This window comes from Mus caroli, unplaced genomic scaffold, assembly GCF_978045245.1.
Source record: "Mus caroli unplaced genomic scaffold, Mus_caroli_1 scaffold_7, whole genome shotgun sequence".
Taxonomy (NCBI): Eukaryota; Metazoa; Chordata; class Mammalia; order Rodentia; family Muridae; genus Mus; species Mus caroli.
In genome coordinates, this window is record NW_028227262.1 from 7,638,339 (window position 1) to 7,739,600 (window position 101,262).

At 39.5% G+C, this 101,262-nt stretch overlaps 1 protein-coding gene and 1 long non-coding RNA gene across 3 annotated transcripts; one reads left to right on the forward strand and one right to left on the reverse strand.

Annotated features, from left to right (window-relative positions):
• Nucleotides 1-5,168: 5,168 nt before the first annotated feature.
• LOC110287587 (solute carrier organic anion transporter family member 1A1) lies at nt 5,169-61,239 on the forward strand. The gene is made up of 14 exons (XM_021154160.3): nt 5,169-5,430; nt 8,481-8,622; nt 18,514-18,646; nt 22,207-22,313; nt 22,758-22,904; nt 32,409-32,507; nt 38,892-39,113; nt 41,093-41,257; nt 42,376-42,571; nt 43,637-43,802; nt 46,997-47,169; nt 53,487-53,551; nt 55,012-55,129; nt 57,929-61,239. Exons 1-14 carry the CDS (start codon nt 5,371-5,373, stop codon nt 58,146-58,148), a joined length of 2,013 nt encoding a protein of 670 aa, XP_021009819.1. The 5' UTR covers nt 5,169-5,370; the 3' UTR covers nt 58,149-61,239.
• Nucleotides 61,240-88,964: 27,725 nt separating this feature from the next.
• Nucleotides 88,965-94,051, reverse strand: LOC110287590 (uncharacterized). 2 transcript variants are annotated; one of them, XR_015047484.1, is made up of 3 exons: nt 93,934-94,051; nt 92,211-92,455; nt 88,965-90,066 (listed from the first exon to the last, which is right to left on the reverse strand). It is a non-coding gene; the product is annotated as an uncharacterized LOC110287590 (long non-coding RNA). The 2 variants fall into 2 exon arrangements; XR_002377233.3 differs by lacking the exon at nt 88,965-90,066 and having other exon boundaries at nt 92,158-92,455.
• Between the last annotated feature and the right edge of the window lie 7,211 nt (nt 94,052-101,262).

Below are 101,262 nucleotides of genomic sequence, written 5' to 3' on the forward strand. Positions count from 1 at the left end.
TGGATGAACCTGGAGGTCACCATCCTGAGTGAGGTAACCCAATCACAAAAGAACTCACATGATATATACTCACTGATAAGTGGATATTAGCCCAGAAACTTACAATACCCAAGATACAAGATACAATTTGCTAAACGCATGAAACTCAAGAAGAACGAAGACCAAAGTGTGGACACTTTGCCCCTTCTTAGAATTGGAACAAAACACCCATAGAAGGAGTTACAGAGAAAAAGTCTGGAGCTGAGACGAAAGGATGGACCATCTAGAGACTGCCATATCCGGGTATCCATCCCATAGTCAGCCTCTAAACTCTGACACCATTGATACACTAGCAAGATTTTGCTGAAAGGGGGAGCTAGATAAAGTATCCAAGGAGCTAAAGCGATCTGCATCCCTATAGGTGGAACAAAAATATGAAATAACCAGTACCCACCGGAAATCGTGTCCCTAGCTGCATATGTATCAGAAGATGGCCTAGTTGGCTATCAGTGGAAAGAGAGGCCCATTGCTTGTGCAAACTTTATATGTCTCAGTATAGGGGAACACCAGGGCCAAGAAGTGGGAGTGGGTGGTTAGGGGAGTGGGCTGGGGAAGGTATGGGGGACTTTTGGGATAGCACTGGAAATGTTAATGAAGAAAATACCTAATTAAAAAAGAAAGAAAATGCAACATTAATATGTAAAATACCATATCTAAAATAGTAAGGGCTGGAGAGATGGCTCAGCAGTTAAGAGCACTGACTGTTCTCCAGAGTTCCTGAGTTCAATTCCCAGCAACCACATGGTGGCTCAAACCATATGTAATGGGATTCCATGCTCTCTTCTGGTGTGTCTGAAGACAGTGACAGTGTACTTATATAAAACCATCTTTATTTTTAGCAAATGTAAATCTTTACAAAATAAAATACTTAAAAGTAAAAAAATAAAAGTTGGAATTCTGCAGGGCGTCATGGTGCACGCCTTTAATCCCAGCACTTGGGAGGCAGAGGCAGGTGGATTTCTGAGTTCGAGGCCAGCCTGGTCTACAGAGTGAGTTCCGGGACAGCCAGGGCAATACAGAGAAACCCTTTCTCAAAAACAAACAAACAAACAAACAAACAAACAAACAGAGTTGGAATTCTGTTCATGTTGCTATCTTCTTTAAGTTTGTTGAAAGATTACTTTTTTGCTTTTTCCAGAGCATAGTTTCCCTCTTTGTGTTGGAGTTTTCCCTTTATTATCCTTTGAAGGGCTGGTTTTGTGGAAAGATATTGTGTAGATTTGGTTTTGTCATGGAATAGTTTGGTTTCTCCCTCTATGGTAATTGAGAGTTTTGCTGTTTATTAGCCTGGGCTGGCATTTCGTTTTTTTTAGAGTCTGTATGACATCTGCCCAAGATCCTCTGGCTTTCATAATCTCTGGGGAGAATTCATGTGTAATTCTGATAGGTCTGTCTTTATATGTTACTTGACCTTTTTCCCTTACTGCTTTTAATATTCTTTGTTTTGTGCATTTGGTGTTTTGATTATTATGTGATGGGAGGAATTTCTTTTTTGGTCCAGACTCTTTTGAGTTCTGTTGTCTTCTTGTATGTTCATGGGCATCTCTTTCTTTAGGTTGGGGAAGTTTTCTTCTATAATTTTGTTGAAGATATTTACTGGCCCTTTAAGTTGGAAATCTTCATTCTCATCTATACTTATTATCCTTAGGTTTGATCTTCTCATTGGGCCCTAGATTTCCTGGATGTTTTTGGTTTAGGATCTTTTTGCATTTCATATTTTCTTTGATTGCTGAGATTCCCTCTTCTATCTCTTCTATTCTGTTGTTGATGTTTGCATCTATGACTCCTGATCTCTTTCCTAGATTTTCTATCTACAGATTTGTCTCCCTTTGATTTCTTTTTTTTTTTTTTTTTTTTTTTTTTTTTTTTTGGTTTTTCGAGACAGGGTTTCTCTGTGTAGCCTTGGCTGTCCTGGAACTCACTTTGTAGACCAGGCTGGCCTCGAACTCAGAAATCCGCCTGCCTCTGCCTCCCGAGTGCTGGGATTAAAGGCGTGCGCCACCACGCCCGGCTTGTGATTTCTTTAAGGGAGTTATTTATGTCATTTTTATAGTCCTCCATCATCATCATGAGAAGTGACTTTGGATCCATATCTTGCTCTTCTGATGTAATGGTGTATTCAGGATTTGCTATGGTGGGAGAGTTGGGTTCTGATGATGCCACATATCCTTGCTTTCTGTGGCTTCTGTTTTTATGATTGCCTCCCAACATCTGATTATCTCAAGTGCCCCCTGCCCTCAATATATCTGATTGGAGTCTGTCCTTCCTGTAATCCTGGTTGAGACAGAATTCCTCAGAGTCCAGCTTTCTCTGTGATCCTGTGATTTCAGTATCCTGTGATCCTGAGATTCTGGGTGTGTCAGAGTTCTTGGCTGTCAAGCTTTCTCTGAGACCCTGAGATCCTTGTGTGCTCAAGCTCCCGAGATCCTGGGATCCTAAGATCCTAGGCATGTTAGAGAGCCCAGAAGGGATACCTCCTCTGGGGACTGTGATGCTGTCCTCTGAGTTCAAAGCCAAGGTAGACCAGAGCCAACCTGAAGGAACCAAGTGGCTGTTCAGGGGGGTTCCTATGTCCCTGATCCTGCTGGTCCCAGGCACTTCCAGTTGTGTTGGACCAGATTTTCTGTTCCACTCACCAGTGATCCTAGGATCCTGGGCATGCTAGGGTGCCTGAGGGGTGGAGAGTCTTCTGGGCACCATGGGACCGTCCACTGAGTTTGCGCCCAAGGTAGCCCAGAGCTGGTGCTGACCAGAAGGACTTGTGGCCACTTTTTAGAGGTTTTATATGTTTGGTTGATTGGGTGGTTTTTGGTTTTCTTTTTTTTTAGGTTTATTTTTGCTCATAGCAAAAATAGGGAATTGCAGGGGACTTGGTTGACCTTTGACAGAGCCTGATATAGAGGAATTTCTAGAACTTATATGACAGGTAGTTGGTGAGAGACAAAAATATATCCAGAATATCTCTTGGATATTACACATCCATATGTAAGATCTACCCCAGACATGGGAAGAAACAGAATGGAGGAGAGAGCAAGTTTAGATATCAAATCAGCAACTTGAATCAGTTTGAAATGGTAAGATTGTGCAAATGGCTGAAAGGTGAATATGGCATACACCCAGAAGAAGCTCCAACATGTAATAAAAACACATGCTCCAATATGTTCATAGCAGCCTTATTTATAATAGCCAGAAGCTAGAAAGAATCCAGATGTCTCTCAACAGAGGAATGGATACAGGAAATGTGGTACATTTACACAATGGAGTACTACTCAGCCATTAAAAACATGGCTTCATGAAATTCACAGGCAAATGGATGGAACTTGAGAATATCATCCTAAATGAGGTGACTCAGTCACAAAGGAACAACAATATGAACCAGCCAGTATTCCCAGAGCTCTCAGGGACTAAACCACCAACCAAAAAGTACACGTGGAGGCACCCATGAGATTTGGAACTCTGATAAATGTTTAAAATGTTCTATAAACTTAGAGCCATTCCAGGTCACTTGTTAAGTGGGTGTGTTAGAGGATTTTAATAAATTAGTGCTGTGGATATACCTGAGATGTCATCCAGGTATGTTGAAATAAATCATCTAGAGTTAATACGAATAAATCCTACTTTCCAGATGAAAAGTAGAAAATTTAGTGAGGTTGAATAGGGCTTGCCCCCTTTCTCCATTGCATATACATACTTATAATAACATATCACCTATACACAGAGAGACATGTTTATCCATACACAGTATGTATGTCATAAATAACCATGTGGACCTCTCTATTTAGGTATCTGATCATTTCCTAACTTCTACAGTTTCAAACCTGCATTGCTAAATTCTTTCCCAGATCCTAGACTTATTTGTTGTTTTTACTTAGTTTGTTTTCATGATTAAAATGACTCACTGTCTCCCCAGGTTTCTGGGAATTAACAGTGCCCCAGAAAGTGTTTCTCTTCTTGAGACTCCAGAGAAGTCTTGCAATGAAAAGAACCCACAAAGGAAGCTTCAGTGAGGCAGAGGTTCAGTATAATCATAACAAATACTGTCCCATTTGGAAAGGCAGGAGCCCTCAAATAAATTCAAAGGGCATCACCTGGATCACATTTGCTTTGGCAAAAGAATTGAGAAGCTTGGTTTTAACCACGTTGTCATTAGCTTAAGGCCAGAGTTTACTAAGTTCTAAGAATATCTTTAACATTGACAAAGAATCAGCACAGATTTTTGTGTTTGCTTTTTCAATAGAAATCAAACAAATCCAATTTTACCCTATGCAGTTATTTATAAGTTTAGTCAGAGTAAATAAAAAACAAACAAAAAAAAACAGAAAAAAAACTCAAAACAAAAATTGCCTAGATGCCTAGATATTTTTATAACATTTCAGTAACTGGTTAAATTATTCCTGTGTGTGTGTGTGTGTGTGTGTGTGTGTGTGTGTGTGTGTGTGTGTATGGGTTTGTCTGTCCATAAGTATGTGTGCAGGTGTACATGTATACATGTGCATATTACAGAAGCCAGGAGTCAATGCTGAATGTCTTCCTGTAGGATGTTCTTTTTTATGTTCTATGATGGGGTCTCTTCATTCAGCTTCTTGGTGGTTAATGTGATTAGAGTGGCAGATTGGCACACTGCAGTGATCCTGTTCTTTGGGTCCTCCCAGTGATGGGCTTACAGGCATGTGAAGAGAAGCCTAGCTTTTATACTTGCCTGGTAATAATTAAAAGTCAGGGCCTCAAGCTTAAAAAAATCAAACACTTTACCACTGAACCACCACCTCCCTATCTGTGCTGGACAGTTTTATATGAATTTGACATTCACTAGAGTAATTTGGGAAGAGGGGACTTCTGTTGAGAAAAATGTCCAAATGAGATTGACCTATGATCTAGCCTGTAGTGCATTTTCTTTATTTATAATTGATATGTGAGGGTCTAGCTCATGGTAGGTGGGTCTTGTTTGGTAGGTAGTCCTGGGTTGTATAAGCAGGTCAAGCAAGTCTTGAGGAGCAGAGCTGGAAGCAGCATTCCTCCTTGGTTTTTTGCATTGGCTCCAGCATCCAGGTTGCTGTTTTGGGCTCCTGTCCTGACTTTCCTCAGCAATGAAGTTAATAAACAACTGTGAGCTAAAACAAACACTTTCCATTTCATTTCTCTTTGGTCCTGGTATTTTGTCACAGCAATAGAAACTCTGACTAAAACACTAAGACTCTCTATCCCTAAGAGAGATTTTTTTGCGGGGATGACTTGTTACAGTTCAGAAAATAATTTATTTAACAGCTTTCTCTTAGAAAGACAGCAGTAGAACTTTTAAAGCAAAGAAACTGGAAACAGTTGAAGAACACCATGGAAGAAACAGAGAAAAAGATTGCAACACAAGAAGGCAGATTCTTCTCCAAGATGAAGGTATGGATTGTTTCTATGTGTGCATGCACATACTCATGAGAGTCTTCTCAAATACGCATTCATTGAAAGTGCTTGTAACATTGCTCAGCTCACACAAAAATTTCCAGCACAAATGCTTTTTTTACCCAATGTGTTGTCAATTATTTGCCTTAGAAACTGTTGGTTTTATAATGAGGGATGTCAGATCAGTATTATTCATTCAGGAAACAGAATAATTTCGGGCAGTGGTTCTCAACTGATGAGTTCTCAACATATGGGTCAGATGACCCTTTCATAGGGGTCACATATCAATTATTCTGCATATCAGATATTTAAATTATAGTTCATAACAGTAGCAAAATGAAAGTTACAAAGTAGTAATGAAAATAAGTTTATGGTTTGAGTCAACACAACAGGAATAATGATATTACATGGTCATGGCATCAGGAAAGTTGAGAAACAGTACTCTAGAGTTTCTTACAGAAGAATGGGGTTTTGAATGTTTTAGGTATGTATTATGTTGTGATAGAATTTAGTCTGAAGTCAGGGGTTAATCCAGTGCTCAGCTTCAGAATCCTGACAGAAGATGAAGGGTCATAGCTAGTAACTGGCTCCATAACATAAGTGCTTTGTTCATTAATATGTAAAGATGACTTCATGACCTGGCTAGAAAAATATTTTCTTCAAGCTTTGGCAACATAATAATCATTGTTTGTAAGAAAATAGTCCATTTTGTTAGATGCTTTGGTGGGGTTCTATATTTTAGAAACAATTATTGTTCTCATAGTTCCAGAGGCATCTTTACATCACAGAATGTGAGCATATATTAACCCATGAAATTTGAGCATTGGCTTGGTTTCTATAGAGTTTCTCAAAATGTTCCTCTCTAAGATGTTGTCTCTTAAATCATCCTATTAAAAGTTAATTTTGTCTTTATTCACACATAATTTAATCTGCATATTATTGTAAAAGAGGCATCAGACAGCCCCTGGAATGTGTTTTCACTTGCAAGAATGTATATCAATTATTGGAAGCCAACCACCCTTAAGTTCTTACAAGCTTCTGAGGAGCCAAGGTCTCTTGGCTCCTAATCCTTGCCAGATGTTTACTAGATGGGTCATTTTGGACAATTTATGCAACCTGTTTATACATCAGTGTTGTTCATTTGAAAAGGGTAGTGGTAGTCCTACATTTTAAGATTTTTAAAAAAATCTTTGTGTGTCCTCGCTGTATGTGTGTCTTTCTCTGTCACTGTATTTGTGTGTGCTCATCTTTCAGGGTTCACCTATACTACTGATATGAAGGATTAAATGCAGGCACTCACACATACTAGGCAACTTCTCTTTTCCTGATCTGTACCTCCGTTAAGATGTCTAAAGCATCTTAGAAAGGATTAAACCACCTTTAAGATGCTTTAATTTCTTTACACTTATCTTTTATTTTATGCATATGGATGTTTTGCTCTCATGGATATTGGTATACCATTTTCATATCTTGTGTCTTTGAAGGACAGAAGTTGTTGGATTACCTGAAACTAGAGTTGCAGGTGGTTTTGAATCACCATGTGGGTGCTCCAAACATAACTCAGTTTTCAACAAGAACAGCCAGTGCTTTAAACCACTAAGCCACATCTCTAGCTTCCAATCTTAAGATAATGATAAGTATTGTGATTAGTAGACTGCATTTGTAGATAGAAATCATCAGGTATCATTATAAGCAGTAATGCTCAACGTTTGTATTTGTTAACTGTTTTAGTTAAGGTTTCTATGGCTGTGAGGTGTCAGAATGATAACTGCAACTCTTATTAAAAAATTTAATTGGGCCTTACAGGTTCAGTTTTAGTACATCATGGCCAGAATAATGGTGGCATGTAGGCAGATGTGGTGCTAGAAAATGAGCTAAGAATTCTACATCAAGATTGACAGGAGTTTCTGAAACCTCAAACTCCATCCCTACTGACACACTTTATCCAAAAGGCCACATCTACTCTAATAATGACAGTTCCTGGTGGCCAAGCATTCAAATCTATGATCTTATGGGGTCCATTTCTATTCAAACCACCACAGTTACTTTAGAGTATAATAATTGTAGATATTTGTACAAATGTTATGGGAAAATGTTCAAACCACTAGTATATAAGGCAAATTTTAGAGGTAACTTGTTTAAAAATAAATTAGACTCCTTTCCTTCTCTAACTTTAGAACTATCTAGAAAGTTGGAGTGGTCAAAATGTCTACTATTCCAGACTGAAGCTTCTGCTTCTTGGTAAACACAATCATTAGGAAAAGCTTGCCAGGACAGGGAAATCATGCATGCATTACTGACCTCACCAGGTACCAATGTTTAGTTCTAACTCAGTGGCCAGACAGATGACCCTGGTTTAGTGAGTCAACAAAACAAAACCAAAAATCATTAAGCTTGGAAAAAGACTGATAATAACAAAATGATGTTCGTGGGCGAGAGAAAAAGCAAATATACCATGTGTGTATGAAATCAACCAACAGTAAATTTAGTTTATAAAATTTACTAAAGAAAAGACAGGGGTTGGGACAGATACCTTGATCAGTAAAGTTGTGTTCAAGAATGCAGAACAAAGGACAAAATGTTAAACTGAACAATGAAATCCAGAGACCTGTCATTTCTGCAGAGAGCACAGTAGGCTTGCTGCAGACACATGCCGTGGTATAATTCTATGTTCTCTTCCTTCTCCTTCATAAAGTGAACAACATGTGACCTGCTGATAACAGTACAGTGCTGGTGACCCATCAGCAGCTGTGTCTTACAGAGAACAACTCCCTGTCTTCCTGTATGAATAAGGTACACTGATAAGAGAGGAAATCCATGAGTATCTACAAAATTCACCACTGCTAACCAGCTGTTCTATGTTTTTCCAGAATGAGGACACAGTGACATACAGAAGATATTACACTATAAAGTTTGTTGCATGTTCAAGGACTGTTTATGATGGATATAATCATTTCCCTCATGGTGGAAGCTGTTCTATCAGTAGATAATAAATACACAACAAAACTAAAAGTTTTCTTTTTTTTCTTAAACATTTTTCTTCCTAGGTGTTCCTGATGGCATTAACATGTGCATACCTGGCCAAATCACTATCAGGAGTTTATATGAATTCCATGCTCACACAAATAGAGAGACAATTTGGCATCCCTACATCTATAGTTGGATTTATCACTGGGAGCTTTGAGATAGGTGAGTTATTTTTATAATTACCTATTTTTATATATTGATATTTTCTCATTATTTATTGCAGCAGCCTATTTAATCTGACTGAGTTACATACTTCCTGATGTTGACTGAAAAGCCTGGTTTGATGTGAACAAACCATTTATTTAAATATCCTCATTACAGCCCTCAAGTATTGCCATATAGCATGAGACAGTCCCTTTTCTACGAAGAATAGCAGAAGATTTAAAGTATTAATCTTTAATTCTACCACCTGATAACCCAAAGACAAGTGAAGGGTTTTTCCTTGGCATTTTAGAAGTTTGATATAGGATAAACTTGTGTGCCAAAGGAGACTATTTCTTTTTCTCTACTGTGTCTGTGAAGTTGATGGCTCCCCTCCCCTACTCACTAGAGACGACTAGGAAGTTTTTCTGTGTTTGAGCTCTGTCACACACAATTCCATAGAAGAGTAGACTAACTTTAACACCTGATTTATGGTGATGAAGTGGGATATAAGAGTACCAAGGCTCAAAGACAAAAAGATTCTCTTTATAAACAAAGTGAACTAGAAGCATTGGTAGCTCTCTTCTCCAATTTAATCATAATTTTTACTTCCTTCAAGGTGAAATTGTCTTTAATGCATATAATGAAAACATCAAAGCAAACTGGGATTGAGGAGAAACTCACCAATACTGAAGATGCACCCTTCTGACTCCCAGGGTCAAGCTCCTTAGTGCTTACTATTTCACACATGTCCTACACCTGTGGTGGTTTCAGGATTGATGCCTTACATAGACCTTATACAGACTGCTAGTGTTCTATGTGTCAGATGCAGCAAGTGCAGTCTAAGAGTTACCCAAGATCCTGCATGACACATTTGTGCTATGGAAGAAAGCCTCCTGGAGGAGTAAAGGTTTCACACACAAAGAAATGGACAAGTTCATGTGAAGAAGAGATTTGTGCAGAGGGCAAATCATCAAACTGTTTGAGGAGATAGAGTCGGCCCAATTTTATGCTAAGTTGGAAGTTGTTAGAGCATGAGCATGCAAATGTGCAGGAATGAAAAATAGGTAGAGACTGTGGCTTCCTATGGAGTATGTCTTTAATTTCCCAGGCAGCAGAGCACCAGTAGAGAGTGAAAAGTAAATATTGATTTTTTCTATGCTCACATTCAAAACCCAGTGATATCTGATTTCTTTTTTTTGTTTGTTTTTTATTTTTTATTTATTTATTTTTTTAATATATTTTATTATGTATTTTCCTCAATTACATTTCCAATGTTATCCCAAAAGTACCCCATACCCTCCCCTCTCTCCCCCATTTCCCCACCCACCCATTCCCATTTTTTTTTTTTTTTTTTTTGGCCCTGGTGTTCCCCTGTACTGGGGCATATAAAGTTTGTGTGTCCAATGGGCCTCTCTTTCCAGTGATGGCCGACTAGGCCATCTTTTGATACATATGCAGCTAGAGTCAAGAGCTCTGGGGTACTGGTTAGTTCATAATGTTGTTCTACCTATAGGGTTGCAGGTCCCTTTAGCTCCTTGGGAACTTTCTCCAGCTCCTCCATTGGGAGCCCTGTGATCCATCCACTAGCTGACTGTGAGCATCCACTTCTGTGTTTGCTAGGCCCCGGCATAGTCTCACTAGAGACAGCTATATCAGGGTCTTTCAGCAAAATCTTGCTAGTATATGCAATGGTGTCAGCGTTTGGAAGCTGATCATGGGATGGATCCCTGGGTATGGCAGTCTCTAAATGGTCCATTCTTTCATCACAGCTCCAATCTTTGTTTCTGTAACTCCTTCCATGGATGTTTTGTTCCCAATTCTAAGAAGGGGTACAGTGACCCCACTTTGGGCTTCATTCTTCTTGAGTTTCATGTGCTTAGCAGATTGTATTATATATCTTGGGTATCCTAAGTTTTTGGCTAATATCCACTTATCAGTGGGTACATATTGTGTGAGTTCCTTTGTGATTGTGTTACCTCACTCAGGATGATGCCCTCCAAGTCCATTCATTTGACTAGGAATTTCATAAATTCATTCCTTTTAATAGCTGAGTAGTACTCCATTGTGTAAATGTACCACATTTTCTGTATCCATTCCTCTGTTGAGGGGCATCTGGGTTCTTTCCAGCTTCTGGCTATTATAAATAAGGCTGCTATGAACATAGTGGAGCATGTGTCCTTCTTACCGGTTGGAACATCTTCTGGATATATGCCCAGGAGAGGTATTGCTGGATCCTCTGGTAGGTCTATGTCCAATTTTCTAAGGAACCACCAGACTGATTTCCACAGTGGTTGTACAAGCTTGCAATCCCACCAACAATGGAGGAGTGTTCCTCTTTCTCCACATCCTCGCCAGCATCTGCTGTCACCTGAATTTTTGATCTTAGCCATTCTGACTGGTGTGAGGTGGAATCTCACGGTTGTTTTGATTTGCATTTCTCTGATGATTAAGGATGTTGAACATTTTTTCAGGTGCTTCTCAGCCTTTCGGTATTCCTCAGGTGAGAATTCTTTGTTCAGTTCTGAGCCCCATTTTTTAATGGGGTTATTTGATTTTCTGGAGTCAACCTTCTTGAGTTCTTTATATATATTGGATATTAGTCCCCTATCTGATTTAGTATAGGTAAAGATCCTTTCCCAATCTGTTGGTGGTCTTTTTGACTTATTGACTGTGTCTTTTGCCTTGCAGAAGCTTTGCAGTTTCATGAAGTCCCATTTATCACTTCTTGATCTTACCGGGCAAGACATTGCTCTTCTATTCAGGAATTTTTCCCCTGTGCCCATATCTTCAAGGCTTTTCCCCACTTTCTCCTCTATAAGTTTCAGTGTCTCTGGTTTTATGTGAAGTTCCTTGATCCACTTAGATTTGACCTTAGTACAAGGAGATAGGAATGGATCAATTCACATTCTTCTACATGAAAACAACCAGTTGTGCCAGCACGATTTGTTGAAAATGCTGTCTTTCTTCCACTGGATGGTTTTAGCTCCCTTGTCGAAGATCAAGTGACCATAGCTGTGTGGGTTCATTTCTGGGTCTTCAATTCTATTCCATTGGTCTACTTGTCTGTCGCTGTACCAGTACCATGCAGTTTTTATCACAATTGCTCTGTAGTAAAGCTTTAGGTCAGGCATGGTGATTCCACCAGAGGTTCTTTTATCCTTGAGAAGAGTTTTTGCTATCCTAGGTTTTTTTGTTATTCCAGATAAATTTGCAGATTGCTCTTTCTAATTCGTTGAAGAATTGAGTTGGAATTTTGATGGGGATTGCATTGAATCTGTAGATTGCTTTTGGCAAGATAGCCATCTTTATAATGTTGATCCTGCCAATCCATGAGCATGGGAGATATTTCCATCTTCTGAGATTTTCTTTAATTTCTTTCTTCAGAGACTTGAAGTTTTTATCATACAGATCTTTCACTTCCTTAGTTAGTTTCACGCCAAGGTATTTTATATTATTTGTGACTATTGAGAAGGGTGTTGTTTCCCTAATTTCTTTCTCAGCCTGGTTATCCTTTGTGTAGAGAAAGGCCATTGACTTGTTTGAGTTACTTTTATATCCAGCTACTTCACCAAAGCTGTTTATCAGGTTTAGGAGTTCTCTGGTGGAATTTTTAGGGTGACTTATATATACTATCATATCATCTGCAAAAACTGATATTTTGACTTCATCTTTTCCAATTTGTATCCCCTTGATCTCCTTTTGTTGTCGAATCGCTCTGGCTAGGACTGCAAGTACAATGTTGAATAGGTATGGAAAGAGTGGACAGCCTTGTCTAGTCCCTGATTTTAGAGAGATTGCTTCAAGCTTCTCACCATTTACTTTGATGTTGGCTACTGGTTTGTTGTAGATTGCTTTTATCATGGTTAGGTATGGGCCTTGGATTCCTGATCTTTCCAAGACTTTTATCATGAATGTGTGTTGGATCTTGTCGAATGCTTTTTCCGCATCTAACGAGATGATCATGTGGTTTTTGTCTTTGAGTTTGTTTATATAGTGGATTACGTTGATGGATTTCCGTATATTAAACCATCCCTGCATCCCTGGAATAAAACCTACTTGGTCAGGATGGATGATTGCTTTAATGTGTTCTTGGATTTGGTTAACAAGAATTTTATTGAGGATTTTTGCATCTATATTCAAAAGGGAAATTGGTCTGAAGTTCTCTATCTTTGTTGGATCTTTCTGTGGTTTAGGTATCAGAGTAATTGTGGCTTCATAGAATGAGTTGGGTAGAGTTCCTTCTACTTCTATTTTGTGGAATAGTTTGTGCAGAACTGGAATTAGATCTTCTTTGAAGGTCTGATAGAACTCTGCACTAAACCCATCTGGTCCTGGGCTTTTTTTGGCTGGGAGACTATTAATGACTGCTTCTATTTCTTTAGGGGATATGAGACTGTTTAGCTTGTTAACTTGATCCTGATTTAATTTTGGTACCTGGTATCTGTCCAGAAATTTGTCCATTTCGTCCAGGTTTTCAAGTTTTGTTGAGTATAGCCTTTTGTAGAAGGATCTGATGGTGTTTTGTATTTCTTCAGGATCTGTTGTTATGTCTCCTTTTTCATTTCTGATTTTGTTAATTAGGATGTTGTCCCTGTGCCCTCTAGTGAGTCTAGCTAAGGGTTTTTCTATCTTGTTGATTTTCTCAAAGAACCAACTCCTCCTTTGGTTAATTCTTTGAATAGTTCTTCTTGTTTCCACTTGGTTGATTTCACCCCTGAGTTTGATTATTTCCTGCCGTCTACTCCTCTTGGGATAATTTTCTTCCTTTTTTTCCTAGAGCTTTTAGATGTGTTGTCAATCTGCTAGTGTGTGCTCTCTCTAGTTTCTTTATGGAGGCACTCAGAGCTATGAGTTTCCCTCTTAGAAATGCTTTCATTGTGTCCCATAGGTTTGGGCAAGTTGTGGCTTCATTTTCATTAAAATGTAAAAAGTCTTTAATTTCTTTTTTTATTCCTTCCCTGACCAAGGTATCATTGAGAAGAGTGTTATTCAGTTTCCACGTGAATGTTGGCTTTCTATTATTTATGTTGTTATTTAAGATCAGCCTTAGTCCATGGTGGTCTGATAGGATGCAAGGGAAAATTTCAATATTTTTGTATCTGTTGAGGCCTGTTTTGTGACCAATTGTATGGTCAATTTTGGAGAATGTCCTGTGAGGAGCAGAGAAGAAGGTATATCCTTTTGTTTTAGGATAAAATGTTCTGTAGATATCTGTTAAGTCTATTTGTCTCACAACTTCTGTTAATTTCACTATGTCCCTGTTTAGTTTCTGTTTCCACGATCTGTCCATTGATGAAAGTGGTGTGTTGAAGTCGCCAACTATTATTGTGTGAGGTGCAATGTGTGCTTTGAACTTTACTAAATTGTCTTTAATGAATGTGGCTGCCCTTGCATTTGGAGCATAGATATTCAGAATTGAGAGTTCCTCTTGGAGGATTTTACCTTTGATGAGTATGAAGTGTCCCTCCCTTGTCCTTTTTGATAACTTTGGGTTGGAAGTCGATTTTATTCGATATTAGAATGGCTACTCCAACTTGTTTCTTCAGGTCATTTTCTTGGAAAATTGTTTTCCAGCCTTTTACTCTGAGGTAGTGTCTGTCTTTTTCCCTGAGAAGGGTTTCCTGTAAGCAGCAGAATGTTGGGTCCTGTTTGTGTAGCCAGTCTGTTAGTCTATGTCTTTTTATTGGGGAATTGAGTCCATTGATATTAAGAGATATTAAGGAAAAGTAATTGTTGCTTCCTTTTATTTTTGTTGTTAGAGTTGGCATTCTATTCTTGTGGCTGTCTTCTCTTTGGTTTGTTGAGGGATTAATTTCTTGCTTTTTCTCGGGCGTGATTTCCTTCCTTGTATTGGTTTTTTCTGTTATTATCCTTTGAAGGGCTGTATTCGTGGAAAGATAATGTGTGAATTTGATTTTGTCGTGGAATACTTTGGTTTCTCCATCTATGGTAATTGAAAGTTTGGCCGGGTATAGTAGCCTGGGCTGGCATTTGTGTTCTCTTAGTGTCTGTAGAACATCTGTACAGGCTCTTCTGGCTTTCATAGTCTCTGGTGAAAAGTCTGGTGTAATTCTGATAGGCCTGCCTTTATATGTTACTTGACCTTTCTCCCTTACTGCTTTTAATATTCTCTCTTTATTTAGTGCATTTGTTTTTCTGATTATTATGTGTCGGGAGGAATTTCTTTTCTGGTCCAGTCTATTTGGAGTTCTGTAGGCTTCTTGTATGATCATGGGCATCTCTTTCTTTAGGTTTTGGGAAGTTTTTTTTCTAAAATTTTGTTGAAGATATTTGCTGGCCCTTTAAGTTGAAAATCTTCATTCTCATCAACTCCTATTATCCGTAGGTTTGGTCTTCTCATTGTGTCCTGTATTTCCTGGATGTTTTGAGTTAGGATTCTTTTGCATTTTGTATTTTCCTTGATTGTTGTACCGATGTTCTCTATGGAATCTTCTGCACCTGAGATTCTCTCTTCCATCTCTTGTATTCTGTTGCTGATGCTCGCATCTATGGTTCCAGATTTCTTTCCTAGGATTTCTATCTCCAGTGTTGCCTCACTTTCGGTTTTCTTTATTGTGTCTACTTCCCTTTTTAGGTCTAGTATAGTTTTGTTTATTTCCATCACCTGTTTGGATGTGTTTTCCTGTTTTTCTTTAAGGACTTGTAACTCTTTGGCAATGTTCTCCTGTATTTCTTTAATTGAGTTATTAAAGTCCTTCTTGATGTCCTCTACCACCATCATGAGATATGCTTTTAAATCCGGGTCTAGTGTTTCGGTTGTGTTGGGTTGCCCAGGACTAGGTGGGGTGGGAGTGCTGGGTTCTGATGATGGTGAGTGATCTTGATTTCTGTTAGTAGGATTCTTGCGTTTGCCTTTCGCCATCTGGTAATCTCTGGGGCTGTGCAGAATACACTGGGCAGTGTCCCGGAACCAAGATGTCTGTTGCTGATGCTCAGGCAAAGTGCTCCCTCTCCGCTCAGACCCCTTTCCTCTGTCCGGTAGGTGGCCGGATGTCAGGGGCCTGTGCAGAATACACTTGGCAGGGTCCCGGAACCAAGATGTCTGCTGCTGATGCACAGGCAAAGCGTTCCTGGGCCGGTCGGATCCCTAACCACTGGCCAGAAAAGTGGCCAGCTGTCTGGGGCCCAAAAAGGGGGCTGCCTTAGAAGCTCTGTGGCTCCCCCTGTCACAGAAGCTTTTAGCTTCTGTATTCCGTACTCTCACCTGTGCAGAATACACTAGGCGGGGTCCCAGAACCAGGATGTCTGTTGCTGATGCTCAGGCAAAGCGCTCCCTCTCCACTCAGACCCCTTTCCACTGGCCGCAAGGTGGCCTGATGTCAGAGGCCTGTGCAGAATACACCCGGCGGGGTCCCGGAGCAAAGATGTCTGCTGTGATGCTCAGGCAAAGCGTTCTCAGGCCGGTCGGATCCCTAACCTCTGTGCAGAATACACTCGGCAGGGTCCTGGAACCAGGATGTCTGCTGCCAATGCTCAGGCTAGGTGCTCCCTCTCCGCTCAGACCCCTTTCCCCCGGCCGATATCTGATTTCAAGATAAAAATTTTCTTGCAAAAAAATTAAAGTATATGTGCAAAGAGGAAAACAGTTACACTGGAGTAAAATTACCAGAATATCTCGACTGCCTAGAGGCAGAAATATCTGTGCTTTTTAACAGCAAGGTAAATATTAACTAGATCTTATTTTCAAGTAATTATTGGCTCCATGACATTTTGCAGTATTTACAACGACCACACTATCATAAGCCACTATTTATACTTCTATTGGTAGAGGAATCATTGCTGTTCATGTCACTACTGCTTCCTACTTTATGAGGAACAGAAAGTCTAATGTGAATTTAATGAAATTATTGGACAATTTCATTATTCTATAGTGAAATAGGAAGCGCTAAGGAGCTTGACCCTGGGAGACAGAACAGTGCATCTTCAGTGTTGGTGAGCTTCTACTTAATTCCATTTTGCTTTGATGTTTTCATTAAGTGCATTAAAGACAATGTAACCTTGATGGAAGTAAAAACTGTGATAAATTCTGTTAATGATAATTATTATTCTATAATTATTTATATTCAATAAGAATTGTTTTTATACTTATTATGCAAGTCCACAAAATGCTCTAATTTCTCTGAACTCTATAGCTTCTAGACTAAAGGTTAAAAATCCCTGTTTAATGTTGAAAATGTTAAGTCTTTCTATCACCATTGGTTGTGGCAGGTGACTTCATGGGAATTTATTACAAATAGTTGTGAATAGAAGCGATTCACACTGATCAGTGAAAAAAGGATTTGGTGTGCATTTCCCAAACAGTTTTGGAAGCAACCTCCTGTTAGCCTACATAACACCTTAGCTCTCTCCTCAGCTCGTCCCACTGCTTATTAGAAGGACACAAGGCAATGTAAAAGGTGAATTCAGCCTAATGTGAGGCAGGAGTGTTTTTCCTTTCAATCAATAAAGATTTCAGACAGTTGCCTCTGCATGCAGAGGAGCACAGCCATAGGTTAGACACAGCCGTAGAGAATTCAAACACTTAGTATCTTGGGACATTACTGTTAGATGATGATTTCATTGATGGGGTCTTTGGAAACAGACGGGCTCTAATAAGGAAAATAAAAATATAGAAGTGGGGAACAAGCCATTCAAAAACAACACCACGTCTCTTCTTCTTAGATAGCAGACTAGAGAGAAATAAAATTGGGAGAAAAACAGTCTTCAAATATCTTTCAAACAGTTAAGAGCACTTAAAGTTTTTCTAAGTCATCAAAGAAGAGTGTTTGATTTTTCTGATATTTTCCTTATGTATAATAGGAACAAGGTAAATGTTCTCACCAAACTAAAGGATGTGGTTTGCAGAGAAGTTACTTATGTATTTGGTTCTTTTCAACTTCTTTTCTGTGTGCCAAATACTTAGGCACATTAAGGAAACTTTTGGCTGCTTGATCCCGCTTTTATTTAGTCTTTTTTTTTTTAAGGAAGTTTTATTAAGTTTCCCAAAGTGGTCTTGAACTCACTTTGTAGCCCAGGCAAATTTGCACCTTGTAATTGTTCTCTCTTGACATCCTGTAACTGGGGATGAAAGTTCTGTGCCACAAGGTTCTACTTATTTTTTCAACTCTGAAACCTGTGTGTCAAAGGCCTCTGTCAGAACAGGGCCTTCCAGTGAATGTTTTACCCCAAAGCTTTCTTCTAAACCACAAAGAAGAACTTTTGGTTTGATTTCTGCAACCTAGACCTAAGACCCATTTGGAGGACTAGGACTCTTATCATCTCTCTGCTTAATAGTATTAACTGGTCAAAAAAAAAAAAAAAAAGAATTGAAAATCAAAGCAGACATCCAACTTGTCCATGTTGAGCAATAAAAAACTCTTAGAATAATGTTTATGAAAATGACCCCATTTGATTCTTTATAGAGTAAGCTTGAGAGGAGAGTTCAGAGGTTACATGAAGGCTGACACCTTATTTGTATCCAATGACAAAAGCAGGATTATCCTGGATAGAGCCTTTAATATTCTCCAAAATGGAAGAGAACTTTCCTTCTGGGTCATAATTGCTTTACCCATTAAAACAACGTGAAAAACCTCATAAGCACCAATCCTTGAATTCTTTTTTTTTTTTTTGTTTTGTTTTGTTTTGTTTTTTTGAGACAGGGTTTCTCTGTATAGTCCTGGCTGTCCTGGAATTCACTTTGTAGACCAGGCTGGCCTCGAACTTAGAAATCCGACTGCCTCTGCCTCCCAAGTGCTGGGATTAAAGGCGTGTGCCACCACCGCCCGGCAATCCTTGAATTCTTAAGGTGGTTGATAAACAATGAACTCTAGAGTCCAAATGTTTTAGAGGCTGTTGTCTAAGAGCTACTAAGACTTTACTAAAACATGCATTCTCATTTCCCTCTTTCAGGAAACCTTTTGTTGATTGTATTCGTGAGTTATTTTGGAAGGAAACTGCACAGACCTATCATGATTGGTATTGGATGTGTGGTTATGGGCCTGGGGTGTTTCTTAATGGCATCACCTCATTTCCTCATGGGCAGGTGAGTATTCCAATCCTTGATGATATTTTAGGTTCAACTTTAACCTACAGGAAATGAGGCTCATAATAGTTCCCCAATGTACAGAATGCTAGTATGTTAATTATATGTGGTTTCTGATCTGCCAGTTTCTGATGTGTGAACCTTGTGGCCTCAGGTCCATTTAAGTTCCCATCCAGTCCATTTGTGACATGGGTATTTGAGACATTTCTTTCATGAAGTTGAGATACATGAACAGATTCTCTGAGTCTGCTAACTCTTGTGCTGAATCATTCGTCAAGATTATTTAGATTCTTTGATTACATGGGGTCTATAATGTGACATAGTCATGGGTCATCAAGGAATAGAAGAATGTCAAGGCTGATTTTATTTTCATGTTTACTAAAGTAATTTATAGAGGCAGGCGGATTTCTGAGTTCGAGGCCAGCCTGGTCTACAAAGTGAGTTCCAGGACAGCCAGGGCTATACAGAGAAACCCTGTCTCGAAAAACCAAAAAAAAAAAAAAAAAAAAGAAAATTGTAAAAATATAATTATGTTCAGTTATCGCTTACCCCTTTCCTACATTTTGGGCGCAGTTTTCAGGTTTTGCTCATTTGTTTGTTTGCTTGAATGTCTTCAAATGTCTTGTTAGTTGTAAAATACATACAAAATTTACTATTTACATTAGCATACCATAAAGAATGTTTTCTTCTTTATGGAAGTGTCATTTCCTTGGAATTCTCCATCATTCTTTTCCTTATGAATTTTTTTAACTTCCTTCCCTCATATTCCTCTTCCTCTTGACTCTCCCTTCTCTTTTTCATTATTTCTTTTTTGTTTTTTTCCTCTCTTTTCTTAAAATGTATTTTATATATTTTAGGTGTGTGTGTGTGTGTGTGTGTGTGTGTGTCTAAGCACCTTGCATGTCTGGTACATACAGAGATAAATGAAGGTATCTAATTCCTTGTATTTGGAGTTACAGATGGTTGTTACTTACCGTGTGATTGCTGGAAAATGGACCCAGGTCCACTATAAGAGCAGCAAATACTCTTAACCCCCGAGGCACCTTTCCAGTCCTGCTTTGCTTTGTTTTTTGCAGTAAGGGGTTGATAAGTAGCCCAGGCTGGTCTGAAATTTAATATGTAGCTCAGGCTGGCTTCAAACTTTTGATGATTTCTATAATTCATAAAATAACCATCCACCACAACCTAAGGGACTGGTATGACAATCATTTGCTTGCTTGCATGCTTCTTGCTTAATTGTGGTGAAGAATTCCCTTCTGGGGATCCAAAGAGAAATAGGAAACTTGGTTTTGTCAAAGGAAAGCTAGCTGACATCATTTGCCATCCATATGCTGAAAAAGTTCATGCCTTTCCTTAAGTCCTGACTGAATAATCTTAAAGGCTGGATGGATGAACTAGCTTTTCAGAAATGTCCTGGGAGAAAATATTTAGAGGAAATTGCTTTGATGCAGGTAAGGTAGGATAAATGAGGGAGCTGGACTGGAAGGTTCCAGAATATCAGCATCCCAGAGTGTGAATCTTGTAAAGCCTGTCTTTCTCTTCTTCCACTCTTCGATATACAAATCTTACAGGCATCAGTTGTTTTTTTTTTTTTTTTTTTTTTCACAATCCAATGTATTCCAACAACCCCATAGCTTTTTGTTCATTAGCATATCTGAAAAACTTAAGGTTAGTAAAGCACTATGCAATCTATTTCTGGGGGGTTTTGTTGTCCCCATTTGTCTACTAAGCATCTTTTGAAAAGTACTATTAGATCTTTCCACAATTTCTTGTCCTGTATGTTTATGTGGTATGCCTGTAACATGTTTTATATTATAACATGTAAAAAACTGCTTCATCTTATTAGATACACATGTTAAACCATTGGTCATTTTAATTTGTATGGGTAGTCTGATAATGGCCATAACCATAACTTCTAACAAATGCATAATCACAAAATCAGCGTTTTCTGAAGCTAAGGCAGTTGTCCACTGAAATCCAGAATATGTGTCTATTGTATGATGCACATATTTTAGTTTACCACACTCTGTAAAATGGAACACATCCATTTACCAAATTTCATTTCTTTGGGTACCTTTAGGGTTGGTTCCTGTAGGCAATGGAGTTTGGTTTATAATGAGCAAGTAAGACATTGCCTCACAATTTCCTTGGCTTGTTGCCAAATGACAGAGAATTCTTCCTTTATCTTTGCTGCTAACATGGTGTTTTAAGTGGAATTCTGAATTCTCTAATACACTGCTTATCAAGAGCTGATCAGTTTTATTATTACCTTGAGTCAGAGGGCCTGGCAAACCTGTATGGGATCTTATGCATATTATATTCAGTGGATGACTTCTATTCTTGATCATTTGTTGTAGCTGAATAAACAGTGAAGTCAATCAAGAATCATCCTAAATAAGTTCAGCAGTCTCTATATGAAAAACAACCCTCTCTGCATATTGAGAGTCAGTCACTATATTAAGAGACTCTTGAAAATCTGATACCACCATAAATATTGCATATAATTCTGATTTTTTAACCGATTTATAGGGATTCTCAAATAGCTTATTTACATCTTCTACTTTGTATTCTACATTTCCTGATTTATTAACACAGTGTAAAATGTAGGGGCTCCAGAAATTGGAGTTCTTTCATTATACAAGGAAGAATAAAATTAGTTCTTTTAATGAACTGAAGTCACTTGCTTTTAGGGTATTTGTTGCTAATCTCTCCCAAGAAATTACTACACATTCTTTGCCAATGTTCATCTTGTGTCTATAACGAGGCAATTTTAGCATTATTAAAAGTTACCACAATTTCAGCTGGATTCATTCTAGCTAATTATCAAAGTCTAATTTTTATTCTAGTATCAATTCAGAAACCTCTTCTATGTAGGTTTTTAAGTTCTTACTCTGTTTGTTTGCTAAAAGTATCCATTACAAGATATAATCTTCCCTCTGCATAAGAATTCCTATAGGGGAATGAGTAGAAGGCAAGAAAACTAAGATCCAGGCCATCTTTGGATTAATACAATCTAGATGTGTATCCTGTAATTTCTTTTCTACCAAAGCTAACTCTTTCTCAGCCTCAGGCTATTTAAATCTACCACCTTGTTAGATTTGAAATACATTGATAGCTCTTGAGTAGCCAAGCCAATTGCAGGCCTCCTCAGCTAGTTAATCCCTCCTGTTAGCTTCTGATAATCATTCAGAGTCCTTAATTGGTTTCTTATGATTTGCACATTTTGTGGCCTAAACTCTTGTAGACTTATTCTATATCCTAGATATTTCATAGAATCCTCTCTTTGTATTTTTTCATGGGCGATTTCCAATCTCCAGGATGGGACGGTTATTTTTTTTTTAACTTTATCAAACATTCTTTCCAAAATACTTATATCTGAATCAGCCAATAGGATATCATCCATATACTGATAAATAATAGCTTGAGGAAATTGTTTATGAATCATCTTCAATCTTTTCTGGCTCTGGAAATCCTGTTTTCAGGGAAATAGGAATCAGTATACTGCAGATGCCCTTCTTGCACTCAACTACTCACAGTGAATGTTTCCTGTGTCTACACAGATACAAATATGAAACAACAATATCACCTACAAGCAACATGTCCTCAAAAAGCTTCTTGTGTATGGAAAACAGAACACAGACCTTGAAGTCAGCACAAGATCCAACAGGTTGACTCCTGCTTCTCATTTCTTTCTGCTAAGACAATTAGCCACAGAATGTTTTTTTTTTATTAGATATGAAACTAGGTTTATTAGACACGTAAGACAAAGGAATATTTATTTCCATTTTCAGGGACAGGAGATATCTAATAGCCTAGGATACTCTCCCTCTTGTGTTTGGAAATACTTATTAAGATGTTTTTATTTCTTAAAGTGTGTATTAAAAAAAAAAACAGCCGTTGATTTCTACTCCAGCACTATTAGTTTCACAAAAGAAAATGAATTAGAAAGATGAATTTAGATAAACAATGTGATCTATGTGTTTGGTCTAGTTTACTCTTTATTGCTATAATAAAACTCTGAACTGAGAAATATTTACAGAAAACTTTGAATTAACTGTTAGTAACACTTAACCATGAACTACTTATGTGGTTTTCTCTTGTTTTAATGCAGAGTGTGTAAAAGAAATAAAATCATTAATGTGGATATATGTACTAGTAGGAAATACTATGCGTGGAATTGGTGAAACTCCCATAATGCCCTTGGGTATTTCTTACATCGAAGACTTTGCCAAATCAGAAAACTCTCCTTTATATATTGGTAAGTTTGAAAACCAGCCTTAGGAAGATAGAAAGTGATTATTGATTTCAATGCTTTGTGGTTTTCAGCACAGTGAGCAATGTGCTACAGTGTCATTGGTCAGAAGATTGTTCAAATGGGGAGAACCCCTAGCTGCAGATATACCAGTTCATCAGAGAGCTTCCCATTGTTGGGGAGCCCTCAGATCTGCCCAAGTCATCAGACAGCTTCCCATTGTTGGGGAGCCCTCAGATCTGCCCGTGAACAGTCCTCTGATGCTGCCACAGTATCTGTAAACCAGTAATAGAATTGCCAGCAATTCTTGGAAAATATTTCTTAGATTTAATTGTTATGTTTTGTTTTTCGATTTTTGTAGCATTCAGGTTCTAATCCTTTGTTTATAAGCTATTCCAATTCCATTGTTGGCCAAATATCTGGATGCCTACTTTGGTGTAATGCATGAAGTGATCTTTTTAAAAATGTATGACTTCCCAGGAAAGAGTAAATCTAGTTTCCATCTTCTTATATTGTCTACGAAATGATCTCAATTTAATATGAATAATTTGATTATATTCTTGAGTAAATTTATCTGTAATTGATTTGTAAACCCATAACTTTATATATAGCAGTAGTTCTCAACCTGTCGTTGTCAACCACTTTAGAGATGGAATGACCCTTTCAAAGGGATCGCCTAACACATGATAAAACACAGATATTCACATTGTGATTCATAATAGTAGCAAAATCACCATTATTAAGTAGCAAGAAAATTATTTTATGGAGAACTTTATTGAAGGATTACAGCATTAGGAAGGTTGAGAACCACTTCTATATAGACATAATTTTAAAAATCAATCAAACAAACAATAAGAACCAAATAGGGTAAAAGATGACAGGAAGAAATGTAGGATTAATAAAGATGAATTAAATTTAAAAATAACTTTTGCTCATTTATGGAGACTTATTAATTTGACAGTAATATTTTCTAGTGTTATTTAGTCATTCACTTTACATCTCTTCACATTCATCTAAGAAAAAATACAAGTACATCCTACAATGATAAATAGATCTAATTATCAAAATTTGAGACAAATTATATAGATAAATATAAAAACTACAATAATAACTACAGTAAGTGAATAAGATACATAATTTGTGAACCTTATATTTAGTACATAAGTAGCTTATTAAATTTCTTAAATGAAATTTATAGCTATATAATTATGTATGTGTTTTAATGAAATAAATACAAAGCAAATAAACTAAGAATATAATTTGGAGGGCCACAAGCCTCTCCGGTCAGAAAAGCGCCGGAGTAGCTAGGGTGCAGGGTCAGCTGACACTCGCCAGCTACCCACAACACCCGCCACAGGATCTTAAGACTTCTGGTGAGTGGAACACAGCTTCTGCTCCAATCCAATTGCGCGCGGGACCTGAGACTGCATTAGTTAGGGAAGCAGAAAACCCGCCTGAGTAGGACCACAGGCCTCTTCCAGCCGGACCAGCACCCGGGTAGCTAGAGTGCAGGGTTGCTGACACCCGCCAGCTACCCAGGACCCCCGCCACAGGATTTTGAGACTGCTGGTGAGTGGAACACAGCTTCTGCTCCAATCTTTAAACAGTGACAACGACAACAACTAACCCCAGAGATTACCAGATGGCGAAAGGTAAACATAATAATCTTACTAACAGAAACCAAGACCACTCACCATCATCAGAACCCAGCACTCCCACTTCGCCCAGTCCAGGGCACCCCAACACACCGGAAAAGCTAGACACGGATCTAAAAGCATATCCCATGATGATGGTAGAGGACTTCAAGAAGGACTTTAATAACACACTTAAAGAAATACAAAGGAACACTGGTAAACAGGTAGAAGACAGTAAAGAGGAAGCACAAAAATCCCTTAAAGAATTGCAGGAGAACACTGCTAAAGAGTTACAAATCCTTAAAGAAAAACAGGATAACATAATCAAACGGGTAGAAGTCCTTACAGAAAAACAGGAAAACACATCCAAACAGATGATGGAATTGAACAAAACCATACTAGACCTAAAAAGGGAAGTAGACACAATAAAGAAAACCCAAAATGAGGCAACACTGGAGATAGAAACCCTAGGAAAGAAATCTGGAACCATAGATACGAGCATCAGCAACAGAATACAAGAGATGGAAGAGAGAATCTCAGGTGCAGAAGATTCCATAGAGAACATCGGCACAACAATCAAGGAAAATGTAAAATGCAAAAATATCCTAACTCAAAACATCCAAGAAATACAGGACACAATGAGAAGACCAAACCTACGGATAAAAGGAGTGGATGAGAATGAAGATTTTCAACTCAAAGGACCAGCAAACATCTTCAACAAAATTATAGAAGAAAACTTCCCAAATCTAAAGAAAGAGATGCCCATGAACATACAAGAAGCCTACAGAACTCCAAATCGACTGGACCAGAAAAGAAATACCTCCCGACACATAATAATCAGAACAACAAATGCTCTAAATAAAGACAGAATACTAAAAGCAGTAAGAGAAAAAGGCCAAGTAATATATAAAGGCAAGCCTATCAGAATTACACCAGATTTCTCACCAGAGACTATGAAAGCCAGAAGATCCTGGACGGATGTTATACAGACACTAAAAGAACACAAACTCCAGCCCAGGCTACTATACCCAGCCAAACTCTCAATTAACATAGATGGAGAAACCAAAGTATTCCACGACAAAACCAAATTCACACATTATCTCTCCACGAATCCAGCCCTTCAAAGGATAATAACAGAAAAAAACCAATACAAGGACAGGAACCACGCCCTAGAAACAACAAGAAGGTAATCCCTCAACAAACCTAAAAGAAGACAGCCACAAGAACAGAATGCCAACTTTAACAACAAAAATAACAGGAAACAACAATTACTTTTCCTTAATATCTCTTAATATCAATGGACTCAACTCCCCGATAAAAAGACATAGACTAACAAACTGGCTACACAAACAAGACCCAACATTTTGCTGCTTACAGGAAACTCATCTCAGAGAAAAAGATAGACACTACCTCAGAATGAAAGGCTGGAAAACAATTTTCCAAGCAAATGGCATGAAGAAACAAGCTGGAGTAGCCATTCTAATATCTGATAAGATTGACTTCCAACCCAAAGTCATTAAAAAAGACAGGGAGGGAAACTTCATACTCATCAAAGGTAAAATCCTCCAAGAGGAACTATCAATCCTGAATATCTATGCTCCAAATACAAAGGCAGCCACATTCATTAAAGAAACTTTAGTAAATCTCAAAACACACATTGCACCTCATACAATAATAGTGGGAGACTTCAACACACCACTTTCACCAATGGACAGATCATGGAAACAGAAACTAAACAGGGACACAGTGAAACTAACAGAAATTATGAATCAAATGGATCTGGCAGATATCTACAGAACATTCTATCCTAAAACAAAAGGATATACCTTTTTTTCAGCACCTCATGGTACCTTCTCCAAAATTGACCACATAATTGGTCACAAAAAAGGCCTCAACAGATACAAAAATATTGAAATTGTCCCATGCATCCTATCAGATCACCATGGACTAAGGCTGATCTTCAATAACAAAATAAATAATAGAAAGCCAACCTTCACATGGAAACTGAACAACACTCTTCTCAATGATACCTTGGTCAAGGAAGGAATAAAGAAAGAAATTAAGGACTTTTTAGAGTTCAATGAAAATGAAGCCACAACATACCCAAACTTATGGGACGCAATGAAAGCATTTCTAAGAGGAAAACTCATAGCTCTGAGTGCCTCCAAAAGGAAAATAGAGAGAGCACACATTAGCAGCTTGACAACATACCTAAAAGCACTAGAACAAAAGGAAGCAAATTCACCCAAGAGGAGTAGACTGCAGGAAATAATCAAACTCAGGGGCGAAATCAACCAAGTGGAAACAAGGAGAACTATTCAAAGAATCAACCAATCAAGGAGCTGGTTCTTTGAGAAAATCAACAAGATAGATAAACCCTTAGCCAGACTCACTAGAGGGCACAGGGAAAGCATCCTAATTAACAAAATCAGAAATGAAAAAGGAGACATAACAACAGATCCTGAAGACATCCAAAACACCATCATATCCTTCTACCAAAGGCTATACTCAACAAAACTGGAGAACCTGGATGAAATGGAGATGTTCCTAGACAAATACCAGGAACCAAAGTTGAATCAAGATCAGGTTAATGATCTAAAGAGCCCTATATCTCCCAAAGAAATAGAAGCAGTCATTAATAGTCTCCCAACTAAAAAAAGCCCAGGACCAGATGGGTTTAGTGCAGAGTTCTATCAGACCTTCAAAGAAGATCTAATCCCAGTTCTTCACAAACTATTCCACAAAATAGAAACAGAAGGTACTCTACCCAACTCATTCTATGAAGCCACAATTACTCTGATACCTAAACCACAAAAAGACCCAACAAAGATAGAAAACTTCAGACCAATATCCCTTATGAATATTGATGCAAAAATCCTCAATTCTTGCTAACCGAATCCAAGAACACATCAAAACAATCATTCATCCTGACGAAGTAGGTTTCATCCCAGGGATGCAGGGATGGTTCAATATATGGAAATCCATCAACGTAATCCAGTATATAAACAAACTCAAAGACAAAAACCACATGGTCATCTCGTTAGATGCAGAAAAAGCATTTGTCAAGATCCAGCACCCATTCATGATAAAAGTCTTGGAAAGATCAGGAATTCAAGGCCCATACCTAAACATGATAAAAGCAATCTACAGCAAACCAGTAGCCAACATCAAAGTAAATGGTGAGAAGCTTGAAGCAATCCCTCTAAAATCAGGGACTAGACAAGGCTGTCCACTTTCTCCATACCTATTCAACATTGTACTTGAAGTCCTAGCCAGAGCAATTCGATAACAAAAGGAGATCAAAGGGATACAAATTGGAAAAGATGAAGTCAAAATATCACTTTTTGCAGATGATATGATAGTATATATAAGTGACCCTAAAAATTCCACCAGAGAACTCCTAAGCCTGATAAACAGCTTCGGTGAAGTAGCTGGATATAAAATTAACTCAAACAAATCAATGACCTTTCTCTACACAAAGAATAAACAGGCTGAGAAAGAAATTAGGGAAACAACACCCTTCTCAATAGTCACAAATAATATAAAATATCTTGGCGTGACTCTAACTAAGGAAGTGAAAGATCTGTATAATAAAAACTTCAACTCTCTGAAGAAAGAAGTTATAGAAGATCTCAGAAGATGGAAAGATCTCCCATGCTCATGGATTGGCAGGATGAACATTGTAAAAATGGCTATCTTGCCAAAAGCAATCTACAGATTCAATGCAATACCCATCAAAATCCAAATCAATTGTTCAACGAATTAGAAAGTACAATCTGCAAATTCATCTGGAATAACAAAAAACCTAGGATAGCAAAAACTCTTCTCAAGGATAAAAGAACCTCTGGTGGAATCACCATGCCGGACCTAAAGCTTTACTACAGAGCAATTGTGATAAAAACTGCATGGTACTGGTATAGTGACAGACAAATAGACCAATGGAATAGAATTGAAGACCCAGAAATGAACCCACACACCTATGGTCAATTGATCTTCGACAAGGGAGCTAAAAACATCCAGTGGAAGAAAGACAGCATTTTCAACAAATGGTGCTGGCACAACTGGTTGTTAACATGTAGAAGAATGCGAATCGATCCATTCCTATCTCCTTGTACTAAGGTCAAGTCTAAGTGGATCAAGGAACTTCACATAAAACCAGAGACACTGAAACTTATAGAGGAGAAAATGCGGAAAAGCCTTGAAGATATGGGCAAAGGGGAAAAATTCTTGAATAGAACAGTAATGGCTTGTGATGTAAGATCGAGAATTGACAAGTGGGACCTCATGAAACTGCAAAGCTTCTGCAAGGCTAAAGACACCATCAATAAGACAAAAAAACCACCAACAGATTGGGAAAGGATCTTCACCTATCCTAAATCAGATAAGGGACTAATATCCAATATATATAAAGAACTCAAGAAGGTGGACTCCAGAAAGTCAAATAACCCCATTAAAAAATGGGGCTCAGAACTGAACAAAGAATTCTCACCTGAGGAATACCGAATGGCACAGAAGCACCTGAGAAAATGTTCAACATCCTTAATCATCAGGGAAATGCAAATCAAAACAACCCTGAGATTCCACCTCACACCAGTCAGAATGGCTAAGATCAACAATTCAGGTGACAGCAGATGCTGGCGAGGATGTGGAGAGAGAGGAACACTCCTCCATTGTTGGTGGGATTGCAGGCTTGTACAACCACTCTGGAAATCAGTCTGGCGGTTCCTCAGAAAATTGGACATAGTACTACCGGAGGATTCAGCAATACCTCTCCTGGGCATATATCCAGAAGATGTCCCAACCGGTAAAAAGGACACATGCTCCACTATGTTCATAGCAGCCCTATTTATAATAGCCAGAAGCTGGAAAGAACCCAGATGTCCCTCAACAGAGGAATGGATACAGAAATTATGGTACATTTACACAATGGAGTACTACTCAGCTATTAAAAAGAATGAATTTATGAAATTCCTAGCCAAATGGATGGACCTGGAGGGCATCATCTTGAGTGAAGTAACACAATCACAAAAGAACTCACACAATATGTATTCACTGATAAGTGGATATTAGCCCAAAACTTAGGATACCCAAGATATAAGATACAATTTACTAAACGCATGAAACTCAAGAAGAATGAAGACCAAAGTGTGGACACTGTGCCCCTTCTTAGAATTGGGAACAAAACACCCAGGGAAGGAGTTACAGAGACAAAGTTTGGAGCTGTGATGAAAGGATGGACCATTTAGAGACTGCCGTATCCAGGGATCCTTCCCATAAGCAGCTTCTAAACGCTGACACCATTGCATACACTAGCAAGATTTTGCTGAAAGGACCCAAATATAGCTGTCTCTTGTGAGACGATGCCGGGGCCTAGCAAACACAGGAGTGGATGTTCACAGTCAGCTATTGGATGTATCACAGGGCTCCCAATGGAGAAGCTAGAGAAAGTACCCAAGGAGCTAAAGGGATCTGCAACCCTATTGTCGGAACAACATGTTGTACTAACCAGAACCCCGGAGCTCTTGTCTCTAGCTGCATATGTATCGAAAGATGGCCTAGTAGGCCATCATTGGAAAGAGAGGCCCATTGGACTTGCAAACTTTATATGCCCCAATATAGGGGAATGCCAGGGCCAAAAGAATGGGAATGGGTGGGTAGGGAAGTGGGGGGCGCTATGGGGGACTTTTGGGATAGCATTGGAAATGTAACTGAGGAAAATATGTAATAAAAATATTAAAAATTAAAAAAAGGAAAAAAAAAGAATATAATTTGATATATGGCTCTGTAGCTGCACAGATATAGAAGTTGAATATAAAAAAAACCTGGTAGCTATCTATGTAGGCAGTAAGTTAAATCAAGAAGAAATGAAATGTTCTTGAGAATGCACAAATGTATTCATAAGAATACACACTCAGGACTCTTCTACTTAGTAGGTAGACTGAGAAGACGAAACTAACAGGTACTATGCGTGAGAACAACGCTAGAAATAAATGTACAATTTGGAGAAGGTATTAGGAGGAAGCAGATAGATGAGGAGTTGGCCAATAATGTCAAGTAAGTTAAGAGAATAAAGAACAATGGTGGAGAATGTGATCCATGGTAGAGGTCGCTTTGGTACTAAGAGAGCACCTTAGTACCACAAACCATCTGAGCAGAATGACAGGCAGACAGTACAGGGCAGGAAAGAACTCAGTAGAGGTTGGAGATCTTGTAGGAATCTTTGCATAGAGGACATCTAAGAGAAGGAAGTGTTTGAGAGAACAAGGAAGATAGAAGGGTTTGGTATCGAGAAGTCAGGCACACAGAGGTAGACTAACATATAGAACCACAGAGAAGGAGGAAAAGACAGGATGCAAAGTAAAGAAAAGGAAGCAAGGAATTTGACTTTGCTCAGATATGAGTTTTCTGTGGGTAGGGGTGGCTAAGGAGAGGTTCTGAACTGCAGATACATTGGGGGAAACTGAGGTGGTTTCAAAGAAGCCAGGTGTGGTTGGAAAGGAGCAAGGAAGTGAAAATAACTATGAAATAAGAAAGGTGACTAGGATAACATAAAAGAGAAGTGCTGTTATGAGGATACATTCTTTCTGTGGAAGGAAGTTTCCAGAATGGAGCTTTGATGAAGCTGGACTATAAGAAATTCATTACAACACACACTCATTTAGAAACTATTCTAATTTAATTTCTGTTCCTGTGCAAAAATTCAAATTTGAAGAGAAAGAGGTTCATTTGGAGAAAGGAGTTCATATGGCTTACAATTCCAGCACAACTAAACCACGATAGCAGGAGTCGAATCAACTGGTCACATCTTTAAAAGCAGAGTAAATGTATGCATGCTATGTCTTTGCTTACATGGTTATGCTCAGCTGTTTCTTTACTCTTACCCAGTTCTGAACTCCCTGCCTAGGGAATGGCTGCCCACAGTGGGCTTGGCCTTTTCACATCATTTAGTTTAATTAAGACAGTTTCCTACTGACATCACCAAAGTTGCATCCAATGTAGACAGAACACCATGAAGGCTTTCCTCTCAGGTAATTCTATGTTATACCAAGTTGACAATGAAAGCTAGCCTTATTGATGCCCTTTTAAAACATGGCTATGGAAACATAAGAGGACCTTGTTCACATCAGGGTTTCAGGGGGACTGATAGTGACACCCTTGCCTTCATCTTAACATAAAAGAGAATTTGGAAGATTGCTTTAAGTAATGAAGATTCTGGGTCAGTCAACTTCTTTTCACTTTAATATATAATTGAGGTAATTGTTGGCTCACATCTTTGGATGTTTTGATCTATATTGCTAGACTGTGTGCTTTGGTCATGAAGAAGCTAACTATGGCAGAAGGATGAGTGTGGCAAAACCATTCATCTGTGATGGGCAAATATTTCAAATATACAATATGAAAGAGACTATGGTTGTACTCCAGATGACCTGAAGACTTATCACCATGCCCTGCATGGAAGGTTCCATCAGAATCCACTGGTGCCCTGCTGGGAAATAATTCTGTTACACATGATCTTCTGAGAATGTTCAATACTGAAACAATGAAAATTCTTTCTCAATATTTATAAACACCAATACAGATACATATAACATACATATAATCCATGTTGATATGTGTGTTATATATTCATATTTATGTACATGTAACATAGATGCCAAGCATAATTTCTTTATATGTTGAATATATAAAGAGTATCTCCAGTCATAAAGCATATAGCTTGGTGATAGAGCTCTTGCCTACCCTATTGAATTTTATCTGCAGCTCTGCAAAGGAAAGAAAAGAAATTAAGATTATCAACAATTCAATCTCATGGCTTTTTTGTGTGCAAGAAAATTCATGTGTGCTTATGTATATCCCTACCTTTGTTTACTTCCAGGGATCTTAGAAATGGGGAAGATTGTTGGCCCAATTATTGGACTTTTGTTGGGATCTTTCGTTGCACGTGTTTATGTAGACATTGGGTCTGTGAATACAGGTAACACAATGCATTTTATTTTTAAAGTCCTGTATAAGTTAAGTCTGGTTATTCCTCCCAGACCCATGCTTCCAGAAATAAGAATAAGATTCAAAATATATTTACAAATGCCATGGCCTTTTAGCTAGCTCTTCTCTGACTAGCTCATAACTTAAATCAATCCATTAATTCTAATCTACATTCTGTCACATATCTGGTTCCCTATACTCAGGTACCATGATTCTATTTTGTCACATCTTCCAGGATGAATTTCCTGCACCTGGCACTATCCAAGAATCCATTCTTCCTTCCAAATATCCTACCCCCTATTTCTATGATATAGGTTACCTATATCTATGATATAGGTCATCAATTTATTATTGACAGGTGCCACATCCATACATACACAAGATGTTTTCTATACAATTCCCCATTGGAGTCTAATAAAAGAATCTTCTTTTAAATAAAATTATATACAAATATAATAATTATGAAACAAAAACTATAAGGGAATATTTATGTTTAAAATGATCAGCCTCTGAAATTTGTCAACTTTTGATACTATTTTATGATCTATTCTATCTTGTTGTGTTTAAGGTTGTGTACTTCATTCAATTTCAATCCTAACTTATTATGAACCCAAAAAGTTGTGAGGTTATAACTATCTAGTCTTCAATCACATCAGAGAAATGAGAAGAAATAAATATTACCTGACTGAGTAGGAAATGTAGACAAGCAGCTTATAATATTATATAAAAGAGAGACATAGTTGGCTACCTTAACAGATCCCCAGAATTGTCTCTATAACACTAGGACATCCATCTTCAGTCTTCTGGCCAAGTATATCTGACAGACAGTTGTGAAGCAAAAGCTAGGAAGGACTTGCTTAGCCTGTATTTGCAGAGTTGTCAGTTGACTTCCCTGCACCCATTTGTCCTTTCTGGATAGAATTTTTTTTCTTTTTTCTTTTGAAAAAAAAAAAAGATTTATTTATTTTTATTTATATGAGTTCACTGCAGCTGTCTTCAGACACGCACCTGAAGAGTGCATCAGATCCCATTCCGATGGTCATGAGCCACCATGTGGTTGCTTGGAATTGAACTCAGGACCTCTGGAAGAGCAGTCAGCGCTCTTAACTACTGATCCATCTCTCCAGCCCCTTCTTTCCTCTCTGTCTCTGTCTCTGTCTCTGTCTCTGTCTCTGTCTCTGTCTCCCTGTCTCCCTCTCTCTCTCTCTTCTCTCTCTCTCTCTCTCTCTCTCTCTCTCTCTCTCTCTCTCTCTCTCTCTCTCTCTCTCTCTCTCCTTTCTTCCTTTCTCTCTTTCTTTCTTTTGTTATTCACTTTACATCCTGGTTACATCCTCCCACAACTCCTCCCTTCTCCCCTTCTCCTCTTCTCCCCTTCTCCTGTGATTGGGTGGGGTACTACTGACTATCCCACACCCACCCTAGCTTATCACGTCACTGCAGGGCTAGGCACATCCTTTCACACTGAGACCAGACAAGGCAGTCCAGGTAGAAGAACATATCCTATGGACAAGCAACAGATTTTGGGATAGCCTCATTCTAGTGTTTGGGATCCATATGAAGTCTTTGACCAAATGAGCTAGATGTTTTGAAGTTTTCCTAGAAACAAATCTTTAGAAGAAAGAGCATTGATGTAGTCTGAGGTAGGATCAGGCAGGATGCTGGTACATTAAGCCTCAGTATCTCAACATTCCAAAAGGCAAATTTTGGCAAAGCTATCTCTTTGTTTATTGTTTCTCAGTGACCATAAATCTTTCAGAGATAACATATATTTTTCTATTAACACAATGTATGAAATGTGCAATGTGCACTGATCAGTTAATGAAAATTCTTCATTTTTTTTTTTAAGCAAGTGGAACACATCTGTTTTTCTTAAGTTAGTTTGGACTGCATAACCAAACTACAACATAAACCTTCATCCAAGTCAAGTGAAAGGATGGCATGATGAATCTTGAAGACTCTTTAGCCAACAAGATCTATTGGCTATATATAGCTGAAGTTCTGGCTAGAGACATTTTTAGGTCTCAACCAGTCTCAGGGCTGCTCCATATACAGGGATCAGCAAATCATGTTACCTGTTCTGTTTGGTTTTCTTGATTTCTTTCTTCCTGTTTGCAGCCAAGATCTTCAGGGGCTTGTCCTCTATCAAATCTGATCCTTATTACTTTGAGTGGAATCTAAAACCTTTTCTTCTTTCCTGTTGACACATACACAGTCTCTCCTCCACCATAACATACTTTTTTCCAGCAGTTTTAAGTCATTATCAGTATAGACTGATCCAATAATAGTCTCTTTTCTTTCCAGGTCTGCTCCATTTTGACTACTCTCAAAGAGAACATATAATATCACCACTAGCATTGACCATGTAACCATGTTCATATTGCCAAATCAAAATGAGACTTACAGTGTCCAAATATACTCCTCTATAATGAAATATATTTACTAATGTTACTGAGACAGGGTTCCTTTGTCAGCCTAGGCTGTTCCGAATTTTCTCTGTAAATAGGGTTGGCCTTGAGGTTAAAAGGAACCTGTCTGTTACTGATTTGTCACCCAAGTATTGGGATCAAAGGCATGAGTTTATTTATTTGGCATCTGTGTAGTCTTAAAACATTTGTGTCAATTTTTATCTATATCTTCCTGTTTTGGAGATTTACTTTTTATGTAGATATATCTATCATTCTTTTTTCTCTCTTACTTTAACATTCTTCACTGTATTCAACTTTATTAAATTCCTTTCCATTTCAGTGCTTAAGCACACATTCAAACATATTGTAAAGCAATATTACATTGTCTCTATGACATGTGCTTATTTGACTTATTTATCTCCTCTAACAAAAGCCATTTATATTCTGCATTGCCAAGATGTTAAGTAACAAGTACATTTAATAAGCCTAACACTATTACTTTCTATATGTCACTTGTTTACTCCTTTTCTTGGATCTTACTGATCCATCATTTTTCTTTAGATGTTTCTCTTGTCCAGAGGTCTTCGAATTCCTTACTTGGATGATTTCTTTTCTGGGAAAGATAAAAGCAATAAACCCTGCCCCAACCTTAACTCTTGGTTCTTACATTAAGTAATAGGATATACCTTTCCTGGGCAAAATGCTATTTGGTAACAGAAAAGAATCATTATCTTTCATATTGAAATCAAACATACCTCATGTGTGTATATATACCTATATTCCCTTTCTTTATATAAATCTAAGATTGATATGTATTTATTTTTTAAATTACAAAGGACATTCTTACCTATTAAGCAAAAATTTGCATAATACCTTTAAGAAAAAAATGTGTCAGTGTGGATTTTAGACTATCATTTGCAAGCAGCCCTAACTATCAGCAGGGTTCCCCATCCTGACTTCATGTTTTTCTGTGATCCATTCTGCTCTCAAGGCTCTGACCAGTCCTGGACCCCCCTGTAAGGGCTCCTGTCCATTGACATGAACCATGTTTGGCCAGGCCAGAGCCTCTGGTCTTTGCCTACTCCATGAATGTAGTGGGCCCATGGTAGGATAGGCTGGGGCTTTCACCTTTCTTCCCAATCCTCTGCCTGGGGCCCAGCAACAGCTCATGTGCTCCTCTCTTGAGGGACACTCTGGTTGCTGCTTGTGTACATCTTTAGGCCTTAGTTGTGTGAGCCACACTGAGCTGTTGGGCCCATGGAAGGTTGTGTACATTCCCACTCATGACCTGCTTTTTATAGGCCTCCATTCTCCCTAGCTGTAGCCTTTCTATACACAGGGTCTTTCTTTTAGAAAATTTTTTAAAACACTGCTTAATTTTTTACTCTTTTCTTCAAAGACAGAGCTTTAAAACTGTTTTGTTTCATGGAGAATTAATCCCTCTACCCAGAAAGTTATCTCAAGTTGGTTTGGTTCTATGCTGTGGTTGGGCAACATTTGTAGAAGTTAAGTCTGGTACTGCCCCCCAGCCCTGTGCTCCCAGAAAAGAGACTCAGACTCAAAATATGTTTATACATACCTTGGCCATATAGTTAGACTCTTCTTTGACTGTCTCATAACTTAAATTAATCCATTTATTCTAATCTACGTTCTGCTACTTGGTTGGTTACCTATGCTCAGGTACGTGCATTCATCTTGTCACATCTTCTCAGACAAATCTCCCATCCCTGGCATTATGCCAGAACCCTTCCTGACTCCCAGATGTGCATCTTCCTATTTCCTATCAAAGCCATAGGCCATCAAATTTATTATTGGCAGGTGCCATAAGGTATTTTTTCTACAGAGTACAGTCCCTAAAGTGTGTGAGAATGCTCAGGAATGGTATCCCACTGCCTCCCTTGATCATAATTAATGTAAACCCTGCTTACAGATGGCAGACCTAAGGGGAACAGAACTAAGGATAAAATGTCAAATTCTGATTCAAAACCACCATTCTCCTACCACATTTCAGCCATATCTTTGTTTTTAAATTTTTACTTACAGTTTTCTTTTTTTTTTCCCAATGAGGCAGTCACAGTAGATAACAAAACAAGTATTTCAGTTATGTGATGACCATCAATTTAGTAAATTTTCACATAACAAACAGAAAAGCTCACTTACTTATGGAAAATATATCACCACAAAGTGCTGGATAAAGTTAGTTATTTTTCCTTAGTTTTATTCTTTTTATTAATTATGATATTTATTTACTTTACATTCCTATCACAGGTTTCCCTCCCTCCACTCTTTCCAGTTCCTCCCTCTTACCTTCCTCCCTCCATCTACTTACCCCTCCATCCAAAGATATACCTTGGCACAGGTGCAGTATGAATAGGTGCACCTTCTTCTACTGAGCCCAGTTAGAGGAAAGAGATCCAAAGCAGGCAATGTTGTCAGAAACAGCCCTGGCTCCTGGCTTAAGAGGCCACATAAAGATCAACCTGTACAACTGTTAACATATGTCCAGAGGGCATAGATTTGTCTCATACATGTACACTTGTTGGCAGTTCAGTATCTATGAGCACCTATGGACCCAACTTAGTTTATTCTGTAGTTTTTTTGTTGTATCAACCCATCTGGCTCATTCAATCCTTCCTCCCCCTCTTCTACAGAATTTCCCAAGCTCCATTTAATCTTTGGCTGTGGCTCTCTGAATCTGTTTTGATCATTTACTGGGTATGCCATTCTATTACAAATATGTTATGTTCCTGTCTGCTACTATACCAGAATATAATTTATAGTGTCATGGGTAGGTTCCCTCTCTTGGCATGGCCCTCAACCCGGGCCAATCATTAGTTGGCTTTTCCCTCAAATTCTGCTCCATGTCTTACCAGTGCATATCTTGTAGGCAGAACAAATTGTGGGTCTAAGCATTTGTGAGTGGGTTGATGTCCCAACCCCTCCAATTGAAGTCCTTGCTTATTATAGGAGTTGTCTAATTCAGGCATCATAACCTCCATTTCTAGGAGTCTTAGCTAAGGTCACCTTCATTAATTCCTGGGAATTTTCATTGTCCTAGGTTTCTAGCTCCTCCCAGAGATGACTCCTAATTTAAGGTGTCTCTACTAGACCTCTCTCTTTTTCTCCCTGTCTCCTCCTCCAACATCATCCCTCCTGTTCCCATCTCCACTTCTTCCCAAAATAGTTAATTTTTAATGAATGCACAAAACATAAAAATAATTGTATTTTGTTTTATTATTTGTATGTATATGTGCATGTCTATGTGTGCTTGTGGGGGTGCATGCTGAAGTCAGAGAGGGTGTCAGATCTCCTGAAATTAGAGTTACAGGCAAAAGTATAAATAACTCTTGGCCACTGAACTGTCTTTCTGGCCCTTTCCTCACCTATTATGGTGTTTTAAGACATGGCTACATCAGGATAAACTTAGTTCCTTTAATATGTCTCAAATCTTTTTTAAAATTATTTAACAAATTTTAATTAGGTATTTTCTTCATTTACATTTCAAATGCTATCCCAAAAGTCCCCCATACCCCCCTCACCTCCCCTCCCCACCCACTCCCACTTCTTGGCCCTGGTGTTCCCTGTACTGAGGCATATAAAGTTTGTAAGAATATGCCTCAAATCTTGTTTCTGTCTTTTTGAGATAAACCTTTAACTATTACTACATGTACTACTTCAGACCCTTTTCTTCTTACTTAATTTAACTTCACAGAATGAGTCAACCTCAGATACTTTTTCTAAAGGTCTGAATTACCCCCATGAGGTGGTGGATGCCTGTAATCCCAGCACGTGGGAAACAGATAAAGATGATCACAAGTTCAAGACACAAACAAGAATGATAACAAATGTATAAATGGTGAACAATGATTTGCAAAGATTATGTTTAGATGCGTTTGTGAATTGTAAAATTTTTCTATAGTTTACTAAGGAAAAATTATGTAAGCTAATATAATATCTACATTTCTTTACAGATGACCTGACCATAACTCCCACTGATACACGCTGGGTCGGTGCTTGGTGGATTGGCTTTTTGGTCTGTGCAGGAGTGAATATCCTGACCAGCATCCCCTTTTTCTTCTTTCCAAAAACACTCCCAAAGGAAGAACTACAGGATAATGTGGATGTGACTAAATATGAGAAAGTTGAAAAACATAGAGAAAGAGCCAAAAAGGAAAACCTTGGAATCACTAAAGGCAAACATGAAAACTTTAAACTCTATTTGGTTTAGATGGGTCTGTGTTTAGTGGGCATCTGTCACTTGTGCTGAGTTAAGACAGTTTGTCACGAAATGTCCCTACTCAGATATGTTAAACGTCTTCCATGGTCACCACTTGAAAATAACTGACATAATAGGGAACCTGGCTTATTTTAGATTAGATTAATGAAGAGTTTAAGTCAATCTGCACACTCAATGAGCAAATATATTTTCCCATCTGTTTTGGTAGTCCTATTTTGCAGACAATATTAGTCTAATTTAAAAAAAAAAGCAACCAGAAATCAAAGATAAAGACAAAGATAAAAGATCTTTTGATAAGAAAAATGTTTAGCTGTGAGCAACCTTGAAGTCAAGGCCAATAGATGACACAATCCTCTATATTTGAAGGTGCATGGTAGTTTGGAGGAGAATTGTTTCCTTAGAACAAACTGTCCTAAAATAAGCAGGAATGCTACTAACTGGAAATGCAGAGTAGAGATGCTTGTGTGAGAAGCTACGGTGGGATAGTGGAGTGTTATTCAACAGTGCCCATTCTTAAAATGAGGCACTATTTTCACAGTTGTGTAGTATTCTCCAGAAGTCATAGTTAGTACATAAGGTGTATGGCTTAGGGTCTAGAATTCTGAAAGTGTATAGTTGGAAGATGCTAAGCCAGTACTTTCCCTGTCAAATGAAGGTAATAGTGAGTTATATACTGGGTTTCTGTGTTGTTCTGGCGCAGACTACCATGGTGGCTGAGCATTTTATTGATGATATTGCTATTTCTTCCACCATTCACAACTGCCGACACCAATGGGTGGTGAATGGTCACATGTCTGCCTTAAACATTAAAGATCATGGCTGAGGAGCTAATAACACTGGGAGCCAGTGCAGAGGCTTGAATCTTAGAATCATAGCCATGTTAAAGATTCTCCAGACAGGGCAAATGTTGACATGTGTGCAACCTTGTGGTCTACCAGATCGACCTAAACTTCAAAACTGGGAAAGAACTTAGCAGAGAATAAGACATAGAAAAAATAACTGTGCATCATGGAGACTCATTTAGGAGGACAGGAATGTCAACAAACATGGGTGAATTCTAAAGCTCCCAGAAATACTGTCAACAGCCATTTTACTGATAAAGATGAATTTTGCCACTAGAGTCCATTTTTTTTCTCATTAAACTGCACTGTCTCTGCTTCTAAATGTTTTATTCTTGGTACTTTTATCTAAATGAAATTTGGGGTAATTTATGAAAGATAGTATAAAATTATAAAATCAAGACAGAAGACATGAAAAGGAAAGAGACTGTTAACTCTGAATTTCAGCCAAATCATCTTCAGTGAGATCCAATCCACTTCTTAGATACAGGCTACAAACTTGACTTTCAGCTTCTTAAAGAGTGCAAACTTGGAAGGTTCCTGATATACACCGACTGGTCAGCATTCCTTACACTGAGACCTTTGAGTTGAGATGTTTATGGCTATCACTAGGTGCTTCAAATGTGTGTCCTGTGAGAGCTGGTGAGATGTTGGGGTTGTCCTGGCTGCAGCATGTTTCCGGGAGCATTCATAAGCTGTTAGCTTATCTATTCTTACATTACAGAGTAATACCACCAGAGTCAGAAATGAAACTTCATCAAAGCTGGTTCCTCACTGATTCTTGAAAATGGTCTAGTCACTGTCTAGTGAATGCATGATAGAAGGAAATGAGAGAAAAACAAATGAAAGTGTGGACAGAGACACAATCCCATCTTTTTATAGTTTTGTTTGTGCTTTGATTCATATATAACCTGTTGTGTCATAATGTCAATTTGACTTAAATAATGATATAGAACTTTAGTCCCAAGGAGTAAAGATTTATCAGATGCATTTGTGTTTCAGAAAAAAAAAATCAGTGATACTTTAGGAGAATGCTGGACACAAAATGCAAGAAGGGCCATGTTAAGTTGGTGGTCTGTATGATCTATTGTTTCAGATTTCTTGCCATTCCTGAAGAGCCTCTGCTGCAATCCTATTTATATGCTGTTCAGTCTTATGAGTGTGCTCCAGATAAATGGATTTGCCAGTACATTTACCTTCTTGCCCAAATACCTGGAGCAGCAATATGGAAAATCCACTTCAGAGGTAGTATTCCTCATAGGTATGTACATTCATTGTCAGTAGCACCTCCCCCTCACACAAGGACATGTCTAACAGTAAGAAAATGTGAATAGGAGAATACAAGGAAATGAAATCTCTTAGGATAGTCTTGCAAATTTCTTCCTTGAAAACTCCAAGGAAATCAAGAAATGATATAATCAGAAAAAAGCCCCGAATTCCCTCTCTGATTTCTCTCCAAACTGAATGGAAATCATCATAGTTACAGATATCTTAGGAGAAGCTCATATTAGTCAGTTTTCAAATACTAATCTGTTAATAAAGAGTGAACTCACTGGGCTTCTGTATCTTACACCCACATTTTACATCTGGGCTTCAGTTCTTGCTCTCCACATTTCCCCTTAATTCAGTGGCTCAGATGCCTCTTGGTCTGATGAGTCTGCGCAGCCACACTCTGCTTTTCTTGTTAGTTACATGAAACCTAGAGACCCTACTTTACCCTTGAAAACTGAGGAACATGGAACCACATTATCTAGAATACCTTGAAAATGCAAATAACAGTCCTTATCTTAAAATGCATAAATTAAAGGCAGTGGTGTGGAGCTGCAAAGGATGGTTAGGCTCTTCCAACTCTGGGGGTAATGTGGTGTGAATCCACCCTACACGGGATTTTCTTTTTCCCTCTTCCTTCCCCTTTCCCCCTTCCCCCCTCTCTCCTTCCTTCCTTCTTTCTCTTTTCTTTGATTTTGTATAGGGAAAGAGAGTCAGGGAGGAAAAATGCTGGACATCAGCCATGCACAAAATGTTTTACACTTGATAGACACAAATTCAGTAGCAACCTTCAAAATCATCTAGAGAAAAGTCGAATTCCCAATACACAGAGTGGAAAGAAACAAATTAAATATTTAGAAGTGTGTGTGTTTTGTATAATGCTCATAAGGTTTTTATAATTTGCTACAAATGATTAAGTAAATGCTAATTGTGTTTTTAAAGTGGTGTTATGGGTATTTGCAAACCTCATTTTATGTAATATATGAGTGAATAGGGGTAGAATCACAGTATATTTAAGATAAATTGTTTTTTAAGTATGATATATTGGACAAATTGATAACATTTATTTTTCTGATGTCCTTATAAATACTACTTCACTTGTGTTTATAGGTGTTTATACCTTACCTCCAATATGCCTTGGATATTTAATTAGTGGCTTTATTATGAAGAAGTTTAAGATCACTGTCAAGAAAGCTGCATACCTAGCATTCGGCCTGTCCTTGTTTGAATATATTACTTTTCTCTGTAACTTTTTGTTGACCTGTGATAATTTCCCAGTTGCTGGATTAACCACCTCTTATAAAGGGTATGTTGTTTCCTAATGAAGATCAAAATGTTTTCACAATTGCTGGTTCACTTTTTTAAAAGATTGTACATGGCCAGATCATTTTATTATGACTTAATGACAGTGATCCATGGTTATTTCATATTTTTCTTCCATTCATCAATTTTACGCCATCTCATACAAGGTGTGATCTTATTAAAGAGGCCTGAGAACTATCAGTGTGTAAGTTTATTCCATATGCATATGGGTGGTGGTGATATTCTAGTCTACTTTAAAGTGTATATATACATATAATCTGATATATATATATAATCTGATATATGTATATATATACATATAATCTGATATATATATATATATATATATATATATATATATATATATATATATATATAAATCTGGACATTTCCCATTCAATTTGGAGACATACGAATTAAAACTCAGGATTAGTGTGTTTACAAACAATGGCTCCCAGACTCCCAGAGTCGAGTTGTACCAAGTCCATCTCCTGTCCTGCTTACTCCACGTTGTACTTGAAGAACAGGATTTGAATTTAGCCTCAAGACTCCCACATTTTCCTGTTTAAATCTCCTTGTCAGTGCTGGGCATTTTCTATCTCAGAAGAGCATGTGTGGTCAGTCAAACACTCCATTTTGGGAGCTAAATGAACCAACTATCTTATAAACAGAAATTGCAGATTTTGCTCAAATCAGCCCTCTTTCATTACTTTCCCTCATGCAGATCTATAAGAGATTAGCTCTCTTCAATTTTGCTCTGACAGCAGAATATTTTCCCATAAGGTAGGCACTTTAGTTTTGGTTTTGATGTAACTAAAAACCCATTCATGAGATCACTGGAGCAAATAACTCGTAGGCCAAAATCATAATAGAGGGACCACAGGTTGATATATGAATGATTTCTATTTCTGTTCTGGGGGAGAAGGTGATTCTCATTCTCTCTCTCTCTCTCTCTCTCTCTCTCTCTCTCTCTCTCCTCATATGTGTATACATGCTTAGATGAAAAGAAGCAAACAAAATGCTTGGGCAGATTTTTCAGCATTCATACCATTATTTCAAATTATTTCAGAGTTCAGAACCCTCTCTATGTGGAGAAAAATGTCCTTGCTGACTGCAACACAAGGTGCAGCTGCTTAACAGACACATGGGATCCAGTGTGTGGGGACAATGGCCTAGCTTACATGTCAGCTTGCCTCGCGGGCTGTGAGAAGTCCGTTGGAACTGGAACCAACATGGTAAGACTCCTTTCAGGGTTTAGGCTGATGTTTTGTGTCCTGAGCTAACCTGTGCTACGACTTAAGCCTTCATCTGCTCAAAACCAGAGTAGTCCTTGCTTAAAATAGATTAATATTTTTGTGAACAACTCAATTGACTCTGTATATGCATACTTGATGTTACAATTCCTGGTGGTGATATAAAACTGTGACGGAGTCTGAGCATTATTTTGTCATTACAAAGGGTTCAAATCATTATTCAAATGATCTGAATTTAAATGCCCTGGATGGTTGGAGAGCTAGCTCAGATATAAAGAGCACTTGCTGTCGCTCAAAACTCCAGCTCCAGGCCGTCTGACAGTCTTCTGACTTTCTCAGGCACCGGCATGAACCTGTTTGTATTAACACATATACAGAAGAATACATAGAAATCAACATTAGAACTAGTAATTACTCTGCACAGAATTTCCCCTTTGTTGAAATAGGGTTTCATGAATCCCAGGATGGCCTCAGACTTGACGTGTACTTGAGATTGACAGAAAACTTTTCATATCATGAAGTTTTTGCCCTCTATCTATCTATCTATCTATCTATCTATCTATCTATCTATCTATCTATCTATCTATCTATCTATCATCTATCTACCTACCTCTATTGATTGATTGATTGATTGATTGATTGATTGATTGATTGATTGGGGTGTATGTGTGTGTTATCTATAAGCATGTGCAGAAGATGGGTGCCTCTTAATTCTCAGGTCCCATGTACTTCTGAGACAGGATCTCAGTGTTCAAGAATTTTCTGGTTCTTTTAAGCTGCCTGGCAAGTAAACCCAGGAAGTTGTAGGGTTGTTGGCCCATGACCGCCACTGAGCACAGCTGCTTGGTGGTATGGAACACGGGGAATTTGACTGCTGCATTTACCCTGTGCCTCCTCTGGAGTGGGTACCGGGCTGTAGGAAAGCACCAAGACACTAATCCAGGGGCAGGAAAGCGCAGTCTGAGATATGGGCAAGCTGGAGCTGGCTCAGGGTTCCCTGGGCCTGTGATGAGGCCAGGGCTATGGGGTTCTTATGCTCTTGGACATCCAAGCACCTCTGGTAGTTGCTAAAGAGCCAAGAATGGGAGTCAGGGGCCCAAGGGCTTGGGGAAGTGTCTAGCCCGGGGTGTGGGAGATAAGGGAGTGTGGGGGTAAGGGAATCTCTGTCTGGCCTCTCCTGGCAGAAAAATTGTCCTTAGCTTGATGGCAGTTGTGTCTGGGAACACAGAGAGGCCTTCTACTGGAGACTAAAGTACCACTCTATAGGCGAAGGCCTTCTCCACTGCTCCTAACAGCAGATCTGGATGAAGAGTCAGTTCATGGTTCCAAACAGCTTATTGTCATGGTAGAAAGTGGATGCATAAAATCATATCCCATTTCTCAGGGTGGGCCTGAGATTAAATACCGTATGCAGGGAGGAATGTGTGGGAAGGAAAGCTTATTGGTAACACTCTCCTGGTCTCCAGATACCTCATTAGAATGGAGAACTCTGTTTTGAGCCTACTTGACTGTGGTCACATCTCTTTTCCTATTATCTTGGTCTGGGATGTTAGGGATGCCTACATGTGGAAGGGCTTGAGGGCATTGCCCTTGTGGGACTGATGGCCACAAGTCTCTCTATAGGTGGCTGTGACTACATGACAGGGGCCTGGTGCTGAGAGAAGGCACTGCTCCTCCTATACCTTCAAAGTCTCTGGGGCTTCTAGCTTTTAGCAGGACCTTACCACACTCTCTCTCATTGTCCACCACCCTGCAGAGAGTTACCTGTTCCCACCATCAGAGCATCCGTGTTGCAAGCACATCCTCTATTCATGCATTCTTCACATGCCTGCTGCGGACATGAACTTACATCCTCATGCTTGGACAGGACATTACTGACTGTTCCATCTCCCCAGCCCCCAATCATCATAGCTTAGCATGATAAAGAATCAAGCCTTTTTCCTTTCCTGAAACATGTTAGAATACATGTTTGGTGGTTGGTAATCAGACTTGGAAATATAACAATTAAAAAAAAAACTTGGCTTTATTTGTTAAGTAAACACTTTTTTTTTTGAGGACATAACTTAATCAGTAAGTACCTGACTATTCCATCAACATTTTGACACACATGATATTTTAGTACTTAGCAGTAGGTAGAAACAAACAAAGCCATTTTTACTTCATTGTTAAAAATTATCTTTGCCAGTGCCTGGCAAATAGAGAAATAGATGCTCACAGTTATCTATAGGATGGAACACAGGGCCCCCAATGTAGGAGCAAGAGAAAGTACCCAAGGAGCTAAAGGGGTCTGCAACCCTTTAGGTGGAACAAAAATATGAACTAATCAGTACCCCCAGAGCTTGTGTCTCTAGCTGCATATGTATCAGAAGATGGCCTAGCTGGCCATCATTGGGAAGAGAGTACCCTTGGTCTAGCAAACTTTATATGTCCCAGTATAAGGGAATGCCAGGGCCAAGAAGTGGGAGTGGGTGGGGAGGGGAGCAGGGTGGGGAGGAGGGTATAGGGGACTTCTGGGATAGCATTTGAAATGTAAATGAAGAAAATATCCAATTAAAAAAAAAAAGCAAAAAAAAAAAAATCTGCAGGCTAGAAAATTGGCTCACTGGGTAAAGGCATTTGCCACTTACTACCAGAATCATAATCTGGTTCCACATGATAGAAAGGAAGGACTAAATTCCATACATTGTTTCCTGACTTCTACATGCATGCCATCACACAAAAATACACACACATAGACACATACATGCACATGCATGCCCACCATAAACACACATACACACATGTGCACACACATATACAAGTAAAACCAAACAAACAAATAAAATAAGAGAAAGATAAAGTGTGAATTCAAAATAAGTGAATTTTTACAAATTTACTCAGTGTGTTTAAAATATACCAAATTTTAAAATCTACCTGTTATATTCTAGTGATATAATGTGAGATACCAAAAAAAAAAAAAAAAGAGATGGAAATAAAAAGGAAAATTAACCGCATTTTAATTAGAGTTTTTTTTTTTTTTATTTAATGGCATTTCTGCTGAAACTTGGGTCCTCATTCAAACTAGATGGGTGCTCATTCTCTGAGTCATATCATTGACCCAACACTCTCCATTTTGATCCAACTGGCTGTGCAGATAATACTGAAGGTTTAAGGCCAATATCTTTCTTCTTTGACAGGTGTTTCAAAATTGCAGCTGCATTGGGTCATCAGGAAACTCATCTGCAGTCCTGGGGCTGTGTAAGAAAGGCCCTGACTGTGCTACCAATCTGCAGTACTTTTTAATCCTGTCAGTATTTGCCAGTTTCATCTACTCACTCGCAGCCATACCTGGGTACATGGTGGTTCTGAGGTATTAAGTAAACCCTTCATTGAGTTTTCTCTCTTTCGTTCTTAGTAGTATGTGCATAGTGAGTGTATGATATGTGTGCACATGTGTGCATGGTGTGGGCTCCTATGTTTTTCCAAGAATGCAGGCAGATCAGAATGTTGGGGAATCTGTTCTGTCCTTTCACTTCTAATTGAGGTATGGACTTTCTTATTATGTCTGCTGCTGGGCTGCCTGTGTACTCCAGCTGACCTGCCTAAGGTTGTAAGAAATTTTGTTTTCTCCTATTACTTCACTGAAGGAATTAGAGATGCGTACTACTGAATTGGGCTTTTAATTTAATTTTATTTTTTTACATATATTCCTTGGCTCTAGAGACTGAACTTGGGTCATCAAACCTTTGAGGCAAGCATGTCTACCCACTCTCCCATGCAACTACTGCCATCTAGATGTATTTTTGTCCATTTTTTTTTTCTGAATAAACACCCTAGGAGTCATGGTTCCAAGAACCTCGATGTTCTAAGTAAGATTCCTTTATCAAGACTGTTACATTAAGGACTTCTAAATTTAACAGTAATTTTAAGTTTTCTGAAAAATTTTTCCAGTCCTTTCCTATCTTCTTCCCTTATTAAGCCTAAATGAAGAGACTTCTTGGTTTGGCAATTGAGAGTAGTTGCCTACCACTCATTTTCTACGGCTCAGCTAACTGAGCTGCAGAGTGTGAAGCTCTCTGTGTAAAACGGTCCAGTCCTCCTTGACATTCTGAGCCCAATCTGTCTTTAACAAAAGCCACGAATGCAGTCATAGATGTTCTTTAACCAGTAGGCACATGAGTGCTATGTTAGACATTCAACCCTCACACAAACTAAGCAAGTTGCATAGCCAATTTCAAAATTTTATATTATAAATCAGCAGCTGGTTTGTTTCCAGTCTATCAAACTTCACACCCACTAGCAGTGGGAAATAGTTCAACTCCACCTTTCCTGTCTCATTGGAATTCAGAAGCAATGTTGAATTAACCATGATGTGTTAAACTTTAAGAGTGAACGAAGATGTCATTTCTCCCTTCTTTACCTCTTTCCCCTAGGCTTTTCCATTCCCATGTCCACATTTCCTTTGTGTCCCCATTCCTTCTCCTTATCCAAATCTCTTTCTCCTTTCCTTCTCCATTGCTTCTGTCTTCTTCTCCCCCTCACATCTCTGTTCTCTTCTGCTTTCTTTTCTTTCCTTACTTCCCCTTCACTTCGCCTCCCCTTCTCTTCCCCCATCCCCTTCCCTTCCCCCATCCCCTTCCCTTCCCCCATCCCCTTCCCTTCCCCCATCTCCTTCCCTCCCCCTCCTCTCCCCCTCCCCTTCCCTCCCCCTCCTCTCCCCCTCCCCCTCCCCTCCCCCTTCTCTTCCCCCCTTCCTCTTCCTTTCTCCCTTCCCCTTCCCTCCCCCTCCCCTTCCCCCCTCCCTTCCCTTCCCCTCCCCCTTTCCCTTCCCCTCCCTCTCCCCTTCCCTATCAAGGACTGGCCTCAGTGGGCCCCTCCTCAGGAGAATCAGAGTCCAGGTACAGGTGGGCAGGGAGTTGGCAAAAAAGGAGACAAACAGACACAAGCACAAGGGAATGTTGTATCTGAAGGTAATTTGTCAAAGCGAGCATTAGACTTATATATTACAGAAGAAAACAAAGAAGTTAAGTGAAACAACAGCCAAGGTACATTGAAGTTATCTGACACAAAACAGAGAAATGTATTCCAAAGACTGGCAGGAACCAGGCAAAGTTTACAGTTAAGAATAAGAACAGCAGACAACTGTGCTCTGGCCAGGAAGGTGGCTGGATGTCTGGAGCCCAAAAATGGTGCTGCCTCAGAAGCTCTGTGGCTCTTGCCTGTCCAAGAGGCTGTTAGCTTCTGTAGACCACACTCTCACCTGTGCAGGCTGCTTTCTGCCGAGTCCGGGAACCAAGGTGGCTCCCGCCAATCCTGAGTCAAAATCCTAGGGACACCCAAGATATAAGATACAATTTACTAAACGCATGAAACTCAAGAAGAATGAAGACCAAAGTGTGGACACTGTGCCCCTTCTTAGAATTGGGAACAAAACACCCATGGAAGGAGTTACAGAGACAAAGTTAGGAGCTGTGACGAAAAGATGTACCATCTAGAGACTGCCATATCCAGGGATCCATCCCATAATCAGCTTCCAAACGCTGACACCATTGCATACACTAGCAAGATTTTGCTGAAAGTATCCAGATATAGCTGTCTCTTGTGAGACTATGCCGGGGCCTAGCAAACACAGAAGTGGATGCTCACAGTCAGCTATTGGATGGATCACAGGGCTCCCAATGGAGGAGCTAGAGAAAGTACCCAAGGAGCTAAAGGGATCTGCAACCCTATAGGTGGAACAACATTATGAACTAACCAGTACCCCGGAGCTCTTGACTCTAGCTGCATATGTATCAAAAGATGGCCTAGTCGGCCATCACTGGAAAGAGAGGCCCATTGGACATGCAAACTTTACATGCCCCAGTACAGGGGAACGCTAGGGCCAACAAAATGGGAATGGGTGGGTAGGGAAGTGGGGGGGGTATGGGGGACTTTTGGGATAGCATTGGAAATGTAATTGAGGAAAACACGTAATAATAATAATAATAATAAAAAAGAATAAGAACAGCCCTGCCTAGAGTCAGCTAATGACAGAGGCCAGGTGAGGATTTCACACCCTAGTCACAATTTATGGTATTCTTCTGAGTCTTGTGAAAGCTTGCACCAGGGGGTTCTGCTCTAGTAGACCTTTCCATGAATAATGCAATACTGTAGTTCTTTCTTAAACCACAACCCCCTTTTTTCCTAAGCCATGGTAAATTCTTGCATATGGGAGTAAGTTGGCTGCTCTTTTAAGTATCTGTAGGGAATCTCCAAGAAGAACTCAATAACTTTCTTCCAATTTGCAATGTAGTCTGCCATACCTGACTATAATGAGAATTCTAAGTTTACTGTTTTGAACTATCCCTGAGAATACTAGCTCCTATCAGCAAACTGAGATACCTGATTACTAACTGACAACACTGGGGCATTTTGTCTGGATGAATAACAGTCTTACAGATTTCAAGCCCAGTGTCAGCTCAAGGACTGCCTAGGACATCAGTGAAGACCAGGCAGTAGAGTTTAACCTGATTTAGGTATTAGTAAAATCATTTCTTGGAGGCACTTATAATAAAACAATACTGAAAGAAAGCACACAAATCCATACACTAACTAATGCAGGGACAGGTTTGGAACATTTGTGCCAAGGTTCCAGGAGACTGAATTTCCATGAAACTCTTTGCCTCAGGACTGCGACCAAGCCTTTAGGCCTGTCACACAGACTTCACTGGAGTGGGTGTGGCACTTCCCCTTCCTCTTCCCTTCCCCTCATTTCCCTTCCCCTCCCCCTCCCCCTCCCCTTCCCCTTCCCCTTCCCTTCCCCTCATTTCCCTTCCCCTCCCCCTCCCCCTCCCCCTCCCCCTCCCCTTCCCCTTCCCCTTCCCCTTCCCCTTCCCTTCCCTTCCCTTCCCTTCCCTTCCCTTCCCTTCCCTTCCCTTCCCTTCCCCTCATTTCCCTTCCCCTCCCCCTCCCCCTCCCCCTCCCCTTCCCCTTTCCCTTCCCTTCCCTTCCCTTCCCTTCCCTTCCCTTCCCTTCCCTTCCCTTCCCTTCCCTTCCCTTCCCTTCCCTTCCCTTCCCTTCCCTTCCCTTCCCTTCCCTTCCCTTCCCTTCCCTTCCCTTCCCTTCCCCTCCCCTTCCCCATTCCCTTCCCTTCCCCTCCCCTGCCCATTCCCCCTTCCCTTTCCTTCCCATCCCTTCCCTTCCTCTCCCCTTCTTTTTCCCTTCCCCTCCCCCTCCCCTTCCCCTTTCCCCTTCCCTTCCTCTTCCTCCTTCCCCTTCCCTTCCCCTCCTCTTTCCCCTTCACTCTCCTTCCCTCTTTCCCTTCCCTTCCCCCTTCCCTTCCCTTCCCCCTTCCCTCTTCCCCTTCCCTTCCCCTTCTCCTTCCCTTCCCCTTCTCCTTCCCTTCCCCTTCTCCTTCCCTTCCCCTTCTCCTTCCCTTCCCCTTCTCCTTCCCTTCCCCTTCTCCTTCCCTTCCCCTTCTCCTTCCCTTCCCCTTCTCCTTCCCTTCCCCTTCTCCTTCCCTTCCCTTTCCCTTCCCTTTCCCATTCCTCTTTCCCTTCCCTTTCCCATTCCTCTTCCCTTCCCCTTCCCCCCCACCTTCCTTCTTCCCCTTCTCTTCCCCTGTCCCCCTTCCCCTTCACTTCCATTTCCCATCCCCTCCCCTACCCCCTCTTCCTCTCTTCTCTTCTCTTCTCTTCTCTTCTCTTCTCTTCTCTTCTCTTCTCTTCTCTTCTCTTCTCTTCCCACTCCTCCCTTAGCCTAACCTACACTACCCTACCCTCCCTCCCTCCTCTGCTCTCCTCTCTTCTCCTTTCTTCTCTCCCTTTGTCTAACCCTTCCTTTCCCTCCACTTTCTTCTTCCTTTCACCTGCTTCTATTCATTATACACACTCATTGGAATCGGATAGATATATGCCCTCTATTCATTTTCCATTGTAAAATGTTATATGTTTTAATACTGTCCAAATGGAGATGTGCTATATGCCATGTTCATAAGTTGATGGAGAGATAAAGGCATCAAGTATTGCTAGTGAATACGACTTAAGGCTTATTCTGGAAAGTGAGGGTTATTTGTCTGTGACATCTGTCACTCCATCACCTGCCAGGCAGATTTAGCTGATGTGGCTACGTGGTCTCTCCTTTCTCCCTCACTGTTCCAGATACCTCAGTTCCAAAGCTGCATGATCAGTTGATAAGGATGAATTTTCCTCCCAGAGAAGGATAGTCTTAGGCGAAGGGCAGATGAACAGTTGAACTCTTCTGTTAGAGTCTGCAAAACACTCTCAAAAGAAGTTCTCGTGTTTACTGCATGCCTGTTCTAACTTCCATCCGTCACTCAGTTTTTAAATAATTTTACATTTTGATGTTGACTCTTCGACTGGGGGCAAAACAAAAAACAAACAAACAAAACAAGCAAACCCCAAAAACAAAAAAACAAACAAACAAAAAACAAACAAACAAAAAAACCCAACAAAACAACAACAACAAAACCCGAGGTTAATTGTTAATTGATATTTTAATGTATGGTTATTTAAAACATTTTATGTGTACGAGAATGTGTGGGGTGTGTATGTGTGTGTGTGTGTCTGTGTCTGTGTGTTGTGTGTGTGTTTATTTCAATAGCTATGGCATTCATATTAAAATAAGAGAACATCTTACAGAAATTGGTTCTCTTTTCACCATGTGGGTTCCACATATTGAAACTATTGGTCAATCTTGGAGGGAGGCAAGAAGCCTTACCAACTGAGCAATCTTTTAGCCCAAATGTGTGATTTCTTTATGTAATGAGGTTAGGGTCTATTCAAATTAGTTTTCTTGTATTTCTTTGCTTTTTCTTGCTGAATTTGATGACTGCAATGTAAATGATGGATAAAGTACTACCATTTGTATTCTAACATGACTCTTCTATGTTGTTGTGCTTCTTGAAATCTTTTATGGAGTCACTCCCTAAATTAAATACCAAGTTGCATATATTATGATTTTCTTACCTATATTTTAAAAAGGCTTTGGTACTCCTAATTTATGAGAGTATTTTTCATTTTGTACCCTAATAGGCCTCCACCTTGTATTTAATTCTCAAAACCACCTCAAGTCTAATTTTTGGCAGTACAGGAAAAAAAAAAAAACAACACCTAAGGTGGATACTTCCATATAGCATTTTCTTAATGTCATAATGTGCATAATGGATTCTCTGTTTTGTTGGACTGCATTTACCATATCTCCAATTTTTATATGGCATGTGATTGCTTTAACAATACAACAAAATGGCAAACAAACAAACAAACAAACAACAACAAAAAACCCAAAAACCTTAGGAGAATAATGATTTATGTGCTTCTGTTTTCAAAGTCTGGGGTTATTATCTTTAGTATGGCATGGTATTTTCCATGGTAACCAGGAAACTGTGCATCTGGGTTAGCAGACAATTTCTAACTGTTAAAGAGCTCAGTCCTGCTTTAGATGTGTGGAGGTCAGAGGCTAGATGACCTTCCCATCTGTCTTCTGTATGGGCTTCACAAAGGTAGAGCTGTAACATTCTCACTTCAGGATGAAAATGTTAAGTATTAGAATCATGAACTACCATTGCCATTGGGAGGATGCTAGGGCAATATGGATTTGATGGATGAAGCTGTATTTAATGTAAGTATGTATATATGTTACGTACATACACATATATATGTATGTATTATATTAGTATGTATTTTTCAGGTGTGTCAAATCTGAAGAGAAGTCAATTGGAGTTGGATTACATGCATTTTTCATAAGACTATTAGGTATGAATAATTTCTCCAACATATCAGACCAATATCAAGTGCTTAGTAGCCAGTTAATTTTTTTTTTCTGATAGGAAGATCCTTTACCTGTGTCTTAGGGTTTCCAATACTGTGAACAGACACCATGACCAAAGCAACTCTTATAAAGGAAAACATTTAACTGGGGCTGCCTTACACTTTCAGAGGTTCAGTCTATTATCATCAGAGCAGGAAACATGGCAGCGTGCAGGCAGACATGGTTCTGGAGGAACTGAGAGTTCTGCATGTTGATCTGACTTTAGCCAGGAAAGACTGTCTCACAGGCAGCTAGAAGGAGGGTCTCATTGCCAACCCTTACAGTGACCCACTTTCTCCAACAAGGCCCCACCTAGGCCAACAAGGCTATTTCTCCTAATAGTGCTACTTTCAGGCTCAAGCCTGGTCAAACCACCACACACTGGCAACCCCCAAACACACCCTTTACCTTAACGAAAGAAAATAAGGGTTTTAGTCTGGAATCAAACACGAGTTACCATGACATGAGCACACAACATGAGGGCAATTTTGTGATGCTTATAGTTAGAGAACAAAGGAACTCATAAACAAGGTACTTCTCACAGATGTCTGTAGAAATGTCAGGTAGATTGGTTACAGAAGAACAGGAATTTGTGTGCTGTGGTCTCAGATGCTGTATGTTGGTATTCTTAGTGTTTGGGTGGGTGGAGCTTAGATGCTGTAAGGCCTCTTTCCTGTACTTCCCCTTAAGTCAAGGTATCCCCCAAAGGCTTCATGTAATAGCCACAGGGACATGAGGACAGACACAGGAATGGGACAATGAATTATCAATAAAAGAGATAGAGATAATTTGTTTCTGGATCTATAACAGTCCAAGCATCCACATGCAGGAAGTCCCACCAACTTGAAATATTTTTAACATAGATGTGCTCTGCCCACATTACCCTGAACTTCACTTCATAAGCCCTTGTGTTTGGAACTTGTAACTAGTAATTAGTCTGAGAGTGAAGTAGTTGTAGAAATAAAAATGTTTTCTCTTTTCCTTAAAGAATTTACCTAAATTTAATTAACATTTATCTTTTAGTAGATTCAATTAAAAAATCAGTAGGAAATGGTTTTGTTAGTTGGATATACAGAGACAACACAAGACATTTAAGGAAATACATGTGGTTCATAATTATGAACTCATGGAATAATTTCTTAACATCTTATACATAGTTTTCATTTGCTGTGATCTAGAAACTTTATATTAACTTATAATTCCTAAAAGCAAGTTTATAACATTTGATTTATAATTTGTTATTTTTTTTCTAAAAAAAAAAATAGGAAAAGTGAAGTGTTTCCAAGTAAAATAACCTCTTCCCCACTCTCATTTCTTCCTCTCAGTGGGCTGGGATTTTGTTTTCTTAGTTATTGATTTTTTGGGGGTCTGTTTTGTTTTGAAAGTTTTTGTCTCTCCATTGCAGCTGGCATTCCGGCACCTGTTTACTTTGGCGCTTTGATAGACAGAACCTGTTTACATTGGGGAACTCTGAAATGTGGTCAGCCAGGGGCATGCAGGATGTATGATATAAACAGATTCAGGTAATGATAACATTTGAGATCTACTTTTGTAGCATAAAATGTCCTCACTCATATCTCAAACTTTCTTGAGTGATTAGATTATATTTGGCTTCATTTTCAGAATGCACACAGGTAGAATATTTTCCTTTTTATACATTTTAAATTTTCCCCATCATTTCTACAATGCTTAAATTATTTAAGTATGAGTGGTTTTCCTAACACAATAAATCAAAAATATTTTAGAAAGAGAGAAGGTATCTGCTTAGAGTCCCTGGATTGGGAGAGGAAAGCTGCATCTTGAACTGAGCTAGCATGGCAGAACACTGGCGAGATGAAAGAAGATTCAGAAACCTAGAGAAAAGGTGCTATAAGAAAGCCTTTAATCCCAGCACTCGGGAGGCAGAGGCAGGCGGATTTCTGAGTTCGAGGCCAGCCTGGTCTACAGAGTGAGTTCCAGGACAGCCAAGGCTACACAGAGAAACCCTGTCTCGAAAAAACCAAAAAAAAAAAAAAAAGAAAACAGTCTTTTATGTTCATATCAACACATATCTAGGTACAGAGGAGAAGAACTCCTCCCTTATGTTGGGGTTGGTATAACAGTCCCAGCATATCCAGGCAGCATGGATTATGGCATTGTAGTTCCTGGAAAGTTTACAGCCCTCTCATGCTTGCAGCCTGAATCAATGAGAACCTCAAATTTGTGTAGTACCATGCAGTTTAGCAAAATGTGCCAGATGCTGTAGCCAAGGGCTATCTTGAAAAGACACCTGGCATCTACATTTCACTCTTGGTCACATTTCTGAGAATCCGCTGGATTTATTGCTTAGCAGCCTTATTAACAAAACTTTGCTCAGTAAAGTGATTTTGCTATAAGCCTGCTGAGAGCGTCCCAAGGGGGATGATATAATAACTGGAGCCATTACCCTTAGGAACCATGAGACCAGGGAGCCAGCTCTCTAAAATCAGGGTATGCACAGTTGTGTGTGGTTGCTGCTGCTTTGACTTAAAGTGGTTACCCATCTATTTTTCGCCACTCTGGGTGCTACTTGGGCAGCTGTCACGAACAGTGACACTAACAGTAAACTGTGCTTTCACTGCTTCCCCATCCCCAGGGATCATGTTAGGTTGACTTTGAAACAGACTCCCTCTGTTACCTTACTTGCTCTCTAGAGTATGAAGTCCAAGAAATAGAAAAGAGGAACTTTGTATGCTACAGATTGCATTATAACAAAGACTCCTTGCTCCTAAAGCCTCTTCTCTAGATATGACCCACTTATGCTGCATTTCTAGATGGGTGAGCATTATACTTTAAAAAAATGTGGGAGAGAAAAGTGATGGCATGCCCTGTCCCAAGCATGTATGTCTGGGAATAGCTGAGATCCCATTCCTGGAAGGACCTAACTACTGTCAACATATGTGTGTTGTTTAACATTCCAGGTGCCTTGACATACCCACAATGGTGGACTATATCCTAGAATTGTAAGACAATTTATCTCCTGTCAAATACTTTTATAACAGTGGCAGAAAAACAACATATTTCTTAACCTATTTCTCATCTAGAAAAAAAATCAGTTATATTTCTAGACTATTAATATCAGAAGTCTTGAGCATCTATGCATATATACTATACTTATACTTTCTCTCTACAGAAACAGCTGTGAGCATTTTCTCTTCAAATGTAGTTGATTCCAGTATTTCCTAGCTAAGGAATGGTGCCACCAACTGTGGGCTTGGTGTCCTCATGTCCAGTAATGTAATCAAAACAATGCCTCATTATATGTTCACAGGACATCATTATCTATAATGGCCATTTCTGAAACCTTACTGAAATCTTTTTTTTCTAGAAGACTCTTGATTGTATGATGTTTAAAACACTATTTATCTCACCATATTTTACTATGCTAATAAAATAAAGGAAGATATTAATAGTTATTTAGAAATATGCATATGACAAAATAACTACTTCCCAACACATTAATTCCAGAAACCTTATGGCATGTTTTAAAAACGACAAAGATTAGCTACTCATAACAGTATATAAATTATTATAAGAAATCCTGAAAGTTAAAATTACCCAATTAATCTCACAAAACTTGTACAGACTTCATGCTGACTCATGCAAAATTATATGTGAAAATGAACAAATTGAATTTATAAATATATAAACATGACTAATAGGACTTAATCTTTACATGCAAAGATTTAAATTTCACAAAAATGCATTGATGGATCTGAGTAGGAGAGAAAGCTTGAAAAGTGGCTTTATGTCATTTTAAACATGTGTGAACAAAGCAGTCAAGAAGACCTCCCTTAACATGATATGGGATTTTGACTCAGTATTTCAGACAACAGGCAAAAATGGCTGAGAAAGCATTGCGGCCAAGTGTGAGGTAATAATAGCACAGGAGATTTGGTGGCAGAGTTTGTGCGACCTGGTCATGTTGCATGTTCTGTCAGGAAGCATCAAGTGTTAGAATGCTCACATCCATAGTAGAAATTTATCATCGGCTAAACTTGTCTGAAAGCAACACCTTTATAGGTACTCCTGAAGATGTATTTCTATAATGATCCCAAATCTTATAAAGCTGACAATGAAAACTAGCCATCACCCAAATGAAGAAAATAGGTTTAAACTTTTATATTGGAAAATATTGGACATTTTAATAAACATAATTAATAACTCAGCAAAGTAGATATATAAAGAACATAAGCAAAATAATCCCTAGATTTTTTTCAAAGAATAAAGGATCTGTAAGAATATACAAAATTAGCTTTCACTAAAAACATTAAAATATAATACAGATTAGTTCTTTTCAATAGGTACACTTACCTGGGGTTGCCTGCAGCAGTAAGAGGATCAAGCTATCTCCCTGCAGTCTTCATTCTAATACTTATGAAGAAATTCCAGTTCCCTGGCGACGTCGACTCTTCAGAAACTGAACTTGCAGAGATGAAGCTCACAGAGAAGGAAAGTGAGTGCACAGATGTGTGCAGAAGTCCTAAGGTCGAGAACGATGGAGAACTGAAAACTAAGCTGTAATGAGTTTTCAACTGGCCTGTGCAAGGCCATGAATGGAATGTACACTTCACTTCCTTTGAATCATGAGAGATGCAGTAGGAATCCTCATCTTTAAGGACCTCAACAATTATTTTTACTCATAATAAAGAACAATTACTGATAGCACTTTCAGAACATTAGGGTACTACTTCAGATTTTCTCAGATTAGATATCTATGGTGAGGCATACACTGAACTTTAAAGCTTCCTTCATTTTCACACAGCATTTTCTCTTTTAACTCAATCAAGGGAAGTTGTATTTCCTACATATCTTCAAATGGGTTTAACATTTTCCTATTCCTGAAACAGCACTTAATTCTACTGAATTTATGCTTCAATGTTGGAGGTATTTAGAGCTGAAAATATGCATTCTTGTTGGGACACATTGAAAATGTTATCTTTTCTATGTTCAAGATGTCTACATAGGTCTGTATCTAGGAGTTTTCGATTTTTTATTATTTTAGACATGAGTTTCTAGGATTAGATATCTTTCTCATGTGTCATCTTCTGTTTTCAGTCTCTTCTTTGTTTAGCCCTGTCACACATTTGATAATTTTGTTTACAGCACTGACAAACTTAGTCAGGTTATTAAAACTCACATTGCAAAGCTTGTTGAACCCATTTTCCCTAGCAACTCAAAGTCGTTCATGAAAATCTTTCTTAAAGGCAACTATTTGAGAAAGCCAGTTATTTCAAAGGGTCTTTGTAAAGATGTAGTTGTTCCTCAGTTGCACAGTGGTTGCCTAGCATGTGTGCAACCCTGCATTGAACCAAAAGGTAGAGTAGACTACTGACAATAATAGATAAAATAAAGTAAAATAAGAAATAAATGAAAATAAATCAGAGCTGGATGCAGTATAAGATGTTCTCAAAGACTACTTTCTTATACTCAGGATGCCTCTTTGACTCAGTGGTCATTTTTTTTCATGTGTCCTCGGAACACATGAATAAAATGATAACATGTTTAAAAGTGTAACTATAATTTTATAATAGATTATAATAAAGTTATGAATTTACAATTAAAATTAAACTAGAGCATGAATAAAAATAACATGACTATTAACTTTCAAAATCCGAGTAAAACCTTTAAAGTGAGAACAGGCAGATAGTTCAATCGAAAGGGGTATTTGCCACCAAGCCCCTCAAAGAAGGTTTGATCAATGGGACCTACATGGTAGAAGAGGAGGACAAACTCTTGCAAGTTGTTTTATGCCTTCTAATCCTGTACTATGGTGTTGTACTGGCTATTTTTGTGTCAACTTGACACAGCTGGAGTTATCACAGAGAAAGGAGCTTCAGTTGAGGAAATGCCTCCGTGAGATCCAACTGTAAGGCATTTTCTCAATTAGTGATCAAGGGGAAAAGGCCCCTTGTGGGTGGGACCATCCTTGGGCTGGTAGTCTTGGGTTCTATAAGAGAGTAGGCTGAGGAAGCCAGGCGAGGCAAGCCAGTAAAGAACATCCCTCCATGGCCTCTGTATCAGCTCCTGCTCCCTGACCTGTCTGAGTTCCAGTCCTGACTTCCTTTGGTGATGAACAGCAGCATGGAAGTGTAAGCCGAATAAACCCTTTCCTCCCCAACTTGCTTCTTGGTCATGATGTTTGTGCAGGAATAGAAACCCTGACTAAGACAAATTGGTACCAGCAGAGTGGGGTATTCCTGTGACAACCTGACCATGTTTTGGGGAGGACTGTGGAAGGACTTTGGAACTTTGGGCTTGAAGATCCATTCGTTGTTAAGAGCTCTGTCAGATGTTGTGTAGGAGCTTGGAAGATAATGTTGAGAACAGTGCAGAAGATGGAGGTCTGGTTTGTGAAATTTCAGAGGGAAAATTAAAGACTCTTTTCAGGGCCATTGCTGTTTTGATTGTGAAGATTTTGTAGTTCTGGTTAGCTGGGGCTGAAGAATCAGCTGTGATTAACAAGATACCAGAACTACCAAAGCAAAAACTTTGCATTACTGGGACTATTGATGCTGGTTAGCTGGAGCTAAGAAATTAGCGGTGATTAAGAAGAGACCAGCATCGTTGAGGTGACATCTTCTGGGGAGTGTTTTCTGAAAGCACAAAGAGACTGTGTTCCAGAGATAGGCAAGGTTATACTCCTTCTGCAGTGGGACTTGGTAATGTGTAAGGGTCACCCAGGTGGTACTGGTTTTGAAGGCATGAAGGGGTCATGCAGAGCAGCTCAGGCTCGGCACTGTGAGAGGCCATGGAAGGCCATTGGTGAAGGTGCAGCCTCAGTTGTAATTGAAGGCCCAGGACTGAAGGGGTCATGCAGTGTTTTGGAGATGCCAGTACCACGAGATGACCACCAAGAGCAGCAGCAGCAGTGGAGTACAGGCATCTGGAGCCCAGAGGACGACGTGTGTGCTACAAAGGGCATGGCTGGAGAAGTGACCCAAGCCCTTGGAGGAGCCCAGAAGATCGTGAGTTGGATCCCAGACGTTGGACGGTTGGAGATTGATTTTTGCTTTGATTGTGACTGTGCCCTGATATTTTCCCTCTTGAAGGAAGAAACTGTTTTAGTGGAGCCCACAGTTAAGAGACTTTTAATTGTAAAAAGACTTTGGATTTTAAAAGAGATGGATATTTTAAAGAGATTGAAAATTTAAGAATATGTAAAGACTGTGGGACTTTTAAAGTTATTTAGATCTTGGGGATGAATAAGAATGTAAGGGTTGAGGCTTACTAGTGATGTGTTTGTGTGTCAAGTTGACAAGGGGTCAATTGTACTAGCTATTTTTGTGTCAACTTGACACAGCTGGAGTTATCACAGAGAAAGGAGCTTCAGTTGAGGAAATGCCTCCGTGAGATCCAACTGTAAGGCATTTTCTCAATTAGTGATCAAGGGGAAAAGGCCCCTTTGTGGGTGGGACCATCCCTGGGCTGGTAGTCTTGGGTTCTATAAGAGAGTAGGCTGAGGAAGCCAGGCGAGGCAAGCCAGTAAAGAACATCCCTCCATGGCCTCTGTATCAGCTCCTGCTCCCTGACCTGTCTGAGTTCCAGTCCTGACTTCCTTTGGTGATGAACAGCAGTATGGAAGTGTAAGCCGAATAAACCCTTTCCTCCCCAACTTGCTTCTTGGTCATGATGTTTGTGCAGGAATAGAAACCCTGACTAAGACAGGTGTACATGCCCCACCTCAAACTATATATGGAGGCAGGGGAGAGAGAGAGAGAGAGAGAGAGAGAGAGAGAGAGAGAGAGAGAGAGAGAGAGAGAGAGAGAGTTTTAAGCCATGACTCTTGCTGAAAGGAAATTTGGCTTAAAAAAATTCAAAGTATTTGTAAAAAGCAAAATCAATTTGTAGTGGTTTGAATATGAAGTGTCCATTCTCAGATAGAACAATAAGGCAATAAGACATTTGGTTTCCTGTTGATAATGCTGCTTAGGGAGGATTGGGCTGGAATATCCTTGAAGGAGGAAATGAATCACTGGGATGACCTTTGAGATTTAAAAGCCTCACCCTTCTTCCAGTTCATACTCTTCCTTGTTCTTTGAGGATATGGAATCCTAACTTCCTGCTCTAGTCACTGTACCTGCTGCTTGCTATCATACCTCCATGACATGAGAGGCTACAAGCCCTCTGAAATCATAAGCCAAAACAAACTCTTTGTTTTAAAGGTAGATTTGTGATGTTTTGTCATAGCAGTGAGAAGTGACTGATACAGAACTCAACTTACTTTGAGTCAGGTAAAAAATGAAGCAATTTTAAGGAACAAAGAGCCTTGCTGGGATTTAGACTGGCTAAACTCAAGATAGTAGCATGGCTGTAGTACAGCTTAAGGGTAGGCATGGTGATTCCACCAGAGATTCTCTTATTGTTGAAAATAGTTTTTGCTATCCTAGGTTTTTTGTTATTCCAGATGAATTTGCAAATTGCCCTTTCTTTATTTTTTTATTATTATTATTTTTTTTGCATTTTAAATTTTATTTGGGTCACATTGTTAACCAGATTTCTTTTTTTTCATATAAAACTATTTTTTATTACATCTTTTCCACAATTACATTTCCAATGCTATCCCAAAAGTCCCCCATACCCTCCCCCCTACTTCGCTACCCACCCTTTCCCATTTTTATGGCCCTGGCTTTCCCCTGTACTGGGGCATATAAAGCTTGCATGTCCAATGGGGCTCTCTTTCCAGTGATGGCCGACTAGGCCATCTTTTGATACATATGCAGCTAGAGTCAAGAGCTCCAGGGTACTGGTTAGTTCATAATGTTGTTCCACCCATAGGGTTGTGGATCCCTTCAGCTCCTTCGGTACTTTCTCCAGCTTCTCCATTGGGGGCCCTGTGATCCATTCACTAGCTGACTGTGAGCATCCGCTTCTGTGTGTGCCAGGCCCCGGCATAGTCTCACAAGAGACAACTATATCTGGGTCCTTTCAGCAAAATCTTGCTAGTGAATGCAATGGTGTCAGCATTTGGATGCTGATCATGGGATAGATCCCTGGATATCGCAGTCTCTAGATGGTCCATCCTTTCCTCACAGCTCCAAACTTTGTATCTGTAACTCCTTCCATGGGTGTTCTGTTCCCAATTCTAAGGAGGGGCATAGTGTCCACACTTCAGTCTTCATTCTTCTTGAGTTTCATGTGTTTAGCAAACTGTATCTTATATCTTGGGTATCCTAAATTTGGGGCTAATATTCACTTATCAGTGAGTACATATTGTGTGAGTTCCTTTGTGATTGTGTTACCTCACTCAGGATGATGCCCTCCAGGTCCATCCATTTGGCTATGAATTTCATAAATTCATTCTTTTTAATAGCTGAGAAGAACTCCATTGTGTAAATGTACCACATTTTCTGTATCCATTCCTCTGTTGAGGGGCATCTGGGTTCTTTCCAGCTTCTGGCTATTATAAATAAGGCTGCTATGAACATAGTGGAGCATGTGTCCTTCTTACCGGTTGGGACATCTCCTGGATATATGCCTAACTGAGGTATTGCTGGATCCTCCAGTAGTACTATGTTCAATTTTCTAAGGAACCGCCAGACTGATTTCCAGAGTGGTTGTACAAGCTTGCAATCCCACCAACAATGAAGGAGTGTTCCTCTTTCTCCACATCCTCGATAGCATCTGCTGTCACCTGAATTTTTTATCTTAGCCATTCTGACTGGTGTGAGATGGAATCTCAGGGTTGTTTTGATTTGCATTTCTCTGATGATTAAGGATGCTGAACATTTTTTCAGGTGCTTCTCAGACAATCGGTTTTCCTCAGGTGAGAATTCTTTGTTTAGCTCTGAGCCCCATTTTTAATGGGGTTATTTGATTTTCTGGAATCAACCTTCTTGAGTTCTTTATATATATTGGATATTAGTCCCCTATCTGATTTATGATAGGTAAAGTTCCTTTCCCAATCTGTTGGTGGTCTTTTTGTCTTATTGATGGTGTCTTTTGCCTTGCAGAAGCTTTGCAGTTTCATGAGGTCCCATTTGTCAATTCTCGATCTTACAGCACAAGCCATTGCTGTTCTATTCAGGAATCTTTTCCCTGTGCCCATATCTTCAAGGCTTTTCCCCACTTTCTCCTCTATAAGTTTCAGTGTCTCTGGTTTTATGTGGAGCTCCTTGATCCACTTAGATTTGACCTTAGTACAAGGAGATAGGAATGGATCGATTCGCATTCTTCTACATGATAACAACCAGTTGTGCCAGCACCATTTGTTGAAAATGCTGTCTTTCTTCCACTGAATGGTTTTAGCTCCCTTGTCAAAGATCAAGTGACCATAGGTGTGTGGGTTCATTTCTGGGTCTTCAATTCTATTCCATTGGTCTACTTGTCTGTCACTATACCAGTACTATGCAGTTTTTATCACAATTGCTCTGTAGTAAAGCTTTAGGTCCGGCATGGTGATTCCACCAGAGGTTCTTTTATCCTTGAGAAGAGTTTTTGCTATCCTAGGTTTTTTGTTATTCCAGATGAATTTGCAGATTGCTCTTTCTAATTCGTTGAAGAATTGAGTTGGAATTTTGATGGGGATTTCATTGAATCTGTAGATTGCTTTTGGCAAGATAGCCATCTTTAAAATGTTGATCCTGCCAATCCATGAGCATGGGAGATCTTTCCATCTTCTGAGATCTCCTTTAATTTCTTAATTCAGAGACTTGAAGTTCTTATCATAGAGATCTTTCACTTCCTTAGTTAGAGTCACACCAAGATATTTTATATTATTTGTGACTATTGAGAAGGGTGTTGTTTTCCTAATTTCTTTCTCAGCCTGTTTATTCTTTGTGTAGAGAAAGGCCACTGACTTGTTTGAGTTAATTTTATATCAAGCTACTTGATTGAAGCTGTTTATCAGGTTTAGGAGTTCTCTGGTGGAATTTTTAGGGTCACGTATATATACTATCATATCATCTGCAAAATGTGATATTTTGACTTCATCTTTTTCAATTTGTATCCCCTTGATCTCCTTTTGTTGTCGAATTGCTCTGGCTAGGACTTCAAGTACAATGCTGAAGAGATAGGGAGAAAGTGGGCAGCCTTGTCTAGTCCCTGATTTTAGAGGGATTGCTTCCAGCTTCTCACCTTTTACTTTGATGTTGGCTACTGGTTTGCTGTAGATTGCTTTTATCATGTTTCGGTATAGGCCTTGAATTCCTGGTCTTTCCAAGACTTTTATCATGAATGGGTGTTGGATCTTGTCAAATGCTTTTTCTGCATCTAACGAGATGATCATGTGGTTTTTGTCTTTGAGTTTGTTTATATAATGGATTATGTTGATGGATTTCTGTATATTAAACCATCCCTCCATCCCTGGAATAAAACCTACTTGGTCAGGATGGATGATTGCTTTAATGTGTTCTTGGATTCGGTTAGGGAGAATTTTATTGAGTATTTTTCATCGATATTTGTAAGGGAAATTGGTCTGAAGTTCTCTATCTTTGTTGGATCTTTCTGTGGTTTAGGTATCAGGGTAATTGTGGCTTCATAGAATGAGTTGGGTAGAGTACCTTCGACTTCTATTTTGTGGAATAGTTTGTGCAGAACTGGAATTAGATCTTCTTTGAAGGTCTGATAGAACTCTGCACTAAACCCATCTGGTCCTGGGCTTTTTTGGGTGGAGACTATTAATGTCTCCTTTTATTTCTTTAGGGGATATGGGACTGTTTAGATCCTTAACTTGATTCTGATTTAACTTTGGTACCTGGTATCTGTCTAGAAATTTGTCCATTTCGTCCAGGGTTTCCAGTTTTGTTGAGTATAGCCTTTTGTAGAAGGATCTGATGGTGTTTTGGATTTCTTCAGGATCTGTTGCTATGTTTCCCTTTTCATTTCTTATTTTGTTAATTAGGATGCTCTCCCTGTGCCCTCTAGTGAGTCTAGCTAAGGGTTTATCTATCTTGTTGATTTTCTCAAAGAACCAACTCCTCCTTTGGTTAATTCTTTGAATAGTTCTTCTTGTTTCCACTTGGTTGATTATTTCCTGCCATCTACTCCTCTTGGGTGAATTTTCTTCCTTTTTTTCTAGAGCTTTTAGGTTTGTTGTCAAGCTGCTTATCTGTGCTCTCTCTAGTTTCTTTTTGGAGGCATTCAGAGCTGTGAGTTTCCTTCTTAGAAATGCTTTCATTGTGTCCCATAGGTTTGGGTATGTTGTGGCTTCATTTTCATTAAACTCTAAAAAGTCTTTAATTTCTTTCTTTATTCCTTCCTTGACCAAGGTATCAGTGAGAAGAGTGTTGTTCAGTTTCCTTGTGAATGTTGGCTTTTCATTATTTATGTTGTTATTGAAGATCAGCCTTAGTCCATGGTCGTCTGATAGGATGCATGGGACAATTTCAATATTTTTGTATCTGTTGAGGCCTGTTTTGTGACCAATTATATGTTCAATTTTGGAGAATGTCCCGTGAGGTGCTGAGAAGAAGGTATATCCTTTTGTTTTAGGATAAAATGTTCTGTAGATAAGTTAAGTCCATTTGTTTCATGACTTCAGGATGCGGGTGGGTAAAGGAATGTTGCTATCTGTTTTATGATTAGCATGCCTTGGAGCATTGAGTCACTAAGGTCACATTCTCAAGCCTGGGCCTAAAGGACTAGTTTTTTGTTTGTTTGTTTTTATGTTACACTTTTTCAAAAGCTGATGATGTGTGCTCCTATCATGAACATTCACCATAGTGCTAGAGACCAAAGGTAGTTTGGGAAATGAGGGAGGGGTGGGAATGGGGGGAAAAAGTCTTCTCAAATTTATATGAATCCAAAGACCCAAATAGTCTTCAGCAAAAGCCTCACCTAATGTTTTCTGTTTTCAGTATATTCCATAAATCAACATTAACTAGACAAGTGTGGCATCGCTCTGTCTCTGTCTGTCTGTCTGTGTGTGTACATGTGTGTGTCTATTTGTGCTGGGTGTGGTGCTGTGTACCTGTAATCCTGTGGGCCTAGGCACCAGAAGCTTTCCACAAAAATCTCTGGCCAGGCCTAGTGGGAGGGTTTCAGCATAGGGAAGAGAATGCAGGCAGGAAGGGGAAGTCCCCACTTATGCTGTGCAGGCTGGCTCCACCTCCATCTCTGTCATGCTGTAATTCCGTGTGTGCCACCCTGCACTGGGTTGGGTCGGGCTGGGCCTATGAGAAGCCAACTAGCCAGTGAGGAGTGCGGAGGGCCTCAGGCAGCACTTCAGGAGAGCTGATCTCTCCCCAAGTGTTACAGCTCTTAGGACAATGGCTTGGACGATGGAGTAGTTCTCACACACCTTTTATTCCCTGGATAGGACTTATATATAGTTTTGGGGAGGATTCAGCGTTTGACAGCAGGTACTTCTCTTTGGCTTGGACTGAGAGTTTGGGGAAACTGTATTTGCATTTGGAAGGGCTTGGTGCAGCTACTAAGGCATACTTGTCTGCAGGGGCGCTGTGGGAGGCTATAGCTAAGTAACAGGAGCCAGGTACACAGGAGGCGTGGCCAAACTCCTGCATCCCATGCTGATGGAAATCACAGGCTGCTAGGGATCCTGGGTTCCAGACCTTTGCTCAACTGGGGACCAGGCTGTCTGTGCACAGCCCACTACCCCACATAATCCTATCTATTTAGGAGCTTGGGCAAAATTGAAAGGACCTGAGAAACAAACGTGTGCTGGCAGATGAGAGATTGCAAAGACATAGATCTATATTTCAGTTATTGTAGACATAAGCCTCTGTACTTGGGTGCACACGTACACATACACACACACACACACAGAGTGAGAGAGAGAGAGAGAGAGAGAGAGAGAGAGAGAGAGAGAGAGAGAAGAAAGATGCACACATGCACATATGTGTTTATGTATGTGTGAATTGTCTTTTCCTAATAGGCTATGAAAGCTGCTTTGCTACCTAAACCAAGTGGTGCTGAGGGACTGGTTTACATCTCTCACAGTTGCCTCAGAGATTAGTAAGGATTTTTTTCTTCTTTTATCCTTGGCACAATGTAAGCAAAGGGATTCATTATTTCATGTTCTCAGTCTTTCCTTCCATCGACCATGAGAAGCTTGAGTAAAGCTTCTTGAGTATTTATAGGTACTAGCAATTTGTAAATATCTAAAGTTGTCATATGTGCATCTTGATGAATTAAGTAAGTGTAGTCATTGCTGTAATCAAATACTGAGTAAAGGGGAGTTAGGGAAGGAGGTCTTATTTGAACTTATGGTTGAAAGTACAGTCTACCATAGTGGAGGATATAAGATTGGTCCATTGATGGAGCAGTAAATAAATGGTACAAGAGTGGAGCCAAGCTAGAAACCTCAATGCCAGCCCCATGACTTCCTTTAGAGGGAGATTTATGTTCTAAAGGTCTCCCTACCTTCCAAACAGCATCACCAGCAGAGATTGTAGGCAACATTTTGTTTTGTTTTGTTTTGTTTTGTTTTGTTTTGTTTTGTTTTGTTTGTTTGTTTGTTGTTTTGTGTTTTGTTTTGTTTTGTTTTGTTTTGTTTTGTTTTGTTTTGTGAGACAAGGTTTCTCTGTATAGCCCTGGCTGTCATGGAACTCACTCTGTAAACCAGGCTAGCCTCGAACTCAGAAATCTGCCTGCCTCTCCCTCCAGAGTACTGGGATTAAAGGCATGCGCCACCACACCCAGCCGGATGTAGGCAACATTTTTAACCATCAACAACAGCAATGGGGGGTGTTATGGCATGTTCTCTCCTTTGTGTATAGCTCAGTTTGTAGAGCTGTCCAGAACCCTGTTCAGTGATTTTTTTTTTTGCTCTAGTTGCTGCCCTGAAGTGAATCACAATTTAGATTTTGCCCGGACACTTTGGAAAGCTGAAAGGAGGGGAAGTCTCTTGTAGACGCATTCACAACATGGATCTCCTCCAAATGTCCTAAGGACTTTGTCTTGGGCTTTGGAGCACTGTCTTGTCTGTAGGCGCAAGAGTTTACAATGTCCGGAAACTCTTTACTCAACTTTTCTCTGTGAAGGCATCCATTGAATCCTGGCTGTGTTAGATTTAGGGATTAAAAGTATTGAGGCACAAACAAATTTCTCACTTCAGCATGGATAAGGGATGGTTTAGTCTACAGCCAACCATGAGTAACCCTGACTCACAAACACAGACTTGTCTATGCCAGCCCAGCCTCTTATGTGATACTGTTACAGCAACTAACAGCAGCTTCCTTGCTTCCTCTCCCTTCCTGAAGCCAAATTCTCCACTTATGATTACCAAGCAGTCTCTTTGCCTCTCCCCAGCAAATGCAGTCTACTTTATGGTCTTGTTATCTGGCATGTACCTCAGCCTTCTTCCTCATTGTCAGCCACTTTCTCAAGATAAACATTGTCTTTTTTTCCTTTTTTTAAAATTAGATATTTTCTTCATTTACATTTCAAATGCTATCCCCAAAGCCTCATATACCCCCCTCCAGCCCTGCTCCCCAACTCACCCACTCCCGCTTCCTGGCCCTGGCATTCCCCTGTACTGGAGCATATGGTCTTCGCAAGACCAAGGGCCCCTCCTCCCAATAAACATTTTCTATCCTGCACTGCTTATTTTGTTTTTTTTTTTTTTTCTCTGACAAAACTCCTTTTACAGATTACCCAAACACAGGATCTCAAACTATTCTACATCATGATTCTCTCCTACACTTCTGAAAGTCTATTTTCCTCCTTTCTTCAGTGGAATTTTCTTTTTACACACTCTTTCTTCCTCTGTGGACTGCACACACCTACAAGGTTAAACATAGAATCAATCATACTAGTGAGATGGTCCTCAAATTCTTCAGAGTTCTCCTGAATATATTTAAAATGTTCAGCTTCCCATTAGAAAGACGTATACGTGCCTAACACAAACCCACAGCCTCCAGAGAAGACAAAGAGGGCAGGACAATGGCTCTATCTGGATTATAGTGATGCTAACCACTGCGATAAACTGCCCCATGCTTCACCTGCGGCACAGGCTCTTCTCAGACTTTAAATACATTGGGTTGATTGCCATACTCTGCCTTGTCCTTACTCTGTAAGGCCCATTTCCCCAAGTCTCTCCCAGTCTGCATAGTGAAAAACTCTGTCATTTTCTTGGATACATGGTCTGTTTAGAGCATACATCCTACTATAACGTATGCACCTCAATATCTTTGAGGATATTGATGAAGCAGCATGGATTCACACTAAACACTCTACTGTAGCCCGGCTCCCACTTCTTATGCCAGGTAGCATCACCACATCCCTCGCTCGTTCCATTCATCCCACTCCCCCTCCCATGGAGTAGCCAGCCAGTCCTCCCAACACCACTCTTTAGTGCTCCTTTCCAGGCTTTCCCTTTCCACACCCATTTTTCCTCATCTCTCATCTCCTATTGCCTTATATAGAATGAAATAGCCTTCCCGAAACTGACATAGGTTTGATTTTTACTCAAGCAACAGCTCCCTAAACACCTTTCTACACACTCCTCCTCCTTTCCTAAGCCTTTATTAGTACTCACTCTCTTGTTCTCCCACTCTTCAAAATTCTAAAATCCCTCTTATTCTCTGTCTCCTTCTTTAATCAATCCCACTATATAGGATGCCACCTCTCCTTCCCTTGCTTCAGATCAAAAACCTTTCTCTATTACAATCAAAAACTCATCTGCCTATATTTTTTAAATCACAATAATCCTGGCCCTTAACCAGCCTCTGAGGACTCAAACCCATCCTTCAGTTCCTTTTATTCAAACTATTTCTGTCTCACCTCTTCATGCTACAACACTCCCATACTGACAGTCAAAAAGCCTAATGCGCCATTTTACTTGTATAAGACCTTCTCTCTATTAACACTGTCATTGTTCCTCTCCACACTATGGCCCATCCCCTTCCATACAGTCCCCTTCTGGGTACTTTCATTGGATTTGGTTTGCCTTCCCTCCTATCCCTTCAGCCTCCTTCAGTATATAGATTACCTTGACAGACCTCCATTACAGTCTGTCACTCTCTAACACCACCTCATTCCCCAATGTCTTCAACTGCAAGAGTTACCAAATCTCAAAAAAAAAAAAAGCCCAACTCTGCTCTCCCCAAGTCACCAAGTCACTTATCTTGGATTCTCTCTCATCCCATCCCATAAACACCTTACTTTCTAATGCTTGCCCATCTCCACTCATTACCTTCCTCTGCCCTAAACAAAACAGAAACTCCTTTAAACTTAAAACAATTCTCCTTTATGTTCCAGCCCTCTGCCTTCCAGATCTGTATACATCTTACCATCTTGATACTTCCAAAACACATAAACACTTTTTAGGACCCACCCTTGTGCTTGTCACCAAGCTCTTCAAATTCTATACAACACCATCTGCAGCTGACCTCTTTGTTTGCATACTCTTGTCTCAGCCTCTCTACTCATCACTAAATCTATCAAAATAACTCTGGATAAACCCTCAAAAAGTTCTCTCTCTCTCTCTCTCTCTCTCTCTCTCTCTCTCTCTCTCTCTCTCTCTCTCTCTCTCTCTCTCTCTCTCTCTCTCCCTCCCTCCCTCCCTCATGTATAGGGGACTCTAATCTCTTCTAATATCTTGGATTCTATTCCTCCAAAATTCTTAGGAAAAACTCACCACTTAACAATTCTTTTCTGTAAAGACAATAATCACACTGAGGTGACTGCCTGTCAACCTGCCCTTTCATCCTTTTCAACTCATCCTATTTCCTTCCAGTGTACCTGGTGGGTCCACAGAACCCTATGACTGGGGGAACCAGCCTGGAGCAAGAGTGAAGTCCAAATATATCCAAACACTGTAAATCTTTTCTTGAGACTGCCAGGAGTAGGACTGCTTCCTCTCTGTTCTGGGCCTACATGTCCCAGTGCATGTAACCTTGTGACCCCCACCTCTGCCACCCTTAAGGTAGTCATGTAGTATGCTGGCCAGGTTACAGGTTAAACTTCCTCTCTTCTTAGAAGGATGTGTCTAGCAAGCACCTGAAATTTATTGTAGTGGTTTGGCCCCAATAGTCCCATGTATTTGAATGCTTGGCCCACAGGGGGTGTATGTCCTTGTTGGAATAAATGTGACCTTGTTGGAAGAAGTGTCACTGTTGGAGTGGGCTTTGCAAGTCTTCTCTTGGTTCCCATCAGAACACGATGTAGAATTCTCAGCACCTTCTCCAGTGCCATGCCTATTTCTATGCTACCGTGCTTCCTGCCATGATGATAATGGACTGAACCTCTGAACCTGTAAGCCAGCCCCAATTAAATGTTGTCCTTTATAAGAAATGTCTTGGTCATTCTGTGTCTTCACAGCAATGGAAACCTTATCTCAGATATTCCTCTTCATGCAAATGGAGTGTTCCTAGCACTTTGCCCTCAGCAAATAATGTATACTCTCCCTAAAAACTCCTACTCACTCCACAAATGTATATAGCCCTTGTTATCCCCAGTAAAGAGATATGTCACTTAAAATCATCCAGGGAAGACTCTTTCCCCTCAGTCATGCCAATCAAGATCCTGTTTAACCCACCTGCTTAGCTAAGCTTATTTTTTTCCACTCAAGACCAGTGTACAATAGTGCCTGGCTACCACACAAGGGAAAAGGAGACCCACACTAGCACTACCTTACTACATAAACTAAATAATAACATATAGTGTATGTCAGTGAACCAATCCTACATACACTATTCAACCCTTTACTTTTCCCATTCACCTAGTTATAAAGGACTGAATTTATGATAGTCTAAAAAATACTAAAGTTATTTAACTGTGATATATGAAGATATGAGGATGTAAAAGCTTAATTGTAAGTCTATAAATATAAGCTATAAGATAATGTTTTAAGGTCTGAGAATTTAACAGTTCAAGTAAATTATATGGATTTGGGAAAGTGATATATTGGCCTGAGAAAACAATCCCCACAGACCCAAAGAAGTTAAAGAAGAAGGAAGGAGCAAGCAAGGATGCTTGAATTACACTTAGAAAGGGAAACAAGATAGTCATAGGAGGCACAGGGAGGAAAGGAACTGGGTGGGAGCAGGGATGGGGAGGGGAATGGGGAAACAGGATCAGCTGCATGGAGAGACAGGAGAGAGGCCCAGAGGGCCAGGAGACTGTATGGAAATCTGCAGCTTCTGGGGTCAGGGTGAGCTGTGAGGAAAGGAGAATCTCTAGGAAGTCCCAGAGACCTGGGATAGGGGAGGCTCCCAGGAGTCAATGTGGTTGACTTTAGCCCAGATGCCTAACAGTAGAAACAAGAAACCTGAAGAAGCCACATCCTGTAGCCAGTCAGGATGCTCAGGGGTAAGGATAAGGACACCAACCTGACCACAAAACTTTCAACCCCAAATTTGTCCTGTCTAAAAGAAGTGCAGGGATGGAGCAGATACCAAAGGAAAGGCCAAACCATAACCAGCCCAACTCAAAACCCATCCCTTGGGCAAGCTCCAATCCCCGACATTATTAAGGGTATTCTGTTATGGTGGCAGACAGAAGCCTAGCATAACTGTCCTCATCAGCAGACTGGATTAGATGCAGATACCTCCAACCAAACAGTAAACAGTGCTCAGGGACACTTACAGAAGAGTTGGGGAAAGGACTGAAGGCCCTTAAGTGGATGGGATCCCACAGGATTCAACAAACCTGGACCCCTGGGAGCTCTCAGAGTCTGAGCCACCAACCAAAGAACATCCAAGAGCAGCAGCAAGGCCCCTAGCACATCTGTAGCAAACAGGCAACTCCATCTTCATGGCTGCCTTGTCTGGCCTCAGTGGGAGAGGATGTGCCTAATCTTGCAGATACTTGATATACTAGGGCGTGGGAACATCTGTGTATGTGTGTGTAGGGGGGGGGCGCCTTCTCAGAGGAGAAGGGAATGGTGTTGCGGAGGGACTCTGTGAGGGAGAGACTGGAAAGAAGAACAGCATTTGGGATTTAGATAAATGAATTTATTTTGAAAAACACATGAAAGTTGTTTCAAATTTCTATATTTCTCTCTAGATTTGTTTGGGTCCCCAAACTTATAACTCAAAAACAGAAACCAACTACACTTTCTATTATATAAATTACTATACAGATAACGAACAATGGTAATGTTAATATATCTAAAACATTTATCTCCTTTATAAACTTAAAAATTCTTAAAAGGCTCAGAAAATCAATTTAAATCAAACTCCACATAAGTATTCCTAAAACTAACAGCCTAAGTTTTCAGTGTGTCTATTGGAAACACACATTGTGTTCGATCTCTCCCATTTTTCCTTGGTCTGGAGACTCCCCTCTTTCAACTTCCAGGGCCATGATCCTAAAAGCTTCTAATGTATACCCAAGGGGAAAAATATTTCTCTTAACCCTTTAATTTTACCTCTGTCCCTAGTCTATCTCCCCACAGATTCCAAATCAGTTGTAGACTGCTCCAGTAACTCCAGCACCAAATCCAACTGTTTCTTCTGATCTATGACTTGGTCCAGTCTCACAAACTACAATTCCCTAGCCTCAGCTTGTCCAACAGAGCCTGGAAATCAAACGACATAGCCTATCTTTTTCAACCTTGAACAGGATGCCAGCATTCACAGGTCACTAATAAGAATGTCTTCAGTGTCATCAGGAAGCATCCAGAAGTATGCCCCTAACCCTATACCCAACAGTTCAATAATAAAACTAAAATAGAAGTGAAGGGCTCCAGCAAGCCTAGCATGGCAAACACAGGTATCAGCGTGTGGAGCACAGACAAGCATGGCAAACATTGCAGACTGCCATTGCCCCTTTACTCATTTTTCTTTCCCTTGCCAAAAAGAAAACAAAAGCATCACATTTCTAAAGCTAGCCACCAAGGTCGATTCCCTTTTTTGTTCACTGAATTATTCCTGGATCAGAACACTAATGTCCAGCAATCAAATATTCTTATTTGTACATTTAGGTATCAACTTACTCTAGCACAGAGTCTGCCTTTTCCCCTTAAAAACCTAATCCTGCAGTAACACCCACAGTTGCTCTCTTGCTTTTCTGGCCCTTGCAGCATCTATTCCCCCCCACCTCCTACTTGCTCCCCCCTGTGGCAATAAATCTCCCCTGTGCTTAGAATTTGTCGTCTCAGAATCTTTTGTACTGATTCCAAGGAATGAACCCCCTTTAAAGAAATTTGTTATTTGGCTGTGAGAATCATTCCTTTATTGGCTTCTGAGAAATATTTGAAATATATTATTTAGATTTATAAAAGGTTTACCAGGTGCACTTCTTCCACTTTGATAAAAACAACTCTAGCCAAATCATTATTTGGGTAATGTCTAATGTGGGTCTTCCTCAGCCAATAATAAATCAAGAAAAGGTATGTTTACCTTTGACAACATTTTTTTTTTAAATCTGAAAGTCTCTGAGATGCTTCAACACAGATTTAAGACAGATTGAAAAATATCTTTTGAAGAATTTTGTATATAGATTGATTAAAATTTTCCTTGGTGATTCAACAGTGCTTCATAACATTAGCAAGCTTATCAGTTTCAGAGCAGGAACAATCACTCTTAAACAAAGGAAACAGCTTTTCTGGGGTTTAGGGTATTGCTACTTCAATGACTTTTAAAAAATATTTCCTTCCTTTTATAAACATAGATATTATGATTTTTAAGAATGCAGTTTTCCTTGTTGCAAAACTAACTAGAAAGCCAAAATATTTGGCCCCTACTACATAGGACACTTACAGGAAGCCTGGCCTCAAGGGATGTTCCCTGCGGAAGCAGCAGAGTGAATTCTTTGATGAAGGGGAAGAGGAGAGTGAACATTTATGGGAGATGAGAGGTCAGCCTTTTATATGAAATGTGGGAGGAGAGATTATGCAAGAGGAGACTGGAAAGGCAGATATACATGATGTTGTAGTAATTTTAAATATCAAACCAGGATTTCTACCCCACCTTTGACCATTTAGTTCTTCATATAAAAAACATGCATGTCCTTTATATTCACAAACCCTTAAATGGCACAAGAACTGGGCAGCTACCAATCCTCTATTAGAATCTACTTTCATATTGACAACCCTGAGTTATCACTTACTGTGTTCAACTGAGCTAATCTTATCTCCAATTGCCCAACCCTCAGGGCCATGTTTCCTTGACTCCTAACCCACTATGGCTTCTCCTTCCTCCTCCTGCACCTTTTCCTCACTGTTCTCCTCTGATCCCAAGCCCAAGAAACCTAAACTGCACCTGTGTCTCTTCTGCTCAGACACTGGATGTTCTTGGCATCTTTATTTGCCAAACAGAAGTAACCTAGGGACAGGGTCACTTTGCTAGCATCTGTGTGTGGACTCTCTCTTCTCTGGAGCAACCAGTCTTTGGGGCCAAATATTAGCTTTAGAATCCAAGCAGCAGAAAAATAAGACGATCAAGGTCAAGGCTGACTAGATGGATCAGCAGTTAAGAGCATTGGAGTTTCCACAGACACCTTGCCAGAGGATCCATGTTTGGTTTCCAGCACTACAAGGTGGTTTATTTTCATCTGTAACTCCAGTTGCCTGGGATCAATGCCCTCTTGTGGCCTCTATGGACACTGCATGCCCATGGTACACAGCTATGCACAAAACAAAACAAAAAAATTAATAAATCTTAACAAAAGAAGTTCAAAGTCTAGTGAATTTGAGGTCATCTTGGGAAACAAAGAATCCTATCTTTAAAAATGGATATGGCTGATGCAGCTATCACCTGAAATGAAGAGGAACTATGCTTATTTTTAAGATTTTATTCATTCATTTGTTTATTTCATGTGAATGGAGGTTTTGCTCACATGGATGTCTCTGTACCATATATGTGCAGTGCATGTAGAGGCTTGACAAGGATGTTGGTTCTTCTAGGACTGGAGTCGTAGGTAGTTGTGAGTTACCATGTGGGTGCTGGGAGTAAAACCTGAGTCCTCTGTAAAAGCAGTCAGTGCTCTTAACTGCTGGGCCATCTCTCCAGCCTCATGAACAGGGGTTATAGTTTCAAAGGAATATTTATCCGATTGAGATCAGGGGCTAATTTTGAGAGTTGGGGCTATCTTGGAGAAGGCCTGGACTGTATGCTAGAGTGATGAAATTCCAAGAGAAGAAGTTCAAGTCCTGTAGTTATAGCTGCAGGAGAAATTATGTGTTGCAACTAAGGGGGTTGCATTGATCCTGTGGATTATGCAAGAGAGCTGAGATTTTCAAAGATCTCACTAATGCTGCCATAAAGAGTAAGCCAGATTTAAATATATACCAGATTTAAAAATAGACCAGAGAGGCAGAGAAATGTTATTTCATCAAACCCTTCCTTTCAAGTTGTAACTGGAATTGATCTAGTCACATTGCTCAGTTAGGGGAGAGAATGTGCATGAGATGATGAGAACAAACTGGATGGAGAAAACTAGATAATCTGAATTTCCACTTTTATTTATTTATTTTTTATTTTTTAATTAGATATTTTCTTTATTTACATTTCAAATGTTATCTCCTTTCCTAGTTTCCCCTCCAAAAATCCCCTATCGCCTTCCCCCTACCCCAGCTCCCCAACCCATTCACTACTACCTCCTGGCCCTGTCGTTCTCCTCTACTGGGGCATAGAACCTTCACAAAACCAAGGACCTCTCCTCCCATTGATGGCCGATTAGGCCATACTCTGCTACATATGCAGCTAGAGACATGAATCCCACCATGTGATTTCTTTGATTGGTGGTTTAGTCCCAGGGAGCTCTGGGGGTACTGGTTAGTTCATATTGTTGGTCCTCCTATAGGGCTACAAACCCCTTCAGTTCCTTGGGTACTTTCTCTAGATCCTTCATTGGGGACCCTGTGCTCTATCCAGTGCATGACTGTGCACATCTAATTCTGTATTTGCCAGGTACTGGAAGAGTCTCTCAGAAGACCTATATCAGGCTCCTGTGAGCAAAATCTTGTTGGCATCTGCAATAGTGTCTGGGTTTGGTGGTTGTTTATGGGATAGATCCCTAAGTGGGGCAGTCTCTGGATGGTCGCTCCTATAGTGTCTGCCCAGATCTTTGTCTCTGTAACTCCTTCCATGGGTATTTTGTTTCCCCTTCTAAGAAGGATCTAAGTATCAACACTTTGGTCTTCCTTTTTATTGAGTTTCATGTGTTCTGCAAATTGTATACTTGGTATTCTGAGTTTTTGGACTAATATCCACTTATCAGTGAGTACATATCATGTGTGTTCTTTTATGATTGGATTACCTCAGTTAGGATGATATCCTCTAGAGACATGCACTTACCTAAGAATTTCATAAATTCATTGTTTTTAATTGATATGTAATAATCCATTGTATAAATGTACCACATTTTCTGTATCCATTCCTCTGTTGAGGGACATCTGAGTAATTTTCCAGCTTCTGGTTATTATAAATAAGACTGGTATGAACATAGTGGAGCATGTGTCCTTATTACAAGTTGGAGAATCTTCTGGGTATATGCCCAGGAGTGATATTACTGGATATTCCTGTAGTACTATGTCCAATTTTCTGAGGAACCACCAAGCTGATTTCCAGAGTGGTTGTACCCACTTGTAGCATGTGACCCTGACCTAGAAGCTCTGTTGCCTGTGCTCTCCTTAGAGGATTGCCTAAGAGAGACACTTGAGAGAAAATGCTGATCTCACCTGAGTCCCAGGGTCAGAGCATTCCCTGGTGGCAAGGTCTCCACAGGCAGGGATGGTGCACAGAGGACTAAGAACCAGCTCCACCTCCATCCAGGCTGAGGAAGAGGGCCCAGAAAGACCTTGTCCATGAAGCTCTGTTGCTTCTCCTGCTTCTCCTGTTCTTCTAGCATGTGGTCTCCTGCGCAAATTTCAACTTTTAAAATTTATCGTATTTTCATGTGTGTGTGCATGTGCGTGCGTGCATACGTGTGTGTGTGTGTGTGTGTGTGTGTGTGTGTGTATTTAGGAGCTTGTGTGAACAATGTGTGTGGGAGATCCTGTAGAGGCCAGAAAAGTGTCCTAATCCTCTGTTACTGGAGTTACAGATGATGTTGGGACCCAAACCTGTGTCTTCTGAAAGAGCATTAGTGCTCTTAACTGTGGATGCACCTCTCTGGACTCTTAGATAGCATTTTAATTTTTCAAATCCTTTATATATAAATATAAAATTTGAAAAATTAAATGTTTTACATATATAATTTTAAGAAATTATATATATTTTTTTCTTAAAAGATAGGAAATAGGGTTCCATGACACACATTTAAAATGAGGACAGATTAAGTAGAAGCATCTTAGGAACTGAGTCCAGCAGCTCAGGGATGGCATGGGACAAGGCCGTGCTGGAGTTATTGGCTTTTCAGATGTCTTGCCTTGAAAATTACAATATTTCAATGGGTTAGCTATAATACCTGATAGCAGCAACTTACTGGAAGAAGTGGGGTTTTTTTTTTTTGTTTTGTTTTTTGTTTTTTGTTTTTTCTGGCTCTGGATTTAGAGGCACAGCACACCATTGTGGGACACAGAGCTTGAGCTGCAGAGGCAGGGTTTTGTGGCTGCTCATATTAGCAATAGGTAAGAAGCAGTGACATAAGAGTGGAAGCAATGACTGTGTAGGGTAGAAAAGTGAGGCCCTGTCTTAACAAGTCTTTTATATAAGTTTGCATCCTTCCTTCCTTCCTTCCTTCCTTCCTTCCTTCCTTCCTTCCTTCCTTCCTTCCTTCCTTTCCTCCTCCTCCTTCTTCTTTTTGATAGTATAGACTGAGTTGAAGGTTTGTGTATATATATGTATAAAATAAAATTAAGTAGCAATAGCTTGCTCACTACACTGGAAACATTATATGTATATAATTATGTATTTATGTATATGTGTTTGTGTCTGTCTGTCTGTCTGTCTGACTCTCTCTCTCTCTCTCTCTCTCTCTCTCTGTGTGTGTGTGTGTGTGTGTGTGTGTGTGTGATGACTGTATACTCCTTGACCTGGAAAATTTACTTATGAGATTAAAAAATTTTATGAAACACTTAAACAACATCTGGGGTAATTCTATTAAAAGCCTAGAGGAAGTCTTTCATCTCTGTGGGGTATTTTTTAAAATGTCCTAGTGACATGTCATTTCTGTTTGTGTGATTCTTGTCTCTAGTCTGTAAACCTTGGCGCTAAATGAAGGTAACTGATATGGCTACTTAATATTTGAATTCAACACATACTATAATTTTAGAAATACTCACTTTCATGAATATAGCTTTGATTCTTTATAATAGCTTTTTCCTGTATTTTGATAAGAGAGTAACACACACACACACACACACACACACACACACACACATCTAAATAACATTTTTCATTTTCTAGTCAGAACACTGACTGGTCACTGAGGTCACTAAGAAATCTCTGAGTCTGTGGAGTATACCCACCTGGCAAACAGGAGGACCTGAGTTTGTTCCTTAGAGTCCATGTAAAAGGAGCCAAGTATGTTGACATGGCTTTGTCTTATCTGTGGAGCTGCATGGAGCCTGGGGCTATCCAGGCAGCCTTGCCTACTTGTGAGTTCAGACCAATGAGATACCCTGTTTGTTTGGTTGTTTGGTTGCATTTGTTTGTTTTTATTATTTTATTTTTATTTTTTAAAATTTATTTATTTTTGGTTTTCCGAGACAGAGTTTCTCTGTGTAACCTTGGCTGTCCTGGAGCTTACTCTGAAGACCAGGCTGGCCTTGAACTCAGAAATCGGCCTGCCTCTGCCTCCCAAGTGCTGGGATTAAAAGTGTGCATCACCACTGCCCAGCCATTTGTTTGTTTTTAATTATGGGTGATTCCTATAATATTCCTAGAAGCCACTAGAAAGAAAAGTGTATGGATTGTTTTTAAAAAATAGGGAAAACCCCTAAAGCTTTTCTGAGGCTACATCCACATAACAACAGAGTAACCAGGACGATGAGGATAACTTTTTAAATAATTCAACTTTATATCCTGTTATCTTCATGTCTTACAGATAGGATAATGACTTACTTCAGGTTACTGGTTACAGGGAGTAAGCTCTTTGGTCGAGGTGTACTATCCATCTTGGATGATCCAGCCCCTGCAGCTTACTTTACCCAAAGGACAATCTATACTAGAGATTAAGGCCATCTCAGACATTAAGGAAGCACCACACAGTGTGTCTCAAAGCAGCCACCCTGAGCAGTTGTCGGTCTGCAGTGTATGCTCACAGTGGTGAGGCACATCAAGGTTGACTCTGCACCCAGACAAATTCCAGGACCTCAGGCTTGCAGCATTTTACCAGATGTAGATATTAGAATCTCCCAAGCATCTTGATCCATGAGTTTTCTTCCTTTATTACTGTCAGCTCAAAAGGTTTGGGATTAAGGTGAGATCACGTGTGAAATCTGTTGATTAATTTATTTCAACATTTCACGCATTGGGTCACGTCCTAATATTCTAGGATGCAGAACTTTATTATCCTGTCAAGTGTTATTTACTGAAGGCCTCTGCTGTGTTCTGTCTCGTCTTCTCATTTTTTTTTATATGTATGTGCACACATCTCTATCTCCGTGGAGTAAACTGAAGCTTAAACTGTTGGGAATGTACACAGAGGGTTGAAAATAGGATGCTCAGAGTTGACTATGTTGCACTTACACACCCATCAAATTCTCATTTAATCAAGATTTTTTTTCTAATTTTATACTCTCATGCCAGGGAAATATTAGTGATTTCCCTCCCCCTCCCCCCCAATACAGGCAGAAGCCAATCTGATGCAACTCACAACAGGGTCTTTATTCTATTGCATCTAGCTTGTCCCCTCCCCCAAAGGACTGCTGTCAAGCAGGACAGATTTGGTGGTGGTGGAGCCCCAATGTCTATTGGGGCAAAGCTTTATAGTAAGCAGCAAGCAGTGGGTATAGGAGCAAGCATCGAATTGGAAAGCTCCTGTGGTCTTTAACACAATTGGCTGGTGCTGGGAGTCATAACATAAACTTAATTTCTGCTCCTCTCTACATTGGTTGCTAGGCAGGGAGTGGGCTTGTGCAGGTTTGTTGGAGGAATAATATGGAGACACTGGTCTTGTTGAGACCAGGGTATAACCTGGAAGCACTGATCTTGTTGGGGATTAGCATAGAGACTAGAGCTAGGCTCTAGTTTTGTTGGTGGCAACTTGGAAACTAATGCTAGGTATCAGCCTTTTAGTTTACCTGAGTTCAAACTTAGGTCAGGTTCTCTAACATGGAGTCTTAATGTAAAAGATTTGACCTCTCAATGCCAAATACAGAAACAACAGTCTCACTAGGAAGATGAAAACTGTGCTGAAGAGAGGGCTCAGTGTGTAAAGCACTTACCACATAAGCAGGACCCAAGTAAAGATGGACAGTAGCTTCTTTAATCCAGACTTCCTATGGGAAGATGGGGAGAAACCTTGGAAGCCTGGCATTAATCAGCAAACAAGGGAACCAGCCTCAAATGAGGCAGAATGGGAGGACTGACACTCATCATTGTCCTTTGACCACCACACATGTACACAGCACATGTTTTCACACTCATGCATGCACATGTACTACACACACGCGCACACACACATACAAACAGAGAGAGAGAGAGAGAGAGAGAGAGAGAGAGAGAGAGAATCACAAATAGAAATGTATCAGTCAAATCACTGAAATTTTGGAAGAAAATTATATACTAATCTTTTAATCCTGTAAATATTAAAGTTTGTTGGATTTCATTTTTAAAGCTTTTTCCAGTTGATATTCTAAAAGTATAAGATTTAAAACATTCTTTCATACTCTGTGGAGCAAAGATCTTCATTCTTAATTCCCAGGTCTTCATAGTTTGTTTTGGGCTATATTTTTCATCAAAATATTAAAAATCCATATTATTTATCCAAGCAGTATAAAAGTATGTTTTACTTCCCTGAAGTAATTGTCATCTCCAAAGCTTACTGCCTGCATCTGCTAACCTAGGCCTAGTCATCAAAGCTTCTAGCCTCTGCACAATCTTATCGAGGTCTAGAATGGTTTTACCCTCTAAGGTTTAATACTGGACAAGCTCAATCTTTCAGTCTCTTTTTGAACTCTGCCCACATGGTTCAACTCGTATATTCTGGCTCAAACTCCTCTCCAAGATGACTGCTTCATTCTGGCTTCTCTCAGCCTTAGACTGAATTGCTTTGTTTGAACTCAAATTAACTCTAGCAATCTGTTCTAATCTGGTTCCTTCTCACTCTCTGGCTCATTCTGTCTTTACCTGTGTCTAGCTGTCTCTGTAAAACTCTACTGGTCAAACTGCCTCCTTTTCCCCTTCTTTCTCTGCATTGCTCTCTTAAGTAGCTTCCCATTCCTCTCTCTTCTCCTGAGAATTGTGCATATCCTATTCTGTCAAATCTTTGTCTTATTAGTTACTTTGTCACTCAATTAGACATCACTTTCAAACACAAGTGCTTCCTTCTTCAAACTAACTTTGCCTTCACTGTTTTGGATTAAAGGTATGTACTAAGGGTGTGTCTGTATTTCAGACAGAGGAATTAAAGGTGTGTGCTGAGCATTGTGCCACACCACAACTATTAACATTTTTTTTTCAGAAAATCACACAAATCTCCAGATGTATAGTGTGATCAAATATCCTGCAACAAAGCAGTGGTGCTATACATCTTTAATCTCAGCATTCAGGAAGCAAAAACAGGCTGAACTCTATGAGTTTGAGGCTACCACTGTCTACAGAGGAAGTTTCAGGACAGCCAAATCACACCAAATAATCTTGTCTCAAAAATTGCATGCATACATACATAAACTTGCACCCTCCCATTCTTGGATTGAACAGTAGCACTCAAACATCAAGTGATAGCCCAAGCCCATAGCATCTCTTTTCTTCCAGATGCTAAAATGAATAAAGGATGGCATGGTGACTGAGAAGTCAGGTGAATTAAGTTCCTGCTGATGGAACTTCAGGTCTAGCTGGTGTAGAGGCTTCAGCAGAGATCAATGGTGAGAGTGATGATAAAAAAATTAAAAATGCAGCCAAGGGCAGCTTGCAGACAAAGGATGCTAGGATTATGTACTACTAATATCTGGCTGAAATTAAACTCTTAAAAAGAGTATTATTTAAAAATAGTATTCGTTAAATTAAGATGATACTTTAACTGTTGGTATACTGACAGTTATACACAGTCTCAAAGTTAAAGTAAATTGGTAGCTACCTAAACATTGTTACAATAAACTGCTAGTTTTAATGATTGTAGGGAATTTAGTTGTGAATTGAGTTTGTATTTGGTGTTCTCACTAGCAAAACACTGTCATTTGTGTTGAAATTATTTACCTTATTTTAATTTATATAAGCATTGGTCCTTCTTGACTTATTTCTCCATGCATAATAGTGTTATCTTCAACTGGGTTGGAGGGGTGAATTCTTTGGGCTCAGGCAACTCTAATAAATGCCCCTAATGAGAGGCTATGAGGTCACCTGCTTGTAGGTTTCCAGAAGCCATTCACTCCTAGAGCTTAGAATTGGTGAAAATAGGAACATTTACCTCACAGTGTTCATATTATAATTTTTGTTTGCTCTCTTGTAATCATGTAGAAATTCAGGTGTGACTATACAAACATGAGTCTCCTCAGCTGATAACTGAGCAAATCAGTGAATGTGGGCAACTCATCGCACTGACCGTAGTCCTGAACAGAATGAAACAGAAGGAAATGAGCTAAGAGTCAATCATCTTTTCCTGTTCGTACAGGAGTAATGTAATCTGCTTCCGTGAGCTCCTGACTTTGCCTTTCCCACCATAGTTACAGTGGATCTTAAAGGAATACAAAAGATCATAAAAACAATCATGCACAGTTAAACATATTTCACATTGAAGATTCAGTGGGATAGTGTAGAAGAGACAGAGGAATGTTTCAATGGGATGAAAGAGCGTGAGGAAAGATACACTGATGATGATCGAAATAGATAGGGGGACAGCATGATGGTGCAGCCCTTGTTGTCTTCAATTGCTGCTTTCAAATCTTCAACACTAACATTGTCCTGGTGTTGCATTCCATTGGGCCACTTGTCTATTTGTTGTAGTTCGTCAAAAGACCCTTACTCACAAGGACCACAGAGACCACCACTACCGCTGCAAAATGCATGAGGATTTTTATTGATCCAACATGTTGGGGACCCCCTTCTCAGCACGCAGGCCAGAGGAGAGAACAAGAACAAAGAAAGAACACACTTTTTATACCATTGTAACGGGCAGATTTGAGCAACAGGGTTCTCATTGGTGTAGCAAGTAACCCTTTCAGGCATTGGTTGGTATATATAGTGACTAAGTAACCCTTTGGCCTAGTGTCTCACTTTGCTTGCTCCCATGGTGAGTTATGATTTGGTCAGCAAATAGTAGTTTGAACTTATGGGTCAGCTATTAACATCACAGCTATTAACATCAGGGGAATTCTTGCAATGAGGTCAGGGTGGTTTGTGGTCTTTGTCAGAATTCAGTGTGGGGCAGGGCGGGGCAGGAGAATTGCTAATCTTGTTATGGTTATTTCTCTGAGAACAGCTAATGTTATTTTGGTAGCTTCAGGCTTAATCATTTTGACTGTTAAAACTATGCTTTTACAATTGTTTAGTCAGCCAGCTTCCTTATCTGGTTCTGCACTTGGCCTGCTAGTTCAGTTTGGAAAGTCCTTTTCGAAGGGGGAAGGGACTGAGTGGTCTTGAATTCATTTTGGGTATTACATATTCATCCCAAACAGATACCCAGATGATCTCAAAACGAGCTGGAAGATTGTCACTTTTAGCTTCAAGGCCACCACGAAGTTGAACTGAAAGGCAGTAACATTCAGTCATCTTCAATCTACTCACAGGTGGAACTCACTTGTCTACAAACAGTGCTCAATCCTTATCCTTGTTTAGGGAATACAACTGAGAGTACACTAGTGTGGACCCAAGACACTCTCTCCTATGATTGATCACTGCAGGGTCTACGTCACTGAATAAGATAGAACCCATTTCCAAATGGGTGGTTCTGGCCACATGATCACCCAGTGTTGCTGATCTGTAACTCCATCATTTGCAGTGCTTGGTAGTTGCAGGTAACACGTTCCTTAGAATCCCAATGCCCTCCATCTTGATTCTTGTACTGAAGTTTGTCACAAACTACACGTATTGTTTTCTCCATCACTCATACCTTTGTAAATGTATTATATTTCCCATCCCCCACATATAAGATGAATTAATTTTCTATTTTCTGATTATGGTAGAAAGTAACAGAAAATCCATGTAAAATTTATATAACTTGCACTCACAGTTTCGTTAACTTCCCTTAGGAAAAAATATCAGCTCTTGACTTACCAATGCAAAGGGGACTACAAGCTTGACATTTTGACAATCTACCAGCATCTGTCTGGGGTTGCAGATCTGTTGCAGATGTCAAAGTGATGTGCAAAATGGAGACTAAGATTTTTGTGGGAGTCATGACAGCATTAATTGAAGATACCCTCTGTATGTCAGTGTCTTCATTGTGATTTCTATTGCTGGGAAGAAGCAACACGACCAAAGAAAGTCTTATGAAGCAAAACATTTAATAAGGGCTGGTTGACGCTTTCAGAGATTTGAGTCCGTTATCTTCATGGTGGGAAGCATGCTGGTATGCAGGCAGGTATGGTACTAGAGAGGTAGCTGAGAGTTCTGCATCTTGGTCTGCAAGCAGTAGACGTGAATGCTGCACTTAGCATAGCTTGAGCACATCAGACCTAAAAATCCCCGCCCCCGCCCCAGACTAAGTAACACACTTCCTCCAACAAGGCCACACCTCCTAATAGTGCCACTCCCTTTGGGCCAAACATTCAAAGACTTGAGTCTATGGGAGCTATCTCTATTCAAACCACCACACTTCAATACCTGGCCCCCATAGAGTTGTAGCCATATCACAATGTAAAATTGAATTCACTCCAACTTCAAAAATCTCCATAGTTTATAATAGTCTTAAGCTTGTTTAGAAGTTCAAAGTTTCTTCTAAGCCTGGTGCAATCTCTTAATTATTAAATTAAGTAAAATTAAACTGAAAAACAGATCACATAGTTCTAATATAAAAGGACACAGGAAATATCACTTGTTCTAAAACAGAGGAAAGGGAGCATAGCCAGCAGATTCTAAACTGAAGTATGACCGAAAAACCAGCCAGGCAAACTCTAAACTTGGATGCTCCTTGTCCAATGTCAAAATGCTCTCCAACTCTCCAATCCCTTTCTGCTTTGTTGACCTCAACATACTTCCCTATCTTCCAACTGTTTCCACTCCCTGTTAATAGCTTTACTTGGCAGGTATCTCATGGCTCTGTCACCTTCAATATCTTGGTGCTACCAAGGCAATTCAGCCTTCACCTCTGCAGCTTCACACAATGGCCTCCTGGGCCTATACAGGGACAGCCCTGCCACACAACTCTCCTCAGTAGTGGAGTTGCTTAGTTGCAGAAGGATTCCATTATCCCTTTCCTCTATCCTTGGCTCTAAAGCCAGAACCTCATAGCCAAATATGCCACATTCCTCTGCTTTCTGGAGCTGGAATATGCCCCCCCTCCCTGTCCCATTACATATTCACCAACATTTTGTGTTCAATGGTGTCCTTCACTGCCAAAGCTTGGTTGCCCTGAAAGTCAATCTGTAGACCAGACCATGATCTCTCTTACCATCATGAGCTGGTAAGAAAGATCACGACCCAGCAAGTCAGATCAGGGAGACGTCATCACATGGGGTTCTGCCTTTTGGATGGATCAATTCATCCATATAATTAATGAAAGTTATTTTGAGTAACTGTGTTATAAAAGCCTAGTTTTTATATGACTCCGTGTATTTCACTATAGGATTCCCTGTGCTGCCAGCATTCCACAAATCTAAGGCCTTGTCCTACGTGAGATACATCATTCTTGGACAAAACCACTGGGGCCAAATAAACATCTTTAAAATAGTAACCTGAGCAATATTTATTAGTGTTTCATTGGCAGAAAAAAAAGACCAATATGCTACGTTGATGCTTGTTACAGTTCTGTTACATGTGCTACCTAAATGCTACTGTCGATCTACTATCCTGAGTTATTTTTCAGAGTTAAATCTCCACTTGAGTCTCAAAGAGCCTTGCTCTAAAATCTGTTTTCCTTTTTGTTCAAAGATTTATTTATTTATTTATTTTAGGTATATGTGATTTTTTTTTCCTGAATGTATGTACATACAGTACCTGTGGAGACCTAAAGAGGGAACTGGATCCTCAGAAATGGGAGTTACTGACCACTATGAGCTACCATGTGGGTGGTGGGCACCAAATCCAAGCCCCACACAAGAGCAGCAGGCACTGTTAACTGTTGAGCCATTAGTTCAGCCCCTAGGACAATGCCTCTCAGAGCCATCTGTGGCCACCAAGGGCCAGAGTCACAGAGGTTCTCAGAGTACTTAGGATAACAGGGTGTGTTTGGAATTCTACAGTGATAAACAGATGGAGGGCATGGTTGTAGACCTCGTTTCTATGTCCCCTGGAGCAGGATTATTTCTTTGAGTTTTTACAAGGTTCTCTTCTGTTATCTCCCTTGGAAATTCTGTTTTATTTTACTTAGTGTGAACTATCACTTTGCTGAAGTCTCAACAGTTATTTCAGGAGCATGTTAGCGTCACTATGGCTAAATATTAAACTTTGATTCTAGTATGCAGGCATGGGGGCAAGGGAAAGGAGAAATATAAAGGCAGTTTAAAATGCTGGCTTTGTAAATGAGAGATGGGTACACAGCTTGTCAATTGTAAGTATATTTGTGAAGTGCTGACTTTATCATATAAAAGTTGTCAGAAGGCCTGTTGGGAAGACTGCTTTGCTTTGCCTGAAAAGATTCCGCAGTTTGTGAAACAAGTCTTCATTCACCCGCAGTGCTGAGGTTTTCCAATTCAGTGATTTACCCACTGGCACCTTTGTTAAAACAACTCACATGTTTGCACTTAAGCTGACCTGGCTCTTCATCTTAACCAATTACTACGTGTGGGTTGGGAAGACAACTCAGTAAACTAGTTAAAGAGCTTGCCAAGGAAGCATGAGGACTGGCAGTGTGATCCTCAGAGCCCTGCTAAAACCAGGACCAGCGCAGTGGCAGAAAACCCCTGGAGACAGAGGATTCGCTGGGCAAACTGGCTAGTTAGACTAAAAGTAGGATTTGCTTTCGAGAACCTTTCTCAGTAAGCAAGGTGGAGAATGATCAAGGACGATTCCCAACATCAATAGGGTTCCACATGCTCATGCCACACAGGTATACTCAGTCACATGTGATCACACACACACACACATGCACACACACAGGCACACATGCACACACACACACACACACACACACACACACACACACACACACTTTACTTACATCTCATACCTCCTACCAGAAAACCCTTCCAAATATTTTCCATAAGATCTCATTGCATTAGTATCCTTTATATTTTTAATATCTTTAATATCCTTAAGTAATCAGCTTCTCATATTAATCGTGTCATTTAATACGTGACCTTCCCTGTCATTTTTAAGTAATGCCTTTGTTTTTTTTCTTTCATTCCTGCCTTAACAGTTGTAGTCACAGTCAATATTTTAAAATTTTACATACTCGGTGCATGTAGAGATTATTTCATACGTGCGTCCATGTTAAACTGCATTGTGAGTTTGTAAGTTGAGGTGGACATCTGAGTCTGTTTCGAGATATGAAAATGCACACTGCACACATCTTGTGCTTGATTGACTTTGAAAACACATCTCGTCCACATTCCCAGACTCCAAAATCAGTTGGGTTCACTGACTCCTCACTCACTTCTATTTTAATTTTGGCTTGAATCTTCATGGTGACTGTGTTTAGTTTTTCTATTCTTCTTGGGTGACCCATGATGTTTTGATAACTTTGAGTTCTGTAGGTGATGCTGTCCCCATCCGTGACGGAATGATGGACATATACATGCTGCCTTGCATTCTGTTACCTCAAAATTCCTTCAGTTTCCCTTATTGTTCTTGTGAAAATTATTATTTATATCTGACAGAGGCCAAATTCTAAAATATATAATAAACCCAAGAAACTCAATAAGCCAATTAAGGAGGGGTACACATATAACTAGAGACTTCTCAAGAGAAGAGAAGCTCTTGAAATGTTCAACACTCTTAGCCATCAGGGCGATTCGAAACAAAATTGATTCTGAGATTCTATCTTACACTCATCAGAATGGCTAAGATCAAAAACGTAAGTGACAGCTCGTGCTTGTGAGGATGTAGAACAAGAACACTTCTCCAGGGATGGTGGTAGTGCAAACTTGTACAGACACTTTGAAAAAAAAATCAATGTCTGTTTCTTAGAAAATTGGGCCTTGATCAACAAGACTCAGCTGTACCTGGACATATACCCAAAAGATGTTCCCCTATCCCACAATAACACTTGCTTAACTATGTTCATAGCCGATCCATATGTGATAGCCAGAAATTGGAAATGACTTACATGTCTCTCAACCAAAGATTGGATTTAAAAAATGGAGTATTACTTCATTATTAAAAACAGTGACATCATGAAATTTCCAGGCAATGGATACAGCTAGAAAATATCATCCCGAGTGAGGTGTCCCAGACTGTAAAAGACAAACATGGCATGTATCCATTTACAAGTGAATATTAACTTCAATGTAAAGAATAACTGTGTTTAATCTAAGAATCCAGAGAGGCTAAGTAACAAGAAAGACTCAAGGGGAATGAGCGGAAGCATGGCTCTCCCTGGGAAAGGGTAATAGAATAAATATTGTGTGTGGACTGGGGGCATGTGGGGATGGGAACAGGAGGGGACAGGTGGGGAGGGTATAGAGGGAGAGGGTAGTATGCATCTATTCAGAATCAAGGTAGAAACCAAGTATAGTGGAAACTGACAGAAATTTATTAGAGTGACCATAGCTAAGACTCCTAGTAATGGGGAATACAAAGCCTGAACAAGCCATCTCTTATAACTAGAAGGCAAGACTTTCAGTGGAGCGACTGGGACACCAACCTAGCCACAAAACCTTTAACCTACAATTTATTCTGACATCATGATGTGCTGGGTAAAAGTAGCCCAGAAACTGTAGGAATGGCTGACCAGTGACTGGTCTCCTGTGAGACCCATGCCACAAGAGTGAGCCTACTCCTTCCACTGTCTAGTGGACAAGAAACTAGTGGCTTGATAGTACAGACCCAGGATGGAACCAAACAAAACTGGCACACACACACACACACACACACACACACACACACATCAATGAAATGATGCCTAATAATATTCTGCTATACTCATGGATTGGTGCCTAACCCAATTGTCATGAGAGAGGCTTTTATCTAGCTATTGATGGAAACAGATGCAAAGACCTACAACCAAACATTAGGTGGAGTTTGGGGAATCCTATTCAAGAGGCCAGACAAGGATTGTAGGAGCCAGAGGAGACAAGGGCATCACAAGAAAACTTGCAGAATCTACAAACCTGGACTTGTAGGGGCTCACTGAGATTGAACCAACATTCAGGAAGCCTGCATTGGTCAAACCTAAGCCCTTTGTATATATATTATAGTTGTATAGCTTGGTGATTTTGTGGGACAGAGGGAGCAGGGGCTGTTTCTGATGCCTTTGCCTACTTTGGGACACTTGTCATCCAACTGGGTGGCCTCATCCTGCCATAATATGAGGGGAAGTGCTTAATTTTACTGCAAATTAATAGGAAAAATTTGGCCTTGTCTCACATGACCAAATCCAAACAGCACAGCATCAAGCAAGAAGTTCAAACAGTATTTCTCCTTCACTATAGTCTAGTAAACAAGCAGCCGGAGGACAAAGTGCTAAGAGAAGACAAACAGGGTCAAACTCAAGGGAATTACAAATAGAAATGACTGCTGTCCTTGGTTAATAATTTTAAAAATGTGGCACAAATTCTTTTGGAGGTACAGATTTATTTCGGTGAAGCAAGAGAGGTCACAAAATTATTAAATTATTAGATAAATGCAAAAGTAGTCTAGTGCTGTTTTGGGTTTCAGACAAATATGTTAGCAGAAAGTCAGATCTTGAAATAAGAAGCTAAGATTGTAAAAGTTACCTAAGTTTGATAATAAAGAAGAAATTATTTTTTTTGTAATGGGGAAAAGTTCATTTAAATGCAGATTAGTATGAGTCGTGGAAGAAGATAGGCAAAAAAAAGAGTCATGGAGCATGAGGATTAAAGAAAAGACATAGGATTAGACATTCTGGCTATGGGCTTAGTTCTTCCTTGTGTATTTTATTGTTTTCTGGGGAATAAATATCTTAATCTTCCTTCAAACTTGTTATAACTAATTAAGTGTATAGTTTGTAGTGTAATAAGAATCTATTTTCATGTGGATGAAAGTGAAGGATAGAACTACAGAATGGAGGGCCACTTCTGGACAGATGTATACACACACACACAGACACACACACACACATACACACACACACACACACACACACACATATATATATATGTGTGTGTGTGTATATATATATATATATATATATATATATCGAGATATTGAGATAGAGATAGATAGATAAATAATAGATAGGGAGCACATATCTGGAAATTTTAACTGAGATGGCTAGGATGTGGGTAGTGCCATTCTATGGTCTAGGGGGTCCCAGACTGAATAAAAGGGAGGAAGTGAACAAAGTACTAGCATTCATTGCTCTCTGCTTCCCTGAAGGTTTAGATTTTTCAAAACCAACTTTAATAAGGGTTCTCACATGCTGTGATTCTCCTTTCGATCCTACTGTCCAAAGGCAGGGTAGGAGAAAGGGTAAATAGGACAAGCAGATGAGGACCTATTTAGAAGTAGTCCTTTGGGGTGATTCCAATCTCTATTGTCAGAATAGCAGCAGTCCAGTTCAGTAGTGTCAGGATACCATCAATCCAGTTCAGAGAGTGTCTGTCGTCACCAAGCATGATTCAGCAGTGGAAGCACTATCCAGCAGAAACATCCAAGCATCCACTGAAATGACAGGAGTCCATGGAAGCAGATATATATATATATATATATATATATATATATATATATATATATGATATAGCTGGAAATTGAGGAGATAGTCTCCCTCATACCTCTCTCAATGAAGTAAAGATCAGTGAAGACATAAGACCACCTAAGCGTTGCATGTCTAGCTATGTAAATGTGCCTTTACTGTCTGTTGAGTGAGTCCTTCATATACTCTCTCCAAATATCATGTGTCCTCTTGTGGGTCTACTTCAGCAAAGTTTCACATGAGTATGCATCACATGACACAGCCAGAACTCTCCATTTAACTTTCTGACTAGATGCAATGAGACAACCTCTCAGTCCTCTTACAGCCTCCCCACCATGATGAACTACAACCCAAGGTCTGTGCAAAATAATTTCTGCCTCATATTGCTTCTGTCAGATATTTTGTCTCAGAAATGGGAAAAGTAATTACTGCAGTGATCGATGTAGACTGTAATCCACTGTGTAGAATGAAAATATGTAAGTTCATATTGTCTTAAATTAGTCTATATTTGGAGATAAGAAAAACCCTATCCTAGACTAAAAATTTACCATGTAACATAAATAAATGAGTTTTAAATTTTCACTGCAGGCTAACATTTGTGAATTACATATAGAAACTGTATGATTTAGAGCATTATACACAAATTTCCTGTGAAACAAATGAAAAATTAGTAGAAATGGAAGATCCACATTGACCAAAGTTCACATCACCAGTCCCGAGGTAAATGGAAATCATGTAATTGAGCTTTTACAAAGCCATCCTATCATTTCCAGAACTTCTCACTCACACTGTGTAATGAGAAAATTTTCATGAAGGGGTTTTAGATAGATTTATATTGACAGGTGTTTTGAAAAGCTGATATACTTGGAGAATTTAGTTAAAACCTTTACATATGTGTGTACATGTGTCTCTTACCTGTGTGTTGGTTCCAAAGGATGTGTTAGGTCTCCTGGAGCTGGAGTTAGAAATGAGTCGGAATCACCTGATATATATTCTTGGAAGATCAGCAAGAACTCTTAAGCAACAAACCATCTCTCCATCCCCATGATAGTCTGTGTAAAGGGCAAGAATCCCCATCTTTCCAAGAAAAGGCTGAGGGACTGTTTCTAGCCAAAAAGATGACAGATAATCACCTAAACATAATGTTGAGATTGGTTGAGTCTTGGGATAATATTTTTAAAAACCTATAAATGGGCCAGTGAGATGGCTCAGTGAGTAAAAGTCACTTGTTTCGAAGCATGAGGACAATAATGAGACCCCTAAATCCACATGGTAGAAATAGAGAGCTGACTCCTGTGTGTTCTCTTCAAACCTACACACACATGCCATGATCTATACACATGCAACACACACACAAACACACACACACATATGCTTTCATAGACACAAAAATCATATGTGGCAAAGTGGAGAGGATAGAAAGCAGCTAAATGGTGAATATACGCACCTGATAAAAGCAATGGGAATTTTAGATTTGAATGCGTGTGTTGGGGTGCTGTAGCAGGCCTCCATGTGCATGAATTACTACAACCTTGCTGTTTCCATGGTTGCTAAAGGAGAATGTGATTGAGCCAAAACTTTTGAGTTTTATGCCCTTTGGAATGCTTGCCATTCCAAAAAGAGCTGGGTGCACTGAGTGCAGTGATTAATATTTCACATTTAACTTTGTGCGTTTGTGGTTAGTCAAGGAGCATGTGGGTTCTTGTTTTGCCATGGCTTCCAAAGGAACTCAGAGTTCTGATTCTGGAATTTAAATATTTGGCAATTGCACATTGAGATGAGATTATTGCTTCACCTGGGTTGAAGCATGAGGAAAGATGCCAAAACAAAAAAAATACATATATAACATGCTTTAATGATATGAAATGCACATATCATATGAACTGAGATGGATTACAATCTATCAAAAACTTATTATATTAACAGCAGAGGAAAAATCATCATCACAAACACTTAAGTAAAAATGCTCCAAAGTTAGTAATGTATTAGAAAATTTCAAAACTTTAATAGTCGAGGAATGGAGAGTGTCGGAAGCATTTTTCCCCTCTGTGATCCATAGTGGAGATTTGGAGGCTTGCTATCCTTTGGAAATGGTGATCTAGAAATAGAGACATTATTTCCCGCAGCAATAACAACTCTGATAAGGTGTGTTTCAATATAGCAATGAACCCACGGTTCAGGAAGCTCTAATGAGGGAAACAAGGTCAATTGTTTAGTTGGTCAAGTGCTTGCTATGAAAGCATAAGGATCTGAGATCAAATCCAAATAACTCAAGTATAGCTGGTAATCCCAGCTGTGCCACAGAAAGATAGGAGGCAGAGGCAGGAGGCTCATGGGAAGTTCACAGGGCAGCTATCCTGGGTATGGAGCAGCAAAGGGACCCTGTGTTAATCAAGTGGAAGGTGCTAACCAATACCTGAAGTTATCTGCTGACCTCCACATGGGTACTTGTACATGTTTGTATATGTGTGCATTTGTATGCCTGTATGCAAACACAGAGATATGTACACACACACACACACACACACACACACACACACGCACCCACATACAAACACACACACCCAGAAATTCACAAATGAAGAAAAAACAATAGTATAAATGTCAATTAAATATCCTGATGGAGTTAGAGCCAGATACTTGGTGTTCACATGAAATGGAACACCAAATGGAAACACCAGCTACATTTGACCCCAGTATTTTTAAAGCTGACTGGTGTTGCAATGCTGCATATATACGCATAAGGGGAAACCTCTGGAGTGGTAACAAGACTTCATTAGAGACAGATAAAACAAGGGCATCTATCAGTAAGGCTCATGACTTTATATTTTGATAATGAAACATCTTCCTGGCTGGTTCTCACACCTGGAAGAAAGCATCACAGGGTTGGAAATAACTAGTGTTGCAAATACTTTAAGGAGACACGAGAGAAACCTGAGCCAGAAAAATAAAAATTCTGCACAGGGAGGGGATGAAATGGTTTGAGTTAGTAAGATGATTCAGTGGGTAAAAGCTCTTGTCACTGAGCCTGAGGACCTAAATCCAATCTCCAGAAATCTTAGGATGAAAAGAGAGAACACTCTTAACACTTGTCCTGTGACCCCCGACAAGTGTGCTGTGCCACTCCTGTGCTTCCATTCATGCACAGAAACCATACATATATCCACACCAACGGTAACTCACCATACACCGATCCACACCAACAATAACTCAAATATTTAAAAAATTGAAAGGATTGCAGCTCCAATTTAAATGCAGTAGGGCAGTCAAGTCTCCTCTTCAGATCCAGTGCCCTGTTTACCTGAACTCGGGTGTCATGATCACCTACTACTCTGATAATCAAACGTGTGATTCATGTCCCGTCACCCACCAGTCAGATTCTCCTGTCTGTGGGACATGCCTAATATCAAAATCTGAACTCCTTCCTTTTTATGCCCTCCTAATTTATTCTATATATTATTTATCAGACCCACTGAAGCAGCAAGCAGCCTATGGGTTCTCTTTGGTCTTTGCTCTTTCTTCCATATCTAAGTTGATTCCCAGATATTGGTGTTACTGGCATTGTTGATTGACTTCTAAAATGTTTTAGAATACATGACTTTACCTAACATGTTTTATCTAGGTTAATGTAGAGATAATGCATGAAGATTACTATGGTATCTGGCAGTAATTACTACAAACATCTTTCTTAGCTATGATGTCATTAACGAGTGACATACACTTTTCATAGTCACAATGATAGTGAAATTTAACCTGTTAAATAAATTTGAAGACGGCATGCTGTAGTTTTGCATTTATTATATATGTTAAGTTGTAAAAGTCAGTAAAGGCTGGTATAGTGATGTTTCAAATTTTAAACCCAAAGACTTAACATGATTTTTGAAGAGTCAGTAAACATTTAGGATGCTCATTGAGGACGTTAAGAAAATTTTTTAAACGTTTATTTGGAGATATTTCTCCAAGTATGAAACACCCAGGTAGATTTAATTTTCCTTATTAATTTCTATTTAAATGTTGATTTCTGAACAGTAAAACGATATAAAGAGGTACTACATAAAATTTTTGAGTCAAAAAATTAAATTTGAGAATCAAGAGAAAGTAATTTAGCTAACCATTTTTTTTAAGCTCAAGAGGATCTAACATCAGTATAGCTGGTTTTTGCTACCTTGTGGGTTCTTTCCCCTGCTCTTGTTCATCCTTTCTCTACTCCCTCAACCCCCTAACAACAGATAGGGGAGACAAAGGTATAGAGGGGACAGAGGAAAAGGAGGAGTTTCCTGAATCTGATTTCCTTTTCTTCTTTGAGCAAAACTACTAACATATCACAACTTCCCTGAAAGACTATCAACCAATATACCCACCTCTCTGGTCCCTAGGATTTTTATACTCTCTGAAAAGTTTCCAGAATTCTAAATGCTACACAATCATAGAAACCATTTGCAGCTGGCAAAACTTTTTCTCAGCTAGAGCACAAAGCAAATAACAGTCAGCTGCTGCAGTCCTCTGGAGCAGCCCCACATCCCACGCCTGGGACTAAAACAAAAGCACATTATTGTAATATTTCTGTGTTTTTAAAAGAAACTAAAATTCCAAAATTCTACCTACATCCACCTTCTCTGCCATCTGTTTAAACCTATTAACTGTACTGTATATAGAGGGAAATGATAAAGAGACATTTTTAGTGAAATAACCAATGTTTGGGGTCAATGACCAAGGTTTTCAAGAGACTTCTCTTGATCGATTCTAATCTTTATCAGTTATGATAGTATCCACAGCTTTTCATTTCCTGTGGAAACATAAACAAATTCAAATTCTCAATGCATAACTTTTGCAGATTTCCATTCTGATGTTAATACATCCTTATAGGACACAGGTGTATTTAGTTTTGCATCATTTTCTATAACCCAATGCCTCTTGGATGATGATGTTCCTTTTTCATGGCCATTTAGAAAGTTTAAAGTGACAGAGCACAGTTTAGTCTATCACTGCGGGTCTTTTTTTCTTCTTCTTTATTTTTTTTTATAAGCATTTCCTTTAAGGTGGGATTAGATCTTCTTACAACTGCTTGTCCTGTAGGATTGTGTTTTATACGTGGAATGTGCTTCATATTATAATATGCAAAGAATTGCTTCAGCTTATTGGAGACATAGATAAGGGGCATTGTGAGTCTTAATTTATACAGGAATGTCCATAATAGCCATTAATGTCAACAAATGTGTAATTACAGAATCCGCCTTTGGGAGCTCAAAGCAGTTGCTCATTGAAATTCCAAATATATATCAATGGTATGGTGTATAAACTTTAGTTTTCCAAGTTCTACAAAAGGATGCATGTCCATCTGCCAGATTCTATTTCTTTTGGTACTCCGTGGGTTACGACCAGCAGGTGATAGAGTTTGGTTACACAAAGAACAAGTAAGATATTTTTGTATACTTTCCTTGGCTTCTTGTCTAGTCATAGAAAATTTTTCTTTAAATATTTACCATTAACATGGGTTATTTTCCCATGGAATTTTGGCTTCTAACACACTTCCTATCAATAATCAGTCAATTTCATTATTTTCTTCTGCTAATTGACCTGGCAAACCTGGACAAGACCAAAAAAATGGGTGATAAATAATAGATAGTTTCTATACATGGTTGCCTGTTGCGCCTTGGTTCTCCTCACTCATATCTTCTTTATCTAATAAATCCAAGGGCACCTGGCCACAAATGAACACTGAAAGTTGTCTAAGGATCTGGAGCAAATGCCTGACAAATGGTGAGTTATATATACACATACCTGTGATGAAACCAATCCCTGATTATCCCCGATATTGTTTCAGAGCCCCATGCTGTTCCCTTTGTGTAATGTACACAAGTGTTTTGTTTTCCATCTCCCACATAGACATCTGGACAATACTGCTCTTACATTAAAGGTATGCAGGCAGAGGGGCATCTGGACAATACTGCTCTGACATTAAAGGTATGCAGGCAGAGGGGCACCTGGACAATACTGCTCTGACATTAGAGGTATGCAGGCAGAGGGGCAGTCTCAGCAGTGACTTGAGACACATGTTGGTCATTCAGCAGCTCTGAGTAGAAATTTCAGATGGATTTCGACTCACTCATTAAACTCAAATCTATGTAAAGCAAAATAACAGAGCAAATGAGGAGAGTTGACAGATGCCCTGAGTGAAGTAAAAAATAATTAGATAATAATTCATGAAAAGAATTAAGATTCAACATTAGTCTGTATCAGCTAATATTCCTTTTAATACTAAAGATTTCATTTCAGAAACACCGATTAACTTTACAACTTTTTCTTTTTGAGACAAGCTCATCTTCTGTACCATGGTTAGCATAGACTCTACCATGAAGACCAGGCTTAGTTTGAATTTACATGCATCCTCCTGTCTTCCTCTGCAGTGTAAAAACTAGGGTTATTGACTTGTTCTCCTTTTATCAGTGTTTTAAAAAAGATTTATTTGTTTATGTGTCTTTGTACTTGTGTGCAGATGCTCATGGAGGCCAGAAGCAGAATTTTGGCATTCCTTCCTATTCCTTCCTGGAGTTCCCAGTGTTTGAGTGCAACCTGATGTAGGCGCTAGAGTCTCATGTACAGCACTCTGGGCAATACTAGAATCCAATTTTTAGTCCTCTGGCCAAGGAGCAGGAGTTGTTAAGTAGTAGTTCTCTAGCTCCTGTACTATATTTAGCTAAAATAAAATCTCCAATGATACTTCTAAATAACAGCATAGAGGCCATCAAGGAGGAATTAAAACAAATACAACTTTAAATCTATTCAGAAAATTCTGGGTTATCACTTACAGACACATGAGATGGGCCAGATTACTACAGTATACAGATTACTACAGAGATGACTAGTCTCCAGAAGTAAATATTGCCTTTGGCACTTATAACCTATATCAACTCCTCTGTGCTTCAAATCCTGTGTCTTTAAAATTGGGTGACAATATTCAGGCCACAAGGCTTTAGGAGAATTGAATGCACAGATGTGACCAACATTTCCAGAATAATGCATAAAATATGTGAAACACGTTAGGTTGGTGTTTATTATTTATTAGATATAGTCTTCTATGATGTCCAACTTTATCAATATAATGTGTCATCTAAATGGTATGAGAGCTGTCTTTCAAATGTAGCAGCAATCCTTCAGGAACAAAGATTCTTTTAGACATTTCTTGTATGTTACTCAAGTGAAAAGCACACATCACAGGGGGAGTCCAAAGTATCACTTTGATCAGCAAATAAGCTGGTGTTGCAGAATGTGGTAGCTTATCTCTTTTGGCAAGTAGATTTCTTGGCAGCAAGCCTCCAAACACTTGGTCTTTTCCTTGCATACAGACTGTGCTCTGATGACTTTCTACAGTGATACCGTAGGGCTGAATTCATGAATCTTACTCAATAATGAAACCAACGGATTTGATAGCAAACCCTAGTGTTTAGTGTCACTCAGAGATGTGAGTGTAGGAACTGAGAGCTTGCAGAAATATGCAAGGATCTGATCTAAGTCAGAGCACTGAGGACTTAAGTCTCTTATGCAGGAGCAAATAGCTGCAATTAATTAATGTTGCTTGTGCACCCATTTTATAATAGGAATTAAGCATATTTAATTATGCAGTGAGGATTATGGCTATTTTGATCAGTGTTTATCTGGTCTTCCATCAATTTTTTCCCAGGCTCTCTTCATTCTCTATCTCAGAGACCGACATATAAAGCTTAAGCTTGTTATGTTCCCTGTTCGTCAGACTCTGTTAGATTGTTGTTGCTGGGAAACATTTGTGTGACACTGGAATTGTAGAAAATTATTAAAAAACCAAGTCCATCCCAGCTTCCAATGGTGGCTTTATGTTCTCAGGGACACCAGCTTGAATATCTCAGCTCTTTCTCTTCCTGTTACAGCCTTTAACCTACTTTCTCACTCTTCTAAGCCTTTGGGACTATTTTCTCACATTAAATATCTCTCCTATCTATTATGAATTCCATCTCCTTCCCTGTACTTTGAGAAAGATAGATGTTGTTTTCATATAAACACACACAGTGTTTTTATGAAAACACTGTCTAAACACACACAAATAGGTTGCAAGTAGATCTTCGAATTTGTGGTAATCTTAAACGTGTGGTTAAACAATTTTACTGAATCCAAATGAAAGATCAGAATGGTTTTGTCTCTGAAATTGATTGAATGATGGCAATTGCTACCCATTACCACTTAATAATCTAATTCTTAATAATCTAATTCTTAATAATTCTTAATAATATAATTCTAATTCTTAATAATATAATTCTCCCAATAGCTTCTGAGCACAAACTATTCATTTTCAATTTCCTAACAACTACTATGGTGCTTAGAATTTAGTAGCTTAATAAATGCATGTGTAATAAATGAATATAATCACTGCAAACAGGTCTTTGCATTAGAAAGCCTAAATCTGCCTGGTAAGACTTAGGTCAAAGAATGTGACTCAAGTGTGGAAAACTGCCTTCTCCTGCAATTATCTCCTCATTCTCTGCATATGATTGGTACTAGAAGTGACAGGCGTGCCATTAACCGCTGCCTCTGCTCAAAGCAGAACTCATATTTTGAATTTCCTCTTCTGCTTCTCAGTTTAGATTTAGAACACATCTAAACTGACAAATTGACTAGATTGCTGGTGAAGGGATGGTCTATGTGCCATGTATTATTTTGCATGGTAAAACCATATGAATGGGCAACTTTCTTGATATCAGATAAGGTTTCTCAGGTACCTGGAATGTAGAAAATAAAATGTGTG

What these genes read in the sequence shown, in the direction of transcription:
- LOC110287587 (XM_021154160.3), top strand. Translation starts at nt 5,371, where the DNA reads ATGGAAGAAACAGAGAAAAAGATTGCAACACAAGAAGGCAGATTCTTC. An exon ending in GGGTACATGGTGGTTCTGAG is followed by an intron (nt 47,170 to 53,486) that starts GTATTAAGTAAA and finishes TGTATTTTTCAG; the next exon opens with GTGTGTCAAATCTGAAGAGA. An exon ending in ATTTTTCATAAGACTATTAG is followed by an intron (nt 53,552 to 55,011) that starts GTATGAATAATT and finishes TCTCCATTGCAG; the next exon opens with CTGGCATTCCGGCACCTGTT.